At 40.9% G+C, this 144,179-nt stretch overlaps 1 protein-coding gene and 1 long non-coding RNA gene across 3 annotated transcripts; one reads left to right on the plus strand and one right to left on the minus strand.

The window, feature by feature from the left end:
• Positions 1-6,106: 6,106 nt before the first annotated feature.
• On the minus strand, positions 6,107-26,422 carry LOC119890099. Of its 2 annotated transcripts, XR_005442192.1 has the most exons (4): positions 26,283-26,422; positions 26,038-26,124; positions 9,236-9,312; positions 6,107-8,591 (listed from the first exon to the last, which is right to left on the minus strand). It is a non-coding gene; the product is annotated as an uncharacterized LOC119890099 (long non-coding RNA). The 2 variants fall into 2 exon arrangements; XR_005442191.1 differs by having other exon boundaries at positions 6,107-9,312.
• Positions 26,423-27,502: 1,080 nt separating this feature from the next.
• Positions 27,503-63,610, plus strand: tshz3b (teashirt zinc finger homeobox 3b). Its single transcript, XM_038701142.1, has 2 exons — positions 27,503-28,012; positions 58,288-63,610. The coding sequence occupies exons 1-2, from the start codon at positions 27,973-27,975 to the stop codon at positions 61,944-61,946; spliced, it is 3,699 nt and encodes a 1,232-aa protein (XP_038557070.1). The 5' UTR covers positions 27,503-27,972; the 3' UTR covers positions 61,947-63,610.
• Positions 63,611-144,179: the final 80,569 nt, after the last annotated feature.

Genomic DNA, 144,179 nt, shown 5'->3' on the forward strand with positions numbered 1-144,179 from the left:
TGTGCAGAGTGGGTTTATCAGAGCTTTTTCGCTGCCTCCTGCGACTGGAAACTATACTGAAGTTGTAGGGCGTGAAGCTAAATCAACGAGCTGAAAGACACTAAAATGGTTTGCAGGGCTGAGAGGAACTGTAGAGTTGGGTGAATAACTTTTCTTTAACATTATATATTGTTATGTGTTCACTGTTAATATAAACATATGCATAAGGGCAGCTATAAGTTTCTTGCTGCCTGAATACATTTGATGACGTAAAACATGATAGCCTTGCTAGCATCAGAGCTGTTGTGTGCGTGTTTGTTGTTGCCACATGAGCAATGGTATGACAAAGCCCCTACATTTGACACAAAACTTAACATCTTCAAAATGTTTTGTCTCCCATATTTTGCAATGTTTGAAAATGGTTTAAAATGTTGCTTCATCACCACTCTACATCATAAATCTAAAATATTACTTTACACCCCCCTTTAACAATTCTATAATAAATACCACTTTTGTGTGGAGCTTCATTCTAAATCATAGACAGATATTCCAACAATCTGTAAGCATATTGTCACTTTGACTTAACGACACAAGCCTTAATTTTCTTTCGCTGTCACACACACACAGACAGAAACTACACAGCAAAACACACATGTACCACAGCTGGCAGCACCACCACACACGACTCACACAAACACACACACACACACAGACACACAGACTTTCCTGCAGAGCAACAGGGGATAAGATTGACCAAGAAATACATTATCTGTGCAAGCGACCGCAGCAGCAACGGCGGCAGCACTGAAGCCCTCTCCTTGCTTCCCCTGAGTGTTCTACATTTATTTTCCCTTTATATATTATTCAAGTTCAAATAATTAATTCAGGATATCAAATCAAGATGTAGGAAATCAATCAAGAGCCTTTTTCAATCTGCCTTTCATTACACCTAACCCCCGGTCCTGGCTGAGCCTGTAGCGGAGCTGGCCTGGACTTCTATAAAGACAGACTGAAACACTTACGTGGCATCCCGTCCGCTGGAGAAGATAACTGCTTCACTTCGCCGGGCCATGTTGAAGTACTTAGGCTGCATCCGATTGGGTGGTTGGAATTATTTTTGTTTAGTGCTGATATAAAAATGAACCACATGGCAGGCAGGCTGGGATCTAATGGTCCAGTTTGATAATGACTTTGATAATGATCATTTGTACATACTTCGCTTTTAAGGTTTTTTAAAGTGAAACTAAGGATATCAGTTGCAGTATTCTGGATGGTGGATCACTCAAACTTTATTGTCTCAACAGAAATTTTTATTTCACAGCCAGAAAAGTCATAAAGGCAGTGCGTGAAACACATCCTCTTTGGATACACTCCAACTAAAAAAAAAAGGATCTGATACGTTTGTGCAAGATGAAGCAGTTTGTAGCCTGAACAGAGATTAAGTAAGAACAGATGTCATTAAAAGAAACAATCCCCAGTCACCAGACATGTATACGTATTGTCGTACTCTTTATGCCCTGTCCTCTTCTCCTGTCTGCTGTCACCGTCGCCGCCGACTTTATGGGAAACCTGCTCTGATCCCGCTCAGCTCTGTGGGAATCAATAACCCTGGTCAAATGACACAGAGGGGCTACATTCATCTCACCCCCTTTAAGGTGAACACGTTGGCTACATTTGGTGCAGCGACGGCTCTCCCGTCCTGAGGCAGACGCAATAATGTTGTGGTAAAAACATCAGTCAGAGAGCAGTGAATGTGAGGGAGGAGGGGAGGAGGGGGTTGTGGACAGGTAGTGAGTTGTGTGAGTGCGTGGTCGTGCAGTGCTAGTGGTTGGCAATTTATTGAAGGAAATGTATCTATATTCTCATAGAGCCACTGTGAAGCCAAGATCTCGGTGATAATTTGCGGTTGTTAAAGTGACACAGTGTTGGTAGGCTGGCCGAGGCGAGGAATGTGGGGGCCAGACCTGACAATTAGAGCTCTGTATATCACACACACTCTCAAAGGAGGGATGGAAGAGAGAGGGCAGGAGAGGTCAGAACACACACGCACACACACGCACAAATACACACTTAGCACACACTTGCAAAGGCAGTTGTGCACAGTGGTTGGACATACAGTAAATAAAAGCATACAGGCACTTTGGACTAAGAGGTTAGAACAAACCGTGCTGTACATGCACACAGACGCACAGTGTACACAAAGCAGATAACACATGGCTCTCATTTACAAAAACAGGAAACAACAGAACAACAAAACACTTCTCAGGTAAGTGCATGACAGAAGTTAATTTAATTTCCTCTTGCTGCTCATTTCTAAGTCATGAGACAAATATGAAATACCTCCACATGCACATATGTGCGTTGTGCGTCTGTATCAAGCTAATCTGAATCATGTTTTACATCATTAACCATCACTTTCTCCGACACTGCCTCAGAGTAATATGATCTAATTGGACAACAGAGGGGCCAGCGCACTAAAAGGACATAATAAACAATTCAAGAATTCCAATCAGGTAAAAATCTATTTCCATCCTCAATACATTCACAAAAACATGCATATGCGTAGCACACTCGCGTTATTTTTCCCATTTAGCCTTTTGGGTGCATCATCGGACAACCCAGGCCAAGAAGTAAAAACAAGAGTCGATATGTGTCTGCGATATGAAGGTGAATAATTGTTGTAATTAATGACCTGTGGGTATTAACTGGAGCCATCTGATGGACCTCTGAGGCTAATTCTGCGACTGAATCTATCTGGTATCTGGTAGCATCATTCATGCTCTCAAAACAGCATATTAAAAGATGCTGTAGTTACACAATATGTATCTGTGTGTGCCCTAGTGAATTATGGGGCTTTATTATGTGTGTGAGTCTGCCCGTGTGTTGTTTTCTGCTCACGTCTGGCCCCTACTCCTCTGTGACACACACACAAACCTGTCCAGAGTGTCTGAACTTATTCCGTGTAAGATAGCTGGAGCCATTAGCTTCCTGTGACCTTTTACCACTCTTTCTCTGCCGTCACATTCACATGCTGCCTCATCTTTGCGTGCGTGTGTGTGTGTGTGTTTGTGGAAGTGTGTTTGGCTGCAATAGAAAATTCTAAGAAGTCCGTACACTAAACTGTACCAATGCTTCAAAAATAACCACTCTGTTCTGTAAGTGTGCAGTTGCTTAAATGTTGGTGTAGGTACATAACCACACACATGCAGGCATGTATTTGCAATGGATTTTCCTTTTCTTTTATTTGCTATAATTGGAAAATAATTCAGGCAACGTCAGGAAGAATCGATAAAGAATTAATGAAAGGAGAGGGGGGAGTCATTAAAGGCAATAAAAAGGGAGAGGTTATGATGAGGATGGCATCATGGAGAGACACAGAGGAGACAAGCGCTGCTGCTGCCGCGGCGTGTGTGTGTGTGTGTGTGTGTGTGTTTGAGTAAGAAAGAGGGAGTGTGTGGAGAGATGTTCTCCATGTCACAGAATAGGTAGCAGGTTTTTCAGTGTTGCTGTAAAAAGCCATAAAAGCAGATTCAGATTTTATTCATTTTCTTAAAACTGCAGCAAAGAAGCAAAATGGAGCTCCTTTCTGGTTTAAAGTTAGTTTTGACAGTATTATATAAGACTTTTTGGAATGTGGTATTTTTATACAATTTCAAAAGCACATATATCAATTATCACAATAATTTTAATTTAATAAAAAGGCTGTCTTTTCTACCATTTCAACAGCCGGTGTCATAGTCAATCATTGAAAAGGGTAATAATGTGACACTGCTATGCTAAAATACCTACGTCCCTTAATAGGATCTGAGCCATCGAGATCCAACCTTAAGCTTCCATCTCGGCCCCTACCACTCATCTGAGTGCCGTAAAGCTGCCAGAGGAAACAATACTGCCTCTCTCCTCACCGCTGAGGTTAATGGCAAAAGGGGCTATGGCTGCCGGTGATATTGTTGGATAAATGATTATTGATTAGGTAAAGGTTGAGCTAATCATTAGGCTTCATCCATTTTACGGACTCTCTCCGTGACCTTTCTGCCTGGCCCTCTTGGATCACCAGGATTTCTTCATACGATGATTTGATCGCTTTGCAGATGGGCACAGGGGAGGAGGGGGGAGGAGAGGAGAGGAAAAGCAAAGGTACATTAGTGAAAGGGAGCTGTGAAGGAGCAATGGAGGAGATGAGGATGTGAGTGTGCTGAATGTGTATGTGTGCTGATACGGGTGATGTAGTCGCCGTTAAATACTCCACTAAACGTGCAGCATTTCATTTCCTTTGCTGACTTTCTTTGCAATTGTTTTTTTTCCATTTACAAAATACAGAATTGCCATTGAGTTGATGTAGTGAGTCATCTTAGATTTTAGAGAGAAGTTAAACCTGCGAGCAAAATACAAACAAGACAAAAAAACAGTTTAAAGTTAAAAACATTTGCAAGTGGTTGAATTGCATCAATAAATTTTGGAATAAGATAACATTCCTTTGTTGCACCTAATTCCAATAATCCTGATTTGAATATATTGTATGTGTGCAGATGTAGGGTTTGTAGAGTTTGGAAAGCTGCTGGTATTACAAATATATATAAATCCAAAAAGTTTCATGTTTCACATGAACAGTTTTATATTCCACAAACATACCTTTTTTTTACCTTCAAATTAGGAATTATTTAAGCTCAACTCCATTTAGTTATATGTGGCAGAAAGATGAATGCTCTTGATAATCCTTATATGAATGCATGAACTATATAAACAACCACTTAGGAATGACACAACCATAATGAATATTAAACATATATATAAAACATCTAGGCACTCACCTAGATGACCAGACATGGTATAGTTTTGTATGATGCCAAAAAACCTGATAAATGACATGAAACATAACATCCTGTAATATAATTAATAAATTGTATTCATGCCCTGAAATAAATCGGATGATTTGTATTCTGCAGTATGCCAGAGGTGCCAAAAACGGCCTTCTGTTTGATCAGAGGTTGAGAAATGTTTTTGCATTAAAATAATAATGGACCCAACAAAATGTATTCTTCGTGCAAACTCCTTGTCTGTTAAAAATGCTATGCATGCATTTCTCAGTATCATGTTGCTGCATGCTTTTAAATCCTTGGCTTGATGTGCTGTATGTATTCATTGCTTTCTTGACATGTCACATCTGTTTTGTTGTTTCAACATCAAAATAAGAAGTTTTTATTATTAACATAGGTTAAACCTGTCAGTCACTTTTGTCTTCTGTTTCACCCTTCACAAACCCATAATAGTTGAACTCTAATCCACATATTTATCTGTAAATCCAAGTTCAAATTCATCTTTTAATCTGCCCCAGCCGCTTTTCAATTGCAGCATTTCTGAGTTACGGTGTTTTAAAGTGAGCTGAGTGTATAGGCTGAGCATTAGATACACTATAGGCAAAGTGAAAACACCCAATATGAAACATCCGTTCTGAAACCTTGACGTGGTGACAAGGAAATGCCTTGCTCCTAACAGCTCTATTTATTGAATTGTAGCAAATATTCCTGGCAGCGGGACTTTAACCAAACCCAGACTAGGGCTCACATCTGCACCCAATCAGTCGGGGAGAAAACCCCTCTGTTCATTCTCCGTTCCATTTACTCACCAAGCCCGGCACTGGGAAACAGAATGTTTATTTGAAGTAATACTTTACTCTGAACTACTGGATGACAATACGTTAGCATTTACATTGCTGCGTGCAGAATCTGTTCTGGTGAAAAATGAAGAACATGATTTTTTTTCTCTTTCTCTCTTTTTCCTAAAATAAACCGGAAACTGCTGGTATGAATGTAAAACACATACATGTTGCCACTTTTTTCCCCTCCAGTTTGCTTGTGCGTGTGTATTTTACCTTACTCAGCATGAACTGAAGCTGACAAGCTTTGATTTTTGTGATGTAAGGATGTGCTACACATTTTTTTAATGTTTTACATGCATTTTACAATTTATTTAAGGCATCATCATTATAAATATATGATTCATGGTGTTTTGATGGTAACAAAACTGTGAGCAGTTTCTGAAAAAAACGACAACAACATCTCTGCACACAAGGGAAAAGAACTATAATGCATATTGCTGCGTGTAAAATACAGATAACACACTTGCATATAAAATCGTCATTTTTTATTGACTTTTTTCCAATTCATAAAACTGCAGGACACAGTGAAATTGTATTCACTTCTTTGCTGCACATTTATGTTTGTTACCTATACAAGCTAACAAACTCCCTCATTTCTTTGACAGACAGGCCTGATGTTCAGTTCTGTAAGAACAAGACTTAACAGTGATAAGAACCATACAAGTCAGCAATGCAGCACAAAGGGGTATAACTTATACTGCAAACACAAACCCATACGTGCATGTTTATAGTTGTACAGTAAAATTATATACATACAGAATATGCACAAAGGCCTACACACACACACACACACACACACACACAGTGAAAAAACACACATGTATGGATTTTAAATATGAAATTGCACATCCATCATGCAGTTCTGCACGCACAACTGGGTAAGAAAATTATTAAAGAATTCAACAACTGGACAAATTGAATAAACACAGATATGTATGTACACACTTAAAAGTATTTGTCTTGAGTGGGAGAGGAAATCAAACATAATTATGATGTTCTATTTGTGATCCAGATATTGAGATTTTCCCTTCTTAAATGGTAAAAATGACATGCAGAAAGGTTTTACTAGACAGGCACCCTAAAGGAAATATATAAATAATAATAATAAATCCCAACCCCATTTTAAATGGAACCTCCTAATACAATAACTAATTTTCTGTTTGGAATTGTAAAGCAATAATTATAAATATAATCTTACTTGGTTTTAATATTTGATGCACCATTGATTTGAGGCATGTTAGCACATACACAGCTACACATTTTAAATAAATAAATAATAATGGATTAAAAAACTATGCAAAAAAGTGAATGCGGGATCGGTTTGATATAATGACTGTAGAGAGGAGCGCAACCTTATTGGCTGTTGAGGTATTTTCGTAAATAACCAAGATGGCTGCCGCTGATGTAGAACTATTTCTGTTGAATCCACTATCACATCAGTATTATATTTTCTATACATCTATACATTTCTCTTTCTATTTGGCAAGTTTAATTTATCTACTATGTTACATCACGACTTTCATTGCTCTAATTCTTTGTATGTCTATCCAGTTGTGTCCGGAGGCATTTTGGTCTGCACCCGTTGAAATCGGAAATGAACTGAGAGGTTCCAGAGAATTAGTCTTTCACTATTGTTTTACATGTGTGTGTCTTTTTCTGCTCACAAATTAGCATCTACATTTTTGCCTGGATAACCTTGATAACCCAAGGCTGTCTGAATGTAGTTATCATTTTGAGTCTGCAGTAGTAGATAAGTTATAAGCAGCCACACATACTGTTTGCAGCACTTTAGAGTTGGCATCAGATCACTAAAATGTTTTAGCAATTATTTTGCTAGAAACCTTCATGTATTGGTTCATCTAAAAAAAATTTAATATCATGGAAAAGTTTAATTGTTTCTGTAATTTAATTCTAAAAGTGAACCTTTCATATATTCTAGATTCATTACTCATAAAGTGAAATGTTTCATGCCTTTTTTGTTTTAAGCTTGATGACTACAGCTTACAGCACGTGGGAATCAAAACTTGTAATAATCAAAATATTATAGAATTTTAGAATAAAGAATTTGTAACACAGAAATGTCGACCTGAGAATAAATCTAATCAGCTAATTAAAGCAAAACACCTGCCAAAGTTTCCTTAGCCTTTAATCTTTCAGTCTGGTTCAGTGCTGTTTAAATGAACTTTTCCACGATTTTCGCATTTTTAGGATACACCTGTATCTGCATTTTAAAGATCTGTACTTAGCTATACATTTAGTTACTAACATAAAGAGGGACTCTTGCAAACAAACATTATAATGAGTTGTGTAACTGTCAAGAGTGCTGGATGTAAATTCAAATAAGCAAAGCGGTGTTAGCATGCCAACACATTAAACTAAGATTATAAATAAAGTAAACATTAAACCCACTAAACATCAGCTTATCATTGTCATTGAGCATGTTGCCATGCTAGCATTAGCATACAGCATTTAGTCTGATAGAAGTCCAATAGAACCTTATAATTCTAAGGTCACAATGTAACAAAGTTACATTTAATTTGTTTATGTTTTAGATTCATAGCCCCACTCCAAGCAGCTGAGCTGGCACAGTGCTCAAAGTACTATAAAACATACTGAGACTTGCTGATGATTCCAAGACAAAAAGATGTGATCTCATACTACAGAGGTTGATTTTTAGTCAGGATACTTTGTAGGTGAAAGCCAATTCATTTGCACTTCTTGTCACATGGCTGTCTCTTTGCCAAGAAAAGAAATCCTTCACATTCTGCTCACCATCTGAATATCGTCACTCTCTCCTTCCCTCGCCCTCTGTCCTGTATTCCTTTCTCTCCCTCTTTTCCCCCTTCTGTTCTTCACCTCTTCTACCCCTGCCGTCTTTCATTTAAATATTTCATCCAGTTGTCTCGCGGCTTCTGCAGCTTGCCAAATGTCATCTAGATCCCAGGGCCCGACACTAAAGTGGAGCACGGAAGTCATTTTTAGAGGTGTGTGTGTAAGAAAGAGAGACAGAAAGAGAAAAGGAAAGGGGTGGGATGAGAAGGAGAGGCAGCTCAGCTGGGGTCTGAGACATCGAGTGGTGATAAGAAGTGAAAAGGTGGAGAAGACATGGGAGTGATAACTAATGTACTTCCTGTGTACTTCCTCTTCCCTCCTGTCAACCCCTCCCGCTGCAACACCCCCTCTCTACTTTAGCATAAAAGATAAAACTGATGTGCGATCGGTTGTGTGTGTGTGTGTGCGTGTGTGTGTGTGTGTGTGTGTGTGTGTGTGTGCGTGTGTGTGTGTGTGTGTGACTGAATCTGGGGTGATCTGATGTGTGATGTAAAGGAGTTGCTCTGTGTGTGAATGTGAATATGTTCCTTTATGTGTCTGTCGGACAAACTGATGGCTGATGTGGAGAAAGGTGTGTGTGTCTGTGTGTGTGTGTTAGACTAACTGATGGGTGAGTGCTGAGGGATGACATGGACAGATGGGAGAGCGAGGGACGAGAGATGAGTGAAACTTCTACTTAGTAAAGAGTGACGTGTTCACTCCGTTTAACAGATGAGTGTGATGCTTAGCACCTAAGTGTGTGTGTGTGCATATGGTCTCTCATACCCAGGTAGATTGTTGGTTCTAGTTGAGTTCAAATGCACTGGATCGTAACGAATGATCTTGCAGATGCCAGCACCGGCCTGCAAAACAAAGAAGAAGCAGAGAGAGCGAGAGATGAGATTGTGGCCACGAAGTACCAACGCGGGTTGTCCTTTTGTCCCCGCAGTAACACCGACTCTTGTAGTTTAGATCGTAGCAGTGAAAACACGACAAACACGGTTTGCCTTTTAACACATTTCTCCCTGCGTTGTCAGGTAGCTTTGCCCCCCTGACGTGCACCGCCTCCCGCTACAACCACATAAACCACGGTATAATACGTTCGGAGTGGTAAAATCACATCGACTGTACATCCTTATTTCCTGCAGAAAGGATTGCCTTTGTGTAAATGAAAGTCATGCTTCTGTCGCTACTGCGTGGGATGACAGGATGAGCTTGATGTGTTTTATAAACAGAGAAAAGATAGAGAGATGTTTAATCCAGTAATTATAAAAGGTTTAGCCATGGTGTCCACATGGCCACAGTTACTAATGAAGTACCTATTTATATGACCAATATTAGCAGTGTAAACACAAATGTTTTCACATGCTTTTAAAGTCTGTAATACAGAGCTGCGACTGATGATTTTGTTCTGTAAAATGATTTTTCAGGGTAATAAAAATACAACTAAATGCTTAGATAGAACCACGTCCTGAGCAATTATCAAATATGATGATTAACCCTTGGATAGCGTGGTGCAGTGTAGTGTTCACACTCGGTAACCACCGTGTCAAAGTGACCCAGGACATAATTGGTGACATTTTAATTCAAAACAGCAATTAAAATGTACATGTAAATATTCCTATTTTCTTTAAATTAGTAACAATAAACCTAACTGGAATGCAGATGACAATTAAAGTTCATTGGTGTTTTGTTTGCTCTGTAGGCGTTACCAGTGCCTTGGCATACTTATGAGCACCATCATATTGTTCCTACTATTATCAGCTGGAGGGAAAAAAATATCAGAGGCAGTTCTTCCCAGGGAGACCCCGCATCAAGTCCAACACCACCCAACAATTGTGTGGGAGGGTGTGTTTCTTTAGAAGAGGTTGTGAAAGCAATCCACCACCCTGCTGTGGCAATTACAAAATTGAACTTGAACAAACTCTCAAACTGCCCTGTTCAACACCAGAATAAAGAACATTAATTTGTTGGAATTTGTGTCATTTGAGAAAATATGTTGTGTTACGTGTTTGTTTTTTCACAGAAAGAGAAATGCAGTTTCATAATGAAGAGCCAAATTTAGTATAATCCTTCTAAGAATTAAAAAGAATTTTAGGAAAAACTTTAATTTTGGCCTGATCATCATATACCAAAAACCAAACCATCCAAACCAGCTATTGATTTGGTTTAATTTGAGCATTACAACACCCGGAGAAAGCTTTACGCATTGGTGTATTTTTACAATGTATTAGCCCAATCAGGTCAAGACCCATCCAAGGGGTAATGAGATGACTGCTGAAAAACAAATATAAAGATAGATTAACTTTCGTGTGAAATACCACATTGATTAAGTTTTAACATTCTTAATGCCTCAACAAAATTGAATGTCACTCTTCGGTTCAACTGCTCACAACTAAAAAGACATGTGGCGAAGGTTTGCAAGTAGGGGTCACAAGCAAAATAGGTGGAGAGCCACTGTTCTATTAGCCTATATTTTGGCTTTTTGCAATTCCAGGCACTCAAGTCTATGTTTAAACATACAGTATACTCGAGTGCCTGGAATTCCCTATTTTCTCTCGTTTTATAAAATTACTTTTAAAAATGTTCATTAATTTGGAACATCATTTTTGTAAAATGAATATGATTAAGTTATTGTCCAGCCCGATCTGAAAATGTTTAATATGAAAAAGTAAAAGTTGTGAAAATGTGAATGGGTTGGAATAGCACAGTAAATAAAATGTGTGCAATACTTTGAGTGCATCTTTGGTTTCACTTTCAGTATTTTTCTTGAGTGAAAAAGAATGACCACAACCAACCAGAAACAAGTTTTATGATTGTGATCTGTGTTAGAAATTATTATAACTCCAGCACAGTCCTGATGACACTTTACATGAGGTGTTAGTTAAGAAACACACTGAAAAACAAATTAGTATGAGCTGACATGTGGGCCAATGTGAGTACTAATAGAGAGAAAAAGGATCTACTATAAAAGTAGCTCTAAGTTGGATACAACACAGACAGAATTGGTCCACGCACACAGTATGATTTCATAATTTAATATTTCTTATGTTTTAATTCTTTTTCATTTGCCTCTCACACACACACACACACACACACACACACGTATGACGCTTCTGTTCCGCTTGCCAGGCTGCTCACTGACCCTCCACATGTGTGTTTGACCTTTCAACTTTGTGCTTCCCCAAGGCCCTGCTCTCTGATGCACCTTTGTTCATCCAACCACACACACACACACACACACACACATACACACACGCACACACATACACACACACACTAATCCATCGTTTCAGTGTGTGGATTTAGCCTTGCGTTGCTGACTCCGGTCAGGCTTGTGGTCATCCACAGTAACAGATAAAAGGACATATCACTTCCTCAACCTAATACCACACGCGTGTGATGCTGGACACACACACACACACACACACATACACACCAGGCACTGAGCTCCTGAGTCTCCAGCTTAGCACTTGATCCTCTCTCTTGACACTTCAGAGGGAAAGCCTTCACAAACTCCTTTGGACTACACACACACACACACACACACACACACACACACACACGCACGCTTAGACCCTTCCTGGAACATACATTACAGTGAGAGTGCAAAACCTCGGAGGTCTGTCCATGGTGATATGCTGGTCGGCATCAGCTTATCTCATCACTTGCACCGATGAAAATCCACATCTCAGCGTTTGAGGTGCCGGGACACATTGAGAAAATCATGCAAATAAACAAACAATCCTCCATGTCATTAAATATCCTAAAGCTAGGTATACTTGCTCTCTCCGCAGAAGGGGAAAATCATTTGAGCATACTGACCTCTACTCTGCCCTCCCCCAAGGTTGGGCAGATAGTTGGCTGTTTCAGCCCGTAGTGAAGCGCTAATTCAGGCAGACGGGGAGCGAGCGTGGAACAGACGTGGCTCCAACGTGGATGTCAAGTCAGCTAGCATCTTTGCAGGGCCCGAGGGCACCTGACCGCCAGTTTGTAAGGGAGAAACTGTGGCCCCTGCACCCTAGGGTGCCCACATTTAACACAGTATAATATCTACTGTTCGTGCAGAGGTATGGACAAGCATATGGATGATGGTTCAACGTGAGGTCAGTGTGACTTTATGTTGGGGGGTGGAGCGGTGGGTGGGTGGAGGTGGGGGTGTATGGACTGTGTATGCACTTAAATTGACATGCACACAGTTCACATGCAATACATGCTGAAGCCTCTTTTAACACACAGATGTTTCTCTTGTGGATTTACTGAATGTGGGATAGGGAGAGTTTTATACTGTAACTTTTACTATTTTTACTACTTTTACTATTATAAAAGATATTAACTCATTTGGTGTTTTAATGATGGTGTTGGAAAACACTGTCTAACACTTTCTAAATCTCCCATAGGTGACTGCAAAGGTTATAGCATTTGATTTTAATAATTTTCATGCTCACAGACCATTCATTGAAGCAGTGGAACCATCTGTATTAGCTGTTTCGCCACTCTTTTAGTCGGTTTTGGGTTGTCACCACATGTATGTTTTGCAGCAAAGGTTTTCAAAGTCTGACACTTTGAGCCCCCCTTTAGCAATTTTCATTAGCTTCAATGCATCTTTCCGCCTTGATTTTTTCGATATTTGATCAAAACCACAATCTTTCCCAAACCTTAATCAAGTTCTTTGAGTGGCCTAAACAAAAGCATAGCAACATGAATCATGCTTAAGTTGACATTGTAGGAAAAAAAAAATATATATATATTGGCACCAAACATTTTGCAGATAATGCCTGTGTGAACATTTTACATTGGTTGTGAACAGGGTGCAGATATTTTTTTTTAAAACAAATATTTACTCATTATGCTGTAAACAGTAACAAACAATAAAAATGTTTTTGATAGTGCACATTACCTGTATATGAACATCATTTTTGGGATACACACACCTTAAACCACATCCTAAACCCTAACCCTAAATACTTGTAAAGTTTTTGAAACCCTCCAGATTTATTTCTACATCCCTAAATCCAAACTTTAAACCCTATTATAACCTATGACCAACACTAATTCAACACTCTACCCTGAACCTTATGAATATAAAATGATACAGACCCCCACAATACACACACTACACAAGTGTGAGCGCCTTCTTACACTGGTTAACATATGTATGTAGAATCACATGTCCCTTGTGTCACGTCAGGGCCTCTCACAAGTGAGACAGCATCAGCATTGTCACGAGGACAAATGTGTGCTCATTTTCTCTCTCTCTTCCTCGATTTCACTTTGTCCATATCTCTCTACCACCATTAAATTAATCTGTCTCTCTTTCCATTTAGGAAGTATCCGATACAGGGTAGTGGTGGGGTGGACATGGGTGGCTTCAGCTAATAACAGGGAGAATGTCACAGTAGGATATACTCCGGGTGCAGCTGAAGGAGCTTTGGGCTCAGCTCAGGCTGACGTGAGTCTTAGTGTGGAGAGGCTCCCACGCATTCGCTATACATTCTGAAATATACAGCGTGGTGTTTCTATATAGCCAGCAATATACAGTAGGCCTAATGTATAATAGTGAAGCTGCTAATGAAGAGCTAATTTTGGGCTGTTAATATTTTACCTCAAAAATAAAAAAACATCTTTTTTATTTTAACATTACATTAACATTACAGATATTTGCATGAAATGCTATCTGACCCCTGAGTGTGTTACCACAAAATCTTAACCCAACTGCAGCACACATGGGTGCCGGAAGTCCAAGGGGCTTATTGTGGAACTTCATGCAATGCAAACTCAGCTGGCTTTGTAAATTGGTAGGCTACGTATTCATGTGAAAATGTAGTGTCAGGTGTGACGACCGCTACACACACTTTTTACCCCCTCTAGTTTTGGAATCAATCGGACACCCATTCACATACTTGCACAGACCATGTTTGTGTCCTTAGTTTGCACTAACAAAGGATCTCTCTTTGGTAATTACCAAACTAAGAGCCATTAATCAAAATAGAAGCATTCCAACTCTAAACGGGGTTACAAATTCATTTGAGTATAGTGTGACAAAGTTTTGGTTGCTTTAGGTAATGCAGGTAGTGACTGATGCATTTTCTCATCTATGCTTAGCCTGTCTCTTTGTGCTCACTGCTGTGATTATTCACTACTACAAACCCACTTACTCAACTCAACCTGACTTGACTTGGCTGCTGCTAATATCAGCTCTTGTGCATTGAGAACTACTGACAGCATGCCAAAGAATACCAAAGAGAACAGTGACGGCAGCTGGGCTGACCATGTTGATCCCTCACTGGAGGCATCTTCTTCATCTTCTAAGTTGAAGTCGCTAAGGCTCTTTTCAGGTTGTGCCAAACATTATCAGTAAAGTAGCAGATCTTAGAGACATTGCTTCACTGACCACACACACCAGTGTGCCAATCAGGTGGTTGCTGCACAAAATAACATCTTTCTGCTGTCCTCCACTGTCCTCCGCTGTCTCTGCCATGGCCATCAAACCCAGGGCTTTCTCCCCAGAGCTGGCTACTTCCTGACTCTCACCATGGCTCCTTGATGGGTTTGGACCGCTTCTTCAGACTGCCACGGAGCATCTGCATGAAGCAGGCTTCTGGAGCAAAGCCACACCTCAACCGCAAAAACGGCGAGCGCCCCAGCATGCACTTGCTCCGGTGCCACCTCCTCCTATGGCGCAACGTCCTCCTCTGGCGTGTGTGGCCACAAAGCTCTGCGCTGTCACAATAAAAGCCAGAGGCCAGCATCCTCTTGGGCCCGCCACTCAAACAACACCGCCAGTGGCAATGATGGGATGCACAGAATGTGTGTCTCAATCCAGCTGAGCAAACGAAACACAGCAGCTGTCTTTAGGGCTACCCACTTTCCTCTGAAGACCAGTTTCCTCTCAGTCAATCCACTTTTGCCCATGCTGAGCATTTTGTGGCTGTTTCCACACACACACACACACTCAGACATATGCCCCACACACAAAGTTTTAGGAGCAGGGATGAATCCCCTCCTCAAATGTACACTGCTGACCATAAACAATGATCACCCACCTTCCATCAGGTTGTTCTACATAAGGAGCCAATGATGCAAAGGATGCTGGTGTGGCAGAATAACTTGCATTTGTACAGGCACAGCTTTATTTCCAAAATCAGCAACATTGATCATTAGTACTTTATTTTGATTTGCTGATAGCTGTTCCTTCACGCAAATTGTCAATAATGCGTCAAGTTACATCTTGTTCGGGTGTCCATCTCCTCATATCTCCTGTATTTTGTATTTTGAAATTAAATGCTGTTATTAATGTAATATGGCAGGAGTAGCACCAGGTTTTCTTTCACTAATTTTGCCTGAGGTAAAAATGTGTATAGCCAGAGATGTCAATAAGACTACCCTTCACACACACTCTTATCACTTCTGATTTATTATTTATATACTAGTCTTCATTCCTTTGGCTTTCACATAATTTTCTCTTTTGATTTGCTTGTAATTAAGCTCTCTCTGTCTCTCTCTACTGTCTTTCTTTCTTCCTAGAAGTGATATGTGTATCAAAACGAGAAAGTAAGGATAGTTGGGAGAGGCCCTACCAACCTTACAAACATGATTAATGGAAGTAGCCATTCCAATTTAAGAGGCTGATTAATGCAATAGATACATCACAGCATGGAGTAGACCATTTCTCTATGTCTCTCTGTCTCTGTTCATGACAGGAAAGAGACAGAGCATGGTATTATTGGGTTATGGCAGAATATGCTTATAATAAATCTTTGTGGACAGAATTGTTTTTTATTTTAAAGGCCTAATGCTGTGTTCACACCTACTGCAAAGAGAATTTTTACCTGACTCGCAAATATTTGCCCTTTTATGATATTTCATTCAAATTAAAGGATTATGACTACATTGTGATGCCAAGTCGTAAAAACTCTGAATTTATGCTTTGTCAAGTCTGTCCGCAAGATTGCAAAGCAAATAACTTTTAAAACAGTTGTTTTCTATGTGGCGTTTACATAGATCGATCAGTGCTATGCTATGCTAAGTTGGTTCTGACTAAAATCAGCACTCACCAGAGACTCCATTCCCTTCACTCTCTCTTCTTTCCCCCTCTCCTCTCTGTACATTCACAAAGTAAAGTACACCTCCAGTCAGCCGTCAACATGGATGAAGACAGACTAATTACAGAACATTATAACACCAGACAGAGGAAGTCGGCATCTCTGCGGCTCGCTGCTGCAGACAGGTAGGAGACGCGTGAGTGAAGAGGAATACCCTTTTTAATCCCAAAATTCCAAAAGTTAAAAAAACGAATATCTGAGCTTTCCTCCCACTGATAAATGCTCCGGATCAGAGCAGAATCTGGCGTGACTCCGAGTGTGACTCCAGAAACTCTGGTTCTGCCCTGGCTGTCTCCTTCACAGCTCCCCGTCACTTAGGAGCTGTCTGTCGGGGAGCAGTTGCTCTAAACCTCGCCCTTCCACACAACACTCTGTGCTACATGCAGATATTCCATTCAAGTTGAATATTTTCAACTTCATGAATGACATGTCACAATATGCAAAATTCGTGTCATTCGCGTGAAATTAGCTTAGTTTTCTCTGTGCACAAACCATAACTCTAATTTTTGCACTTTAAGTTAATTAGTTCAGTCTTTGTCTTTATGCTGATGATACACCCGTTTACTGCCATGCTGTCTGTATACATTGTAAAGTGCTCCAGTGAGGAATCTCAATTTGGAAATTAAGAAATTATTTATGAATGACTTTAAATTAATTGAGCTAACAATTTTCATTCCAGCCAACTATTCTGAAAAAAACAAGCAAGCTAACAAAACAAAAATATTTCCAGGATTTACTTTTGGAAAAAATTACAATGTGTCATCTTTTGACTTGTGTGTGTGTGTTATTTGTCAACACAAGTTCATGTTAATAATATATTTTCAATATAACATGTATGTCACCCCAAACACGATTTGCAGACATGACACATACTTTTAAACACAACATTTTACAACATCTCTACCCAGGACCCATTTTTGACAAAAATGTTATGAAACTGTATGTCTAAATTGGCAATCAGCCATCCAAACAAAAGTGTGACTGAAATTACACATGAGCTTGGCTTGTCAACTAAGACAACATTTACCTGTAATTTGCTTACTCTATTTGGAATCCATTTTATGAAATAGCTGGTCTGTCCCTAAAGGAGGAAACTTGTTTGATTATGCTGTTTTTTATTGTCAACAAATCCCAAGACAAGACCAAAACCAACAATCAACTGATCTTCCTAAAAGGTATTGCCTGTCTAGCCAAACCTTGATTTAGTGTTCTTTTATTTGGTTGTGTTGTCTGTATTTGCAATGCGTCTATGTATTTGAAGGTGTTTTCAGATTTTGCAGTGCGTTTCTGTATTTGGATGTTTTTTATGTTTTTGCAACACATTCTCACTCCCGACTCGTCACACATTGACACTTGGTCAAGGTCCTTTGGCGTCGATTTTTAACGCCCTGGGTACCCTTTTAGCGGTATTTTTAGACGCTTATGGCTCTGCGGTCAAGTTAGCAACGCTTAGCAACAACAAATATGCAACATCCGGTAAAGTTAGCAACAATAAATATGCAACGTCTGATTAGACTTTCAAAATAAAATGCTAGAGATTCGAAACATCGCCATTTTCAAACGGCACGTTATTAAAGTCATGGAATGTTGCAATTTGGTTAGGTTTAGGCAACAAAACTACTTGGTTAAGGTTAGGAAAAGATCATGGTTTTGGTTAAAATATCTACGTACGTCATTTAACACGGAAGTTAACTAACGCCACTTGCGAAACTTACACAATTTACTCAACTTAAATAAAAATATATAATGTTCACTTTTTGTTTCACACGGGACACGAAGTCTGGGTTCTGGCCCTCCTTCCATACATCCATCCCAACCACCTCCTTACTCAGTCTTTTGTGTTAAATGTCTAATGCCCTACCTTTACCGTCAAAACCTGACTCTACAGGGCTTCCCACACTGCGTTGAACTATGACACTATAGTGATCCCCAGTGCATTATCAACTGACACTGATGGGCCTTGACCCTGAGTTCATATGTGACGAGTCGGGGAGTAAGAACGGGTTGGTTTCCGCACCGCATGTCCGTGTTTGGTTGTATTTTTAGTTTCTGTATTTGCAGCTTGCTGACTAAATCCTGCACACATATTGTTAAAATGATGAAGATGTTGTCTTATTTTGCTTGTGTTTTGTCTATATACAGTACATGCGTTTTCATAAGTTGCAGTGCGTTGTGCTCCCAGGTCCACCTTAGATTCCTGTACTCTTGCAACATAGTGCTTTCAACATAGTGCTTTCAATAAATTAGATAAAGAAAAACAGGTAACTGCTCTTTTTTTATTTAAAGAGGAACTCCCTGGGGCTCTTAAAGGAGCCCCGGTGGTCACTGAACCTGACTTTGAGAAACCACTATTTTCGAGCTGTGTAACCAATGAAGTACAGTAATGGAGTGTAGTGGCCTGAAGTGTAGCTATGAAGTCTTCCCTAATGACTCTAGCACATGTGTGTCTGGCTTTCAGCCCTCTCATTAACGTCACTGGACACTGTATACTCTGTGGCTGTGGGTGTGCGTGTTTGTGTATGTGTGTGTGTGTGTGTTTGTGTATGTGTGTGTGTGTCTGTAAAAGAGAGAGGGAAGGAGAGAGCTGTTTGCCAATATAGCAAGGCTTAGAGTGCTCCGGTGATCTCATCTCCGCTTAAGTTAGTGTGTGTTTGTGTGTATTCATGCGTACACCTACACAACTTACTGTATGCTACATGTAGAAAAGTATACTTCATGCACAGGTGAGGGATATCTTTCATTCTCAAGCTACTGGAAGAACGCAATTTGTGTCCGCTCCTTTAATCGAAGATACCTTCCCTTTTCTTCTTTTTTCACTAAGGAGTAAATGTTAAGGAAATGTTTCTATTTCATTTTTGTTTCAGTTACAGATGTTACAGATGTACAATTCTGGTTTATGAATAAGCAAGACCTGTGTGTGTGTGTTTGTGTGTGTGTGTGTTTGTGTGTGGTAAACAGGGTGGTTTGCTCTGTGGAAGAAGGAATTTCCCCCAGCAGTCCCCATCAGTAATAGTGCCTGTAATGAGCTGCAGCTGTCAGCCTGGTTTCCGCACACACATGCACACAAAACACACACATGCACACAGTAAGGAGGAAGCAGTGACTCACTCAGCAGTGTGCCGTCACACTGTACGCTGATAAACAGTGTAACTCATCAGACTTGCATCAGACACTAGACACTAACATTTCCTCAGAAATACCTACTCCTTCTAAAAATATCTGAGCCTGTGAATTTACTTTACAGTTTATGACTTGTTGTATTACTGAGAACACAATGTGTGCTGTCCCCATAAACATACAGTGAAAAATATAAGTTTGTATCCTGGCTGTTCTGCTATCTCTTTGTATATGTAAAATAGATAAAAAATCGTGGGTGTATTGATATTAGCAAAAATGTACATAGTTGCAGTGCAATTTATTAATTTCTTACCCTTCCTCATCTAACAGTGCAGATTAGGAAATCTGAAGGTGCTCTCATTGCCATTGCACTGCATTTTTACCCTCACTTTGGGATCCTGGGCAAAAAGCTCAAATAGCTCAAAAGACATACTTAACATTGTTTTATCAGTTAGATACTTAATGACTTAAAGAACTGCTTATGAACTGATGTTCTTCTCGCAAAAATGACACGTTACTTCTGATTGGGTCTCAGATACCCCAGCTGTAAAGCAATTAATAATAAATTAATACATTTTCAAATGCTCTATATCTGTGATCGGTATTGACAGTGCTTTTTATGCAGGACTACCCCTTCAAAATCTCAATTAACGCATGCATAACCCATGTAACACATGAAACATTTCCTTTTTTGGTGTAATAAGAATGTGTCATGGTCAATTTCAGTACTTTGTCGCCTTCATAAAATGTGAAAGCTCAGTTTGTGTCAAAAGGAAGCCAAAAAAAAAGGTTCATGTTGAAATTATTGTTAATTTTTTTTACAATTACAGCAATTGGGACTGTGGGATCTCAAACAATGAATATGTAAAAATCAGTTTCAATGAAACACAACAGTTAACAGTAAAAACTGACTTTGTTTCCACACCGGACTGAGTCTGTTTTTATCACATTCATCACACATTTATAATATTGTATTATTTTATTGCAATTTTGTCTTAGGTAGTAGTTGCAAAGATGTTCTTTGTAACTACTACTTAATATCTATAAAGATATAAATTTTTAGCTACTAATTCAGGTATGCTTATAAAGCATCAGTCAGGACTCTGACACAATAGGCTTCCCAGCAAGTCATTCTACTAATTTGAGTTTTTCCCCTTAAAACGAAAATCACAACCAGTAACCCACAAAATAAAGTGGAAAATAATTAAAGTAGCACGTCATACCAGCCTAGATGAGCTGTAGCTTTGTGTTTTGACTGGCCCGGCCCTCTGTGACCTCTGCCAATTTTTTATCTCATTTCACTCTAACTTTGTAGATCAGACTTTAATTTTGAAGCGTGGACCACGGGACAGTGATGAATAGGCTACATGAAGGAGGGCTTAAATTACCCCTCTCCCTAGTGGCAACACAGGGAGAGGTGTGTGTGTGTGTGTGTGTGTGTGGTGACCTAGTAACAGCAGACAGAGAAAGAAAGAGGGCTGGTCAGCACTTGCCCTCTCAACCCTGCTAGCTCCGCAGCACACCCAACAAGGCAGGAGGGAGGGAGGACACTGGGGAGGGTGAGAGAGGAAAAGACAGAGAGAGAGGGAGAGAGCATCCACTCAATCTTTTTCAGCTTCTCTTGTCAATGCCTTGTTTTTGGTGGGAGTTTGTAACTTTTAAGGTTATTTTAGGAGAGTCTAACTCTGGCCTGCTTTTTTTCTGTCTCTTTCCATGCAAATAGGTGCCTGTTCTTGTTTTGTGAGTACCACCACCAGCCTTCTGTGTCAGGGACAAGGAGTTTTGGAGGTAATTCTGATATCGACTAAACCTTAACACTACATAATAAAACAGTCTGTCTCAAATTGAGGAGGGAAAGGCAGGAGGGTTTGGCCAACAGCCATAGGCTTGGCCTAAGGCTGAGGGGAAGAAAATCAAAAACATCGTGACAAAAAGCAGATTTGTGGGAGGAAAAAAAAAACTTATAAAACTAATAGAGGCTTGTAGACTTCTCCTTTCAGCCAGCCCACCTTAATAGAGAGATTATTTCTTTTTTTCCAATAACAATCTACAAGAATTTCTTTTGAATCATGTGGCATTTTCTGGATACTGAAGGAGTGGCACTTTACTACTTAAATGTATTTTTCCTTTTTTAGCTAAATGTTTTTAAGAAGTTTTCAAATGTGTGTGTGTGTGTGTGTGGTGGGGGAGTGGGTGGGTCTTTTTAGACTCAATATCAGCATCAACTACATACTGCTTCATCACTTTTCATGTATTTATTAGTCACGCTTATCGTCCTCAAATGTTCGGTCATGCGGTGGACGGACTACAGAATATGGAATAGTTTAGGGTTTAAGGAACACGCATTAGATCATATTATTTCTCTCTCTTTTAATTTCCGTTTTTTTCCCAAGCTGCTCTGCGGACTGTCCTTCCCCCTGGCTCTTGATCCAGTCTACTATACACCAGTGTGCCGTGAAGCCCGTGCGCCATGCCGCCTCTCCGAGCCAACGTGATCATCGTAGATGAAGAAACAGGAAAAGAACAATGAGTAAATCACGGGTGGTGCAGATTGGTGGAGCTCAGGGATATATCGCAGTAGTTGTGCTCTAAACCTACCCGTGTTTGTACTTATCAGAACGCATCTATTTGTGTTTTGAGAAGGGAGCAGAATTTCCATAAACCTAATCTGGACTGTGACAAAGCCCCTGTAGCTAAAAGAATATGAGACTGGGACTTTAAAACTCGCATTTACTGCCTATTTTAATGGGAGTAAAGTGTAGGAATGAAACCTAAAAAGATGTCTTTCTGATGACACATCCATCTGATAAATTACATTTAGTAGGTCACCAAAATACCATCTTAAAAAAGCACTGTGTCCGTGCGTAGATGCGTCTCTACGTAACTTCAGTCAATTTTGACTTCATCTCGGCTGCACATTAACAACAATAATAAAACTACCTGATCGAATGAGTGCCAAACCAGTGCCATATCGTGCGTCCGTGGAGAGGCTTCTGGAGCTTCGACCTGTGCGTAAAGAGAGCAGCGGTAGAGGCGAGGTCCCGATCCCCCCACTACAGTCCCCCTTCACCACACACACACCACCCGGAATACTGAGGAAGCAGCGGCATGAATTAGTGACCTGTGTGCGTAAAACAGCGGTTTCACATAAACACACACACACACACACTAGATGGTAAGGACTTTGGTTTAAAGCCTATGGAGTATGTGCACGTGCTCACACTGAAGCTCTGCTTCTCTCTTTAATTGTTGGTGGAGTCACTATTATACTTGTCTGTAATTAATTTCCTCACTTAGCTGAGTCTTTGGCTCAAACACTCAAATATGAGTCATCCACGCCGCTGTCTAATATTTCTATGCGAGTCTGCCTTTATAGAATCCGCGTCCTATAATTTCAGCGAACTCTTAATAGCTATGTCACCGCAGATTCATTTCGCTCTATGATGCATATTGTTGTTAGAGTGAAAAAGTAAACCTGTTCATATCGTCAGTGAAACCTGAGAATCGCAACTGCGAACAAACAAAGGCGAGAGAGTTCAATTAACTTAGTTTTAATATCAATGAGACCATAAAAACGCACCAGGCATATACTACAACATGTATCCTATCAGTCAATTGGCAACAATGAAAAATATCTGCATTTACTTTATGATACAGTCGTTTTCTTGTGTGGTACAAGCAGGGCACTAATTACATAGTGTACATCATGTAGTTTATTTAAAACATTACCATTGTCCTTAAACATTGAAAAGGGGGAAAGAAACGTTTTGGTCGAAAACATAAAGTTTTGTTCTCTTTCAAGATAATCTAAAAGTAAAAAATAGAATTTACCTATGAGGGAATACTTCAGCGGGGTTACCAGATACACAAGAAACTGCATAATCTGACCCAGAATTATACGGCAAGTCTCCTAAACTACAAACCCCGAACAGTATGATATATTGATGAGTTCCGGTAACATTAACAGTTTTTATTCAATAACGCACTGCTCTAACTGCTATGGAACATATTGGATTTATTTTTGTAACACAGGTCAGTGTTTTTGTCAGTAATTTAGACACAGTGCAGCTTTAAATAAATCGTTTTCACAACAATTAAATGTTTTGGAAAGTTTTATGTAAACGTTTTAATATCATGAATCAGAGATGAATGATCAGTGTGCCTCTGATTATGTTAGCCCCCCTCCCCCCCGTCCTCCGCCCCACCCACTCACCCCACACACACACACACACACACACACACACACACACACACGATGCATATCGCTAAAGATTCATAAGTAAAGTTTTTAAGAGCTGACTTTATTTCAAACCTAAGAAGTATATATTATAATTATTACGGTTAAAACAAACAGTATTACTTCGTTTCTGTTTCGTAGAAACAATGATTACTGAAAATGTCCTAGTGAAAAAAATGACTTGGTGAAATAGTAATCAAATGGGAAATAATAGCCATGTCAATAAAACACACCGATATGGCATTGACAAAAATGCATTTACTGGCTTTGTATTAGTTATATATAATACCCGTACTGCTGTTTACACGAGTCATATTTGTACAATAGTCTTAACAGTACTTTGGCGTCCTAATTTTATTTAACATATCGATGGCTGAAAATAATACAGCTTTTAAAACTACGCAGCTACCACAGTTTTATATTTACCCATAAGCGCAAGTTAAAAGACAAACTTTGCCCAAAAGGCGCATCTTGAATACACTCTCTCCAAACACATCTGGCACACAACGATCTGATAGGTTCCCCTAACTAAACCAGTTCACCGCCACAGTGGTCATCTTTAGGACCTACATCCGTGGTGCATACCAGACACGGTCTAACGCTCTATGCTGTAAGATTACACGACTTTAAAGGGGTGAAAGAATCAGTTTGTGATAATAAATGAGATTTTTGTATTTAAGTGTTTGGCAACGGTACAAATCAAAGCACCTCTCTCTCTCTCTCTCTCTCTCTCTCTCTCTCTCTCTCTCTCTCTCTCTCTCTCTCTCTCTCTCTCCCCCCCCCCCCCCCCCCCTCTTTTCTCTCCCTCCCTCCCTCCCCGTCCCAGACATAGTCCTATAAGGCAGACATAGTGGGCCATGTCTATGTGCCCGGTTCAGAACACTTTAAACCAAGCTGACACTGGATTTGTTTTATTTTTTTAAAGAGCAGAGATAGTCTAAAAATGTCCAGGTGTGATGAATAAAAAGTGAAATACAAAACATGGTAGGCCAACTAAAATAATATTTCATTAAAGTGGTTAAGAAAATGTAAGAAAAATAGTATGGGGTAGGTTAAGTCTGACACATTTTAGATTTTAGGCATATTAACTAATACATGTTTTAGACCCACTTTTAGATGTATAGAAGTTGGGAAGCGACCTGTTAATTTCATTTAATTAATTACAAAAAAATACGAGATTTGCTGCTGACAACAACACAAAGTTCACATTTGTTTTTGCACCTTAGTAGATAAATATCCGGTTTATTAAGAACACATGTTGCATGCACTCCCTCATAAACATAGTTATATTGCAAGCAAATTAAATGTTTCACCCAAGCGCAATAAAAGCACATAAATCCCCGCTGAACCTGGAATGCAATATTTTGAAATGGTTTATGTTGAGGAAGTAAAAGTATTTCCATGTCTCAAAATCCAGCAACTTTGTATTTTCTGTTTTTTGTAGATATCTGGGAGGGAAAACAAAAATGCTGGCGCCCCGAGAAGCAAAAAACACACGGACTCCCATTTGGGAGGGGAAATGCCAAACAACGCAGTGCGCTCGCTCCCTCGGCTTTTAAGAAAGTGGACTGTGTCAATCAGACAGAGGAGAGAGCTCTCCATCGCCCGCGAGCGAGCGCGCGCGCGCTTTGTGTGTGTTTGCTTGTGTGAATGAGTGTTATGTTTGAGTGTACACTGTGGGGTGGGAGGGGGTATTGTAGTATCACAAGGAAGGTGCGCACGGCAGCTGTGTGTGCGTGTGTGTGAGAGAGAGTGTGTGTGTGTGTGTGTGACACTGATGGATGCGCCAATGGAAAGACGGACAGATGCTTGGGCGGATCTAACGGCATGCAGTGGTGGAGCGGCACACATAGTCGCGGCGAGATTAGGGCGAAAACATCCTCGATCAGCGGAGAGTCACCAATCACCAATCCTTCCACCGAGCCGGGAGAACGGAGGAGGAACGGACACACTCCCCGGTTTACCAGAGGAGCGACACGGGGAGAAAGGCTGAGGAGATCTGATTCCCTCGGCGGATCCCACGAAGAAAGCTGTTTCTCCGGCTATTGACGAGCGACTAGGCGCAGCAGCACCACATCTGGCGCAGAGGAAGAGAGGAGGAGAGAGAAAAAGAGCCTTTGGCAACTCACCCATATTGCTCTTCCATTCCCCTCTTCAAGAATCCTTTATCCTTTGTTTCACCGCCGTGAAGCCACGCGTCCCACCCCGAGGATTGCCTGAAAAATACAGGATAATATTTTTAGCCACTTCACCAACTCAGTTGAATCCAAAAACTTTTATGCCTCACTGAAACACTGGGAGAAAAAGGAGCAACTGCCTCTCCAGAAAACATTTGAATAACCTACATCTCAACTAAGGAGGATTTTGAGCTTACCTGTGAAGAAAAACATTACTTTATTCCAGTCAGTGCCAACAACAGGGACAGCGCTTAGTGAGGGTTTTGCGCCTCTCCGGTCACTTGAGGCGCAGGAAGGAGAGCGGAGCGCAGTGTTGGGAGACGCGTCTGATTCGCTGCGTGGCTGATTTAAATAGCTCCTATCAAGCCACGTAACGAAAAAAAGGGAGAAAAGTACCATCAGCGGCCAACAAAGTGTTTGGCAGTAGGCGCTACAGCTCGGTTGATCCGTGCGCTCCAGCCAGCCTGCATGCATGGGAGCAGCCTAAGCCCGTCCCCTCCTCCTCATGTACATTACAACAAGGGAGACCCAATCAAGCACGTATCTCATCGATTCACGCACACACAGACACACACGCGCAGTTACAGTAACACGCGCTCACACGCGCGCGCGCGCACACACACATACACACTGACTGTGTGACTTGTCCTCAGCGGATTTTTCAAAGCGCTCTCGGACAAAATATCGTAGCCGCGCCAGGCAGGGCAGCGTGTGGGCGACCAGTCCCGGTCGTCACCTCCTCTTCTTCCTCCTCCTCCTTCTTTTTTTTTTCTCCTACGCTGTCGGTCCCGAGAATAACAAACTGAAAAAGCTGCATGTGGCTTTTTTTTTGCTCACCACCAACAGGACTTGCCAGAGGCGAATGGATTTCTATGAAATGGTTTCAGGCACGTTTCAGCTGCTCCACCTCTTGGCTTTGAATAGTGCGTGATTACCGGGAGGGAAAAGCGAAAACCTCATGGACAGCGCGACTGAGGATCAGCCCGTAAAGTAAGTATAAATTTCCGTTCAGATCACGCTTGCCAGCCTGTGTTTGCGCGTGAATGATATTGTAGGTGTGTTTTTGTTAGGCTATCATGTGTCTGCATGTCTGCGCCTCTCTTTAGATCCATCAGCAACATGACTGACATTACGCACATTTCAAACAATAACCAAAAAGCTTCTGATTAACCTGCTCGTTTGGAATAAACGAGGCTGGAATAAGGCAGAATGACAGAAAGAGAGTGAGAGGGGTAAGAGAGGCAGGGAGAGAGGGGGAGATAGAGAGAGAGAGCGAGAGAGAGAGAGAGACAAGGAGCTACGTGACGCCTATCAGCGGCGGAGAGGTTGAACCGTAGAGGAGGCGCAGGGCTTCAGTTGTGTCAGCTCCTGATGTGTTGTCCCCTTGTTTGCGGACTTTTGACTGACGCGATCATTTGGTTTTGTTCCTTCAAGCTTGCCTGTTGCAGCATCAGACGCCAAGTAAAGAGGATCACACGGAGGCACGAGGCGCTTTTTTAAACATCCCTTCTCTGTTTTTCTACCGCGGAGCCCCCTCTGTTCCTGCTCCCACCGCGTCCATCCAAGTCGGACCGGGCGAGAGAGCGACCGAGCGACGGACAGAGAGAGTAGCCAACCGCGGGAGTTACACTGAACCCCCACCCCCCACCCCTTTCTCTTTTTTACTATCTACGAATCTACTGGCTCTTCATCCTCTGATTTTTTTTTTGTGTGTGTTCGAAAACTGCACACCCTCCCCTCCACACACACACCCACCCCGATCTATGTGGGTGCCCTGAGAGCGCACCCAGGGGGGGGAAACTGTGTATCAAAGCTCCGCGGATCCCCCAGGCAGCCTCGGATCACCGGGGCCAGAGAAGAACTCCCTGCCGGGCCCCCGAAGCTGACATGCCGCGGAGGAAGCAGCAAGCGCCTCGGCGCGCCGCAGGTACGCACTGGCTTTGATTTGCATGCAATTTACCCCTCTCTCTCCTTCTTTCTCTCCCCTCTCCATCTGTGCCCCCCTCCTCCCACCGCCCCCATTCAGTTTCTTTTCATTGATATTTCCCTCACCCACATAGTAACATTAATGCAACTGCAACAACATCTTTTGTTGTGGACTGTAAACTAACAAGCAAAGGGAAAACCTCCAGCACTCTGCACAATACTTTATATACACAGCTACAGAGCCCTCAATACAACTTTTGCCATCTCATACTAGACATGTAATATGTATTATAATCAGCAATATCAACCATTAGGCCTATACCTTTGGTATACCACCTTATCAGGTATTTTTTTATAATTCCAAAAATCCTTAACTCCACATTTAATTTTAAGTACAATTAGTAAACACCACAAAGGTCCTTGTTTTGTGGTCTGTAGTCTGGCTGAAACAATTTAATTTATTAAAGATTTATCTCTAATCTCTAATCGTTTGAGGCACTTCTCAAGCCAAAATGTCCAACATTTGTAGTTGCCAGCCGCTTTTATGTCCTTTTCACAATATAGCACAACAACAACATACTACTAAACAAGTGTTTTCTGCTGTCCTCTTTTGTATATCACTGCAAATTGAATGTCTCTAGAATTTTAACAGCTGGTTGGACAAAGCAAGACATTTAAAGAGCCTCTGAAAAACTGTGCTGGGAATGTTTTTACAATTTTCTGATGTTTTGTAGACACAATGATCAATAAAGGAAATAATACTCATATCAGTTGATACTGCAAAATAATTATTAGTCTGTTGATTATTAGTATTTTTCATACGTATGTCATGAAAAACCGGGGTGGGTATGTACAGGTGTGACCCCGAAGTTGGAGCAATCATCCTTTAGCCGCTCAAAAAGGGTCACAGGTCAGCCTCGGTGTAAAGACTGTCAGTGTGAAAAGCGTGTTTTGTTCTCCTCTCTTATTCATTTGTCTCTCCTAGCCTCAGAGAACTTTGTCTTTCATATGTCTCTCTCTACATCTTTTTACTCCTTTGCGGTGCTCCTTCTCTTCCTACTGCTCCACTTGTAGAAATTGACTATGGAGTAACGGAAGAACGGTTCGGTTGAGCCCCAGGGTCAGCTGACTGTCACGGAGACCTTTGATACGTGCTGATTTCTTTTTGGGAAGTCGGAATAACTTTAAAAAACATCCCCATAAATTACAAATCTTATTTTGTATATTTGATCAGCATCTTTCTCTCCATTCTGTCCTCACTGAAATATTACTTTAGTGTCCCTGTGTGTTTGATTGCCTACCACTGATTCTGTTACACCATCATGTTGCTGTAATATTCTCTGCAGGAATTTGCGATGTGTTTTGATGCACAATTTTGGGTTTTAGTGACCTTATTGTGTTTTCTAGTATATTTTATCCCCCATCATATTAGTATATTTTCACAATATTCACATAAAAACGATTCTTTTAGTCATCACTTTCTATTCCTTTGAAACTTTAATATAGTAACCTCAACATTTCTTAGAGATTTTCCATCCTTGTTTTTCATCAGGGTTGGGTCTGTTTTCTTTCTCCCATTCCCTTCAGTTTCTGGGAAAGACTTTTCTTCTAGTCTAAAGATTATTTCACAGCCCGGGGAGGGAGTGTATACTGGAAGAGAGCTTTAATGGACAATTGCCATCTTTGATTTGATGCTTGATTGATCACCTGTCATGTGGCCGAGCTTTTGATCTGTTCATTCCCGATAAGTGTCAATAAATCACCCTCCTCCCTCCTGTCTACCCTCCCTTGCTCATTCTGGTAGCAAACAAGGGCCTGCTGAAGTCACATCTGGCCTCACAAACTTCTTGCCATTAACACCATCAGTTTAATTGCGTCTTTGTATCTGTTTTGTCCGCACTTTTTTTAGCTAGATGTCTTACATTTTCCCCCCTTCGCCCCAGACTTGCCGTGGATAAAGAACTGAACTCTTTTATTTTGCACTCCCACTTGATGCGGAGGAGATTTTAAGTGTTACTAATAATTTCTGTTCATTTTTGAATTTTGAGACTTTGAGTCAGTTAAACAAATAACATCCATCCTTTTTTTGTAGCTTTTGTTTGTAGTACATATGGCTTTGAAACACTAAGTGACATTCAGAATTTTTCTAGTGAGTTAGTAATGATTTATGCATGACCTTTAGCGTTTCTTTGCATTGTGTTACCTTAGCGTGCTGAGGTAAAATGGCTTACAATAAAATGTTCTTGCTTGCAACTTTGTTTAACTCTCAAAGAAGTAGTCTCCACAATCTGCCTACAGCCTACCAGTACACACACACACACACACACACACACAGACATAATTAATAAGTGCAGCGGTGTATGAACAGAGGACATGCTGCAATGACTTTATAGTACATATAAACAAGCATGCAATACTTTTTGCACACACCCACGTACCACATAGAGTGGTATGAAAAATGTAACTATTAGCCTAATCGTGAGGCGGAAGACTGGTTTGCTCCATCAGAAGGGCCCGTCACAGAGACTTTGTTTCATATTTGATTTAATTGTCTGCCCTCTGACAGCCACATTCATCAATGGCCCTAATGGTCAATCAGAGGCTGGCACAGAGAGAGAGAGTCTTATGTATTCTCAGCCCAGGGCCTTACTTGATCAAAATGTTTTAGCACTAATGGACACAATGGCGGGGTGGGGGGGTGGGGTGGACAGACGGATAGATGGATGGATGGATGGATGGATAGATGCATAGTGGGGTGACTGAAAGCCTTTTTATTCAGCCGGAATGAGCGAGTAAGTGTGCCGGCAGTGAGAGTGGGAGAGAAAATTAGGCATTTATTTCTTTGATGAGCGGACGAGAACAAACATGAGGCAGGCGAAGGAGGAGTTTCATTTTAGACTATTGGCAGCTTCCTATTTTTTTTTTTTTTTTTTTTACCCTTCATTCCTCCTCCTCCTCCCTCCCTCCCTTGCTCACAGCTGCAAGTTATAAGGTTGAGGAGAACTGCATGGCACACAAAGAGTGATGACAAATTGATTGCGCCGTAGTGATGGCAAGAGTTATGGGAGGATGGCAAATGATAGGCCTTGATTGGGGGGGGGTGGAGTACCTCAAACCCTGAGTTTTATTTTCACAGCAAAATATCTTCCTCTCTTTCTCCTTTTCTTCTCTTTTATGTCACCGATTCGGTCTCTCTATTCTGCACCCAGAAAGCGAAGCATTCTTGAAGTGTTTGTGGTTAAAGACAACAGGTATATAACACTGACCTTCAGTGATTCAGTCAACCATCAAATTTGTTCAAATTACAAAAGCTCATATATCTGGTTAAAGGTCAGTGTGTTTATTGAAAAGTTCATTTAAATCTGCTGATTTGGAGCTTTTCATGTGTTCCTAATTGGGTTTTATAAAAACAGACCTTATGTAGATCCACCTCAGTCAGCTCCTCTACAGGGTTTGGCTAGGGTACAAGCATAAGGAAATAACCAATATTTTCTTACTTTAAAGTCTACATCTATCTCTATGCTTGCATTGAGCCCACACGCTCTTCCTCTTTCTTTTCCAACAAACCTCTCCACCACCAACACCACATACATTTCCCACCCGAGCGACGGAACGCACTCAGCTGTCTAAGAAGAGGAGTTGTTTTGCCAGCTTCATTAGCGTTCTCCTAATTAGCCAAGCATCTGATGGATCTCTGACAGGCCTAATGATTGGAGATGACAAGCTCTGCACACTGTCACGCTTGCCAATTAGGTCTGCGGCATAGTTGGATGTAATCAACCCCCTCCCATTTTTCAAATTTTCAACCCCACCATAGGTGAGGTTTTGGACGGTGGTGGCGTAGTATGAGTATGTGTGGTGCAAGTTGGGTAGGAAGCTAATTCAGGCCGTTCCTGAAATTAGCAGTGAGGACTTTTTCATGGACCGGATAAACTACGAGTTGGTTGTGTTTTCTGAGCAGGCGTATTTATTTTTTCAGTGCTCCTGACATCAGAAATGGACAAAGCTGAGGCGAGCGGTGGCCTTTGGTCTGAGACCTTCAAAGCCAGGCTAAACCAAACAGATCATTGTTATGGGAGAGGAAGCTTGAACATCAAACATCTAGTATATTTGTTTTACCTGTATTTTGTCACAGCTTCAAAATTTTACAGGATTACTCACATGTGCAACTACAAAATCTATACTTTCAAAGGTGTGTAGTTTATTTAAAATGAGGGATGTTTAGCAGTAGCAGCTGCGTGGGGTTAGCATAGCATCATGTGTGTGTGAAGGTGTATTTTCTTCCTATGAGCTCACTGCAGATTGATGATGTTGACACTGGTCATTATTAGCTACTCAATGACACTTTCCCAGAGTGAGAGGATTTTTCACCCGCGTTGATTTTTCAGAAACACCTATCATCAGCATGGTGTCCAAAGAGGCTAACCATGATTTATGTAAATATTAACATCAAGACAGATCTGGTTCTGTCCAACAGGAGATAGATGGCAGCCGAGGAGGAAAAGCAGCTGATTTCTGTGATTTCTCTGCCTGTGTGTGTGTGTGTGTGTCTGTGAGTGTGTGCATGTGATTGATTGTAGATGAGAGCGAGAGATTAATCATGCTTGATGTGTGTTAACGTTGCACTCACGGTGGATCTAAGTCGAGATGCAGTGGCCCATTTAGATATACTAACTCTCTCACACACGCACACACACACACACACACACACACACTCACAGATTCCCAGGAGGGAGCGGGTACACTCTCACAATGCAGATACACACACGTTCACATTGTTCGGCTGTGAATAGCCCACATTTTTAACTGGAATTCTGCCCGCTATGAGCTATACAAAATGCCAGTTTTAATCTGGTAAAATAGTTTTGTTTATTATTATATCATACAATCAATCAAGTGTCTTAACCATTACCTTTTGTCTAGTAGTTTTACATACATTTCATATCTATATATTAATGTATGAATATATGAAAGACCTAAAAGACTCGTTAGTCCTTTACTGAAAAATGATAAGTGAAAGTCCTCTACTACAACTTCTAATAAAGTGTATCTATATGAATAACAGCGCTTGAAATTTTTCCATCTGCAGTCCATTGATACAAAAGGTCTTCTTTTATGTTTTTGCTCTGACTTATTCCCACCGGACTCCAACTTCTCAGATGTAACTAGTTCCAGCCGACAGATCGGCTTGAGGAATCCGATCATTTACTTCACTTTTAAATGTTTTAAGTGTAGTAAATGTATATGGTTCCCCAAACCTTAACATTATTTATTGAGATAACTGAATAAACAGTGCTTCTGTTTCCTTTAGTTTGACATATTGTCATATATGGGATAAAATCAAAAACAGTCTTAGTCTTTTTGTTTCAGATTATCAATGGGTTAACAGCTGGTTACAGATTTCTTTATTACAGTTTACTGCATTAACTTGCTCAAACTACAGCATCACATTCAGATTGGTCTGGAGTCTAGTTGTGAAAATATTAAATATGCTTTATATTATAATCCACGTCATAAATTGTCTGATACTAAGATGGAGGATAAAGATTTTTAACTTGATGCAGACTTTCCATGATCTTTTAAAAATAAGTCGACATGGCAAAAAAATTGTGATAATCAGCCTTATATTGTTGTCCATTCATTGTACTCACCAAATTCTCATCTGAAGTGTTTTTAAGCACATTTTTGATTTGTGTTTTAAATTGTTAGTTTGATTTTAAACATATTTTTAAAAAACATGATCGCTAGAGTTCTTTATATGCCAGTGGTTCCCAACCTGGGGGGTCACAAGTTTAAGCGATGAGGTCGGCAGACAATTCTACGGGTAAGAAATAATAAAAAGCAAAATTCCGCGACACAAATTGATATTTGTTTTGGGATTTACTTCATAGTTTGATCTGTTCAGGACTCAAAAACATATTCAAATGAAACAATATGAGGAAGGAAAGTCACTGTTCAATTGAACTGTTTACTACCTACAGATATGTAACCTGTGATGAGACGTCAGAAGTAGACATTGCTTTGTATTATGCTCTCACAAGCAAAAAGAAGCACTGGGAACATAATTTTATGACATTCAGTTTTACCAGCAAGCTGACTTGCTGTTACAGTTGTGCTTAGCTGGCTCCACGAACTTAGTTTTAATCTAAAAGACCACTTCTGCCTCCCCAGCAGCTCCAATAATTGTACATTTAAACCCCAAATCTTCCCTGTCTTTGTTTAACTTTTGCATGTATGCAGAGCTGAAAACACTTCTTTTCTGGGTCTGGGTCTCAGTCCTGCTCCCTGCATTACTTTGTACTGAATGAGTCTTTCCCAGGCAGCTAACTGACATCGTGATTAGTTATGGCCTTCTTCTGCTTTTCTCACTGCTCCTGCCCCACTACGCTCTGCCACAATGAACCAAGAGAAGGAGGGAGAGAGAGAGAAGATATAAAGTGGGAGAACTGTTGCATAGTTAAATATTCTATCATAGGGAAAGACAGAAAGGTAATGAGATTGTAAAAAAGATTATGTGCACGGGCAAGAGAAAGTAGAAGCGAATAAAAAAGCAGGCAAGTAGACAAACGACAATCATAGAGAGAGAGGCAGAGGAAGAGGGAGGAAGAGAGAGGGAGGGAGGGGAACTAGGGCTCCCTCTGCTCTTCCTTCCTTTCCTTGAGGATAAGTGGCTGATGGTTTATAAACAGTGTTTCTTTTTCTCCCTCTCCCAGAATCTTCCGTCATGGCTCCCATTACTTTGACAGCTGTCAATTAGAGCTCCCTTGGTCTGGCGCACTGCACTTTATTGCAGGCAGTTGATGCTGTCATTTTGCTCCCAGTTTCGCCTTGAGCGTTATCACGAGCGCTCAAACAGTCAATAGCTGATGCATCAGCAGTTATTTCTTAAATTGGCTCACAAGGCTGCATCCTTTCCTCATTTTTTTCTCTCCCCCAAATCTTTGCCCTCTCTCTCCTCTCTCTGTCTCTTCCCTCTTCTCCTCTTCCTCCCCAAAGATTATTTTGTGAGGAGTGAGCCATGGATTGTGTCTGTAGAGGGGTGGGTACAAAGAGTGCAGCAGAAGTTGTTGAGCCTAGGACACATGCAAGCATAAAAATATGCTAAAGAATTTGCATGTTTTTACACATTTTTGGCATGAAGTTCTGTTTATCAAGTAAACATCCGACGCAACCAAACCTATGTTTGAGGATGGTTGCTCAATGAAGAATTAAGAATTAAGAATTAAAGTTTTTTTTTTAAATCTACGCATTCTAATACATTTTTGATGATTTTTTTTTCCACTAGCAAGAAGGAGAGGAGGAATAAGAATAAGTAGATTTATTAAGATAATTACTTTGTGTCTCTTTGGGACATGTCTGTTACATTATTCTTAGTAATGTCCTTATAAATGTAGCAAACAAATCAGAGGAAATATCTTAAAATAGCTGTGACCTGAGTCACGCGCTCATACAATGCGTGCACTGAAATGTAGGGTGGCATACTCTTGACACTGGCCGGTCTGCAATAAAGAATACTAATGAGAACAAGATTAAAAAAACAAGTATTTAAAAAAGAAGCTAAACATAAAAAAATAAAAAAACAATAAATATGTGTAAACATTTAGAAAATGCTGTGTATATTGGCATGGTGTGAAGGAGTAAAAATGTCACATTTATGTGTGTCAAGGCCAACTATACAATAGCATTTTGGACCCACTCAAGTTTGAATATGCAAATGTACAGGCCAGTGGAAATCTATGAACTAGTTTGAATATAGAATGAGATTTCGAAGCTATTGATTTAATTATGTTCATACTTTGCGTCAGAATAAAACTCATGGGCTGTGTTTGTTCCCATTAGAAAAACTGTTAAACTATGTAATAGACTTTAAACATACATGGAATAATAGAGACCAAAGGTTATTGGTCCTTATCCAACCAGCAGCCCCTTGCTGTGAGGTCTAATTGGCTGACAGGCCCACACGGAGGCATCCTGGGAAAACGGCTAAAACAGGAAATGGTGTGAGTGGAGTGAGATCCCTGCACACACACACATACTTCCTGTGCTGACACTAAGCAGATATATGTGTATTTACTGCTACAGTCCTACAGTAGGCCACACTGTGGACCAGACCCGCTGGATTAAAGACATTTTTTGTGGGGGTGGTCTGTGTTCTGACTAAGGACTCATGAGAACACCTCCTGAAATCAATCAGGTCATACTCATCATCAAGTTCTGGGTCATAAAGTGGCTCTTTGCTTTCAATCATTTTAAGAAATGTGGAGAAACATTTGAGAGAAATCTTTTAGTAATGAGCCAAGTATTCAGTAGTTTCCAACAAGACAAGTGGCCTCTGTTTATGGTTAGCTATATTTTATAGTATGTACAGCCTGTTATACTTCCTGCTGTGTTCAGGAGACAGGGGAAAATGTGTGTGTGTGTGTGTGTGTGCGCGCATGTGTGTAGAAGAGGCTCATGGAGTTTAAGGAGCTGCAGGCCCAGTAGGGGGATGAGACGGTTTCAAGACAAGGTGTGTGTGTGTGTGAGATTGCGTGCATGTGTGTGCGTGTGCATCTTTTGACTGTCATCTGGGCTTGGCTCCAGGTCTGGGTTTCTTCTTACCCTCAGTGGGGGTTGCCTTTATGTCTGCAAAGTGTGTTTATGTGTGTGTTTGTGTGCATGCTCGCACAATCAGAGCCCTTCGCTTCCCTTTCCCACGGAGGCTTTGGCTGAACCTAGACGAGACTGGCAGCCATCAGTCTTGTGTGTGTGCGCCTGTGTGCATGAGTATGTGTGTGTATGTGTGTGTGTGTGTTACAGTGGCTGTGATGAAAGGCAAGGGAGCCAGCGAGGACCCGTTTGAGGCCCTGGTAATCAGGGCTAGCCCAAGCTGACATCCTTTTCAAGCTGACAGCGCCTTCCTCTTCTCTCCTCACACACACACACACACACTCACACACACGTATATATGCACACTGCTGAATGGTCACTACTCAGTCACTGCCACAACACTGACATGCCCTCCCATTCTTCCTTCATCCTGGTTTCATGTTCTGATCAGTTTCAGATGCTGGGGATTATCCTCACCAGCTACAACACTGCAAGTCTGCGAGTGTGTAATCTGAAGGTTTGAGACGCAACCAGGGAATGCATGGTTTGATATGGTCTGGTGCAAGGGTGTGGTAGGAAACGTATGTGCAAACCAGCATACTCACCTCTATTTTGTGTGTTCTCAGAGGGTTAACAGAGCAAGGAGGCAGGTGAGAGAGAGGAGGAGAGAGAGTTAACCATGCTGAAAGAGAGAAAAAAGTGAGAGAGAGATGAGAGAAGTGAGGAGGAAGGCTGTTTTATTTTATACTGCGAGGGCCTGTTGCTAATTAATGTTTCTTGGTCGGTTTCTGTCGGAGCTGAGTAATGTTTTTGATCTTTATGCCTGATAACTGCATACCTAATGAGATTTCAAAGCTGGTGGAGATGGGAGTTGCTGCTCCCTGCAATTATTGACAGATGCCTTTTCTCCGCCACTGGCTGCCACGCCATAAATCCTTCCTCAGTAATGAGCTTGAGAAGTGCCACCCTGCCAGTGAGCTAATGAAACAGAGCAAGGGGGGCCGCCTGTGTGTGTGTGTGTGTGTGTGTGTGTGTGGTGTGTGTGTGTGCATGCGTGCAAAAGAGTGCATCACACTCCTCTGACACATTTTTTTGTCTTTAAATGCACTCTGCAGATGTCAGCCACCTCGCTTGCTAGCGACTGAGACAGAAAAGAGGCAGGAGAGAGATTGTTGACGAGGAAAAAGGGGGGAAAATACAAAGCAGAAGCCTTAGCTCCCTGTTTCTCCACTTTATGAGAAGTTTCAAGGTGGTGGTGGGGGGTGCTCAGGTTTCACCCCCATGTTAAGGCTATTTGCCTAGGTTTGGTTGTTATATTTGAAATACTAGTATCTCTGGCCAAACAGCCAAAGGACTGTGATTGATACCGTAGCCCCCCCCTCCACACCTCTCGCTGCTAGCCTGCCCAGATCCAGCAGTCACTTCTGTCTCCTTTTCTTCTGTTTTTCCTTGATGAACTTCTCTCTCTGTAACTCAGCCAGTGAAAGCAAACAGCTTGAAAAAAAAGAAAGAAAGTGGCACACAAAGAAAGAGAGAACCCCCCCCCCCAGAAAGAGGATGAACTTAAAGAAAAAAGAGGGACCTTTTCTTTGCCCCAAACACATTTACCCAGACAGGATATCTGGTGCGGGTTTGAGCTCATGAATGCACGCGCGTTTATGTTAGACTGTGCATTGATGTGTTGTGTGTTCACGGGTAAAGTGAATGTGGATACATTTACGTTTGGTGCGTGCTTTTGGAGGTTTCCAGAAACCAGAGGAGGAGAGCAGCGAGTAGACGAGCGCCGTCTCACTGCCAAACAGTCGATTTCCCCCTCTCATCGTCCGCACCATACATCACAGACCCACCCTTCTCTCCTGACACAATGACGTGTGTCATTTATCAAACAGGGCCTTGCCAGGGCCTCACGTGTGTGTATGTGGGAGCGCGTGGCGGTGTGTGCCTACACATTTGTGTGTGTGTATATAAGGACATATGTGTGTTTCAGTGTGTAGGGCAGGTCCTCCTTCTGCCTCTGAGGTCCACTCCTCCAGGGAAGGAGGAAGGGAGTGAGGGATGGAGAGGGAGAGAGAGAAACAGACAGAGATTACTGCTGTGAGTGAGTGAGAAGTTGGGGGAGTGGAGGAAAAAAATTGGCTGGACTAGTTTCACTAATGTTTTGGCCCGGCTCTTTTCCATATCCCCTATGGGTGATCGGTGTCTGCGTGTAATATTGATATAGCAACTTTAAATAGTATTTTACACACAATTACTCACATTTCATATCATAAGTAAGTATAGATTGTAAATCATACCTCCATTAATCTCCTTGACGCATGTGCAGGCACGCATTTGTGTTTGCGTGTCAATAACAATCTGTGTATGTCTCTCTCCCATGCTCATGTGTCTTGGGGGTTGCTTGCAGGCATGTCGCAGTCAAGATGTCTTATCTAACACACGCACACACACACACAAACACACACAACCGTACACAAGTCTCTCCCATGGGTTTTGGGCAGTGCAGTCTCGCTCTCTCTTCACTTTTCCCTGATTCAAAGGGAGGCCTTTTTGAAGATGGATGCTCCTTAAAAAACGAGCCCATTGATGGATATGAATCTGGCCCTGCCATTCATCATTGCTATATTATTTAGACTGGATCGCTACAGAGCTGTAACCAGAGCTGTAACCAGAGCTACAGCTTTGAGTGTGTTTGTGGTGTGTGTGTGTGTGTGTGTGTGTGTGTGTGTGAGGATAAGGCAGGTGAAGGGAGGGAGTTGGGAGGAAGAGGGGGCAGTCGGGGTCTCAACAAAAACCTTTCTTCCATCTGACAATGTAGGTTAAATGGACAGTAATAATCCCATTACTTAAAGGAATCAGTTCAAGCAATATTTTGAAACCCTTTACGTGGTCCAAAGTAGTCTAATAACAAATTTTCATTAGATTTTTGGGACTCTAGAGCAGGCCTGCGTGAACTTGAATCGGCGTCGGTTGTGACTGAAAACTACTAGTTTGAAATTCAAAATCAATGTGGGGTTGTGGAGCTTACCAGACCTCAGTAGCCTGCTTCTCATGTCTACTTGAGGCTAACAAGGCTACGTTAGCCACTACTCGGGTAACACACCCGCTGCATTGATTTTCATACCTTTTCTTAGCTGTCCATTGTCTGACAATGTAATAGGAGTGCCATGATTAATTGTTGGATTGCTCTTTAAAGAGAACTAGAGACCGTGTCCCAAGATAGCACACCATTCATTCCAATGGAAGTTGCTCTTTAGGCACATATGCCAAAAAAGTTTTCAGCCTTCACCATGCTTCCGCATTTTTGGGCCCATAGAGCATGCACATTAGAATCATTCCCTGACTGAGCTGGCTGACATCCTGCTGGCCTCCCACACACATGAATGGCGAAAATGTGTTAAATGACAAGGATTTTTCAGACTTGTTTTAAAATGTTTGCTGGACCTGATCAAATTCTGATAATACAAACAGTTATTTTGGAGTGTTTGGAGTTCAGTTTATACAAATACTCCTTGTCGAGCCTGCATGTACACATAGTAAATAACACATGTTGAGTTTGTGTTACAGTATTCAATATGTTGGAACAGTCAGTGAAGAGGTGGACTAGATGATTGCTGGTCCAAAGTGCTAAAAGATCACTTTAATTACTGTAATATTTTACCCCAGATGTTTTATGGAATGAAAGGAATACTTGTAAGAAAAATACCTATTTATAAAGAACATTTACACTACAGTTGTTGTTATGTAGGTTGAATATTTAATTACATAAATAAAAAAATATTGTGATATTGTAAAATATATTTTTAAAATGTATTTGCATGTTTCTATGCACTGCTGCAAAACTTATAACTAACATATATGTTGTTTTATGTTCATATCTTACAGTGCATACTATCACATTTTGGGCACCATCATAGATACTGTATCACCAGCATTAACAGATCAGGCTGCAGTGGAATATATTGTTTCAATTTTTATTTTAACGGTTCTGTTTTAAACTGGTGATCAAAAGTGATTTTATGCCACAATCTGGATTATCTACTGCTATCATATGGTATGGATATGTCTTATCGCCACTGCATCCACTTCACGACAAGATGTAGTAAACTCTTGACAATGATTTCTGTAATTAAAATTTTCATTTAGCTTTGTCATCTCTTCACTGATTTTCTGACTGACTTATTATGAATCCATACTAAAACAAGAGGAGGTGTAAAAGTAAAGAAAGAAAATGAAGGAAGAGAGAAAAACAAACTCAACGGCTCCTTCCCAAAACTCCTTCCACATGCATGTTACCATTTAAAATACGATTCATTTAGTGTTTTTTGGCATGCTCCCTCCTTCCCTCCCCTCCATCTCTCTCCCTCTTCCCAGGTTTCTATAGCGCCACAGCAGACGTGGTGATTTATTGTGGCCATCCATCTCTTGTACTCATCCATCACCGGCCGGTTGCTAGGCGATCATGGCAGCAGCTGTTTGCTTTTGAGTTCAACAGAGGGGCCGTCAGTCAGCGGCGGCAGGTGAAAAGCATTACGAACGCACCGTTGTCACGCAGAATAATTAATCAAAGGCGGGAAAGATAATTAAAAAGATATGACCCTTGCTGGTCCTGAGTTTTCCTAGGAAGGGAGGGAGGGCGGGAGGGGGGACAGAAAGGTGAGAACATGAGGACTCTTTCTTTGTCGCCACGCTTACTTTGCATCATGCTAAATGTGTCTTTACCTGTCTTTTAAGATTCCACCTTGCTTCTAACAAATCTTGCATTTGATGACAACAGACTTTGCGGAAGCCTCAAACACTCAGGGAGACGTAGAGAAGTGGAATGAGTGAGTGCTGATAAAACAGGCTCTCCTGTTAGTCAGTGGCACTGCTCCATTTAATTAGGAGGAGATGGGCAGGAAAAGGGAGAGAGGGTTTTTTAAGAAAGGCCTGGCAGAGAGAAAGAAAGTGCTCTTCATACTGGTGTGGATTCATCCATCACCTCCAGTTGCACTTGCGCAGCTATATGCAGAGACCAGACTGAGTAATACTAACATGCTCTGTCACTGTTTCACAGGTTGCTTATTTTTGGCATGTGATGTTTTTTTGAACAGTTTTACCATGAGGGGGACAAATGGGAGAAGAAAAGAGAGGAGAGATTAGGTGCGTTTGACTGCGCAGTGCTGACTAAACATGATGCGTACTGTATTTAACATAAGTCATGCTGGTTAGAAATTGTGTCCGTCTTTTGCTGGCACCGTGTCACATGACATTATAATCTCACAGGAGCAAGTCAGCGAAAGTTAGCCGCAGTCATATAGTACGCACCTAATGACGTGACAGACGTCTGATTTAGCTAGATAAACCAATGCGTCAGTATGCTTGTCGATGCCCCCAGCCCTACCCCTTGTTTTCTGACAATGTGACAAAATGGGCGAGAGGAGAGAAAGTGGGCACATTTACCCAGCTACTTCTATCACATGCAACACCACGAACGAGACAAGACTGTCCAAAATGTGCGCACTTTTATCCCCATTTTTAAAAAGTCATCACATCTTGGGCCTCTTTGTGATGGCAAGCATCCAATGTGGTTGGACGACATGTCAAACAAACTATTTGATTGTGTGTATATTTGAACTTTCACAATGGTCTTTTTGTCACCTTCACCCATTGCATCTAGAAACGTTCTACATTAATCCATTGAAGACCCTACTGTGCATGTATCACTTTTACTGTGGGACTAATTTTAAGACACCCTATAAAGAGACAGAGAAAGCTTCTTCTGACATAAAGGAGTACATACTACAGCACGTGTAATTCCAAATTGAACCTTTCCCGATTAAAGTTAAACAACAATTATTTTGTTAACATCCAAGAAACTACAACTCTTACAAAGTTTTACCAGCATGGCAGTGTACTGTTGGTGTCCCCTTAATATCCATCCATGTTCTTTTGACAAAGTGATTCAAGTTGGTTATGGTAAAATCATCACATTACATTTATTTTGCATTTGTAGAAGGATATATATATATATATATATACTTCTTAAGGTAATCTGTTTTTGTGTTTATCATCAATCTGTTCTTGCATGTTTTTGCTTGCAGACTCATCTTAGCCTTCAGATGTGCATTTACAATCAGTGTTGAAGTATCAGACAAGATCTCTAGCCTTCTCCTCTGTGCCATCTCTTTGATCTCCCAAGCTGGGTCCCCATATGTTTTGACGTCCCTCACCATCATTTATTATCTGGAGTTTATACAGAGCTAGCACACCGGTGGAACCAAACAGTCTGTACACACAACCAGCCAGGCTTTGAGACATAACAACAGCATGGGAGAGAAATACACAGTAAATCTTGTATTTAACATATCAGGCTAATTTTAGGATATTTGAAATGGTCCTGCTGCACTAGCAGGTAATTTATATTTCCCTGGTTGTTACTAAATATAAGATGCAGTCTTAAATCATGTAACCTACCTTCAGTGCACTTCCAAGAGATCTGTTCTTAATCATTCTAACATTACTGCATGACATTTCTCTAGAATGGGTAATGAATGATGCATCTATGAAAAAAACATAGATCTATAATATATATATATATATATATATATATATATATATATATATTACAGAAGGTAATTGGCATGATTCATTCACATCTGTACCCATTACTAACCATGTTTTATTTTGAATGTGAAGAATGTTCTCAGATGACTTCTTACTTTCTGGAATTCATGATTGAAATAATTATCTTCTTATATTTGAAGATTAAATATTTTCGTTGTCACAGTGGCAGGTGTTCTCTTTGAATGGAGTGAGTGCTGAGTATCGACTAGAGTCTGTTCCTTGAAGAGAATGATGTATTAGTCATTGTTTGTAGCCTTAATGTTGCTTGGCTAGCTAGTTTCTAATTGTGTGTCTGCAATGTGTTTTCTAGAGTGTTCTGCTGGCTAATGTTACCAGTTGTGTTAGCATGAAAGAAATATATCCCTTAATAAGGAACTTTTTCCCCCTGTTTTATTTTGTTATTATTGATTCTGTGTTTTATTTGCTAGCACAACCATATATCACTATAGAGTCTCTAGATGGGTCTTGGAAGAGAGACTCCAAGAAGGCCACATACTCCAAATTGCATAGGTGGCCAGACTTCCTGTTAGCAACATGTAGTTGCATAGATTCTTGCTCTCTGGGGACGTTCAGTCGGGGGCTCATGAGAATCTCGACACCTTTGGAATTTGGTTCCATCGCTAATGTGGCATAGAGGGGGGAGACTGGGAGGAATGGCCTACTCCATCTTAACCATAGTAATGCTTTGTTATTGGACGTCTGTGCTATTTTGACACATTTTAACATGGATGCAATGTTGATAAAGACATGGAGGTAGGTTTGAAGACATGGGGACAGATAGGACGACTCAAAAGATTGACAGATAACTTACCCACGTAGTTAGGAAGCAAGAGAGAGAGAGGGAGAGAGTGGAAGGAAGACATGTAACGATGAAATACACAGACCAGGAGAAGGGAGACAGAAAGAGCAACAGTCAGCATTAAATATTTCGCTTCCTACCTTTTCTGACACTCTCCCAGGAGTGATTTTGCCTCAAACCTTGCCCCAGGTTATATCCAGTCTCAATTCATATAACCTCTCCTCACCATCAGTTGTTAAATGCCTCCTCATACATAGCTACAACTCTGAAATATGTTACCCTCATATCTAAAAGCATGACAATAGAATCAATTTTCAGTGATGTTTCTCTTCTAGTCTCTGAAAAATCTACTTCTAGAGAGGTCTAACCCTGAATTAAGTATAATCTGGGTGTACTAAGACCACATATTTAAAACCACACTAAGTGAGTGTTTCTGAGAAATCTATTAATTGTTGAGCATTCCTGAACTCTCATTAAATGTCAATAATGTTAAAATAACTCCCTTATGTCATATGGGCTTCATTTTACTTGGCTGTGCTGTATGACTCGCCACCACATGGCTTAAGCCAAGCCAACCATTACATATCTCAAGAATTTTGGTGATTAAAATTGATGAATTCACCCACTTTGACTTCCAAGATGGGAAGCAGAAGCTCTGTCACTCTGGAATTAAAGAGAAATGAGATATCCATCATATGAGAAATTCAACAAAAATGATTGCTGGGCTCAAAGTAAAAATGAAATGTTGTTAAAATTATGGAGCATCTCGAGGCCTTAACTTACAAGCTGGTAACTTCGTAGGGGATGTAAATATTTGTATATTAAAATTAATGAGCATTGACTAACAGATTTGTTTGGTAGTGCACAAAGCATAAAATTAAAAATAGTACTCTTTGAAATATAGAAGCCATGCCAAACCATGTCTCTTTTTTTCAGCTTTTGAATGAAACATCTCATTCATCAACATCTGTTACGTCCAAAACTAAAATACAGTGGAAAAGTAATCATTTAATGTCATTTCTTCATATCCCTTCAATTTGAGCTTATTCAAAGACCCCAAATTGCCTCCTTTTGGTGTCTGTGCATGTGTAAAAATCTGTCTGGTCAAATTTGTCAGCATCTCGCTAGATAAATGCAATCCATTGTTTTGTTCCTAGTGCCCTGGGTGATGGGGTACAAATGTACTTTTGTGTGGTGTATGATTTGTTTTTCTCTCACAGAGATAATGTGATCAAGCCTGGAAAAACCTTCTATACGCTTACACTTGAGGTATTTTTAGTTAAACACCATGTCATTGAGTACCTTTGTTAAAAGAGCAATGTTGCTACAGGATTTGAGTGTCTATAATTAAAAACACACATGGGTTCAATGTACTTTTCTAAAGAAGCCTGGATATTAACTGATTTTATAAACAAGACTTTTTAACAGCATATATAGGATGTGTCAGGGTAACAGTGACAGAGTGTGACAGAGATAAATGTTTGTCGCATCCTGTCCCAGAGGAAACAAAGTTAGACATAGTACTGAAAAGACTCAGTGTTTATGGATTCAATAGACCTGATACAAATGCAGACCAGTACACACAAACACATACACATGCAAACACACACCTAACTGACAGAGAGTGTCTGCATGTGTGTGTGTGTGTGGGAGTTATGTTGTAAATCACAGTAATCAATTGTGGCCCGTGTCAAGGCATGCCAGACATAGCGGATGGCCTGTTTTACATTGGGGAAATGTGCATGTATGTGTGTCTGCCCAATGTGTATGTCTGCAGCTGTCACATGATGTCCTGCACACACAGCTGTCAAAAATCACAGTTATTTGTTTCCAACACCATGGTTACTGTATGTATCCTGTGGGGGTGTGTGTGTATCCTGTTGCAGTAACATGGACACTCTTCATGACATTACATAGTGCAGTTTGATATAAGGCGCTGACTCTGTCACACCCATCTTGCATTCAATCTTGAAAACATTGTTCAGCTTTTTTTCACATTTTAAGATGGACATCCATTCACCATCTGTATATCATGATTAAGGATTGAATGACTTGCTAAAGGGGTCTATTGGCAGGGAACGTGTGAATAGTGACCACTGTGTCCCAGCAGCTTCCATTTAAGCTACTGTACACATATTTACAGGGTTGTGGACTAAAAGCTAATTTTACAAATTTGTATAGAAAAAAGGAAATCCAGATAAATGCTTTTTGAGAGCATTTTAGTGCATTTATTTGGGATAAATAGCAAATATTATTTATTCTAAATTCCATTAATTGTGTCTAATCGATAGTGTATTACCAACTTATTGACGCGAATGGCACAAATCAACACAGTTTGACAGGTACCTGTATTCTCAACACAACATACTTGCTTTCTAGATAATCTGGCACTGTAGGTAGGTAGGTGTATTTATCATTTTAAATCACAGGGTTGTATAACGAGATGAAGTTCTAGTTCCCTTTATGCTACTCACAAAAAGCTAACATTATATACAAACATTATTAACAATAGATTGGTGGATAAATAACAAGTCATAGAAATAAAGTATTTTGCATGGTGCAGTGCTGAGGATGAATTAAGGAGTCTCACAGCTTGAGGAAAGAAGCTGCTCTGAAGTCTGGTAGTATGACAGCAGATACTGCTGTATCTGGGACGAAACATGACACAATAAGAAAATTAAGTATTTAAAAGAAGATTACTGCAAAATTCATATAAGTCAAATGAAAAGAATGTCCAGAAATGAAATAAAAGAAAGAGATTATTTTTTTATTAAATAGCAAATTCTCTCTTCTCAATTTGTCTCTGTACATCTTGATCTCTTTTATCTCTTCCTCTATGAATGTGTGTGTTTGCTTGCACATTTCTATGAACTCCCTTAAGGCTTGGTTGCCATAACAGCACTCTGTAGTTGTGTAGGGGACTTGTTTGCTTTCTTGCTTTACCTGTAGCCTGGGTGACACGTCTCGTGGGCTCTTCCATATACGGATATGTTTTTTCAGATAAACACCCACACATGGACACACAAACACACACAACTGGTACCATTTTGATATGATTTTGCATGACATAAAATACATTTCTTCTTTTTTTCTTTACTGGCCTTAAGGCGTAATTACATGATTTAAAGTATTCTTTTTTTATCTCATAGGTTGCATTTTAATTGCATGTTCCTACAAAGATGATGAAGTGTATTACAAGTCTAATGAACAGAGAAAATTCAGCAAGAGTGACATGCAGAAGGTTCACAATGCGGCAGTATCATCATCTACTAAAAACTTTCTGGCTTTATTATGAAATCCCCAATGATACATTATTATTACTATTATTATTATTATTATTATTATTATTATCAAAGAAAGGCCACAGGTTTTAGACTTCAGCATGTAAAGGGGGTAAAAGTTAAATGTAAATACATTTGGAGGGTTTCAATGAGAGTAAAATTACTCAGACATGATGTTGATGTTTTCTCTGTGTCCATGGCATCAGTAGAGACCTCTCTGTCTCTATTGGTCATCATAAAGTTTTACATATTGGCTTTTGAAATCATTTTTGGTGACGTGCACACAGAAAGAACTAATATTCTATTTTTTGCGCACAACGTATACATTACACCTCTGAGTATATCCACCAACTATATTAATACCTTAACATCTTAACTCCTACTTATAAGTCCAGCCCGTGCATATAGCTGTGCCTAGCCCTAATCCTAACGTTGTCTTAACCCTAGTTACAATTAAGGATATGCAAACTTTCCTCACTTTATTCTCATCCTCCTCTGCTTCTATGAACATATGTTTCCAGTGAGTATAGAATTACAACCCTAAAACCCAACTTCACAAAGTCTACATTTTCAAACATGTCACCGTGAATGACAACGATACCTGAATTTTTGGCTGGGAAAAAAAGTGAAAATTGCTCACGCGGCCACATTAAAACATGTGTGACTGTGCCTCTAAGCCTCATTAAATGAACAACATACATGGCTTGGTGCAGTAAACATGCTAATATTTCTTAATTGTACTGTCCTACATTGATATGCATGTGAACTTTACACCATTAACCCGTTCCACTCCACCCTATCCCACTGCTCATCAGCAAAGACCCGCACACACACACACACACATGCACACATACTCGCCACAGTTATAGGGCCCCCTGGATCTCTGTTTTCCATTAATATCAAGTGATTGAGCGGAACATTAGCAGATAAAGTGGAGACTAAGATGACATATATGCTGTGGATGGAGGAATTAAAGCCTAATATAATCACTCGGCCTTGCATAGGGAAAAACCACTGTTCGTCACTACGCCTGACATTTTGATTTCCGACGTTTATAGCACAGCAAGGGAGCGGCAGGGACAGACGGAGACTGATTTCTCTTTTAAGTAAAGAGATACTCTGAGCAATCACTTAGATTCTTCAAAGGGTTCCCACACACGCGTTAACCTCGCACACAAAAACACACTTCAAAATAAACATGCATACACACACTAAGTATTGATCTCTTACCTCTTAGGGAAGAGGTGTGTGTTTGGAGGTGTGCTTGTGGGCGAGTGTGTCTTTAAGCTCTTGGTCCGGCTGGTTATTTTCAGAGCAAGTGGAGAGCACATCAGTTTTTATTAGCTTAATAAATCACCTTTGTTGTCAATCAAGCAGCAGAGAATAATTGGATATGGTTGAAGCCTTGCGTGATGGATTATAAATCATTCAAGATTAAATTAAAAGATAATGCACAAACTTAATGGTTTGTGTTTTGCAGTCTAAATTGCCTTGGAGCAGTGCTGTTTTCCAGTTTTATTGCCAGCCGTTTTTCTTTCCTCTAAAACCCCTCACATTTTACACCTTTTATTACTTAGACCGAGCTTCGCCACTGCTCTTTTGCATGTGTTTTTTGTTTTGTTTTTACAAATTCATTTTTGGCAATTCTCTTTATTCTTTCATGGAGGAGATGCATTTCATTTTTAGATTTCAATTTTGCAGGATGTTTTTAGTGAGGGTGTGTGTCTCTCCAAGTATGAATCAATGTGTGTGGATGATGAGTTGGCACACATGCACCCTTTTTGTTTTGTACAGATTTAAAGGTTCTGTCTTTGAGTGATGTTTGCTTTCAATCAGTTCTCAGCAGATACACCTCAGGCCTGTACCAGCGATAAACAAAAAAACAGCAAAAGAGCTATATCGTGTATATTATGCTCCAGCCAGTGTGTCCGTTTGCGTTGGAACAGAGCGGGCGTTATCATAATCTCCCCCTGCCTACTTGACAGGACCTTAAAGTGATCCTGTCATTTTATTTACACCCAGACCACTGTGTGATTTACTCCGAAACACACACACATGCACACACACATACACAAACGTTCCCCCTTGCTAACTTCTCTAGCGAGCCCAGTCGAGTAGGTCGGATGACATCTTTTGATCAGAGCTGTCCAAAGAGATCAGAGCAGACTGGCAGGTAATAGATACCCAGCAACTACCCAGACTGCACTGCAAAGTGTGTGACAGTATATGTGTGTTTTTCGAATGTGTGTGTGTGTGGGGGGGAGGGGGACATTTCTACTCTCTGTTTTAGCAAATCCCGCGCAAAAAGTGTAAAAGCATGGATATTATTGCATAATTAGTCTTGGCACACAGCTGCATTTTACTTTGCAATGTCTGTGTGTGTCTCAAATGTATTATTTTAGCGTGACAAACTTAAAGGAAAAGTAAAGAAAAACAAAATAACTGTGAGCAAGGCTGTGTGTTTGAGGCAGACTGGAGATGATGGATGCAGAGGAAGGCAGTGGGATAGACACAAAGAAGTATGAAAGGGGCAGAAAATGGCAGTAAGAAAGAGTACAGGGCGGGTGGGAGGTAAGGACGGAGGGAGTTCTGAAAGGAGAAACAAATGGGAGATGGTGGAAATGATGGATCCTGCTCGGCCCTGCTTGGCTAACTCTGCACATCCCACTGGTTTTTCTTTCTGCACACGCACACATCCCCTGGGACAAGTGCTCATGACCCTAGGTTGCCCTGTGGGCTTTGAGAGTGTGACTACTCCTAGTGCAAGCTATCTGAATAACAAAGGACATGCAGAGGATCAATTACTGATAATCTTTCCATACTGTTAGCAAGATATTGTTGTGCTCCCGCTCACACACACACACACACACACACGCACACTAACAAAAACACACACACTCTTCATTTAATTTGCCCTTGTAGGTAATGAGAACACAGACACCACACATCACATCACATAGATTTGATTTCTTTCCAACTGAAGACTGTTACTACACACTTTGTAATGAATGGGGATACACACAACAGTAGTCATTGTAAAAGTCAAGCCAGTTTTGTGCTTAAACACGCCGCAACAGGAAGAAAACGTTAAAATTGACACACGCCGAAAACCCTTCACCATTCACTGCCCCATCTCCATCAACGACCAGCCAGTAGAAATTGTTGACAGCTTCAGTTACCTTGGCATCATCTTGGACAATAAACTGAGTTTTGATCACCATATCACAGACATCCACAGACGCTGCCAACAAAGACTCTTTGCTTTTCGTCTTCTCCTGTAACGTAGTATCAGTGAACCCATCCTCCTGTACTCATTATCCATATCATTTCCTCTAAAATAATTGGTCTCACTCCCAGCTTGCCAGCCCTCATTGACACTGCCACCGCTCGCAGAGCAAATACCATAATACAAAATCCCAGTCGCGCTCTCAACTCATGCTTTACCCCTCAGCACGCCTTGGGAAACGTTTTGTATCCTGCACTATAAGAGTGTTAAATTTACAAACAAATTCATGATATTTTGTTGGAGCTGCTACTCCTGTGTCATATGTGTAGATATGTGTACAAAGTCCGTGCAGATGGATGCTCTTGGTACCGTCGGTGAAAACAAATTTTCTCCATCGAGGACAATAAAGAATAAATCTGAATTGAAAACATTTAGACAATCTAAAGTCTAAATTATTTGCAATCTTAAATCAATTGGGAGTTGGTTTTGCGAAATATGATACAAAAGGGCAAATTAATGCTAGTTGTCTGCTATTACTCAAGTCAATCCGTGTCCTTTTTACTTAAGCTGAACAGTAGGCCCATAACATGTGGGGCCCTTTAAAATTACATTTATCATTGATTCCCTGGTGGTTGGGAGACTATCAGAGTGCTATTTGAAATGTGTTTTGGTCTACATTATTGTACTGTTCATTTTGTTCAGTTAATAAATAACTAAGAAATATCTTTATTTTTGATTTATTTATATATTTTTAAAATCTATTTGACCAACACTGTCATGATTAAATATGTATATATAAATTAATTACACAGCAATCATTTCACTTATTCCTTTGTGACTCCTCCACAACTAGCAGCTTTACAGTGAGTCAGGTCACTTAGAGATTCAGCGCTACTGATGACACACAGAGTGTGTGTGTGTGTGTGTGTGTGTGTGTGTGTGTGTGTGTGTGTAAGGGTATAAAATATTCCCCTCTCTTTCATGTGTTTAGGGTGCCAAGTGTTAAACATAGCTGGAAATATGTATTGGATAATTACTTGGCACACAGTTTTTACACTTCTTACAATTTTTATTTATTTATATATAACCGAATATGGCTGCTATTAGACTATACCTCCACCCTACACACACAGACACACACACACACACACACTGTAAATACTTCATCACAGTTAAAAGTCAGGGTTTTGGTGTTAGGTTGACTTTGTCCATTAGACAAACAAATTTTAAATAGTGCTGCCTTTGATTTGTACAAAAACTGTATCTGTTTTACTAAATAAATACTCCACATCGATAGATACGACACACACACACACACACACACACATAGACACACACATCAGTGAGCGTGTCAGTAGCTCTCTAGCCCAGGCATACATTCTTGTTTTTGCCGCTGTAACAGCAGCATGTAAATACACTGTCAGCAGCTCCCCAGCTGAGTGGCATGGGGAGATGATTAGCCAGGCTAACACTGCTCACACACACACACAAACATGTACAGACACACACAAGCATGCGACAACAGTATCTCTGTGTTTCTGAATAATCGCAGTATTACAGTGTGTTGCGACACTGCTGCAGCCACAGACAGACACACTAACTGTTGCCACTCCAAATCTAATCTCCCCTCTCTCATCCTCCCTCTCTCTCTCTTGCTAACACCACAGCCACTATGTGCTGTATACGCTAATATTATCTCAGCTTTTTTTGAAAGGCGTTTAGCATATTTGGACTATTGTATTGTTCATTACCGATTATCAGAATGTAGCTAGTTGCACAAAAAAATAATTCAAATGCAGTGCATACAGATAAGGGGGGGGGGGGGGGTTATAGAGGGATACAGCAAACACAATCTAGATACAAAATAATAGATAGCAAAAATACTATTTAGACTCTTTGAGAAGATGCATCACTTTGCTTAAATTTTTATGTGCGCATATTATTTTATTGCTCAAACATAAAAACTACAGCTACAACATCTAAAACAAAAACTACTGAGTGTTCTGTGAATCCATAGACAGTGCACGGCCAAAAGACAAACTTCAATAAGCATCACATGTGAATCAACGTGACTTTAGTAAACATATTTTATTATTACAAATTGTTGTTTACATTTTTTTTTTCTTTATCTCAGAGGCTTTCCCCAAGTAACGCAACCTAAATGTTTTGTACATTACAGGGTACAAACTCACTATTGCATAGAACACTATTGTCACAATAACCTATGATAACTTATGATAAAGTGTGCATCGGTACATGTCTAGCATATGATGATATATACAAGAGATAATATAAAATGATTCCATGCTGTTTATATTGTGGACAATACTTAAAGTTAATGAGGGAGAATGTTTGATGGCAGTTTTGGATTTCTATATGATTTTTGCATTATGTGGTGAAGTACCTTGTCTGCTGAACTAAAACGGACTTCTCTGGTCTGGTATTTTATCTATGAACGGTGTCTTCATAGATTTTCCAAAAAATGTAACATGTCAAGATATACATTATTTATTGTAACATAAAATTACATACTCTGTGACATAGAATACTGGAGAAATAATTTTATTTGAATTACAATGATGTGTGATTTCACACTGCAAAACTACAATTTATACTTTATACTATCAAAATGTACTTAATGCCCAATTATGGCCTATACATCTTGCATGATTAATACAATACTGTCATATATACACCGAAGTGACCTCATACAAAAACAAAGTAGAATTCTCCATATGATTCTAAGAACTCTGGAAAGTGCATTTCAAGTTCCTCAAGTAATATTTTAAGACTATTAAAATATTTAGGAGACAAAAACAAAACACAAAAGTTATAGAGTAACTGTAATGTTTCTTGATTACCACAGCCACATACTAGTTTCCTACAGGACTATTGTGGTGATTTGTGCATGACTCATGCCAGTGACACGCGCCAGTGGAGAAGCAATTAGTGTGTCATATTCCAATGATACTGTAAATATGTTACAAGTCTGGAAAGTCATGTAGCTGGTTGAAGGAACAGCTCCATTTGTCAGGCGTCGATCGAATACCTCTTGGGATCGATCGCACGCCTCGCCAATCCTAAGGCAGTCACTGCAGACAGCCATGCCCCTTTAACCACCCTCACTGCACACATACACACACACACACACACACACACACACACACACACAGAAGCCATCCCACCAATTTGTCTGTACATGTCAAATTACAATAATTAAGCATTATCGATCTCAGATTCAATTAACTTCATTAACGTGGGTTGCACTGGTGATTGGGGAGGGATGGAAAAGAGGGAGGGATGGAGGTGATGGTGGAGATTATAAGATCTCATCAAGTGGGAAATGGAAGGGGGGCGGATGCATGTAACCCACAAATACGAAACACACACATACACGCATTGGGTGCATGGGAGAATATTGTGATGGGAATTGCTTTCATCTCAGGCTTACAGACATGTCTTTGGCTGTCTTCAGCAGTCTCAACAAAAATGTTGCCCAACATGAGACTGATGTGGACGGTCTGTTTCTCTCTGTATCACACACACATAAACACACACACACACACTTTGAAACTGCACGGTCCAAGCAGAAGTGTAAACAGACAACGCTGATGTGCCTGTGTGTCTGATAGGGCTATTAAGTGGTTATATAAGCATGATAAACTGTTTCCGAACATCATAACATCTGCAGAGAGCATATGTATTTCCTCACTTTACACAGAGACAGGAATACAGATCTGTAGTCCAGAATTACAGCTTTATGACCTTTCAAAATATTGGGACATAACCGCAAATCAAAGATTTCCATTTACTTTCATTTGACCATTTATCATTAGAATTATTTACCAAAGCAGGGATTTGTAATTTTGTCCAGATTTGAAGAATGATTTTCGATCACTTCTAGCTCTTCTGGAAACAACTGTGATGTTTGCTTTCTTGCCTTGGTTTCAAATTTGGCAACCTCTCCTTGCCTGATCTTCTAAAAGTGAGATCAAACCACCTCTTCCACCCTGCTGACAATTCATCTGGATCTCTCTCTCTCTCTCTCTCTACTAATTAAAAGAGCACCTGCATACCTGGTGTGTTTGGCTCAGACTTCTTCTACACCAGCAGTTTTGTGTGTATCTCAGTATCCCGGGTCATAGTGTTGTGAACCTCGCAGCCTGGACTTAAGCCAGTGGCCGTGGGGATCATCTCAGCATGTTCATGTTTGTGTGTGTGTGTGTGTGTGTGTGTGTGTGGCCCAGGTCTTGACTTCCTTCCAAGGCCTCCTTCTTCCTCCTCATCCTCTTCTCCTCTCTTCTCCCAGATGTATTCATGTCTCCTTTGTCCTCCTTCTCTTCGCACTATAAGTGTGTTGCTGTGTTTATTTGACTGCATTAGCTACAACAACAAATACAATAATAGATAAGGTATAGAGAGGCCCCTTCCCCTTCTTGCACTCCTCACTCGAAAAATGTGTGAAACCATGTTGAATGGATGAGAATGGAGAGTGGGATAATGAACAGCCACACAGCCACTCTCTTGAACCATTTAAGAATATTACATTGAGTTTTTATAAGGGCAAAACTAATAAGGCAACTGATAACTAGGGACTACCGATGTGGAGTTACTACTTTGAGAAATAATTTTATTGTGATTTGTTACCAAAAAATCTACAAAAAAGAGATTGATTTTTAGTATTATGACAATGACCAATAAATTGCTAGTTATGACTGCCCCATGTTGATGAGGAATTTGTGAAAACTAGTTCACAAGAGAGGTCAAATAATTAGCTGATGTTTCGATCGTCTATCTTAGTGGTAGAACTGAACCGACTAAAACAAGAGACAAAGCCAACATCATTGTGTCTTGTCTGTGAAAAATGTATGTAATAATATCCATTTTATTTCATTAATAATGTTAAAATCAATTCATTTGGAACACATTTAGTTTTGGCTAGTCATGACTATGGGGTGCTTGAGCTCACCCAGCAGGGATTTTAGGCAAAAAAGGAACCACTAGTGTACATTACAAAACACAGAACTTACCTTATGAAATTGTCAGCAAGCTTTCAGTAGATGGTGACATGCTGAAGGATACTAAGTTCAAAATTAATTGAAACAGGCCCCATTTTCACACAACAATATATTATACCAAGGTTGATATTTTTATTTAAATGGATACTGAGACTATTGAAATTGCAATCAATGGGGTATTTATTTTATGATGCCACAAAACAATGGAAGGCAGCTGTAGCTGAACCGCAACTGTCATTGCAGCCTATTCAATACATGCAATTGTATCACTGTAATATAAGACTATTTAATGTGAAAATGTTTCTCTATTTCAACATCCTCTGCGTCGTACAAGTCCAGAAATCGTTCGTGCAATTTATGCTCCATGTTGGTGGATGTAGCCTACACACGAAAACACTATTTTCTCCCTGATCCTCTGCATGGGTCTCTATAGATATCACACACTTTCAGGTACACAGATGGGCACACACACACACACACACATACACACATACACAACGTGTTCTTATCACAGAAAGGCAGCTAATTTGAAGTGTGTAAGTTGTGTTTTAAAGGAGATTTCACATTGATGTTTGGCCTTGATGAGAGCGCAGGGCGGCTGTTTCCTCAGCCAGAGCATTGTTCTCTTAAACAGCTGTCGTTTTGGCTGATTCAGAACAGATGGCATGTACATGTGGGTCTGCTCGGCTGCATGTATGTGCGGGCGGGTGGATGTGTCTCCGAGACAGAGTGGGGGAGAGAGCAAGACAGAGAGACAAGGCGAGATGGGGAAGCTGTGTAGGCTGAGTGTATGTATGTTTGTGGGTGTTTTGTGTGTGTGTTTTTATCCATAAATGTTAAAGCATGCAGCTGAAATGGATCATCAAGGTTCTAAAATGATTGTAGTTCAATAAAATAAAAGACAGACAGTAACTCACGCAATGTGGATAGGGGTCATGTGACTCTGCTGTTTTTTAAATTGCACATAACAGCATCTAACATAAGATTCGTGTTTGAAATGTTTCAAATGGATCCTTTTTGTTAGACTCAACGCTAGAGCAGACTGCATGTTCAACAGAGAAGCTCCTGAGATTGCCTGAAGGCAAAGAGTTGTTAGACTACAGCAGTTACAGTACAACTGCGGTGTGTGTGTGTGTGTGTGTGTGTGTGTGTGTGTGTGTGAGCATGACGTGTGATGGGCTCTGGGATATCTGTGTCTCAGTGCATATGTTTGTCCCACGGCGGTGTCATATCATCGCCGATGGCAACCAGTGGCCTGGCAATGACAGACTCCACTCTCCGCACACATACACACACACACACACACACAAACAACTTGTGCTCAGAGATGGAAGTCAGCAACTGAAGTGTGTTGCATGATATGGCTAGCAGGTTTTGTAGGTATTACTTGTGGAAACCCGTATTTGAAAGACATGGAGTTTTGTTTTCAACCTAGTTACCTGCTCAGATTTTTCCCTCTTTGTCTAAAGAATTATTATGTGCATTGTCGTCATGGACGTAACACAATTTAATGTTTTTTCTCATACCTTTGTGTCTTTGGAAGTGGTAGATTGCGATTGAGTATGTGCTTCCGTGCCACACCCATCCCACTGACCGGTTTACTCTGTTTACATACCAGCTTAGATGAGTGATGGCCTGCACAGAACGGAATGCTAGGCACAAAGCCATGTTCACACACATGCTCATCTTCTTTGCCAGTGCAGTTGCTAAAACAAGAGGTTTGTGTATGCATGCGCCTGTGAGTGCTTGAATTGCTATTCAGAAATTCAGCCTTAATCACAAAGTGTGGGCATGCAGCGTTTCTCATCTGATGTTGTTTTATCCTTTTCATAGACTTATTAACAAAAGAAAACATTCATAGATGTACAAAGAGGCGAGACTGTGATTTGTCTTGATACATATTTCTCCGTATGATTTCCATTGTATTATACTTAAACTACAGGGATTTGAATATAAATTGAAAGCCTCAAGCCCACTCCCCGAAGCTAAACTGTAAATAATAACTCTAAACTTTTTCTAATCTTTGGTAATTGAAGCAAATGGGTTTTGCAGGGAGAGATTTGTTGCAGGCAAACGTACATACATTCATTTTTATTTACGAGGAGGCGAGGGCTGAGCAGTGTAATGAGTGAAAATGCATGCTTAATTTAAATGGCGAGTGTGTCTGTTAGGGAATGCATTAGAGTCTGCAGAAGAAGCGTGAGACATATTAATTGACAGACAGGAACCGCTGTCTCCGAGGTTGATACAAGTAATTTATTACTTCAGAAACAAATGCCACCGCCAGAATGTGCTTCATTAATTTCAAATTTAGTTTTAATTTCAAGCTGTTGCCCCTTGAGAAGAATAAGGTGGCAAGTTCTGTTTGAAGAGACATTTTTCCCCTCTCCCTCCCTCCATCTTTCTCTTTCCATCCTCCATCTCTCTCTCTGGCTCTGATTTTCTGCAGTACAGAACAAAGACCTGGGGGTGGAGAGGGAATGGGAGGAGGTGGCGACTTGATTCCAATTTGAAAACAATGTCAATGTAAAAGGGGGAAGTTACAACATAATTACTGCAATAGTTATGATAGGAAATACTTTGTCTGTGAATGTCATTGGATGATTGCTCTGTTTCCAGTGGAGAAAGTGTAAATGCCGGTGTCTTGCATTTTTATCAGTCTCAAAAACAGGAACATAGAGTTGAGAATCTCCATCATTAAACAGTTTGATTCTAACAAATCTCTCTTTCTCTTTGTTTTTCTTCTCTCTGCCTGAGCAGCATACGTCCCTGAAGATGAGAAGGAAGCAGCACTGTTGGATGAAGACCTGGATGGAGACGACTCAGCTCAGGAAGGCGAGGAGCCTGTCGCCAAGTTCCTATTACAGGACAAGGACTTCCTTCTCAAGGACAGGCCAGGATCCACTGGCTTCCATGACTCCCCAAATGCTGCTGACTTTTCTGGTCAGGAGCTGGACAGTGAGTCTCACCTGAGTGAATCCAGTGACAGGATGTCTGATTTTGAGAGCTCCTCACTTAAAAATGAGGATGATGTCCTCCTCTCTAAAGACCCCTCAAATGCCCTGTCCCTGTCTTCCTCTTCTGCCATGATGGCCGCTGCCAATGCTGCTGCTCCAGTAAGTGCAGATGAGGCCATTTTAGCCACAACAGGGTCTGTGGCTGACAGCCTGGAGAAGATGAAGGCCATTTACACATCTTTCCTGACCAACTCCTATTGGTCCACGCTAAATCTGAACTTGAGCCAGCCCCCTGCAGAAAAACCCCCTCGCAGCCACAGCAGCAGTAGTAGTAGCAGCAGTAGCAGTAGCTGTGGAAGTGGAGGCTATGACTGGCACCAGACAGCTATGGCTAAAACCCTCCAACAGGCTTCACAGAATCACCAACACAGACTTGGCCTGGTTCAAAACCCCACAGTGGCTGTATCCACTGCATCTACAGAACCCAACCTCTTTAGTACAGTCCAGCTGTACCGGCAAAGCTCCAAGTTATATGGCTCCATATTCACTGGTGCCAGCAAGTTCCGCTGTAAGGACTGCAGTGCAGCCTATGACACACTAGTGGAGCTCACGGTGCACATGAACGAGACAGGCCACTACCGCGATGATAACCATGAGACAGATAGTGAGGGTGCTAAACGGTGGTCAAAACCCCGAAAGCGTTCCTTGCTAGAGATGGAAGGGAAAGAGGATGCACAGAAAGTTCTGAAGTGCATGTACTGTGGGCACTCCTTTGAATCCCTTCAGGATTTAAGTGTCCATATGATCAAGACAAAACACTACCAGAAAGTGCCTCTGAAGGAGCCTGTTACACCAGTGGCAGCTAAGATTATCTCTTCGGCTCGAAAGAGAGCCCCTATAGACCTAGAGATCCCTAGCTCACCTGACTCTAATGGAGGAACCACACCTAAGCCCATCTCCCTCAATGACTCAAATGACATTCTCCAGAAGGTCACCAACCCTTACATCACACCTAACAACCGCTATGGACACCAGAATGGTGCAAGCTATGCCTGGCAGTTTGAATCCAGGAAGTCACAGATCCTCAAATGCATGGAATGTGGCAGCTCTCATGACACATTGCAAGAGCTAACTGCTCACATGATGGTGACAGGACACTTTATTAAAGTCACCAACTCTGCTATTAAGAAAGGCAAACCCATTATAGAGCCACCCACCCCAGTCCCCACATCCAATTCTACAGCTGAAGAAAAGGTCCAGTCCGTTCCCTTGGCTGCCACAACCTTCTCCCCTCCACCTGCTCCAGTACCTCCTCCAACCAGCATCTCCCCCATTGCCATGGCTGTGGATATTAAAAAGGAGGAGAAGGAGGAGGAATGCACTAAAGAGTTCATCATCAGCAATGGTAACAATCTCAACAAGGAGAAGAAGGCAGGAGGTGAGGAGGATGCAGAAGAGAAGTTTGATATCTCTTCAAAATACACTTATCTGACTGAGGAGGATCTGGATGAAAGTCCAAAGGGGGGTCTTGACATCCTCAAGTCGTTGGAGAACACAGTGACCTCTGCCATCAACAAAGCCCAGAATGGAGCTCCAAGCTGGGGTGGATATCCTAGTATCCATGCTGCCTACCAGCTCCCAAACATAATGAAACTCTCTCTAGGCAACTCTGGGAAGAACTCTCCCCTTAAATACATGTTCTCTGGAGGAGAGATTCTCTCCCCCACTGGTAAGAGCCAGCCTCTGATCTCCCCTTCCAGTCGCCAGACCTCCCCACTGCCCAAAAACAACTTCCATGCGATGGAGGAACTTGTCAAGAAGGTGACAGAGAAAGTGGCCAAGGTAGAAGAGAAAATGAGAGATCCCAGTGGTGTTGTTAGGGGATCTCCTCTAAGACGTACAACTCCCTCACCCTGCAACAGTGAGACAGGGGACTCAGCCCAAGGAGAGTCCCCCAAAGAAAATAGAGCAGGAGGCTGCAAATCTCCCGAGAATACAAGTGGAGTGGAAAAAGTAGTAGTTGATGGAAGTGGATCCAATCACAGAGATTCAAATGGTGATATTTCCTTAAACGAGTCTGTGGAGAATGGAGCGGAGTCAACTGCTGTGACATCCCCCCTGCCTGCCTCCCTGTGTGGCAGTACAGCTATTATCACAGACCATCCACCTCCAGAACAGCCATTCGTCAACCCTCTCAGTGCACTGCAGTCAGTAATGAACGTCCACCTGGGCAAGGCCGCTAAGCCGGCCCTGCCCTCTCTTGACCCAATGAGCATGCTGTTCAAGATGAGCAACAGCCTGGCAGAGAAAGCAGCGGTGGCTGCTTCCACCCCACCAGCACAGTCCAAAAAGCCCAGTAATGACCACTTAGACCGTTACTTTTACCAGCAACATCTAAACAACGACCAACCAATGGATCTCACCAAAGGCAAAAATGCTGACAAAAACAGCAGTGGTGGTTCTCTGGGTTCAACTGCTCTCTCTTCTACCACCTCCACTCCGTCCTCAATTTCCCCCTCCTCTACTGTCACTATGACCAAAGCCTCAGCTGCGGTAGCTTCCTTTATGTCCACTTCCCCTTTGAGAGAAAATGCACTGTCAGACATCTCTGACATGTTGAGGAATCTGACAGAGAGTCAGGCTCTCTCTAAGTCCTCCACACCTACCAGCCTGTCCGAGCGCTCTGACATCGAAGGTGTCACACAAGAGGAGACAGAAGATGTTTCACCAGCCCAGAAACGTAAAGGCCGCCAGTCCAACTGGAACCCTCAACACCTCCTCATCCTACAAGCCCAGTTTGCTTCCAGTCTGAGACAAACAAGTGATGGCAAGTACATGATGTCAGACTTGAGCCCGCAGGAGAGAATGCATGTCTCCCGTTTCACTGGCCTCTCAATGACTACAATATCCCACTGGTTGGCTAATGTCAAGTACCAGCTGAGGAGAACCGGTGGCACCAAGTTCTTGAAAAACTTGGATTCAGGTCACCCAGTGTTCTTCTGTAGTGACTGCGCCTCTCAGATACGTTCACCATCCACCTACGTCAGCCATCTGGAATCCCATTTGGGCTTCCGTCTGCGAGATCTGGCTAAGCTTTCTGGGGAGCAGCTGCTCAGCCAGATTTCACAGCAACATCATCAACAACGCCACACCAAAGGACTATCTGAAAAACTGCTCTCTAATCTTCACCCATCCAGCCACCCTCTACCCTCCTCCCTTCCCACATCCCTAACCTCTTCCTTACCCATCTCCCTGCCCTCATCCTTAACCACCTCTCTGCCCTCAACTGAATCCCCGTCACCCTCCCCTGACAATGACGATGACAATGGGGTCATGTACAAGTGCAAGCTCTGCAACCGGACTTTTGCGAGCAAACATGCGGTCAAGCTTCACCTGAGCAAGACTCATGGGAAGTCCCCTGAGGACCATCTCCTGTATGTGTGTGAGCTGGAGAAACAGTAGCACTGGCTGGGGACAATGCTGCATTCTTTTGTAATAGCTCACTCTTTCTTGTTCTGTCTCTCTTAAGCATTTCACAGACATTTCTTTCAAAGAAAAGAAAGGATTATTAATGTGACCGAACTGCACAAAGATGCCATACAACTACTGCTTTGAGTTTTGGCACATGATTTTATATTTTGTGTTGTAGCAGTTGTTTCTTTAAAATTTTGTTTCTGTGTGAGGTAAACTCACTCCAGCCCAAGACACTCGATTTTAGCGATCTCCCTTGACAGGAAAAGAGTGACTTTTTTCAAAATGTGCAGATGGGAGCTGTTGTCATTGAGAAAATACAGTATGAAGGTTTAAAAAAGAGATTCTAAAATGAAGTGGTGTGTATTTTGAAATTTGTGTAAATGGAATTAAGGTCCGTTATATTTTGGCATCACTGGGGTGTGATAAGCTGCATGCATAAATGAAACAGTTTAGTTAATCATTTTATAACTAAATCTGGTGCACTTTCTGTGATTTTTTTTTCTTCTTTTTTTCAATCTCCTGATCTCTTTTGTGCTGGAGTCAGCATTTACAATTTAACCCTCTGAGTACGCCGAAGCACTTCTACACCTAAGATCTAAACGTCATTGATTTGAGAATTGCTGAAGCTATTGTGAGAATTAGATGGACAATGTATGCATTGTGTCTCCAAGACATACAGTATGTTGAGTCTAATCCTTGACATGAAAACATTTTCTCAGTTCACTGCAAGGTTTCATCTCGGGCTTAATATTTGTCGGAGAGATGCTTGCAGGACTTGACACAAGCACTGTAGCTATGTGGTAAAAAATAAAAAAATAAATCTGAAGTCTTTTACTTTCATCGATCAGGGACCTATATTAATTCAGGTCTGTGTAAAATATGTATATAAAAACGTATGAACTAATTTCTGTCTAAATTATGCATCATTTCTATATTTTTAATTTAAAAGGATTATGACTATCTGCTGGTGCACAGTATATGAAGACATAAATAAAATTGTTTTGCACAATAGTTTTATAAATGTGTTATTTAATCAAAGGATATGAAAAAAGACAGGTTGCAAAAGGATGACAACAGGTGAATCTTTTTATTCCCAACTCGTGCTCAAAGGGTTAAAGAGTCTTTTTACCAGACACTACTCTACATGTGCCGCTGTATGAACACTAAAAAGATATTAAAGGTTGTACAAAAAAGATGTTACTTTATGAAGATATTTCACATGTAAACTGTTATTTATAAGCACTCTTGGTTGTTTCATATTGTTGAATGCCTTTTCAATTGGTCCTATTTTTTTTGTTCTGTCTAATTACTCTGCCATGATTCCAGACTGCAGCTTTATCTTTTTGGGATATGAAAGGTAACCATGGTTACACTAACCTCTTGAGTGACAAGTTCTGCTACATTTTTGGCAGTTAATTTGCTGAAGTAACTGACAGCTGCCAGTGTAGAGATATAAAAAAAATCCTTATGTGTAAAATATCGGCATGTAAACAGCACAGATACTGTAATGCATTCTGTGCCGTTAGTCTTTTTGATTTCGTTCTTTCGTTTTCTGTTGTTGTTGTTCTTGACAATGAACCCCCATTATATGACTTCATATAACCTTGTTTTCTACTGCAGCATTAAAAAAAAGAAACTGTTTTTTGCAATAATGTGTGTGTGCATCGTGTGTTATGGCTATCAATTATGTGTGTGCTATGCAGTCCCTAATGAGCACATTAGACTGGGAGTGTGTCAACGTCTGTCTGTGACGAGCTGCAGACTAGTTTACAGTGAGTGGCAGCAGCAGGGCCGAGTGGGAGACATACACACACACACACACACACACACACACACACACACACACACACACAGACACACATATATTCAGACATGCAAACAGACACCATCATTGTTGGGCTTTCCCAGTAGCCTCTTCTGTTGTCCTAGTGGCTTAGACTAAGGCAGACACAGCATTCAAATGACAAAAAGTAGTTTTATCATTGTAAGGGGGCAGTGGAGCAATCAAACAACCAGAGAGCAACTGAGCTCCATACTCAGCTCCTTTCTCTTGCAGAGACACTGCAAGACACTTGCACACAGACAAAGTTTCCCTTCCATATCTCTTGCTCTGTAATTACCCCGACATCCATTTTGTGACTAGGTAAGAAACCTGGCAGACATATTTGTTTAGGCTTCATGGCAGATGACAACAATGCTGACAAGATGAGCCAGTCTTTTCAAGTATTTATTTATTCATAAATTTCCCTCTCCGGACCTCTGTAAAAGGAAATGTGTAATAGGAAGTGTGTTTAGTATGTGCTGCACAGCAGTATAAAATAGAAAAACAGATGGAATGAAGTGTTAAAGCTATCAGGAGTAACAGATATAGGAGAGATACTTTGTGTCTGAAGATCTACATATGAAGAAATATATGTTCAGTATTGATGCAACGGATTGTAGTTGATCCATGATCCGTACAGACCCCCCACATCACAGTTTGGGAAACAGTTCTACTGCAGTTGTTACAATTTAAAGTAATAAATACGGACATTGCGATGTAGAGTTGCAGTAAAAAGATAAAAAAGACAGATGCATGCTATGTTTAACTCTGAAGCGCAGTGATTGGTTTAGGGGAGAGGGACTGATTTAAAAGTCGTCGCTTTCGTCAGCCTTGACATCAGCATTTTCAGTGGTGTAACAGGGACACTGTGCTGCTTGTCGTCATTGAAACGGATCACGCAATTGTGATGTTTATTCTCGCTTCAGTAATATCTGCTGCCTTCCCTTTTGTCACACCACTCCGCTGTTCACTGAAGCAGCTACCGTCTCACAAGTGTAGATAGGCTTTTACTTGTGATGTGTAACCAATCAGACTGAGCGAGTCTACAGATAGAGAGAGGCGGCTACATCATTTTAAAATTAATTGAACCCTAACTTTGTTTTGCTAAACTGAAAATGATCCGATCCTTGACTCAAAACCACGGAACCAACGTCAGTTGTAATCTGTTGCACCGCTAATGTTCGGTACAATTGACTCTTTGCTAAGCCACGCCCCGAATACGCAGCTGGCCAATCACAGCACAGTATAGGACTCGCTCTAACTGAGGTCCGAATCCAGAAAAATGTCAGCTGTGGGATGTTCCTAATGTAATTTTAGTTAGCTAACGCTAGCTAACTTCCTACTGAATGTAACATTATAAAGTCCTACCGTTCAGCTTTTTAATGATTGTAATAATGAATAAGGGCCTACCCAGCTTTACAGGAACGGTGTTGATCGTTCATATCGTTGTCTTTTGTCTCAATCGTCGGGGGATGCGGTGGTTCACTTGTACTGTGTGATCGGTAGGCTTTAGCTTCTATCTTTAATATTTTTCACGTCCGTTTGAGTCAGTTTGACAGCCTGAATACAACCTTCAAATGTATAATGCAACTGAAAAACTGTCTGCTTCTTTCTGAGATCACTTTTTCCAACAAATTTGACAATATTTCTCCGGGGAGTGCAGTAATAGACAGTGGCATCGCTGACAATTTGTCGGACTTAGCAACAGTAACTAAGGCGGGAGGGACTTAGCGAAGGGTCAATTAAGGGAATGAGAATACAGAGGTAGGTTCTGGAGAAAGAAATACAATATAAACTTACATAAACAAATAGAGAACACATCATTTAGCAAAGTGAGACAGTGCTGCGTGTTCCTGAACTCTGTAACCTTTTCTGCTCCGTTCTGCCACTTAATATGCCATGCTGAAAAAATGCATACATGGCCAACTACACACATGCAACAACATATTCTACAGATCAGTATAGCAAATTCTCTTCTTCACACATACACGCACAAAAGACCAATACACACACACAAACCTCTCAACAGCCAGGTATACGGACTTCATCTGCAGTGACAAGGTGCCACTGTGTGTGAAAATGTCAGCCTTTAACAGTGCAGCCTGAAGTCTGGCACTGCATTTACGGCTCTCATTAGCCTCAAAGAAAATATGCAAAAAAAATGAAGTGTAAGAAAGCCATTTTCTCTCTCCCTGTCTTCACATCCAGAGTACAGAGGCAAGGGCTTATTAAGGTTCAAAACTAGTATGTAGGAGACAATAGGTACCACCACAGGGATGTGTACACACACACATTTTCACATTATTGCACAGTTACATTAGTATATATCTCAGTGCCTCACCATAGTGCAGTCAACCCCATTAGATACAGTCAGTGAAGTAAAATGATGAGTAAATGCTGACCTCCAGACACCAACATTTATATATTTTTTAAAATTTTTAAATAATAATAATAATAACTCAAATGTATATAGCGCCTTTCATGAAACCCAAGGACACTTTACAGAATTGGCTGTGCATGACACAACAACAACATTTTCAGATACAAAACCGGGTAAGCAACACTACGAGAATTTCCAGGCTGTGGTGAATAGATGAAATGTGTTGGATATCTGAACGGAAGGCCATTCCAAAGAGTCGAAACTGCAATAGTGAAGGTTCTGTCTCCGAAGGTGCGCAGTCTAGTGTGGGGAATGGAGAGCTGGCCAGCTTCTGAGGACCTGAGGTTCAGGCGTGGGGAATGTGGGTGGTGGAGGTAAGAGAGGTACTGTGGGGCAAGGGCATGGAGGAATTTGTAGGTGAGAAGGAGGGTTTTGTAGTTGATGCGGGACTTGATTGGGAGCCAGTGAAGGTGGCTGAGGGTCTGTGGAGGTATGTTATTAATATGATTTATGAAATTTCAAGCAACTTCAGCGTAAGATAACAACTCCTAACAACCCAGTCAGTAATAGAGTTAGATGATGATAATAATGCAGAGGAAAAAAATTCAGTGGTGGTTTGAGATTGCCAATTCAATTACAGAAGATGCATCAATCCTTAGACAATGAGTGATAATTAGATCAAATGTATGACTGTGGTTGTGAGTTGGCCCCTTAACATGTTGAATACAATCCATAGGGCTCAACACATTTAGGATTTCAGCGGCCTTAGAGTTGGCCACATTATCCATGTGGCCATCCATATACATGTAAATTAAAATCATCTATGCCCATTACATTGTCATATTTGGCACTGACAATAAACAACATTTCGGTGAATTCCTTTAAATAGACAGGACAGGCTCTATACAGCCTGTTCACCCTGCTGCCTTCTGGGAAGAGATATTGTAGTTTCTGCTGCTACACAACCAGACTAACCTTAACCCCCCCCCCAAGCTATCAGACTCTTAAACTCTAATTCATCCTCAGAACTGTACCATAGACTATAGTTTATTTCTGATTGACATTTTTTTATAATTGATTCTGTATTAATGTATATTGTCTGCTATGTAGCAGAAGGGAGTTACAAAACACAATTTCACTCTATAACTTGTTATATTGTGACAATAAACCTGCCTACCTACCTGTAACAAGCACAGGGGACTGGGATTTTAACAGTACAGCATGATGTTCAAAAGGAGCAAAATTCCCCAGTATGGATATTCCTACACTTTAGGGCATCAGCTCATATAGATGCAATCCCACCCCCTTTTTTATTATGCCTAGTAGAATTCTCAAAACTATAGCATCTTCTCGTAGTAATAAGAACAGCATCTGCCATGATTTAACCAGGTTTCTGTTAAAGATATGCAGTCAAGTCTATGTTATAGATATATTTATACATGAGTTTGTAGTATTTATTTAGTAGTCCACCATTGTTGTTGGGGTGGAGTCCATTGATCTTATAGTATTCACTAAGGATCCAGAAGATGGAGGGATGGTTCAGGGCTCACCTGAGCTATCCCTAACTCTGAGCTTTAGCAATTTGGAGGTGCAGATAATGTCTGCCTCCCAAAACCTAAATTGGGACCTGATTCCACTGGAAATGACCTTGATAGCGGAAGGCTCTGGCTCCCATTCTACTTTTAGAGACACTAGGAACTACAAGTAATCCTGCATTGTTTTGTTATTAATTGTTTTGGCTTATGGTGTGTATATGTGTGTACTGTATACTGTAGTCTGTGTCTGATTCTTGCCCAGTGTTCTTTGTTTACACTTGTTATGAGTAAGGACATCGTAAGCAATGTATAATCAGTCAAATTCATTGTCTGTATACACATACCTGGCAAATAAAGCTTATTCTGATTCTGATCATTGGGTATCATCTGCATAAAAATTAGTTTATATAAGAAGAAGCATATACTGGCAGCAGCCAGTATGACAGGGACAGTAGCAGTAGGGATGGGCACTGGAGGAGCAGCTGAGGCATTAGGAAAACCAGCAGGTGGAGGTGCAGGTGGGTTCAGTACATGTACAGTACATCACTGCTCCAGAGCATGGAACCTATTGCCTTTCCACTGTCCTCATGGGATGGTGGTCCAGGCCCCAGAAGTACACCTTCTGCGATGTTTAGTTTATTTCCCAGAGCAATAGTCCAGGGCTCTGGGCGAGAGGGAGTAGAGCAGTGCAGATTTTTTGGTTGAGTCCCCAGGCTGGGCCAGCTCTCAGATGGTGGTAGTGCCAAGCCAAGGGAGAGTGATGTCATTTTCAGCCAGCCTGGATGTTGCCAAGGCAACCATCAAGTTAATGAGCTGCTTAAGGTTGAAATTTGCCCCTCCAGCTCAGTGATCATCTGACTCAGGTGAAGGCAGCTGTTGCATCTGATTGAAGAGGTGAGCCGAGGCATGGTGTGGGAAGATACAGAGTAGGGTTGTCAGCAGGCCAGCAGGTTGGTAGGCTAACATCAGTTGTTTGGCAAGTAAACCGGTGAACTAGTATAGCTAGTAGGCTAGCTGGCTAGCAGTAGGGTAAATTAGCTTGCCCATGAGAGAAAGGTTTTGGGGCAGAATGCCGGAAACTGCCTTTCACATTAGCTTAATCAATAGCTTAATGGTTAATAAAGATAATTATTAGATTTTATTAGCCTAATCAATAATAAATATCACTACATGCAGCCCTACTTATGTCCTATAGTAGGTATAATGTGTCTAAAAATACTCATATAAATTAAACATGATTGCCCTAGTGTCTGGACTAAGTAAAAATTTCAATGGAAAGTAAGCTTTCTGAGATGTAGAAAGTCTGCACTGCCTGAAGCCAGCTATGCCAGTGAACATTAACATCTTAATAGTGGTTTTGGAGATGGTGCTATGTGCCAACATACCACAACCTCATTGTAGCCTGCACAATGCAACCGTCAGAATCCTCCAGGAACACAGAGAGAGCCTCCACAACAGTAAGCTGCTCGCATACATTTGAGGAAGGTGTGCTGCAGATCCAGATAGCTTTATCTAAAGCAGGGGGCTGGTGGGAGGGTGGGAATACAAGCTCAGTGGATCTACTCCACACAATGGAATCACACAGCATAACACAAATAAAGCCAGGGTACAAGCAACACACTCCTTACACAAAGACACACAGGGAAAGCGCCCTGTCCATCTCACTTTCTCTTGATTTCTTTTTCTGTTCCCATTTCTTCTCTCTCCTGTTCTTTCTTTCACCTGCACACGTGGACAGTAACACAGACACATTGCTACCAATAGGCACACTAGGTAGCTGCCTCACATCTTAATATTTATATCCTTAACGTAATATACAACAAACAATAGTTCTTATTGACAATAATTTATGCCAGTTAGCTTAAAAGTCAACAAATGGCATATTTTTAGAGCAGGCCTCACAATACATCTTATTGGCTGATGCAAAGGATGCTAGGAATTTTTTGTCAGAGCAGGTTTATGCCACATGCCCATCTTTGTTGATGATGGTAAACCATTAATGAAAAGGAAAACAACAGGATAACTACATTTACTCAATAGAAATGTTGATGAAACGTCAAAGACAGAAACACAATTTTCTGATAAGAAATGTCAGAAGTTGGTTTTTGCCATGCTAGCAGCTTGGCGATGTCGATATATTGGTTGGACGGTTGAGCCACTTCTATATCTCAACAACTACTGGATGAACTGCCTTGAAATACTGTACAGATATCCTTAGTGCCCACATGATGATCATAATAACATTTTGTTAACCCCTGACTTTTAAATAATCTCTCTTGTGAAATATTTTTGTTAATAGGATTCCATCAGAATATGAAGCTGAGACAAGATCAGTTACACACACAAACACACACAGGCACTCAGTGAAGGGCAGGACTTAAGATACAGCTACAAGGAGGGAGTTACTCATTGAATGTGATCAGGGAGATACAGTGACAGTAAGAAGAAAACACAACGACCTTGTGAGTCATCACTACTGGTTTGCTATGATGACAGCTTTCACTTATTTTATTATCCTTTACTGTATAACAGTAAAGGAAATGCAAGTTTCAAACACCCTGTTTACCCTGCTTATTTAACTCATATCGATTGACTGGGGTTTCAACTCAAAGAGGGCCTCCTAACAAATATCTGCTAAGAGCCTCTGGTTTACTTCAGCATAGTTAGATTCAACCAGTCTACTCGCTGACCTGAAACGATTCTGATTGATTTTCAGACTGTTTTTTACAGCATGTAAATGCCTCATTAATTAAAGGCATTATTCCCCTAAAATTCTCATGTAGTACAATGGATGTAGTGATGGACTTTTAACAACCTATTGCTAAACTGTTTATAGTCAAACAGAACCAGACAAAAAAATTGAAACATTTTCTTAGGCTGCACTGAGACTTTTCTGGGGATGCAACAGCTTATGTCAGCCCCCTAGTGATAATTACTAAGTACGACATATGGAAATGCTTTGTGGTCACCGATTTTTCTCACTTGGCTTGCTGAATTGCAGAAGTTTGTCAAAACAGGCACTGCAGCCATTTCACTATGGTAAGAAAAATAAAAGCCTAAATTATATTTTCAACTAATCTGATTGTATTTGCTTAACTTAGTTGATTTAAAAGTAGAATAACAACCTGGTGTTCACCAACTTGGTTGTGGGCAAACTTGCATTACCTGGAGCAAGAAAACCTTTCCACTCCTTTGTGTATGACGTGAACACAGCATAACACAGCAACTCTTCATGGTGACATTATCAGGGCCTTGATTCACTAATGTCTTGCTTTGCACATTTGTTCAACCACTGATCTCTGAGATCATAGAAATGGCATATGTAAATTATGTCTGAACAGACTCTTGGGATAGATTCCTTAACCTCTTAACATTCCTGTAAAATTCATGCAAAACACCTATTCAAGGCATATCCCAAATAAATTGAATGAGTATATGCATGGTTACACACTAAAACTAATATATTTTTCATTTCCGCTTGAAAATGCTTGCTAAAAAAGGCATGCAGACAACTGTAGGGCCACAGGATAAAGCATTACCTAGTCCTAGTTTAAATTTCATACCAATACCATGAAAAATGACTATTTTACACAGGTTTTTCTAAGCGCATGTATCAGCATATTTTTTCTAAAACAGCACCACCCCTTGGCGGCAGGCGGCTGCTGCTGCATCGCTCCGTATTAGCCGGTAGCTTGACGCAAATGTGTTTTTTTGCTAGTAGATCATGAACTTCCTACTTAAAGCTGGATATCGTTATTTTCAGAATTTTATTGGCTAAACGAAGTGCCAGTCATCGGCACTATTGATTGCAATTGGCTCGGCCTACCCACAAAATAACAGGGGCTGGCCCTTCCTTACAGCGTGGGCTCTCATTGGCTATTGTAGGCTGTGAAAGGGACATGTGAGCTCTTATTGGGTCGAATTTGGTGTCAGTCGAAAGGTCAGAGTTCAGCGGCTAATTTGAATACAAGCTATCGTAATTCAAATCGGAGTTATTACGGTTATAATGACATACGAGCCACGTCTGCCGGCAAATATGAAACGATGCAGCAGCAGTCCCTGGGGATTTATTGATGGAATAATGTTTGGATTAAATGTTTTTACTGGATTGGGTCATCTGTACGACAACGTAACAAGACAACGTAACAAGACCATTTTTATTGGAATATAATCGATCGGTGGATTACTATGAGACTTCATAGGTGAGTAGTGTCAATTTTGCTTATACTGGTTGGTCTGACAGAGGCGCTGATTGTACCCGCTGTAGTGATTGTATCTTGAAATGGTTTACATTGGTCGAATCACGAGGATTTTAGCTTTCAAACGGTGGATCATATGAGTATGAAGTTAACATAGCAGCTGTGTGCACATACTAAAAGCTGCCGGCAGGACCTGACGGCCCGTGGGCGGGATGTATTATGTAGTAAAGCTGACCCCAAATAGTCAATGATTCGATGCTTCGATGGGCAGGGCCTGATTCACCTGTCAATCTCACAGTTGAAGCTTCGCAGTGAAACGAGGATCATGCCATTTTGGCAACATGGGGGTGCTCAATATCTGATTTTACATAGAACTACCAGTTTTCTCCCAATAAGTTAATATACAGCCTATTACAATATACATTTCAACGTTTAATGCTGTAAATAAGCATGTAAAAAGAAAAAAACTTTCAATAAATGTTTTTAAAGTGCGTGAATAAATCGAAAATTGTAATCCTAACCCTGGGTCGTCAGTGCGCATGTGTAGGCGTAGTGTGTGTGTGTGTAGTGGCAAATATAGAAGAACACCTGCTGAAGAGACGGAGCGGAGCCCCAGGTTCACCAGTGTTGTGCTGAGTTGTCCGCACCTCGAGGGATTTTCGGATAATTTATCACCGTTGATGAACCACACAAAAAATATTATATCGTTTTTAAATAGCCTGCTACTTGAAATAGACCTGCGAGGAACCGCGCGCAAAACTCTGCACAAGACCGGTGAATGGCAGGTGAGAGAGACAGAGAGAGAGAGGGAGAGAGAGAGAGAGGGGGTCAAGATAAGGGATTATCTTGGCAAAGGAGAAGTGCTCACTAACACAGATTTTGACAGATTTGTGAACAATATTTGAGAGAAATTGGCCTTTTGTGTACATAGAGAAAGTCTCAGATCTTTGAGTTCAGCTCATGATGAATGGGGGCAAAAACAAAAGTGTTGCGTTTATAATTTTGTTCAGTGTAATTTATTGTCTGGTTAGTGCAGGAAGCTAGGAAAGAAAATAGTGACAATGCCACTGAGCTCCTAGCATCACAGAAATTGTGAATATATACAAATGAATCACACTGTGCTGCTTACTGGACTTAAGGCAGGACTGCTGTATTCAACTCAATTATGTGTTAATGTGGTAACTCAATGTATATTATAACCATATATTACTTTAAAAATGTAAACCAGCTTTCATGTTCGATTTGAACTTGTTTGAACAACTTGGGCAATTATTTTTCTTTGTGGTGTGTGAGATGCTAAATGAACTTGTAATCCATTCCACATTCAGTAAAATTCCACAAATGTCTCCATTGAATTCCAGATCTTCATATAAGTCAGGCTTGAAATTAATTTATGTGCAAATTGTGAATTTAAATCAATTGCAGTAGCCCACAAGACTTGTCAACTTTTTGGAATATTTGCATCCATCTTTGGTGCTAAGAATTCATTCTTGTGATGTTCTTGCACTGCACTTCCCTGAGATGACTGTATTTCTCTTTTGCCATTTATTCTGGCTATCACTTCCCATGCTAACTACCATGTGTCAACTTGTGTTGTGATATGAATTTAAATCCATACTTTTCTGCTCTAATAAAGAGTCAGTCGGTCAGTCAATCACTATCCTGTTTGTATGTATGTTACCTTCAACACCATAGATCTAATCTGGCCCCACACGTTTCCAAAGTATCTTAAAATAATGCATGTGATGAATGTGCAATTTCCCTAATTTACGGCTGGCTGCCGTACTCAGGGCTGTGGGCTGGATGAAAATCTTAAATGGGTCTTGAACAGCACTCCTCACAACAAGAAATCAATATGCCATGCAGCCTAGAGAGGCGACCCGCTATCTACTGTGGTTGAGGCAACGCTCACGGGGTAATTTCCTCTAAACGCTACAAACACAGCTCAGCCACTTCACCAACGCAAATAGAATACCAGTACACGCTCTGACACACATAAACTCAAGAAGATGCATGCTGAATGTGTATGCTGGTGTGTGTGTGTGTGTGTGTGTGTGTGTGTTTTAAGGTGTTGTGAGTTGTGTATAGATTTTTAATCGGTTGAAGTTATTTTATTTTTGTGTATGTTTGTATATGTTTTGATCTTTTATTTCTTTCAATTTTATAGAACATGTACAATATATATGCTGTGCAAGTTTGTGTGTGTGTATTCTAAACTCTACTCAGACATTTTCATCAAATTACATATTTATCAAACAGTATCGAAGTATTGGAACTCAGAATTACATGAGTAAAACATAAATTAATTAAACTGTGTTGGAATGTATACATTTGGTCAGCAACTTTCATCTTACTTGATAGAGACACAAATGATCTTACACAAACAACATGGGTTTCATTAACATTTTTATAATTGATTGTGAATTTCAGTTATTCTACATTGTACCGCCAACTGTCTCACTAAGAGTCCATGCACAGAACTCCTTTGTGTTTTGCCCACATTTGTACCCTGAACTTTATCACTCAGGGAATCAAGCTTTTATTAGTCATTATGCAACAGAATTGCACAGTAAAATACAGTTGTAGCCCCCTCCATACTACACACACAGAAAAGGTATAAACAGATATTCTATATTTTAAATAGAATAAAAAATAAATAATAAACTCTGCAATAAAATAGAACAAACTATATAAAAGTAGCACTTAAGGCAACCTTTTTTGCCAACACAATACCAAGCAGAAGGTTACCGCATATCTGCCTATACAAAATGATCCAACTAAATCTTTCAAATCAGGATAACAACATGTATATTAATCACTGGAAATGAAACTGTTCACTATGATGTAATAGGAATATACTCTAGATATGAAAAACCTTATTTAACAGTGCATTTGTAATTTCTAACAATGACAACAATCTAACAATCTAGCCACACAAAGGAGGCTCACCCTAGCTGCAAGCACATCGGCCATCAGTCTCATACAGACGCGCCCGGGGGGTCTTATATGGATGCTGAAGGATACCTTTTGCATCAAATAACGCTTTGTCAGCCTTTCTGAAAGCATCAGTATTTGACTCCCTGAGATTAGAACAGACAACAACACACGAGTACTTATGAACAGGAACATTTGTGGTAACCTTCTTTGACTGACAGGACCACTTTTGCACATGTGCAGGGATCGACCGATATGTTTTTTTTCCTGGCCGATCCCGATCCTGATTATTAGTAACCAATTAGACCGATGACCGATATTTGGAACTGATATACATTTGCTGTAAAATTTTTAATGTTGGTGTCAAAATTTAGAATAATACAAACTCAAACACAAAAACACTAATCTTGTTAAAAAATAACAAGATTACAGTTAATTGTCATGTTTCATAAATTATCATAAACTTTGTCTTTACTGCTGCCATTTATATTGTATTTATTTTATATTGTTAGGATTTTATTGATACATTTATTGATACTATTTATTGGTCCTGTTCTTTATCCAACGAAGGTTGAGGTTAAGGGCAACTGGACTTGGTTGAAGATACTAGAAGACGTTTTGTCCCTCATCCAAGAGACATCTTCAGAACTGAAGGATAACTATGACCTGGATGACTGAGAACCCTCACAGACATCCTGTTCTTTATCTGTTGGTTTTTCATTACTAAATAATTGCCTTTTAAAAATGTTATTTAAAAGAGAATCAATTCAGAACAGTAATCAGATTTAATATTTTATTATAACTGAGCAGCAACAAAAGTAAAGTTTACAGCAGCAAAGTCACTATATAAAATCAGTCTCACTGGAAACAAATGAAACATGTAAAAAATACTATATTCCTGACATCAAAATACTGAGTGAAATGACATCACTCAGTCAGTCGTTCCTCCTCTTCCTCCCTCTGCTGCTGCTAGTAGAGCTGGTTTCTCTGAACAAGCAGCTGAGTTTGCAAGGATTGGCTAAATTTTAAGGTATGTAGCATATCAGCTAAACAGGCTACAGACAGAGAGATTTAGCTTGTTTATAACTAGCTATTAGCCGAGCTAGCACATGTGCTTGTGTAAAACCTAAACACAGCAGCGGTGGATAAGACAGAGCAGATTAAAATATCGCTTGGTGCACGTTCCTGCTTATTGTACTGATGCAGTATCAGCCTTTTAGTAGGACTGCTGTTTTTACTGCCCTTACTTACAGTAACGGGCGTCGTTACTGTCAACTTGTGTAATCAACACTGATCCCCGCTGACTATCTCCCTGTATGTGTGTGTATTGGCATAGCTCTGCTGAGACAGGAGGGGAGGGGCTGCAGCGTGGTGGCTCGCTCGTTCTATTGGCTACTTCCACACAATAGTCAGTGTTGATAGGCTATTACTTGCGACTTGTGACCAATCAGCTAGTACTGTGACATTGCTCGAGCACACAGAGTGGTGAGTACAGACTGAGAGAGGCGGCTGCATCAGAGTCAAAAGAGCACATTTTTTAATAAATTAAATATATCAGCTATCTGTTTTTAAAATGACCGATGCGGATTTTCGGAAAAATGCTGAATATTGGCGCCAGTAATCAGCCAGACCGATTATTGGTCGACCCCTAGTGCAGATAGGGATCTGGCAGGCAGTACGGATTAGCTATCTACACTAGCTAGTTCCAGCCCCGTAGCAGACTTACAGAAATTGGCCACTCAGAAAGAAGGGGGCTTTTGGGGGGGGGACTTAAAGATACAGGAGCTAAAAGTGTGGGTGAACAGAGTTGCTGAATCAATGTAAAGCATGTAAACATTTTAATGAAAATACTGAAAATAAAAGTATGAACTTGATAATGAGCATAATATGGGACATTTAAATCATGGGCGACATATTGTGCATTTGTTTGCTATTGTGCAAACTGATGTAACACTGATGTTTTGTGAGGTGAGTGAAAATCAGCCATTCAGGTAGACAAGTTCTTGGGCCCATCTGACAATTAATTGACTGAACAAGCAGTCATTTACAATCTTCGCCAATCGCCATGTTTTCTTTAACGCAGGAAATAATACCACAATCTTTAGAAATGCAATACATGATGAAGGGGCATTATTTCTATATATTTTTAAATTATTTTTTTTTATTAATGAAATCAATAAATCTTCGCCAGTCAGTGCGGGCGGCCTCATAACGGCCCGCATAATGGTAGGGGAAACACTGGGGTGTCTTCAAGTTGAAATAGCAGCTCTGTTGGAAGTGATTTAACAAAAGATATGAAGGTATGGCCATGGCAGCTCGCTGTTGTCTATTTACAATATAGCTTAGATGATCTGAGCTGTGACTGTTGCCACTAAACGCTGCAGGTTCCCTAACCATGTGCCAGCCTGCTTCAAAGCCTCCACCATCATTCCTGTCCCCCCAAAAAACAAGGACCACAGGACTAAACGACTACAGACCCATCGCCCTGACCTCTGTGGTAATGAAGACTTTTTGAGCACCTTCTGTTGTCTCACCCTCAGTCCATCACAGACTAACTCCTGGACCCCCTGCAGAGCCAAAAGGTCTGTAGATGATGCAGTAAACATGGCCCTTCACTTCATCCTCCAGCACCTAGACTCCCCAGGAACCTACACCAGGATCTTGTTTGTAGATTTCAGCTCTGCTTTCAATGCCATCATCCCGGCCCTGCTGCAGGACAAGCTCTCTCGGCTGAACGTGCCTGAGTCCACCTGCAGGTGGATCACAGACTTGCTGACGGACAGGGAGCAGCATGTGAAGATGGGAAAACATGCCTCTGATTCCAGGACTATCAGCACCGGTTTCCCTCAAGGCTGGATTCTTTCCTCTCTGCTCTTCTCCCTGTACACCAACAGCTGCACCTCCAGTCACCACCCCATTAAGCTGAAGTTTGTGGATGACACCACCCTCATTGTGTCAAGTCTCTGAGCTAGAGTCCAAGTCAAGTCTTAAGTCTCTTGTGGTTATAATGGGTGTTGTATCACCTGCTGCGATCAATCCAGGCTGCTTATAAAACTGCATAGATATAAGGGATTCTGTAACTGTAACCTATTTTGCACTTACAGAGCACAACCATGTAATGTGCAATGCAATTAATGACAGCTTATTAAGTACTGTAAGTCACCTCATCCCCTAGACTCTCAAACCAGTGTAAAGTTATAACTAAATAAAACCATAACGTTTCATGATAAACAATAAACCTGTAAAGTGTTTGCAGACACCATTAATAATTAACGTGACAGCACGTAATTGATCATCACAAGTTGGGAAAGCAACCAAACGCTAATTCATCTTTTTATAACACAGTCGGAGTTAACCACCGGTAGGTTGTAGCTAAAGCAAGAAGCAAGCTTACGTTAGATGGCCAGTGTTGAGCTAAACATGTTCTCTAACCTCAGGTTATTCACCTATTTTGCATTCAGCGCTTCTTTGTTTGGGTCTTCTTGTATGAATTTTTAAAGCCAAAGTTTATGATGAATGGCACAGCAGCTGCCGGTGTTTGTTGTCCTTTCTCACGTGTGGCCGCGTGCAGCTGATAGCTACTATGTGTTACGTAGGTTATAGGTAAGGGAGGGAGGGGAATAACAGCAATCAGATGTTTCCTAAAAATAAACATTGTTCACGAGTTCCGCACCTCAAGTCTCAAGTCTGAAGTCAGTGTGTGTGCGATGTAACATTGAGTCCATCCTCACCTCCTCCATCACCATCTGGTATGCTGCAGCCACTGCCACGGACAAAGGCAGGCTGCCTATCATTCGCTCTGCAGAGGACGCGATTGGCTGCAATCTTCCATCACTTCAGGAACTGTACCCTTCCAGGACTCTGAAGCGAGCAGGGAAGATTGTAGCTGACCCCCTCCCAGAGTCCAGTTCAGACTCCCCTCTGGCAAGAGGCTGCAGTCAATCAGGACCAAAACCTCTCGCCACAAAAACAGCTTCTTCACGTCTGCAGCTAGCCTCATTAACAAGGCTCGGTTCCCCACTGAAACTCTTCTAATCTAAATTTTACTTCATGTCATGTCATGCACAAACCTGGCACATTGCACATATTTGTTGTCAACTGTTAATCGCTGTTCTATATTTTATATTTTATCAATTTATTTATATATATGTACACAATATTCTCTTCCGTTGAAATATGTAACACAAACTGGAGTAATGCACATGTAAATAAATATCTGCCACTCTGTTCTTTCTCTCCAAATAGTTGTATTATTTTTCTCTATTCTTTTATTCTTATATAACCTGCATTGTCTATTCCATATTTATATATTTATACATTTATTTATGTCAGCTGAACGTTTGTCTACATGTAGCACCTCATCACCAAAGCAAATACCTCGTATGTGTAAAACACTACTAATACTGAGTGTGGAAAGCTGGACACTTTACCTTCAATGGTCGCTACATACATCTCACTCTAAATCAGCACTGCTATATACATACATATATACATAATGACAAGAACAAGTTAAAGAAAAACTGAAAAAAAAATACCTTCTTTTATATGAATTATGACATTTTTGAGGAATGGAACATTTTTTAGGAACAGATAAAATTCAAATACATGATTAAAGACTTAATTTTCATCCTAAAACTCTAAACAAACACAATATTGTAAAATGTGTCTCACAGCATTTAGATGCTGAGATCTGTAAAAGATTACTCAACAAAATGTTTAGGTGATTCAGAGTTTGGTGGCTCTTCATATGATGTAATCAGGAATAAAGCTCTCCTGAGCGAGGGAGGGTTGCAGGTGAGTGAGTTCAGGCCATATCCATTATCAAATATACAATCATCTATTCTCCTTTGTGGAGATGCTATCCGTCCCCGGTCCTACAGGAACAATACAGAGGATGTGCTAGCACTGTTTTTCTTGGATTGGTTTGCTATAGTACAGATCAGATAAGCTGTGATGCTCCCTGCAGGTTCGCATATGCTACATGAATTCTGTATGTGTGTGTGTGTGTGTGTGTTTGTGTGTGAGATGGAACTTGCCACTACATGAATTTAGTTCAGCAGTTTACTCAAAATTGAACGTTCAAGGCTGTGGAGAAGCCTGACCAGAGTGACTTTGAGGGTGGTAAGAGGCAGACTTGGGAAACAATGTCAAAGGGCCACCACAATACATATATGTAATATAAGAGAGTAAGAACAAAACTAAACAGTTGCTGATGCTTAGGAGTAGGTGAACATCAGCAATGGCATCACCTTCAACAGCTAAATCCTCCAAAATATGGGAATATCCCTCTAAACTCACCCAAAAAGGTTGTGAACAGCAACATTTGCAAAGCTGATATTGCCTGACAGTTATGCTGGAGTATCTAAAGTGGAAGCACGTTGATGATGAAGACTTATTTCAGTAAGCTAGTTAGCTAACTAGCTAGCTTAATGTTAAAGCCATGTTACTTCATGTGTGTGAAGCATGCAGAGTCCAGGTGATCTCTGAGTCTTGAGTCTCTTGTGGAAGATGGTGAGCAACTCTGCTGTCCTTACATTGCCTGGGAGCTCTGTACACGTTGTAAAGCTTTGATCGCGGAGGCAGGGAGTCCAGCCAGAAGCCAGATGCAGTATTCTAGGTGGGAGATAACAAGCGCTTGGACCAATATCTGTCCTGATTGTCTTGTGAGGAAGGGCCACTGATGTGATATACAAGTTCCTCGTGGTTGGTGAAGGAGAGATGTCCTCTTGCAATGTTCTCTACAGTGACCTGTAAATCCATGTGAGGGCAGATTTCTCTGGCACAAGGAGAAGTTCTGTCTATTCAAGTTAAACGTCAGTTGATGCACAGTTGTCCAAGTGCAAGTCGGCCAGACATTCTGAGATGCAAGTTCCAATCAGGGTGTCAGAGGAGGGGAAAGACATGAATAGTTGAGTGTTGTCTGCGTAGCAGTGATAGGCGAAGATGTGTGATCTAGTATATAGGGAGAACAATAGTGGTTCTAGGACCACTTGTGCTCTCCATACTAAAGTGATCCTAGCACCACTCCAACATATAGGGAGAACAACAATGGTCACTGCAAGAAGGGCCTTGTCTGAGTAGAGTGTGTAGTATTGAAGCCTGACTGATCAGGGTCAAGGAGGTTGTTTTGTGAGAGATAGGAGGACAGTTGGCTAGAAATGGCACTCTTGTAAATATGTCAAATGTAGTAAATTAAGTTATTCCTTACTTTGTATAAAATATTGTGTCAGTTTGTTCAGGTGTGTTGCAGAACCAGCACATAAGCTACTCTGTCACTAAATAAATTATATACGTTGTTACCAATACACACAGTTATGCATATTCATATGTCTTACTGTATACCTGTTGGGTCCATGACAGGACTTTCTGTTGCTACAGGCAGAAAAGTTGATTAAAGATGTCTTTTGAATGCAGTATTCATTTTATCATCTTTATTGATAATTAGCACTTCTAAAACAACCTCAACCTAAATTTAAAAGCTGATAGCTAAAGGCACTGAGTAATTTTGCCATTCATAATCCAAATGGTCGATTATTCATCCATGAAAATAGGCGTTAGTTGCAGCCCTGTGCTGCATCATGCAAAATTGTTTTTTTTCTGTTTATAATTTTTGTATACATCGTTTGATATGTAGTGTAAAAGGAACTACAAACTGCATCACATTTTACAACCCTGTAATATGACAATAAATTGACCCTGTACCTCGTAAACACTGACCTGTAGTCAATGAACAGCTCCTTTTCTTGTCCAGGTGAGATTCGGTGGTGTGGAGGATGTGTGCCACTGGGCGGAAGTCATTCAAGCAGACTGGTCTTGTTTTCTTGGGCACGGGAATGATTGTGGACTTCTTGAAGTATGTAAGTATGACAGATTGAGCCAGGGACAGTTTGAATGTAACTGTGAACACCGATTGGTCAGCACATACTTTGAGGACAAAGGCGAGTCGAGCTGGTACTGTGCAGTGGAAAAGGGGCTTAAGTCAAGCATTTTGGGCGTTTTGCTAGTACTGCTAATCTTTATTCCAGCGTTGACTCTATAAAAAGTGAAAACCAATAAATCACAATCAACACCCCGATAGTATACACAAGTCTCACTGATTGATCACCGCCTGAAATCAGATGTCTTAGACCTTGCAATTCTGGGATTGCCCTCATGGGATTGTAGTTCAACTTTATAATAATAATAATCTTTATTGGTAGAGCACTTTTCAAAAACAAGTTACAAAGTGCTTTAACAAGTGTAAAGACAAGAGATATTTACCACTTACCATAATTATTTTTCCCCTCTTTGGCTGTTCTTCTTGCATTGTAGTGCAGACTGTAGGGCGGCCTCTGATTGGCCTGAGCATTTCCTGATCTCTCGCATCACTGGTGGCATGCATCATAGTTTGTTTACATACTTTGATCTCTGCAAGATGTTTGCATGGTTGCTCTTCCCGAACGCTGGTAGCGATTCCACTCTAACCTACACCCTTGCAAATTATTATTGTCAGTCCCACATACCACTGTTGCCCTCACCTCAACAAATTTATATAGCACCAATTCACAATATAAGTTATCTCATTGCGCCTTTCATATAGAGCAGGTCTAGACCGTACCACTCAACTGAATGTTTAGGTCTAGTGTTGTGCTCACTGACAACTGTTTCCATGGTTGTAAAAACAACCAAGGCAATCAAAGTTTTGTAGGCGGTAGCAATGGGGACATAATCTTCTTGTTAGAAGGAGCATAATTAAACACATAAGTACTGTAAAGCAACAAAAATGTAAAGAGTAAAGGAAATCTGTCCGTTAAGATTGAAACAGAAGGTTCATGTTGTAAATGCTGTTTTTGCAGTTAATTTGAAGGTGAGGAGAGAGGATTTGAGTGTCTATTGATTGGCTTTGTGATCACCCTAACAGTAGGTAGTATGAGGTGAAAAAACGTAGAAACACACTTGTTTGGTGTGATCAGCAAATTATCTGAGGTTTAGTCATTAGAAGGCAATGTTGCAACTTCATAATGCAAAAACTAAGGCTAATGAGAACACAGAATGTTGTTTTTCACTCCATAATCAGGGAAGAAAATACCGCATTAGAAAAGTAGTTGTGATGAAAATGCAAAATCTTATATGGGACATGTTTTTCGGAGGGGGGGGGGTATTGCCAAACTGGAAACCACATATTAACTACTCCTGAAAAAATGGGGCAAAAGTTAAAAAGTAAAACTTAAAACTTCACCTAGATGACATGTATTGGTTGTGTGTTTGGTATAAAGGACAAGGTGAGCTCAAATGTCTGAAAGGTGATAATGGTGGAACTGATGCTTAAAGGAACCAGTTGAGGTGGTTTGGACATCTAAACAGAAGCCCCTCTGGATGCCTTCCTGTGGAGGTAATACAGACATGTCCAACTGGTAGGAGGCTTAGGCAGGCCCAGAAAACACATGGTGGGAATAAATATCTAATCTGGCCTATAATTGTACCCAGACATTGCTTGATCAAGTAGCTGGGGAGAGAAGTGTCTGGGCTTTTTTGTTTTGTGCTACCACAGCAATCTGGATTTTTCACAACCGCCGCTACTAAAATTTCCCACGATCATTAAACTATGCGCTACAAATGTTTTCTCTCGCACACTGTGCGAGCACGGCAGCACTCAATGCTCGGCTCGCTTCCTCTCCTCATTCTATGCAGAACATACAGATGGTGTTATAAGAGCAGCGTAACTCTGAATCAGGAGGTGCGTAGCGAGTGTTTTTATTTATGGGAGCGGCAGAAAGTGACGGTGAATGCAAGAGGAGGAAAATATTTTGGCAGTAAATGTACGGTGTCTGTTACAGTGTGTTAGCTTCTCAAGACCATGAAAAGTCTGTTGTTTCCCACCGGCTGGAAAAGTGAAGCCGGTTAGCGCTAACTTAGCTACCATCTCCCCTCCCCTTCAGACTGCGCAGCTTCTACAGCAGCTACACAGATGCTATGTAAGTTAACATTAGCTCAATTTATAGAAAGTAACTGGAAGCTGGTGACTGGAGGAGCTGAGGTTAGTAAAGCTAATTAGTGATGCAAACTAGTCCTTTTAAGCTAACGAGGAGACATTTCTTTTTGGATTTTAATGTGCAATTACTTTCTCCAGATCTAAAGGTTGTAGTTCCTCCAGTAGACTGATCTTTGGGTGTTATCTGCTCTGGCTTTTCCAACTATTTGTTCAGAGATATGGTGAAAATAATGGCCCAAGATGATGGGAAATTACATATTTTACATTGGGAAACATCCCAAGCACCCCCAAATCCCCTGGCTAACACCAAAACATTAATCTAAAGCTCACATTAAACTGGGAAAACACTGCAGTTTTAAGCTATTCTAAGGTGCATCGCATGCTCATGGACACAAGAGCAATGTCCTAGAGGAAACACTGTTGATGTTTCTTAGGGAACCTTGACTGGAGCTCTTCTTTTTTGCAATCACTTAGTATTGTTGTGATGATGAAAAAAGTATTGTTTATTGATGTTAACCTAAAATAAATCATTAAATTAAATTATCACATTAAATTAATGCATTTTCTGCATTGACCATTTTTTTTAACGGTCATAAAAAAATGCTTCTGGGACTAATGCTTCTGGGACTATTTCATTTTTAGCTAATACTGAAGCAGTATCCAGCTATGGATGACAAAATAAGCAATGCGTCACATTGGGAACTTTTTGACATCTTCATGCTTTTAGATATTAACTCTTAACACATAAACAAAAATACCTCAAAACTTATCCTACCCGTTTTTATTTACAGCCACTTTATAAGCACACATCTCGTGTTCGTCACGATTGGCTGAAGCCAGGAGAATGAAGGTTAAGGGTACTCCCTATTCCGTTTGCCTGATATCCCAGAGATCACACCCCTCTCACTACTCCCCTTCCAGCTCATTATCACAGTTAAATTATTTCCTCCCACAAGAACGTTAATTAACACACGTCCCGACCACGTCTGGCACAAATTGATTACAACATCAGAGCCAGTGAGTGCGTGTGGCTGGCCTCTGCAGGAACAAAAGGCGAATGGCCCACAGCGGGGCCTGCAGGTCTCTAATGGCAGCAGAAACATATTACATATGCCACAGAATGTATAGCATACCACCCGAAGTGTGTTTGCATGCGCATTTAAGAAAGAGTGCATGTCTTCTATGCACATGCTAATGAGAGAAGGGAGGTAACACGTGTGTAGCTTTAACAAAGGGACAGTGGTAATCAAGAGGTATCTGACACAAACACAGAAAGACAAGTGCCTGTGTGGCGGCACAAACACACAGACACACACTTCAAACTGAGGCAGTGAATTTTGTCATTACGACAGAGCAGGATGGGTAATTTCAGGCTTGGCCTCAATCACCAGTATTAAGCATAATTTCAGTCCTGAAGGGGTTAATTAAGGGCTGTGAGGAGAGGCCTGAATTAATTGGCTTGTGCCTGAAAAGACAGAGAAAATAATAGAGGGGGAGGGAGAGTTACGTTTTTGTACGCCAGAATCACCTGACAGTGTTGACTTGCCATGGCTGTAACTATGTATAATAATTATCAGAAGTGTTTGATTGAAAGCAAATTACAAACCTTAAAGGATGAAGTTGGTAATATTCTATATTATTGATTATTGTCAACAAATCCCATGGAAAGAACTTTAAATTTAACCAGCTAACATGTATTGTCTGTGTACGCAAGCCTGACATATTTTATTTGCAAATCCAAATTAGCAAGAGATTAATAACTAGAAGGTGGAATTTTAGGGCCACTGTTTGAAAAATGATTGTAATCTGAGATTTTGAGAATTATGAAATACAAGTTGTAATATTTGAGAATAATGTCATAATAGTGTAGGTTGCTTTGGGTCATATATGCAGGTGTTAGTATTTATTAGTAGTAGTTATTTAGACTTGCAGTGTGGCGTCTTTCCTCTGACCAGCACCTCAGTGTCGCCAGGTAGGTAGGCTTTGTAGTTTTCTAGGTTTCTTTTTGTGTCTGTTTTCATTGTGTGTATTGCTGATAAATTGATTGGGAGTCTGTACAGTGTGTTCTATTGTGAAAATTGACCCGATTCTGTTTGCCGTTTCTGTGTCTGACTTCCTACCCCGTTCGATCTGCTCTGTACACCTTGATGTGGCTTCTGTCAATAATAGACCAGCTGCATATTCTTTGCAAACTTTATTCTTTTTCACTTTATTTTCATTAAATTATGACTTCATTCTCAAAATATTACTTAATATTATTTCTCAACAGATCACGACTTGGAAATGTCAGAGAACATACAGTTCTCATACAGACAGATAAAATGTGATAGAATGCAAACTGGTGTGTGCCTGCTGGAAACTCATATAAACTTCCACGGCAACGTTAAATATTTTTATCAGCTTGAGGCTGAACTAATTCACGATAACGATACACTGTGTAACCCTTATTACGAGGTAGTAGTAGTAGTCTAAAGTAGTCTTAGAAGTTTATCATTAATGTGGACCAGAATCAGAAGATGCTAAATTGTTCAGAGCCTGAGAATTGAATTTCAATAAAAAGAATACCACACCAGAATGACGGTTTGCATTAAGTGTATTAAATACACAGGGCTGGTACATACATAAAAAACAGTTATGAAAAATAACAAACTAAAATAATAAAGTGCGCACGTAAATAAAACCCTTTTTTCAGTTTCTTTGAGCTCAGTTTGTCCTCGGTTCCACTTGTCTTTATTGACAAGAGTTCAGTTTTCACCGTTGGGGCCCTTTTTAGTTTGTGTTAGTGTTTGTCCTACCACCATGAAGATGAAAGAAATGATCCTGCCAATCCGTCTAAAGTCAGAGTCACAAACACGGTTGGCTCGCCACCCAGCCTGGGAATCTATGAGTCTCTTGGAGAATGTCTGGAACATGGGGATCTGTATCACTCCATGGAAAGGATCTCTAAATTCTCTAAATTAAATACAAATGGGCACCAAAAGCCTGAGGCCTGTTAGTATGGATGCTAGCGAACTCAGAGGCCTAGCGCCAGGTAAACAACTCACCATTTTAGCGGAATTCACTGCCTTTAGCTCCGTGACAACAGTGGATTGAGGCACAGCTCTTTTTTACTCACTATACCTTGTTGTAATATAGAAAGTATACGCAATAATGAGTACAGAATTTGATTAATTCACTTCATGTCATTTCTCGTCTTACCAAGTGAATAACGCAGCCTCCTACGCTCAGGTGCAGGCGTCAAAAGAACGTGCAGAGACGCGAAACTAGAGGCGTAACTGTAACGGAGCCTAGCTGGCAGCTGATTGGTCAGCTCACTGCATCATAGAGTTCACCCATTTGCTCACTTACAAGTCCATCAAACATGATGAGACAAATAAAAGTTAACCCTTAGTGACTTGGTCAGACAGCTAAATAGTGTTTCTCATTATTAAGCCTGGGCTACAACTGACTGCATTTAGCTGGAGCAATATATTGGCATTAGCTCCCCTGCCCCTTTTCAATAACTGTTGTTGCTGTCTTTCACCAGAGACTTAGCAATGTGAGCACAGCTAAATTTACTGGATGATAATGAACGGTTAGTTAGCTAAACTTATTACTGTTGCAACACTTTATAGCAGTTTGACTGCAACAGCGGTGGGTACATGCTAACAACAGCTGGCTGCCCTTCCTTGCATCACTATAGGCTAGTATTTACAAATCGCATTTTGCTTTGTACCGTTACATAATTTATTGCTGGCTAAAAAACATTTTGACATAATACATAATATAGTACACAGGATAGTAATTTTTAATTTGTTGTTGGTTTTATCCTTACATGGAGTTTGTGTTGGAGTCTGTGTTGACTCATGAATTGGTATGAACTGGCCACCACTTCTACATTTTCTTGTCTTGTGCTGTGCTCACTGACAGCTGTTTCCGTAGCTGAAAAAACATCCTAGCCAATCGAACATCTTGTTATAAAGAGCATAATTATACACACATGTAGGTGCATGAGTATTGGAAAGCAACATACAGTCCCCTCCAAAAGTATTGGAACGGTATGGCAAATTCCTTTGCTTTTGTTGTTCACTGAAGACATGATGAGTATGATACAAGAGTTCAGAATTTCAGTTCTCACTTTGTGGAATTTACATCTAGAGGTGTTAAACAACTCAGGACATACCACCCTTTGTTTGGACCCACCCATTTTTCCAGTGAGCAAAACTATTGGAACATGTGGCTGACAGATGTTTCTTGTTGCCCAGGTGTTGCCTTTTAGGTTGATTGTCCAAACATTAAGTAGCTCTGCATGACTAGTCTAAGTTTTCATCCTTGGTTCAAACCTATAAAGAGTGCATTTCCTGTTAAAGAGGATAAACCAACATGAAGACCAGAGAGCTGTCTATGGGAGAAAAGCAAGCCACTGTCAAGCTGAGAAAAGAAGGAAAATCGACCAGAGCCATTGGACAAACATTGGGCATAACAAGCAAAACAAAGAAAGAAACTACTGATGTGCTGAGCAACAGACGTCCAACAGGTCGGCCAAGAAAAAGAAGAGTAGTTGATGACAAAAATATCGTGAGAGCTGTGAAGAAAACCCCCAAAACATCAGTAAGTGACATCACCGACGACCTCCACAGTGCAGGGGTGAAGGTATCACAATCCACTGTTGGAAGAAGACTCAGAGAGCAGAAATATAGAGGCCACACCACAAGATGCAAACCACTCAGCAGCAGGAAGAATCAGAAGGCCAGATTGAAATTTGCAAAGAAGTACAGAGATGAGCCGCAAAAGTTCTGGAACACAATCTGATGGACTGAGACCAAGATTAATCTCTAGCAAAGTGATGGAAAGGCCAAAGTGTGGAGAAAGAAAGGAACTGCTTATGATCCGAAGCATACAAGCTCATCTGAGAAGCCTGGTGGAGGTAATGTCATGGCTTGGGCGTGCATGGCTGCTTCTGGAACAGGCTCATTAGTATTTATTGATGATGTAACTGATGATGGTAGCAGCAGAATGAATTCAGAAGTGGACAGAAACATTTCGTCTGCCAATTTACGGAGAAATATATTAAAACTAATGGTGAGGAAGTTTATCATGCAGCAGGACAATGAGCCAAAGCACACTGCCAACAAAACAAAGGGCTTCATCAGGGGGAAAGTGGAAGGTTTTAGACTGGTAAAGTCAATCACCTGACCTGAACGCAATAGAGCTGCATTTCACCTCCTTAAGAGGAGACTGAAGGGAGAAACACCCTGAAACAAACAAGAACTGGAAGAAGATGCGGTAAAAACCTGAAATAGCATCACAAATGAAGAATGCAACAGTTTGGTGATGTCGATGGGTCGCAGGCTTGAGGCAGTTATTGCAAGAAAGGATTATGCCACCAAATGTTAAATGTTATTTATTTTAAGATTATTTGTTCCTTTACTTTTGCTCACCTAAAAATGCTGTGGTTTAATACAAACAGTGATATGTCCTGAGTTGTTTAACACATCTAGATGTGAATACCAGGAAATAAAAGCTGAAATTCTGAACTCTTGTCTCATAATCCTCTTTTGATCTTAAACTCAAATGTCTTCAGTGAACAAAAACAAATGAATTTGCCTTAACGTTCCAATACTTTTGGAGGGGACTGTATATGATACAGCATCCCCTGGTCTGAGAGGCTGCAGTGTTTTCAGTTTGTCTGGTTGTTGACTCCTCAGGTTACTTATTGTTCCAGTAACGTGCATTAGTAATTAATACTTTTTAAATGAGTAATAAGTAAAAAGTAAGTCATTACAATTTCAGAGTAATTTACCCAACACTGCAGCTAGATATGCTGTATAAACTGATGTGCCACGAAGTGCTGCTTTCTGCCCCCTAGTTGTGCGCCCATCTCGGTGATGACGTTGCACAGAAATCCATCTATTATGTGGGTCATGTTAGTTAGAGCGAATGAGAGGTGGCAAGCTGGGTACGTGAGTATGAGAAAAACAACAATGAATTGAGCGTTACGAAGCAAACAGCGGTAGGTCTGACCTAATGTAACATTAGCTGACTGCCATGCGGTGGTTTAGCAATTGTGGCTAAGTTGATCCGTCGAGGCGAAGCTAACGTTTAGCTAACAGGAGCCCAACATGAAGCCAACATGCGGTCTGCCCGTGGATCAGCCGACCCATTAGCTGAGTCTAACAACATCTAGCAACTGGACTGCTTGCCTGACCTTTGTTGCCCAGAGCAAACGACTGCTATGTTATGGGTCAGGATTGTGTTTGATGACCTGGTTGCTCTTTGTTTGCAAGCTGTTTTCTAAAAATAAACGCTGTCTGTGCCTGTCTCAGTGGACTGCCATTAGCCACACTGTGTGTGCCACTGCAATTAGCCTGTTGGCTAACCTACAGCAACAAGCAGTACGTTCCCTCTGTTCACGGTACAATACAGAGACCGCCTTTCAAACACCCCCTTCTCACAGTAAACTGTCATAATGAGCCCACGAGAGTGGACATTGTGCTTTGTGTGGACAGACCACATACACAAACAACCTTTTTGTAGTGTTATGCCGCGCCACACATTACGTACGTTCCCCCTGCCAGTGACCGGCCGCGGGTTGTGCGCAATCACGGTGTCGCTGCCACAGTGCCTCTGTCTGAATGAGCCCATGGAAGTGATGATTGCGCTTCATGTGGACATAGCACTACACACAAATTCACCGTGCCAGATGTTTCTTCCCTACAAAAATCTGCAGGGCAATGTGCTGTCATTATGCCGCTCCACACATTACGCACGCTCTCCCCGGCAGTGCCCAGCTATGGTCTCGCATAATCACGCATAATCACGGCATGAGACACATATTGCTCTGTCTGCATCCAGAGGTTTGTGACAGTGCTACCATGTGTGTGCTGCACACATTACACGCAGCAGGGAACAGAAACCCTTAGGGGGACAAGTGTTTTTTTTAAACTGCACGTCCTTGTTGCTTCACTTTACAAAATGGCCGTTTTGAAATAAAATCCACATCGTGAGCCTGCAGCCTAGACTCACTGCAAGCAGCACACTCTCTTTGCCCCAAGCAGAGCTCACCCCTTGCCCTCCTCCCTGGAACGGTTGGGCAACGTGGCAATGAGCCCACGAGCACTGCAACACCGTCTCGTGCTGACACCTCATACACGCCATGCTGAAAGCCCTATCCTTCTGTCTGGTAGTGTCCTTTAACAGTGCAGCAGGCGCCAGTGACCTCTTGTAGGGGAGGTGTCTGCCTTTGTTGCATGTTTTGAAATAAAATAAGAGCATATTCCTCAGCCCATGACTTTCTCTGCAGAGTTAGTCGCCGCTGGTTCACACATTTCTCCCACACAGTATGGGCCAGCTGCGGCTAGCTGGGTGGCTATCACGCAGCCTGGACTCACTGCTGAAAGCAGCACATACTCTCTGCTTCCCAGACAGAGACCTCCCTCCCACAACCCCTTTCCTGACGCAGTCGGGCAGCGTGGTGATGAGTCTAGGTGGCTTACAGGGCTTAGGCTTTAAGCAGGAGGGTCTCCCCGACTAAGTTGAGCCGATACATTACATGGACTCTCCTAACAGCGGTCCGCCACCTGCTACGCTGCCAGACGGCATTCTGACCAGGGCTCAGATAGAGCAGGGTCCCTGGCAGGGACCAGATAAAGCAAGACACCAGTTCTCATGACTCATTAACATTGTGGCAGAACAGCCACTCTACACGCAGCGTGCCAGCTCTTCATGCGGAGGACAAAAGCATAACACACTCGCGACTAACCAACAGGTACCTATCGGCTAATCAGCTGCCAGTCTGGCCAGACCAACTGCCCCGCAATGTCAGTTTCACCCGGCTTCATATCCACCCAATGGTCCTATAATATAAATTGACAAAGAAGAAAACTAAAGACATTTACTCTTATCATTTTTTATTGTAGTTTCAGTTTTAGTTACTTAGCGTTTTTTTGTAAATCATCATTTTTATTTTTATTTCCGATAACGACAGTGTTTTTTTACATCTAGTTTTTGTTATTATGTTTGCCTTCATTAACATAACCTTGGTGTGTACTGAACCAGACCGAGAGATTAAATGCTCTTCTCAGGTCGACATTACTGGATTGTACATTCTTTATTCTAACACTCTACTCTTAGATCTGTAAGCCATAATCATCAACATTAAAAGCAAAAAAGGTCTGAAATATTTTACTTTATTTGTAATGAATCTAGAATATATTAAAGTTAAATTGTTCTTTACTTAAATTACGGGAAAAAATAACTTTCACCATATTCAATTTAATTTTTTGAGATGCACCTGGACGCTTCCCTAGGGACACGTCCAGCTGGGAGGAGGCCTCGGGGAAGACCCAGGACTAGGTGGAGAGATTATATCTCCACACTGGCCTGGGAACGCCTCGGGATCCCCCAGTCAGAGCTGGTGAATGTGGCTCGGGAAATACAAGTTTGGGGTCCCCTTCTGGAGCTGCTGCCCCCACGACCCGACCCCTGATAAGCGGATGAAGATGGATGGATGGCACCTGTATATTTGTGTAGGGATAGGGAGGTCGGCAAGTATACCAGATGTATACTTTTTTAGGAAACATAGGTCAATGCAAAGACAGAAATGCAATGCAGAATAAACTGAAAGGTTTAGAAGCAGTAAGGTGAACTGGACAGGTGAACGTATTTGAGACGAACAGCTCTTTACATCATGGGTATTTTTTAATCTCTTCTTTTATTTAAGCAGAGGTGTGTTGATGGGTCTCGCCTGAGTGCCCATGAAACAGAGCTGGCAAAAAGCTGATAAAAAAACCCCAAAGAGTCCTCCATCCTCTCACTCTGTCTCTCAGTCTCTCTCTCCCTTCCTCTCTGCAGTACTGAAAGGCTCATCAGGACTTGTCATCGCTCTAATGAATATCATTTAAATTGCTTTGTGTATGGGAGTGAGTTTGGATGTCGATTTAATTTGGGCATGTGTTTGAGCTCTTGTGCTCGGCGGGGCGGACGGACGGAGAGCGGCAGGCCTAATGAAACGCCGGCCTCGGTGACAGGCTGACGAGGCCCGACCCGATCAGGCAGCTTTGAAAGGAAATTCTGACAGGGCGGCGGAGGTAGGGAATGCAACACACACACACACACACACACACAAGCAGACAGAATGGAAGATACAAAGATGCAGAAACGCACAGACACCACATCACACACACACATTTGCACACACTCAAAGATTAAGACGCAAGATACACACATTGCAGGAATATTAATGTGTACCTATTTGCATACAAACTCAACTGTACACATGTACAGAGACAAATATCAGCACACATCAAATCTGCATTTCAGGAAATAAACTGACTTCAAGCCAAGCTTGTGTTATCACAGCATCCCAGTGTGTTGTGCGAGCGACACTAGCTGAGCAACTGTCCTAATTTGCAGATCCTATCCCCTTTTAGTGGAGCCTTGCTAATGATGGCACCTCAGTGTCCCTGAGCTAGGGGAATATGTAAAATAACACCCGCTTCACTCTACTCAAGATGAGCCATACCAGGCTATAAGCATGGCCTTATCAAAATGAAATTACAATATATGCTGATACCGTATTTCAGCAACCCCAACCCTCCCACACCCCCCTCTTCAAATCCTCGCATGTGCACTCCCATCGCTGCACACCCGGTGAAATATTACAACCTTTCCCAAAGCAAAAGATATAAATCCGCATTGAGGAATTGCAAAAACAGCACAAAGCATTCCCAGGCCAGCCTCTATCTAGTGAGGCGCTTATGATTTAGCATTGCAGGTGTATTAAGAGCTCACTCTCCACCTCTCTCTCTCCCTCTCTGCCTGTGGCACAACGTTGAGCGTGGTCGTACCACCGCCCGCTCAGCCGCAGCGCCCTGTTCCATTAGTATCACCCAGAGGTTTTTTAATTGAGTCAGATCTAATTATGAGCTAGCAATTAGCTATTAATGTAATCAATTACTCCTCCACGCTTGTCACATCAGAATGTGATGCAGATGTGGAATATGTGTATGGTGTGTGTACTAGGGTTATTACAGTCAGGGTGGGGAAAGGGAAAAAGGCCCAGATTAAAAAAACAATAACAAAAAAACCCAGGATAAATTAATTAGACAAAATGAGAAGACACCACTACTATTTGGCTGGTGATAGGAGTATAACCTGTCTTAAGAAGAAAGCTGCATACAATCACACCCCCATTGTTTGTCTCATTACGTTAGGCTGCTTTTACTTTGATACAAAAAGTAGAGCTAGAGCAGTACATATTGGCAACGGCATATGACTACATTTAGATGCACATAGGAAACCAGGTTACTGGAGGAAATCAGACTTGTTACTGTGAAATCAACATATCCACATACATGCATTAGGTCAGAAATCAGATTTCTCCTATAATGCATTCTCTCCATAATCTGGAACCATGTCTTAGTTATTTTAAGGTTTCCCTTATAACACTATTGTAGCCGTTGTGGTAAAAGTAAAATTCTCAATTAAAAGATTTTGATAAAATATATTTAAAAAGAAATGCCACCTAGGGAATACTTCCAGCCCTTTGACTCAAACACACAAATTCTTTTAAAATCAGAGTTGGAGCAGATTAGAAACCACACCGAACTAAAGTAAATTTAACAATTTTAATAAAATTTAATATATAATATATAATTTAAAAAGGCCCATCTAAAATCTAAAAATTATACCACAAAGTTAAAAAGGGGACTATACTAAAAGGGGATTAAGAGTAATGACCCAGCTCTCAACGGTGGGGCAACAGTCACACACTCCTTCCCTACAACCCGTTCCGTCAGTCCCCCGGTCACCACAGCCAACCCTGCAACAAGATAAGCACCGGCGAGTAGTGTGTTCTTGTTCAAATTACGTCCTGCACTCCACAATCCTGCCTCCACAGCCACCCCTGCCCGGGTCCTATCTGTGCCCACCAGTTGAAATACAAAAATCATAGTCACGAATCTCTGGGGCGACAGTTAAACTGTCCGCCCAGGCCCAAGTGATGTCGCGTTGGCGGGCACTGGCTGCTACAGCTGGCTGGACTCTCGTCTCAGTCGCCACTAGCTCTGTCCGAACTGGCTCGGCTACTTCCTCGTAGCTCTCTGGTAACTGTCGCTCCCACTGTTACTCTCCCGCTGAATGCTCCCACAGCTGTCTCCCTGGGACCCCCATCCTCTCTGCTAACCTCAAGGCAGTCACTCTCCATGCTGCGCCTCTTGTCCTCTCTTCCCCGTTTTTTTCTCTTTTGTCCTCTGTGTGCTCTGCTTAAAAAGAGTCCTGTCCAATCTATCACTTGGTGTCCACACCTGTTGTTCATCAGGGTCAGTATTGCAAGTCCATAAAATAAACTTTAAAAAACACGGCATGCCATACCATACCACTCAACTAGGGCTGTCCCCGACTAAGGATTTACAAAGTCAAATCAGAATTGTGAAGTCCTGCCTATACTCGACTAATCATGTGTGTTTTGTGCATGGCGATTGTGAGCCAAAGCTAAACTGAGCCTTATTGTGGTTCATCAACGGTGATAAATTATCCGAAAGTCCCGCGAGTCTGTCAGATTGACAGTTGAATCAGGCTCCACCCATCGAAGCATCGAATCTTCGACTATAGGGGGTCAGCACACCAGATGCACAAAAACTGCAGCCATTTTCAGGCCCTGTCACACTATTGTATCTGAATTTTCAAGGTCAAGAGTTAAAACAGATTTTGACATCTTGAGCCTACTTGTCAGTTTAAGTATAAATTTGTTTTTATGTATTAAAGCATCTGATATACTGAAATTAAAACAACATTATGTTGTAAATTTATCTTAAAATAACAGCTTCAAAAGCATTTCTATATTACACTAACTTGTAATAGGTTAGGGTTAGGGTTAGGCTACTGCACTATATTGGAATCCTGAGCAGGAAATTTTCACGACAACAGCATAATGCTTTCCGGCACCAATATGACTCTTCAGGAAGCAAACTTGTTGGCGTGAGCTAAAAGAGCTGAAAGGATGACACAGCAAGAACAAATCAGCAAGTTGATGTTAGCAAACTAACTAGATAACTCACTTCATCTGTAACATTCCTGATAGTGCTCTTGTGTTAATTGCTGTCTAGCTTTGTTTGCTAGCTTGCCACCCAAGTTTCAAGCAATATTATGCTCCTGCTTGTGTAGAGCAGTGCCAGTGGCGTGCCAGAGCCGGGAGGGCGAGCAACATAACCAGGCTCAGCAGCTTGTAAGGACATAACGTTAGCTGGACTGAAAGAGGACTTTGTCCGAGGAAGCGAGGGAGAAAAAAAGGGGCAGACAGAGCAAGAGACTGGGTAGAAAGATGGCCAACAAATCTAAACAGCAACCGATGCGAGAGTATTTACAGCAAAGTTACAGATGTCAAAAGTTTGAATTTCCCATATTTCTGCACAAATAAATAAAACCTAAAACACACTGACTTTAGTAGATTAAGAAAACTCAGTTAAACAAATGAGACAAAAAAACAAATGAGACAAAATTGGAAATGAGGACAATGATCCAATATTTCATATCTGTGAGTGGCTAAACTATGTGAACCTTAGTTTTCAGTATCTCAGAAGAAAACGTGTTGACGCTCATCAGGCTGGAAATCGTTACAAAACCATCTCTAGAGAGTTTGGAGTCCACCAATCACACAGACTGTGTACAAATGGAGGGAATTGAAGATCATTATACCTTCCATAGAGGCCCAGTTTGACCAACAAAGATCACAGCAAGAGCAAGGCATGTTATTGTCTGCAAGGTCACAAATTACCCAGAATTACTTCTAAGCAACTAAAGGCCTCTCTCACTTTAGCTGATGTCAATGTTCATGAGTCCACCAACAGGAGAACACTGAACAGCAATGTAGTGCATGGCAGGGTTTCAAGAAGAAAGCCACTCCTTTCCAAAACGAGCATTGTTGCTCATCTGCAGTTTGCTCAAGATCATGTAGACAAGCCAGAAGGCCAATGGAAAAGTGTTTTTTGGATGGATGAGTCCAAAATAGAACTTTTTGGTTTAAATGAAAAGCGTTATGTTTGGCAAAAGGAAAACACTGCATTCCAGCATAAGAACCTTTTTCCATCTGTGAAACGCGGTGCTAGTAACATGATCTGGGCCTGTTTTGTTGCATCTGGGCCAGGACAGCTTGCCATCATTGATGGAACAATTCATTGAATCATGCCAGTGAATTCTAAAGGAAAGTGTCAGAACACCTGTCCGTGAACTGAATCTCAAGAGCACATGGGTCATGCAGCAATACAACAAAGTACACAAGTAGTTCTTCCAAAGAATGGTTAAACATAACTACAGTGGCAAAATATCTGTTTCTTTGATGAAAGTTGTCCTGAAATGAAGTAAATGTTTTGAAATGGCCAAGTCAAGGTCCTGACCTTAATCTGATCGAAAATTTGGTGGAAGGACCTGAAGAGAGCAGTTCATGTGAGGAAACCACCTCACACTACTAACATCCAAGAGTTGAAGCTGTTCTGTACAGAGGAATGTGCTAAGATTCTTCCAAGTTGATGTGCAGGACCGATCAACAGTTACCAGAAACATTTAGTTGCAGTTACTGCTTCAGGGTCACACCAGATCCTGAAAGCAAAGGTGCACATACTTTTGCCACTCACAGATTTGCAATATTGGATAATTTTCCTCAATAAATAAATGACCAAGTAATATTTTTGTGTCATTTGTTTAACTGAGTATGTTTTAGGTCATGTTTTTGCAGATATACTGTATAGAAAATTCTAAATGGTTCACAAACTTTCAAGCACCACTGTACAGCTAGCAGCGAGTGAACGGGCAACATTATGTAACTTTTCTACCATAAAATAATAGCTGGTGGAGAGTGGCGCCGGTGTTGAGCCAGAACTGTGCGAGCAGCAACATAACTGGGCTCTGCAGCATTTATGGACCATAGCATTAACTAATGGCAGAGGCAAAGAGGCTGCTGGACGTTGGCGAGAGCTTTGTGAAATAAAAGGCTGCAAGACAGACGCTGACCTGGCTTCGTTTGGCTGTGTTAGCAAAGTTGTCGACTTGCAAGTTTTTGATCATAATGGGATGTAATGATAACAAATGTATGTACAACAAATGTATGTATGTACAGCAGTGAATTATACTCTGAAATGGTAGGGGCACCAAATCACACAAAACACAAATCTTACATAATGCTGCTATAATGTGTCTGGTTCCCCTTTCTAATAAGGCATCTTTTAAAAAAAGGTTGTTATACAGAATTTTGCAGCCAAACTGTTTGAATTGAGCAAGAGAGATCACACACTACCATCTTAGCCTCTTTGCATTGGCCTCCAGTTGCTTTTAAGATTTTACTTAATACTTTCAAAGAACTCCCTGATCTGGCTTAAGCATCCATTGATCTTTTGTGCCTATATGTACCTGCGCTCACCCTCAGATCTTGCAGCAAAACTCAGCCAGCAGTCACCCGATCTAGGCTCAAAACTAAAGGGGGGCATTTGATGTCACTGACCCCAAACTGTGGAACCGTCTATTTTCCTACTTCAGTGACTTCCTCTACTGAAAACTTTTTGATAAATTAGAATTACTTCACTGAGTGGTCTTCATGTGCCACGTCTCTTTTTACTTCTATCTAGAATTGTACCAATAATTTTTGCTATGCTAATGTTTGTTTTTTTGCAGCAATTTGTAGCATTTTGCTATAAAAGGTTATTATTATTTTGGTAGCCTTATCCTGAAAGATTTCTGTCATGCATTGTTTTGTAATATTTATAGATTCTGTCAGCTATTGTGTAATATTTTCCATTTTTCATTTGAAATGGCTTGTCTGTGGCCCCACAGTTGGCTGGTTTACATCGTGCTTTCTTGTGTCACATCAACTGCTACAGACTCAACATTCCTAAATGACACAAATCTTATACCAGAGGCACAACGTGTCGAATGAAAAAGTGTATCTGGGCTGTTGCAAAAACGCTCATAAGCACTGGAAAATATTGAAAACTCCCAGAGAGTGAAAGACAAAGAAAGAAAGCGAGAGAGGTCCCTGACAGTCCAGGCAACCAGGCAAGTTAAACAGACACACATAATAGGATATTAAACTTTAACTACCCCATATTCATTCCAATCATCCAGGAGAGAAACGGCCAAAACTTAAGGCTCCAAATTTCATTTGTGTCTCATTGGAAAGGTTGAATTTATGAGGCCTTTTTGTTAACAGAGAGGTATGTGCAGGATTAAAAAGTTCTCCGGGCCTTTTTGCTCCAGTCTCTCTCTCTAAGTGACATATGTCTTCATTTGTGAAGGCTTAGTTCGTGCCAGGGTGGAACTTTCATTGGCAGGAGCTCGTTTCCCCCAGGAGAACTGTTAAGCAGTGCACAGGAAATAAAAAGGAATGCCAAGTTACTTCCTAATGTCGTGAGTGATTTCATTACCTCAGACACTGGACTAATTTAGGGCAAACGAAGAAATGGGATTTCAACATGCAAAACAGCAGACACTTTCCCACCAGCAAACCACATAACTGAGTTCATACAAAACTGCATTCATAAATGAAAACAAATGTGAAACTGCAGATTGGCACAAGAGAAAATGCACTTAACAGCCTCACGTCCTGAGGGCTACTTCTCTGTGAAGTAAAACCTGCTAAAAGGGCGATGAGTTAAAAACCATGTGATTGAGAGGGACTATAGAGCAAGAGACGAAGAAGAGGTGGAGAAATGAGATCTCATTGCAGGGAGGACGTGAAGCTTAGATGATCCTGTGATGAGCTGAGCGTTTGACAGGACGTCGAGGTCGTTGCCAGCCTAGATCTCTCTCCTCTTAACTAACCTGCATCTTGACAAGGCAATCAAGTCCCTCCCCAAGTGTAATTAAATGATAAGTTCATATTTGAGGGACAATTGTGAGGCGGCCGGTCGGAGAGCGCTGTCACGGCGAGCGGCTGGCGTGACGAATACCCTTATTAGCAGCCACACTGCACCCTGTCAAAAAGAGGGCTGACCAGGAGTGGGTGTGTGTGTGTGTGTGTGTGTGTGGGGACACACACCCTCTGTCACACAAGAGCATGTGTGCACTCCAATACACGTTGTTGTACTACAGCAGAATAGACGCACACGTGCACAAACACTACTGCCGGTGATCGTTTAAGATATGCCCACAAAGGGCAGATGGAGGTAAAGGGGACATGCACTCCAGCATGTCAGCGCAACATGCATCTCCCTGTAAATCAGTGAAAGATGATGTGAGCTCTGCGTCCCAGCTGTTTGATATGCAAACGGCTTTTCTATGCAAATTTGTCTCGACAGCTTTCGACACACAGAGCAGAAGAGTGGCTTCAAGGCCCAGGTGTACTGAGGGAAGGAGGATAAAAAAAAATTAATAAACATCCTCACCAAGTGACAAACAGCCAATTTGGACAAGAGGTTAGTTTAAACAGCACAGCACCTATGACGTTTGAGCCCCTGCTTATCCCTCGTTTTCCCCTTACATACACCCTAATGCTGGGATCATCTCTCAAAACAGCAAAAAGGTACTTGACAGACACAATGCACCTACAGCTATTACGAAAGGGTGAGCAAACATCACACTATTCACAAAATGTCTTCATCAAAAGAATCACACCAGATAGCGTTTTGTGTGCTATTTTCTCTGTTGGTGTCTGTGCGTGAGATATATCCCCTCCCTTTCCTTTCATGGGGTGGATCTTGAAGTGTGTGCTCACTTTAATCCTGTGTGCGCGGCTCGGTGTAGTGCAGGCCTGCTCTCGGCATGACTCCCATTGTAGCATTCGCTCATTGTGTCTGTGGAATAAAGCTGCCTCTGTTGTCTAGCCAGCTTCCTGCTTCAAACACCACATGGCTGCTCTGTGGAGATCTCCCTCCTCCCATCCCTCCGCTTTTTCTTCGTCTTTCTCTCTCTTTGTGCCGTTCACCCTCTCATCTCAATTGTTTACCTCCGTCTCACTCCCTCTTACTTGATTCTGTTGCGAGGGTTTTTAAGAAGAGACGAGTGGGTAAAGAGGTGAAGGGATGAAATGACACCAGCAGCCAAAGAAAAGAGCAAAGAGGGGGAAATGAACGGACAAATATGGCACACAAGCATGACTCATTTTTCATGATTGCTTTTCAATGCCTGAGTCATTTTTGAGCTGCCACTCGAGCTAATATACAAGCACTAATGTTCAACTGGGGAATAGCTGAGACAAAACAGAAAGAGAGGATGTAATGCACACCGATACAAACTTGGAAAGAGTGGCAAACTCTTGAAATTCTCCACAGGTGATACTTTTCTCTCTGCCCATGACTTCTTGCAGCAAGTGGCACGGCAGTAAAGAAATGGGCTCCACTTCAGATTTCAGGTTAATAAATCATAGAGGAGAGCCTTGTTAAATTGAACTTTATATAACTTCTGTGTAAAGGTCAGCGCTCTCTTTTTCAGAGGTAATTTAAAGATTAGAGGAGTCAGTGTTTCCATCACACTCACACATTCGGGAGGGCATATATGCACGCACATGTATGGACATGGCACGCACACACACACGCACGCGCGCACACATGCTATTCGCATAAAGCAGCAGGCCTTAGGTGAGAAGGGGCCTGAGGTGAGACTTTTTAATAATTTCTGCACCCGTGCAAACTAATCTGGGCGTCATTACCACATACCTGAGCAAAGTCCAACTCTGTTTCCCATAGCAGCTAATGATAGAATTTCCATTCTTTTTCTCCAGACTCCAGTGTGTACTCTCCACGGCCAGAAAATGACCCGCATGCGCAGAAAAATAACACATCACATGCAGCACGCTGTGGTAGGCTACAGAAGTAAAGGACCAACAGAGGCTAGCTGCAGTTAGCTCCGGTTAGCTCACTGGAAACTCCTGTTTGTCATTGTCCTCTCACTGGTCACATTTATCCCGAATTATGCCAAGTGTTCACAACTTTCTGTCCTTTTCATTATGGTTTCTCACGCTGTAACACAACTGCCCGACAATTCACTCCCTCCCTCTCCTCTCTCTCGCTCTACAGCGTCCACTCGTACAAATGGCATGTATGTAACTCAGAAGAGAGCTCCCAGTCCCGTGGATTTCAGGTGTAAGAAAGGACATTTGTGTGCAGATGATAGCAAGGTAGAGAAAAAAGAAATCCACATGTTTAATTATGGCTTTTGTGGAGCTTTTGTGTTCACTGCGGCTCCATCTTCAGCAGAAAAGCTGCTCTAGAGTGACATTAAAGTCACATCATTTCCGACTTGAGTGTCCAGACTGAGGTTGCATTTAAAAATATCCTATCTGTATCAGATTTAAACCACATATGGAAGTGGCCCAATTCCGAACTGAAAAAGATAAAAGAGCAAAAAAAATTGGGCCACTTTGGCCTGCAGTCAGAATGTTGCAAGTTAAATGAACAAATTTTAGTATACCGGGACTTGGGCTTTGGGTATCGGCCAAATGCACATAACTGAATTGAAGAGATTGGCCCCCGAATAGGGCCCTTGTCACAATACACAATCCAGCAATTTCAGTATCGGGCCGATATATGATATTAGTATCGGTGCCATCCCTAGAAATACCACCTAAGGAGGATGCTGGGGTGGAGGAGAGAGCTGCGGCAGCAAACAGCATTTGACATGTGCTTAATCATCTGTAAACCTGCATGAATATGATTGGATGTTTCATAGCCATACAGCTGTGACTGGGCCAGTCATCATAAAGTATATTACAAATAGCTTATGGCAATCAGCCAATACAAGTGCAACTTCAGTGCTCTGCCTGAACTAACCTCTTTGCTTCATAAAGTAGGACAATGTGTCATTTTACCAACAAGGTTAACAACCTTCAAATTTACAGTATCGTTCTATTGTGGTGTAATAGAGTAATCCACATAACATTCAGTCAGTAATTTTTTTAACACGTTCTCATACAACAACACAGATGTTATAGATACACAACTTACACACGTCCTATGTATTTCATAGCACACATATGCATTGCTACAAAGCATATACTCAGTTACAGGTACAAATCAATGCTAAAAAGATTGAACCCTAAAACATTCACAAATGTAAAGTTTATGTTTACATCAAAAAGTCTAACCTCAAATACATGACTTACACACTTTCTAAAAACAGACATACAGTATTCTAGTAATTTTAAGCTCATTCTTCATTATACAGCACAGCTTAACAAAAACAAGGATGAAGAACTTCTCACAAGCAACTAGCAGTGGACCTACAACGACTATGACTTTTCTGTTCACCGCGGCTCCGTCTTCAGCAGAACAGCTGCTCTAGAGTGAAATCAAAGTCGCATCAATTCCGACCTGAGTGTTAGTCCAGACTGAGGTCGTATTTAAAAAGATCCGATCTGGGCCATGTGTTTAGAAGGACCAGTTAAATGAACTAATTTTAGTAAAGAAGTAGTGTGGAAGCCAAGTCAGACAGGTAGGTTTATAGAAAATGTAGTTAGTTATGGCGGAAAGGGCTCTGCTGTTTTAGGCGGCTCGCAATGAGTCAGAGCAGTGAGGATTCTGCTAAGAGAGCTAACCAAACAAGGATGAAGCACTTCTCACAAGCAACTATAAGTGGACCTACTGCACAGACTCATTCACATCTCACATATATGGTTTATTACAACATGCAACTTTTTAAGTTCGACACTCAATTCTAATTAACGTTAAAATTGTACTCACCAAAGTGATAAGTAAGATTTCAGAACGCAGTAACATCATGCATTCGGTCCAAGGGGACACAAACCCGAACACAAGTTGTCAGACGATCAGTAAACAACATCCCTTTTTGCACAGAATAACCTTGAGTTGAACCAGAAATTCAGGCCGAATGTTATGGCAGATGTTTACAACAGACCGTTCGGGTTATAATTTTACTTTCTCTTCCAAATAAATTTGACTAAGCTGAAGGTTTGTTTCCAACATGTCATCTGACTGATCATTCTTATCGCCACATTCTGAGATTTAAGAAATGGCTTTGTTGAGTGCCATGTTATAATAGCTCCACCCATGGCCAGAGCTGTAAAAATAAAATTACAAAGGTCTTAATAAATTGTTGTTTTCCTTTAAAGAGACCTTCCTAGGCTCTACATTCAAAGCCATCATTTGTGTTATCTTTAAGGTCTCAATTGGCAAAACTGAACTACATTAAGCTGTATATATATTTTTTGAATTTTGTTGTTTAATGGACTCGCAGGTACTAGCTACATTTTACTGTATAGATTGTTAAATTCATAGCTTGCATTGTGTCACCATGGCACTTTCACATGCTCCGTTTGCCACTTAGCGCAGGCACAGTGAGAAAAAAGGCACTAATCATGGGGAATGACCTAATGGCTCTGCTTCAACTTTGCAAGAACCTGAAACTGGCCAACCAAAAATTCTGACAAGTCAGTAGGCCTAATTCATTCAAACGTCCAACAGCAGTAAATGGTCCCCCTTCGCTCCCCCCTGCACGTTGCATGGAACAACTCCCCAACGAATGAAGAAAAATCGGATCAGAAACAGGCCCAAATCATACATTGTATGTCCAGCTTTGGAGAGTCAGAGAGCTTTCAAAAGTGCTGACGTCTGGACCAAGGAGTTACTTAAGTGAGAGAGTACCTCTGGTTTTCTACACTGTGAGCTAGTTAGTTAGTGGTGCACCTGGAATTCTGGCATACCAGGTGTGAATGAGTCCCTGATGGCTGGATGGCTTCTATATGACTATAAAGAAAGCCAGCAAGTAATACTTTAAAAAAGCACATCCCTCCTCCTCTCTCTTCCTCCTCTCAGAGAGGCCTGTCACATGCACTTTGCACTGATGGCTGACGGATCGGGCCAAGACACTCGTCTCAGGGCACTTCTCTATATATCGTTAATTTAATGCATGATGACGTGGCCAATTACAGCAGGCCTGTATGCTCAAATAGCATGTCAAAACCTGTGTATCAATCTATTAGGTCCCGTCTCCTTGCACATTACAAGGCACCTTAAAGCCCATCCCTGGCGCTGGAGGAAAGTGCTGACCTCATGGGAAACAGGCCTCTGATCCTCTCCCCGGCCTTTTAAAGTCTATAAAAAACGCAACATGACTTAAACTGGCATGAAAGTGAGATAAGGGGTAAGAGTAAGAAATATGTGCCTGTATATATTCATGGATATGCATGCGCATATCCAAAGAGGCTTTTTACCTCTTAGTGTTTGAAGAACACTAAGTTGGCATGGTCCATGGTAAAGGGAAGGGGTTGGTTGGTGCACTGCAATGATAGGCTGAGATGCGTTGCCTCCCTGAAAGTTTCTCCTTTGTCTCTATCTCTCTCCTTCCCTCTCTCTTTTCCTTGCCTCCCTTTCTCCCCGTGGGATTTTCATGCTGACAGGAGGGGCTGTGAAGTTTGACTGGCTCAGCTCAGGCTTTGATGCTGTCACTTCCCATCCACTCAGAGAGTTCAAGGCCATCAAGCTCTTGCAAATGAGCAGATACTGGCGCGGGGAGAGTGGTGAGGCCAGGGGCATCCTGTCTGTCCCCATGCCCAACGCTACACTTTCTGAGCTACAGGGTGATGGGGAGCTGCAACCAGTCATGTGTCTTCTATGATGTGGAAAGCATTCAGTAGAAAGGTATTTACCTAATGAATAGGTCTACCAACTGTAGTTATTTTTAGAGTTCAACAAGTTGGATTTGGCAACAGATTATACTTGAGTTGCTTTATGGTACAGAACGGGAAGAATGCACCGTTTTTGTCACAACAACCATCACTTTTGCATTCAACAATTAGGTATCCGGTATCAAAGAGTGTTCAAACTGAATATATCTTTAAATGTTGTGTTTTTTGGTAGAAAATGGTCACTTCCTTGTTGAACTGAGAAACCCTGTGTGGTTGGCAGACCTCGCTTTTTTAGTTGATCTCACTGGCCATCTGACCACATTGAACGTTGACCACATTGAACTTTGCTTGCAAGGCAAAGATGGGCTTGTGTTGTAAATAGATGCACCCATGAAATAATTTTTTTGCGAAGCTTTCACTTTTCAGCTTCGACTTTGTGACTCCCAGTCAGCGGGAAAGTATCTCCAATTTCCAAACACCAACATTTCTGTGAAAATGCGGTAATATGTGACTGCTCACAACACTGATCACAGAATTTAACCAGCACTTTCAAGATTTCAAGGCTATTGAGAGGAACATTAACCTGTTCGACAAAACCTCTTCTCTGTTCATGTGAAAGGGGTACAGGAGGATGTGCAGTGTGAGAGATATTTAATGGTGAATACAATGTAATGGTGATTAAATAAGTGCTTAAAAGTCACTCAATATGATAGTCTTTTAAAATAAAAAACTCATGGCCCAGTGCTAAATATTTTTCTTCATGTGGCCCCTGGCATGAAAAGTTTGCACACCCATGTTGTAAACAGTTTTTTGGTTTACATTTCTGGCCAAGTTATATCAGAAGACTGATAATCCTTCCCAACACATCCACTTTGGAAGCCGCAACCACCATCAACATGCCTGTGTACACAACAGTGTAATGAGAATTCACTCTGAACACACCCACAGGGTTAAATAAAGCAATACGATTTGTTCATGTGGAGTCTTACTGTAATTTTATTATGTTTCTGAGATTGTCTTGTATTTTCATCATGCCATTTATTGTTGTTATTGTGACTTTTACTACTATCTGTGCCTTTCTTGCTACTTATGTCATTGCTAATATTGGCCATTTGGTCAACTCCAGATGTTTTAAAATGTGCTATATAAATAAACTTGAATTGATTTGAATATTTTGATGAGTCGATGTCAGCAGAGCTACACTCTACTCACTTACTTTCCCCAGCATGATCTACATAGGCTACAGGGAAAGACAGTTGTCTGAGAGTGTGTGTTTGTGTGCGTGACTCTTCTGCAGTTTGCAGTGGTGTTATGTAAAAGATATAGTAGGGTTTTGGATGCTGCGCTCTACCTTGTTGTCTGCACAGCTGACAGATACGGTGATAAGAAGAGAAAGTGCGTGTTGAGGGCAGTAGTTGTGATTGTGTGAACTTCCAATCATGATATGTGTGTTTGTTTTTATGAGCATGTACATAAGTGCTTAAACCAAGTGTAACTAATTCTGTGTGTGCTACTGGATGTATGTGTGTTTATGTTGACAAATCAAGAATGGGTAGTGTGTGTGTCCGTCCCTGTGTGTGAGAGCAACAGTGACGTGCAGTGATCTCTGGAGTGACAGGGCTAATCTCCCCAGTTACTGTCCCGCTCTCCTCATCCTGTCGTGCTCCAAGTGGCTCTCTGATCAGCTCGCATTAAAGCTAAACACTTTGACTGATTTGGAGGAAAATCAAAATCAATTTGTACCAGGGCCCTCTATTTGGAGCTGTCCCCTCCGGGCCCTTGAGCTTGTCACATCCCCTTGGTGTGGAATTGACGTTTTGACACGCAAAGTTAGATTAAAAAAGAGCTGAGAGAGAGTGAGAGAGATTAAGAGAGAGAGAGAGAGAGAAAGAGAATGAAGTTGAGTTTTCTTCCCGCCCACTTCCATCATTTCCCAAACCAGCCATGAGATCAAGGTAGCCTGGGACGTGTCACTGCTGAATAAGTTCAATCATGGGATGTCAGTCAGCGCTGACTGGCTCTGAGCTACCTCCTGGCTTGGCAACCCATTATGTAAGTGTTAGGGTATGTTGGTTTTCAAGTAGGTCCCATGATACTGAGAGGAAACCGGCGAAAGGACTCACAAACTGATGAACAAATTAAATTGGCGGTTGACGGACGGGGAGACCAAAAGACGGCTTGGGGACAAGCTGACTGACTGGCTTGATTGAAAGCGGGGCCACAGAGGAGTGACAGGCTGACAGACAGATGGAGTGTGACAAGCTAAAGCTGGTGTGTGACACCGAACACTATCAGACATAAGGCGACGGCAATGCAACAATTGTGGCGTTTGACGGGCAGAAGGTTGTCACAGCGTGTAAAAGTACTGAGGGGTGATTGGCATAGGGAGTCTTATCTAAGAGGTTTTCTCTGTTTTAACATTTGCATGTATGTGTGTGTGTGTGTGTGTGTGTGTGCGACAGGAGTAGTGTGGAGTAAGAAGAAAGCGGGGCATATTGAATTAAAGTGACAAAAAGTAGGGATGTGGGATGAGGGAGAAAGAGAGAGGAAGCCAGGAGAAAAAGAGATCAGGTCATATGAAGGTGAGTGGCCTTATCACACACACACACAGGACGTGGTCCATTTGCAGTGACATATGTAGTGATATCTCAGCTGGCGTCGGCGAAGAGACAAGCTGTTTGTCGGCCTTGACAGTTTTGGGTGGGCTCAGTGCATCACACCAGCTCCTCCACTGTGAACTCTGCTGAACAAACGTCAATCTTCCGCTGTCTTATGGGGATTTCAAACTCGCACAAAACAGGGAGGGCAGAGATAGAAATAAAGGGAAATGAAAAAATGTCTGGAATTGATATGAATCTAGTACCCAGTACTCTTCAGTTTTTGTCTATTTCACTGCATCTAGGATGCATGATATAGGTTTGCTTCGTTTTTTCACTGTGTAATCTTGTAATGAATTGAGATACAGTTGTGACTTGTTTGTAAAACAAGCTGTTTTATGTGTTTGTGCAAAAAGACATGGATCAACTTCACTTGATTTTCAGGCATCATCGGTTCTTGATAACTGCAGGGTTTCAGACCACCCCCATTTAATTAGCCTGATTATATTGTTAGTTTTTTTTTTTTTATAACTTGCCGACATAACCGTAGCCGCTCTTTTAATTAGAATTAATTGCACTCTAAGTGGAGGTCTTTCAATGAACATTAATATAAATTGTTAACTAATTAATCATCCTGTTGCTGATTTTTCCCCCATTTGTTAAAGCTTATCCTGACCTCGCTGTGTCTCTGGTTCCTGCAGAGAGTGTACAATTTCACCGGTGATTCCAAAACTGGGCAAGTGACACAAAACCATGTGCCGTATCATATCCTATTGGTATTCATTGGGGTCACTGTTCCTTGATCTCTCTGCTATAATGATATCATGGGCAGTGTGTAAGCGAGTGAATCAGGCGTGTCACGGTGCTGACATTACAGGCAAGTCACACTCGCTAATGGGCAACAGTTCTGACGTCCAGTGCCGTCACGTGGTTTGACCCCGCGATGTCACAGCTCTGACAGGCGTATTAGCTGTGGTAGACGGGGGCGCGTTGACATAGATAGCCCCTGACAGAGAGAGATTTAGGAGGGAGTAGGGTCTTTCGACACAGATCGCCCCTGATAGGAACAGAATGGTAGGGGGGAATATATGTAAGAGAAGCAACATACTGTACTGTCTGTTTGGAACTTAGTGTTTGCTAAACATGTTGATTTCTAAACTGCTGAGTGGTTACTATTAAGTGAGCGTGGTACGGCTTTAAAGGGTAGTGCTGTTGAGACCAACAACAGGTGGTAACAGGGTAATACTATGGACTAGGGACCTGCTCGGGACCGTTTTCTTGATTACCGCCCACTCCGGCAACATGTGTGTTCCTCTACCGCCTGCACCCGCAAACATTGTGACATGCAGAGTAAAAAAGGGGCACAAATGTTTGGGCTATGCTCAACGTTCAGAATAACCGACATAAATCATTGCATTCATTTTTGTCAGTAACAACTGAGGAGTTTTCCAAATATCAAACTTGCCTTGCTTCGGTCTTGCATTGTCTAAGCCCATGTGATGGAAGTCAGCGAGGCTGTGCAGTGAGTAAACTTCACTCCCCGACACCTGAAGAGACGCACTGGCGACTGACCCCATTGCCCATGGGGTATAGCCTCCTCGACAGCGTGTCCGCCTCTCATACCCAAAGTCGCCGGGTCGAGTCAGGCCCGTGCAGTACATTCTCAGAAGCAGCCACATACACTCATTTTTATCTTCTTTTCAACTTTGTTTGTTGACTCCATCTTATCAGCGCTTTGTGTTGGGTCCCGCAGGATCCCAATCCCAATGCAGCTCTCTACTATAGACTGTACATATAGATAGAAGACACACTCCGCTTCCTCCCACTGTACAAAAAAGCAGCCAAAATATCCCGGATATGGGCACTGGCATCTGACATCATTTAGAACCAGAGTCTGCGAAGTACTGATCAGGGGTATCAAGGTCCCGCCCCTACACCTATTTCCGACTCAATCACAAGCAGGGCTCAGCCGTCAGTCATCATGAAATCCATTTTGTATAGCATCAAATGACTAATTAAAACCAGTTATTATAATAACTATTAATTATAAACTATTATATAAACTAACACATGAACACACATACAGAGAAAACATAAACTTCACAGACCTAGACCAATTTACTGAGGGCCCAGGCTGGAAGGTTTAATTTAATTTTAGGTGGTTGAATTCTCTTTTGATAAAGAGATCTGAATCTCAATGTGACAGCCTGATAAAGTAAACGTAACTGAAAGGTAAAGCAAGTGTAGAAGTCACTGTTTACTCGTTATAACTAGCAGAATAAATACTGTAACAAACATGTTACTAATCAACAGCAATGAGTGATGGGGGTAGGCATTAGTATGTGGGAATAGAGGATCTAAGGGTTCAGAACTGAGGCTATATACAAGTGATTTGAGGAAGAGAAGGTATGTTGAAAGAGGGAGCACTCAAGCACATGAACATATGAACTATTCAGCATAGGAGAGGGAGGGAGAGAGAAATGGAAAGAAGGCAGTGTTCCTTTTCAGATATGCCAAATGTCTAGAATAATGGTGCAACATACCCATAATGCACTTGGGGCTCCAGGCTAGGCGGGATGACACTATCTCAATCATGCTCCACCGACACAAACACTGATGTTCCCCAGCTGGCCAAGAAGACAGCAACGTTAGAGTACACTCACACACACACACACACATATATCCACACACAAGCACAGAGTTGATGGTTATTGCACACACTCAGTCCCCTCCTCGTCTCATTCATTGGGCTGCATTGCACCGCAGGTAATGGTGATGATCGAAAACAACCAGGAAGAATAAGAGCAGCAGTTAAATGACACACTTCATCTCTGTTGCTCTTTGCAACATGTGGAGCTGTTCAAATGCATCATTGTCTCAGAGCTGGACTGTGTGTGTTGAATAGTTCTCAGAAAGTGGTTTTCTATGTCTTTTAAAGGTGAGGTATTCGATTCTGGAGAAATCCAATTCCATGACAAATACCATGATACGAAGCGAACAAGGACACAGCAAGTAATGTAACTATCATTAGCTAAGTTTATGTTAAGCAAACTGTTGCTACAGTTTGTGCTGCAAAGCTAACAAGCGGAGAGGACGAGACGGGCCCAGAGCAGCACAGCAGCGGCACTCTCCTGCTACTATAGCTAACATCACAACGACAGCACATCTCGGTGACCTGGAAAGTAGGCTGAATGTCCGTGATCAAGTCATTTAACGTTACATGACACAAGAATTCTGGCTGGAATCTGACATTTACAGCTACGTAAGTGATGCGCCATTCATGGAGCAACAGCGGCAGCAATCCATTCTATGTGAATACGCCCCAGAGTAATCAGAATTAACGCTCCATAATTATTGATCATGCATTCAACTTTTCATTTGAAAGAGGAAGGATTTATTTATTCTTGCAAAAGTTTGATAGTCTTGCTTTAAAGCAATGTGCCGGAAGACCAGCACAGCATCTCAGTGAGTGTTTGTCTACCTACCATCTCTCGCTCTCTCTCTCACTGTCTCCTCTCTCTGCTGCAACCACCCATCGTCAGTTTCTACCCTCAATGCTGGGAGCACACAGGCAGACTCCTTCCACTCACCAGGGTGTAATCTCTCTTTGTTTACACTGCCAAGGGGTTATTTGGCTGTCTGTTAGAGTGTGACACAGACAGCGCTACACTGTCAAAGACAGCCTCAACACACTGCAGACAAGCCGATTTTGTATTCACTGTATCTAACACGTCAGCCTGCACTGACAGTATGTGATGGCCTACAAGCCTACAATCACACAATATGCTCTGAATCCATATGTCAGGAAAAAAAGATTGGAGAATAGCCATTGGCTGTGGTTACACTTGTCAGTTTTAAGACCTGATGGTAAAGATGTTATTTTGTCAGATTGCTGTATACACCCACTTGCCTTGAAAATGGCTGCCATGTGATTCCTGTTGCTGGATTTATTGAAATCTGAGCCTGCATTATTTTTCACTGCCCCCCTGTCTACCATGTGTTCACATAATAATTTGTCCATTGTAGCTGGACTGCATTCTCATGTAGAATTCAGATAAAATAGCAAGCCTGAACTCATATCTTGTTTTAAAGCGCGGGTAGGCATTAGAAGCATTTTTGTCATATTTGTTGAAATTCTCTTTATCAAGCGAATAATATATTAAATGCTCTGACGCAAAAAAAAAAAAAAAATTCTGGTATCTGCGGCAGTCACAGGACTGTAATAAACATGGACAATCATTTTATTCTGTCCAACTGAAATTGACAAATGACAACTTGTGACCGTGACTTAGTGAAACATTTAGAAAAAGACAAAAGGAAATTATGGGCTAAAATTTTTATTTTGATCAGAAATCATAATTGTACAATTTCATAATACATTAACAGAGCATGACAACAAACTATATTTATGTGCTTCAGTAATTGGATAATTTACCCAGCACTTATGTGGAACTGTTGTAATACTTGTCCACTTATCTTCTTGTTGTGTCGACCAAAACTTTATAAATAAATATACAAGTATTAAGCAAGACATTGGGAATTTATTTGATTGTATTTTTCACATCACAATTCCCAGATAAAAGAGTGGAGGTAAGACATGACCTTGGTATTCTTAATGGTAACAACAGTCCTTACTGTAGGTACATACTGCGTGCATACATACTTTACACTTCTGCCAGTGCATTATGTCCAGCTTGGCTTGCCTTTACACCTTTTTACTAACCTCTTCTCACAGCTTTATATCTGTGACTATATAATCCTTTATACTGCCTGAATTGTACTTGCCCTCAAGAAAAATAAACCCCATTTTTGTCACTAAATGGTTCTAGATGTATGATTTGAGGAATCACACAGTTGCGCTGTAGTTCAGGAACAGAATGACCCCCCGACAGCTCAATGAACAGGCTCAAATGGATGTGAATGCTATGTTCACCAAAAACAGTGAGGGTTGTTTCACTGAAGGAGGAAGGTGAACAACTTTGGTGGGGGTCTTCCCCAGGAGACTCATTTATGTGAAATGAACTCCCAGTAAGGATGGTGCAGAGACAAAATAAAGAGCCCTTTAAAGTCCCTTCTTAGCAGGACACTACTAGTCAATTAACGCAACATGATCAGATTTTACTGAATAAAGCCTCAATGTCAAGGCAACTTTATTCCTCTAATCTAATAGCATAATAGGCAAATGACATACTGTGTGTGTGTGTCTGTCTGTTCTGCATGTCTGTGTGCTTGTGGTGCGTGTGCATGTGTGTGTTTGTGTAACAAGAGATTTGCTATTCATTAAGGATTCTGGTACATGGTGTGTATTTTCATTATTCACACAAAGGTGTGCAACAGCTAATCTGACTGAAATCACCAAGCCTGTGTGTGTGTGTGTGTGTGTGTGTGTCTTAAAAAGCTCAGAGACAGATTTCATCCATTACGTCAATTATGAATTAGCACCTCTCTGCCATCTCTCAGCTCTCTCTCTCTCTCTGTGTCGACTGCTGTCTTAATTAGCCAAACACAGGGCATCAACTCATTCTTCCTGCTGCAGGAGCTTTCCTTACACACACACACAAAGAAAGGTGTACAGATTCATGCAGCACAAGCTGTACACATAAGCAAGATGTAAATTTGCAGAAGAAAATATGCTAACACACAGACTTATGCGCACACAAACACATGCACACACCGAGTGGAAGCTAGTGGTTTTAAATGGAGTGTTGGGACACATAATGAGACAGTCCTTCACATTGTGTCATGGTGTGACGATCTGTTACCAGTCTCCTATCTGGACTGTTTCAAGTGTAATATGAATCAGGGCCCTAACAGGCCCTTAGCACATAGATCTGTCACTTCCCAAAAAGCAGTCTACTAAAAGAGAAGTTGTAAACATTTCCTACTCAGCCAAATAAGGATTTAACGTAACCGACAAACAAAATGGCCTATTAAAAGCCAAAATTGTTGTGTAAATGAGGATTTTAAGATTGAAATATGTAAGTTGACCACAAAGGATTGTGACAGGTTTTTAGAAGATTAGACTATTGGCCAATTTACTCTTTCGGCAAATCAAAACTTAACAATGGATTAAAAGACTACGCAAAGTGAAAGGGGTCTCTCATTGTGACAAACCAAGCGGCAACCTCCAGGGCTGAAAAATGAAGCCAACACGGAAGGGTCAAAAACTGCTGTTCATCGAATGGGGCTTGCGTCTTGTTTTAGTTATACTTCATTCTCCATCCAGTATGACTCACTTACTGAATTTACCTCCTTCAGTTCTCTTCATATTCACAGACCTAACATGCAAACGTAAGCGTCGTTTTTCCAATACCAGCTCAACTCGCCTCGACCATCCTCTGTTTTCCATTGTAGATAGTGCCCTTCGGTGTAGCTGGTCGTCATAGCGACGCTGCACACTGCCACGACATAATGTTCAATATGACACAAACAACCCACAAACAGCTGTCTCTTGATTTAAGTTAAAACGTTTCAACATTACTCCGAATGTAAAGACAGATAAGTCAGGTGATATGAAAAAATACTTAGTTGCAAGTAGTAGTACAACTTTAATACAATGGAAAACCAAACACCAGGCGAGTCGAGCTGGTGCCGTGCAGTGGAAAAGGGGCTTTACTGTCTCTCTCTCCCTGTATGTCCGCTTTGGTGACTTTCTCCATCAGTAGGCTAGGCTGTATAAAGTCACCAACTTTACTGGCTTCTGACTTTTCCTTTCCGTGACTCCATTCACAGCAGCAGCTGAGCTGCATGTTGAGGCGTGTTGACGATGTAGCCCATCAAAACCAAACCAACGTGGTAGCTAACGAATATCATCTGACTGGTGTGTTCACTGTTGCTTTAATGTGACCTGGTCCGCACATGTAAAATATTCAGTGTCGCTACTTGTAACATAATCACCATGTTTCTCTGAAAAAAGCTACAATGTGTCCCCTAACCTGAGCGTCCCGCCGAAGTAAAGTGTATTTGTGGGAAACACTGAATGAAGTGTTTCTTTTTACAAGCCAGGTCTTTCAGTGTCGACCAGCACTGTGTCTCCCTCCATGTTGTCGAGTTTGTAAGTAGACACAGAGGGAGGGGCAGGGCTGCGCGGTGAGGGAGAAAGGAGCAAACGCTGGCAGGACTTTATGGAAACATTAACACAACATCAAACTATATCTGTGTCCAATTTCATATCCCTTTTGAAATGATATCGTATACCTCATACCGATATACTGCCCAGCCCTAGCTTAAACTTACACAGAATTAAAGGGCAGAGTGACAGTTTGCTAGTCAGTTTAAGCTACCAGGCTTCATTTGCCCCCCTCAGCTCCAACTCTTTGCTCATTTTTGGATTAAGTCAGGGACCGACAAGATGGCGGTCTGGTTTAGTCCCACCACGCTCATGAACCTCGATTCCAGCCACAGCAAAGAGTCAAAATCCACAGTACATTACTGCCCAGCACCAAACGACAGACAAAGTTTGTGACTAGCTAGTCAACATGGGGCTTTTCCCCTAGCTAAAGGTGTTAGTTTGTGGAGACCAAAAAAAGAGTGAATATTGAACTTTATATTCTACCCGTAGCCAGAAAAATGGCTCCAAATGAATGCTAATGTTGTTCCATATCTGCTGGATGTGCCAATAGGCCATATTTGCATATAAACTTTGTATGGTGACAATGGTAAACTACCGTCTAGTTTTGTTGCCCATGTGTGCCTAGCACCAATCTTCCATGTAACACTTTTAAAACTTAATGCTTAAGAACTGTGTCAACTCTAAACAGCACTGAGATTCTTTTAATATTGTGTTCAACAGTAGAGTTTGAGGTAAAGTTTTTTAATCCTAAAGAAAGTGAAACATGTCAAATTTTTATTTTTTCATTACTCTACATGCGTTTGTGGTTCTTCCCCCTTCCTCGCAATGTGATGGTTAATTAACTACCGAGTGACACCCAGCATACATACCATTGCAAGTTAACGCTCACTCGACCGACCAATTTAGTGATCTTGCATCACAGACTCATTTGTGAAAGCAGAGAGATTAGAGACGTGAGAAAAAGAAATGGATTGTTGAGCTGAGGTATGCATTAAGGCATGGGCAGTGGTGAGGGTAAAGAAAAGGATGACGAGAAAAATACAAAACAAAGATGGCGAGAGTACAGAATGAGTGAGAGAAAACAAAAATGTTCTGTTTATTATTCTAGTTACCTTAGATTTGCTCCAGTATGTTGTGTTTGTTTTAATCTGCATTTTGTATAATGCTTTTCCTCATCTATTGCCAATGCAGTGTGGCAGACCAGAAAGGGGGGATTGAATGAAAGCCAACAATGCCACCTAGGGAATTGCACCCCAGGAAATACTACTTAAACCTTGATTGATTAATTGAAGGAGAATAAAGAGAGAGTCACAGGAATGTTACTGATGAGGCAGAGATGTGATTCAAAGTATACCAATAGATTTTTAATCAGCAAAGAACAATCAGGGACTGGAATTGCTGAGGGGAAAAGAAATGGGAGCCAGCAATAAAAGTTATAAAATTGTAGATAAGACATCTTTATTACAATTAGTTAAGTACTTTATAACTTCAAGTAAATATAAACACAGGTGCCTAGCCTCCCAAGAAGATGGACCTGCTCAAAATATAAACTAAATACAAAACCATAAAGTAACAAACCAGCCAAGTAACCCAGTTGGCTGAACAAGGGAAAATACTAACTATTAAACTAGCGCACTAACTAAAAAGGCTAAAATCAGAAACTAAAATGAGGCAAAACAGCAGTGGTCTAAAATAAGGAGGAACCTGGAAAAGGGAGGGAAATAATTAGCCAGGCTCAACCTTACTGCATTAAAATACATTTAAAACCATGTATCAACTCACCCCCTCTGAGATGGGTCATCAAGATACAAATTGCGAGTAAGCAACATAAACTGTTAAGGGAAAATAGACAGGCATGGAACTATGCCTTTCACATACCTGGGCCACAAACACCAACCACAACCACAGCAGGGACAGATCAGGAAGCAGCAAGAGCGCAGGGGAACACAGGTGTCTTATATAGCCTAAGCCTAATAAGGAGGTTGGCCAGGGGAGTTAAATCAACACTGCATTCAACACCACCACACCTTAACCTGCACTTGGGGAATCTTTCCCCACCACACTAACAAAACAGATGGATTTTGACAAACACAACAACCCTCTGATAGCCTGTAAGTCAAGCAGTAGGGAGGTAGGCATGACTGTGTCCATCCACATATCTGGATGTTGAGCCTCAGTTGTTGTTGTCATTGTTTTCAGAGTCAGGCAAAAGGGAACACACATTGCCATGCATGGCTTTTTACATCTCCTGGTGTAAAACTCAAGAATGTTGTTCTCAAATAAATCAAACCACAAAAACAAACATGAAGCAACATGGACATCATTAACAAAATAATAATGTTAATTTGATGGTTTCCAGTACAGTAATATGTTTGCAGTAGTCAGTATTTACAATAATAAACACAAAATGCAACCGCCATCAACAAGTGCTCAGGTGTCCATTCAGCTTTCAGTAAGAAAATAAACAAAATAGGACAAGACATTTACTTTTGCTGCACATTGAGTGCAGATTGTATTTTGATTGACAAATGGACAAGCTATCAGATGTGCCAAGTTAACCAGAGGGGGGGGGGGGGGGGGGCGCCTTGAGCATGGTCTGTGTTGAGCAGGCTGTCGGGCTACTGAGCAGAGCCTCCTCCTCACTGGGCTAAGTGAGTTAGCATGGGGCTGCTGGCTCTGTAATAAAACGTTTAATGGACACACAGCTTCTCCCTGCCTTCCCGGGGCTAACACTAAATTCCTCTTTACTGTCGCTTGCCCAGATGTTAGTGAGTTATTCATTTCTCCCATCACACTGGAGGCTAGTGCATTCATCTCCAGGCTGAAATATGCATAAAAAGATGTTTCAAGTCAGCCGTATTTCCTCAACTACACACGAGCAGTCACAAACTCGGGTGCATTATGCTCATCCATGCATGTGCTGCAGCTTATGCTTAATCACATGTGCACAACAAGGGATGAAAATCTCCCAGCAATTGTCCTTTTGCTGTTTCAGTGATAAAGGAATTATGTGCTTAACTTCTCTTCAAAACTTCAAAAACTTTTGAACATTGAAAACTAAAATTACACTGCCATGTCTATGTTTTAGTCTAAATGTCAATCAGTCATATCATTTACATATACATTTGTGAGTGTATATTATTCATAAAAGTTTTGCCCTTTTTCATAAAGAACTAAATAAAGAAAAGGAAAAGTCTTTGTTCCCATAGACATTGCGTTGGCTCTTGTCCCTTGTCCTTCCCCTAAACAGAGGGGAGATGTATATCACTTATGAAGTTCATGGATGGTGGTTTTGATCTCACCCAGAGGGAATATTCCAGGCCCTGGCCAAAAAAACAGCTAGGCGACCCCACCAGCTCCCTCTACTCAGCTATAGCTCCTGTCATTCTAATCTCACTCCATCTGTTTAGCTTCTTTCTAGTTCTATCATTTCCCTCTCTCTCTCTTACTCACTTTTTCTGTTGCTCTCTCTTTTCCTGACACTGTGGTGCCGTTGCAATACATTTTACTGAATTAATTAAAGGTCATGGACATTTTGATGAATAACTACAAAATAGTGTGTGTGTGTTACAATAATAATATCCAGTAAACCTTTAATAATAGTCTGGGTGTGTATTTTTTTGAACAGGGTAGCTCACCCGGCCTTTATTAGAGATCAGGCCATTATTTGTATATTCATTTTAAAATTTGGAGACACAGGTAAATATATTGTGCTACATGGAGATGACCAATTTGGTTGAATGAAAGACGAATGAAAATTGACTGTTTGTGAAGTGAGAAGATCATCTACACTAATTTTTGTTTGTTTTCTTTGGAAAGTTTGTGGACATGTATTTAGCCTTTTGATTGTGCAAGACTGCATTTTCAAAATTTTATATGCATAATACGTAAGGAGAGTTTTCCTTTATGGGGATAATTTGGTCATAATAATATTTGGTCATAAATAATAATGTGCAATTGAATTTTTCATTTTAATTCCTAAATCCATCACTTTTCAGGTAAATACTGTCATTATTTTTTAATAACATTTTCCTAAAACTTTCCCCATTAAAAGGGCAAATTATTATGGGAGGGGATTTTAACCAGACACTAAACCCCAATATTGACTGAACTTGTAGCGAAGACTTTACCCACAATCAATCTAGGAAAGTAATTATTTTTGGATGAGTTGGGGCTCTGTGATGTCTGGAGGAAATATAATCCAAAGAGGAGAGCATTTTCCTTTAATATTCAGCTATACATCAGACATCAGACTAGATTTTTTCTTGATTTCTATGACTTCACTATCTAAGGTTGGGAATTAATGATGTCTGACAATGCTACGGTATCTTTTGAGTACATCTAAAGAATATTGCAAACCTCAGATTTGACCCCAAGAGGCAACAGGATCCAGGTTGTTTTTTTAGATCACTACTTCTGAAACTTTATCCTTGATGAGATGCGTAGACATTAACGCTTATCTCATAGGCCAGATAATGAGCTACACCAGTTTTAAAGCCAAACAATCCAAAAACAAAATAATTGAAAAGGAAATAAAAGCATTAGAAAATGAGATCATAATAAATAACACTCCAGTACTTGAACATAAACTAACCATACTTAGAGCTCATTATAATGAAGAGTCTTTAAACAAAGCCCTAACTAATTTAAACAGACTAAAACAACAAATCTACGACAAGGGGGAAAAGGCGGGCAAACGGCTCCGGCCAGTTGAATAAAAACTTTACAGAATGAGAAAAATACTCATAAGATAGAAGATTCAAAATTAGTTATTTCAATGGACCTAAAGGGAATAAATGAAACAAAGTTTTTAATAAAAAAACTTTCTAAATCAGATTTGTCTGCTATCAAAGGTACACAAAACTGGTTTCTAGATAGCCTAGAATTCCCCACTCTCTCCTGAAGATCAAGTATCTCTAGACAGGCCAGTGGAGCTTTCAAAGATTTTTTCAAAGTTATAATGCCCTCGCATGTATGCATGGGGGAAAGAAAGAAATTTATCCCAACTAATGTCAGCATCATGACAGACAATACCCAATCAAATGCCACTTCAGGTTACAATCAGGATAACGTCAACATTGGCCATTTCAGGCATTTGAACAAACAAATGTTCTGCTTGCAAGGACAGTCTTCTTGAGGCAAAATTGCCATAATGAACCTGTTAGGATGTTTGTCACATGGCAAAAGTCAATGTGATACCTTTTTAGGGGCAATTTAGGCCCCTAGGTTGGGGGCAAGCTAATTGTCAACAAACTGCCATATTGGTCTATCAAAAATCTAAAATAACCTGAAAGTACATCACTGTAAGATGTTTCTGATGAACCTACGACACTAGAAAATGCAATTAAGAGACACAGCAAAAACTGCCACACCGCCAAGTAAGTATGAATTACTCTGATGCATCCAGACTGGGGCTAATGCACAGAGATTGAACAGACAAGGAGTAATCTGTTCTGAGAATAGAGGAAACCTGGGTAAGATAAACTCAGGAAAAGGAGCTGGCGACTTTTTGCTGTATTCAGAGATGATGTAGCAGGAACAGGATTGTGTTCTTCCCATACCCGTACAACGTGTTGTCTGGACAGCACTGAAGAGCTGGGGCGTCTCCGGAATTAAACATGTAAAAAGGACAAAGAGATAGAGGGAATGAGGGTGGGTGGGAGGGAAGAGAAATAGCGAGAACGAGTCTGCATTCAGCAAAATGCAGACGCATCGAATCTGGAAGCGTGACAAAAATGTGTCCGGTTTAATGATGTCAACTCACCGACCCTTTGCAGTGTGTGTATATGTGTGTGTGTGTGTGTGTGTGTGTGTGTGTGTAGATCGTTGGTTTCAGCTTTTTGTATTTCGTCTTTGCTGTCTGACAATCTGGTTGTCAGGGAGAGGCTGCACTGCTGTAGGGATGAGTTGTAACCCCCCCCCCCCACCCCCCCCCCACCACAACACACACTGTGTTTGTTATATAAACAAAGAACTGGTGATACAACTAAATTATAATCCTCTTCTGCGTTAACCACCTCACAAAACTCTTCAGTCAAACACATTTTACACCAAAAAAATGCAGACGCTGGCCAGACAGTCCACGGCGCGGGCTTGTATCTGCGTCTTTAAGGCTAACTAGGTGCTAAGGAGTGGAAGTTGGTGAGGGAGGCTCTGAAAAAGGTCACACAGAGTTCAGAGCCTGCTGGGGGATGAGTGATGGCCAGGGAGAGGGGGCTCTGTTGCCGGGCCTTGTTCTTTTCTGTACTGCCTGTCGGCCCCCACAGCGGTAGACTGAGCCTTGATAGATTGGCAGCCAGTGAAAGGAAATGTAACCCCCTCCACCACAACCACCAATCGCCCATTCCCCCTTTCCCTCCTAACCTGACTCCTTCCAACCCCCCCATACACACACATACACATCTCTTGCTTCGGTGCTGGTGATGTTATGCAAATTAATTTTGATAGCACAAACAGAAACACACATGCCAACAAGGATGCATACCTCAATGTCCACAATGGATGTATTTAATGGTGTGTGATGTCTTACTGACACGCACACACAAAATCAAAGACAAAAGTCCCAATCCCACTGGAACAGTTAACAGTGTTTACAGTACTCTCTACTTTTCCATCTGTGTATAAACAGGGTGAAGGTCACTGTGTATGTGTGAAGTCCACGAGGAGGTGATGGGTGGCTGGGAGATGGAGAGGATTAGAGAGGAGGCATACAGCTGAAGAGGGAGGAAAGACGGGAGGCGGGGTCAGGGATGTCAGTGGGTTAAGGGTTTAAGTACAGGACATCCCCTGACCTGGGGTCAAGCGCAGAGGACACCCCAGGAGGCTTGTTTTTTTTTTTTTTTGGTGGGGGGTGGGGGCTTGTTGTACCTGGACGGACACAAAAGAAGGCCAAGCAGCAGGGGGGATGGCCTGCTAAAATAAACATCAAAGTCTGCTTGCCATGTCCCGCTTTTGTTGCCTGGAAATGGTTGGCTCCCCCACGGGGGTGGAGAGCGAGGTGAGAGGGAAAAGTGTGTGTGTGGGGGGGCTTCCTCTCAAGCCTGCCAAACTTCCTCTGGAATTTGTTTTTTCTTCAGTCTGTAACCTGAAGAAAAAACTCTCTTTCCTCATGCGCTATAAAGAATTAATTCCCGACACCAGCATACTTGCAAATGATTAGCTAAAGTATATAATTAGCCACAGAGTAAAAGGTAATGGTCTAAGTATAATAACAAGGCTTTAATATTGCATGGCCGGTAATTTCACTACATACACGTGAATATTTACTCCCAAATAGTACTATTATAGTACTAATGTTATGGCTTTCCTATACTTTATGTGAAATTAAAGCTCTTTAGATCCGGAGTTGGGCAAGATTTTTGAAAAATGTTACCCAACTATAAACTATATATAACTACAACTATATAAACTATAAACTAAAATAATTAGTTGCATTAGTTACGCTACATTCTCAAAAAAAAAAAAAGGGAATCTTAAAACGATTATCGTGGCAAAAACTTTTCTTAGATCTTAGCACAGGAGAGAAAACAATTTAGATCAGACTTTCTTTTTTTTCTCACTTTCTTCTCAGGGCTTACATAACATGAAAATCTTGTTAGACATAATTCTATTTTCAGGACAAAATTAAATGGAAAATGGCTTTACTTCTGTTTTTACAACATTGTTACAAACACTGATAATTTAAAAAAAACAAAATTTTACAATTTTTGTTTCAGAGTAGGAAATTGATTGAGTCGAAGGTGCAGAGATTCTGAACACACTTTTTGACTGATTTTGATTAAATTTGGCAAAATGCATCATGTCAGTACATATTTGTTGAGAGCGGTTTGTTACACGTTTGGATAGAGTAAAGTGGAAAACCAAAGAAATACAACAATTCTTTTCATAAATCAGTTTAGTTAATATTTAGCAGAGACACTGTTTTTTCATTTCAGCCAGAAATTTTGTTTGGATGACAAATGAGAGTTTCTGACTCTAATGGATGATAATTGCTTTAGTCAGCTGGACCAATTCTGACAATCTAACTCTGGCATGACTGCTGCTCGTATGAGTTGACTCATTTAACAATGCATGTGTGTGTATGTGTGAATACCTCGGCATGGATGAGGGGACAGGCGAGGGGTGTGTGTGTGGAGTGATGGGGTTGGTTGGGTGGGGGTATCAAGGGAGATGATTATGCCCATCTGTGGTGGATGCCAGGTGTGCAACCCTCCTCCCCCCCATTCCCACTCTGCTGCATCTTGATGACCCTGCCCCCCTCTCACTCTCTCTCACACACACACACACACACACACACGCATCAGCACTCATCAGCTACAAAGAAATGCAGCAACAGCCACGGTTATTGTCACTTAAGTGATATAAAGGGCTGTGTTTGCGATGCACATATAGAATGTGTGTGTGTGTGTGTGTGTGTGTTTCTGTACATAACCCTACTCATGTCACTGTATATGTTTGCATGCCCGTGCCCCTACAGCTGTGTACCGTTGTGTTTGATGTGGTCCACCATGAACTGGCACTAACAATTCTAATAATTGTTTGCCACTGCAAGATGTCAGGGTTTTTATGGCTGCAGTCAAACAGAAATATTCTATATAACAACAATTTAAGCATGACATTCGTGCCTTTGGAAACATTTGGATCTTGAATAAAGTCTGGTGGTAATGAGGGGTTTGCAGGGTGTATCAAAGGTTTATAAAATAGTAAGCTTTACTAAGAGACCCATGCACACAGAGTCAGTTCCACTGCTTTCCAGACATTTGATAATAGTACAGCAAATATTATTAGTTTGAAGATGAATTGAGCTTTCTTTACACCTTTTACTAAAACCGGTTTTGAACTGTCTGAAATGTATTGCCTATGTCAGCGCTGACAAGGAAACCACAAGCAGACTCTTGGCTACAAGCCCTCATGCTGTCAAGAGATATATCTTATTTAGAAACAGCATTTTGTCCTTTCCTTGTTCCTCTGCTGTGGAGGAGCAAGACACTTTGTTCCTAATAACATAGCAGATTTTGGGACAAAGTGAGCAGCCAAGCTGTGGCAAGTTTCTCAGACTTCTTTGAAAAATCAAAGAGACTGAAATATTATGCTTCTTTACCCATAAGGGCCTATGAAGAACGCATACTATACAGCTGGTAGAGTAAAAAGAGTTCTGTTTGTCATGATTGGCTGAGCATTTGCAAGTTTAAGTTTGCTGCTTCACAACAGCAGTTAAGCCCATAGAGACACTTTTATTCTACAACTTGCCACATAATAACTTTACTTAGATTTGTTACTAGTTCACTTGTCTTAGTTTAGGGGCTCAAATACAATTACATTAAAACACAAACAATTCCACAAATAAATAAGAGCAGTTGTGCAAACCTGCATAAGAAAAGTCAAAGTCAGTCGATTTGGCCTCGTTTAAAATGGATAATGCGGTGGGAATGAAAGTTATCCTTTTGGCCAGAGATGCTCTGAAGTGGCGGCCTGATGAAAGGAATCACAGTCTAGTCATAGTCATTCAAAATGTCTACAACTAAAGAGAAGCATTTATTCTAACATCTGTTTTTGCTTTACTGATCATTACTGATCAACCTAGCAAAGGCTAATTTGTACTTTGATTTCATTGATTTTGATATTTAGTGCTACAATTAGTGAGGAGTTTGAGGTAAAATGTTTGCCTGTAGTCAATGCAGTGTTAGTTAGGCTAAATAAAAAGGAAGCTACGTACACAAGAGCCAACTAGAAAGAGCTTCTGTGTACACACAAGGATGGAGTGTGCCTATCATTCCACACAATTTTATTTTAACTTGGAATGCAAACCTCTGTCCACAGTAACTCTACTGTGGATTGTATTTAGCAATGTTGCTATGAGTTGAATGTGTTCCAACCTAGCCACACTGAAAATGTAAACGTCTATTCAGTAATAATACCTCAATCTGTTCCTTTGGTGAATGAATCACTTTATCCTAACTTAATTGCTACTACTTTTGGCTTCCCCCCCCCCCAGAATTGTCTGCATATGAACAAAGATAAAACCATTGTTTTGGGAACTGAAGGATAAAGTTAAAGAACAAAACCTAGCCATAAATGTAGTCATGGACAGTCATGGAGTCATTTGCGATAGTCATGTTAAGACAATTACGAAATCAGCCTGATAACACTTATAGAAGAATATATCAAGAATGAAATGACTCAAATCTAGGGCAGGCAATGTTGGAGAAACTAGCAAGAGATGGCTACATTTTGAAAGTATCCCTCTGAAAAAATTCCTCCCACTCCCTTCATGCCTCCCTCCAAAGCCACTCTCCCAAAACACATGATCATGCGCGATGAGTGCAGGGGCAGAGTGGTAGACAGGCACGTAGGCCAGCCAATCATTTTATTTGGTCTGAATGAAACGATTGGCTGTGCTTATAACAGTCTTACAACTGCCACAGATAGCAGATTTCTTTTCATTTATGTGTCAGAGCATTTGATTTATTGATTGCTGATGGGATATAAAGAGGATTTAAACAAATATAATAAAAGATGAAATACATAATCCACTGCTATGTTATGAACCTTCCATGCCACTCGGCTTGTCTGGGACAGGTGTGCTTACTGTCCCCAGGGTCAAACTTTAACATGGAGAAGCAGTATTCAGTTTTTATGCACTACATAGCTGGATCAAACTTACAGAAAACTTGATGCCTGGTGCAACATTTTTTTTTAAATTAATTCTATTCCATATGAGACTGCCTTGAATAAATATAATTTGAGACTTTTTTATTCATGTATCGCACTGCACTGTAACTGTCCTGTAATTTTTATTCTCTTTCACTGCTTTATTCTATTTTAGCATGTCCTATTTTTTATGTGTAAATCTGATATATATGTTATATGTTGTGTTTCTTTAATATCTTGTCTTAATGCCTTTTTCTATCTTATGGAAAGCACTTTTTGTGAATTAACTTGTTGAAAGGTGCTCTACAAATAAAGTTACCTTGCCTTGCCTTTTGTTACTTTAGATCAACTAGCTAAGACTAATTAGATGTAGACTTCTGCATAGAAACCATAATGTTTTATTTTGTATTTTGACATTTTGCTATCTGTTTCCACTCACAGCTATGCCTTGTGTTTAAGCAGGGGGAAAACATGGTTTGTGTAATAAGGGCCTAAAACCACACTGATCCATGATAATAACACAAAATGGTCATGCAAACAGTATTTGCTGTTAAAACAGTGATTTGGATTTTTGCATTGGACATTTTCCCTTAAAATAGCTAACTAACAAAATTTAATGAACAGTAAGTTCCATTCTGTACCCTGTCTATTCATAGAGGCAGGGTGTAGAAAATAGCCTTTACTCCAACATATGAGTGGTCTCTGTAGTTTTTGTTTTCATCAGATCAACGCTGTTCTCCTTGTAATTCCTCCAAGCTAATGTAATAACTTAGCAACATCAGGCAGCCACATGTACTTCCTGTATTTTTTAAAACACATGAATCATTTTCAAGTTGAATTATTTTACAACTGCTTTCGGTTATTCCCTCTGTACCACAAACAGTTGTTTTTCTTACACTGATTCAATTTTGTGTATATTGTACATACTGTTTTAGCAGGAGGTGCATTTTATCACCATTCATCATAGAAAGAAAACATTGTAAATAATGTGGAATGGGTGACTAATCTCCTTAAATGCTCATTATGGAGAGAGAATGCGAAAAGAAGAGTCAGAGAGAAGAACAGACAGGCTGCAGAGATGTTTCATTCCAACATGACTTTTTTTTTGGTACAAAACCACAGCAGATATGTCCACATTACATTATATTATTTTACTCATGTAAAAGGACTGTTACTTTAAAGATATTTTACTTAAATAAAAGTAAAATTACTGGTGTAAAAACGAACCTAGAGGTAACAGATCTGCCTGTTATCACCAGTTGGTGTTTCTTAAGTCATTATACATGGTATTCCAACAAATCTTTCACTTTTTGCATGTCATTTCACTCCATTTCTCTACTGACTTATATTGTGCAGAAATGGCATGCCATTTTACACCAACGTAACAGGGAAAATATCTGGTGTAGGACATCAGAAAAGTCAGAGTAAGGAGGTGGATGGGGGGCCAATAAACCGGACCTGACACAGGAGGCCTGCATTTGGTTCCAGTGTGAAATCCAAATAAAACAAAAAGACAAAACTGATTTAGGTTTTTAGTGAAGTTACGTTGGTTGTGTAAGTTAAAGGGGCTTTTTAAATGAAATTACTTATTAATAAATCAAATTTTTATTGGCTTGTTGTCAATGGGCTCAAATCTCACTTTGAAATGAAGCACACGCCTGTTTCTCTGTTGCTTGCATCAGCCACTATTCTGCTATAAATGTGAGGACACAGAGTCAGAGGCAGCTCTGTGTGCGCTCCCAAGCCTCTCTCAGACTACAGCGACAATACCGCAGCTAACGACATGCAGTCGTCCACTAACACAATAAAACAACCGGCTCTGTTGATTTAGCCTGCAAGAAATGTAACAGTAAAAAGCAAATGTGGATTGATTTGTTTACTAACAAGGCAGGACAGCCAGCTAACTCTACATTAGCTCAGACCTGCTGCTGTCTGCTTCGTAATGTTCAATATGGATTTATTGTGGTTTAACCGATACTCAGGTACATAGCTTCTTCACCTCCCAGTCGCTGTAACTTACGTGACCCACATAATATACAATAAGTTTACTGCAGAAATACGCGACAACACAGAGGAAGACCATCCACTAACACTACAGTAAAGTTACTTACTGCGGTCTAACTGTTATAAAGTATGACACAATGCCGTTATAATATTCAGTCCAGCTCACAAACCGTTTTGTTATTATCCAATACATGTACGTTAGCTGTGCTGACATGGCTGAAAGAAGCACAGATAGTAAACAATGTACTGAAAAGCAGACAGGCAAGCTAACGATGTAGCAAATGCAGTAAATGTAACATTATCATGTAACCAGCATGGATTAGTTCAACCTGAAGCAGATAAAAATATTACTGTAATGTTGTAGTGGGAGTTTACCTGAGTTTCTAGTATATTGCGTGAAGCTGTCTCCCTGTCTCTGTAGTCGCTGTCATACTGCCTTTTTTCCGGGAGTATTTCCGGGAGCTGCCTCTGAGCAGGGAACATTGAAATAACAGAGCTTGAACATGTCTGGAGAAAAGCCAGTCTGCATGCCAGTGTTTTCTGTATGAAAGCAGTTGTGTTTTGGATAATGCTCGCTCATGTGTTGAAGCAAGCATGTGTACAAGCACACACCTGGTTGCAATCTTAACGGTTCAATGTGTAAGATTTAGTGGCATCTAGTGGTGAGGGTTATGAATTGCAACCGACTTTCCAGTCTACCACTGCCCCCTACCCTTTCAAAGAGCATAGGACAGCTACGGTGGCTGACACAGCACAAAAGATTTCTTTTCTAAGACAGCAGAGAGTAGCCAGTCAAGAAAATAGGTTTCTTTAGGTATATTTATTAAGAACTATTTACTTAAATTTCAGTAAAACCATATGTTATTGTGACTTGCCCACTGACAGATAACTTGGAAAATGTAAGCCAAGAGTGTGAAACACTGTCGCTGTTTCTGCACCGCAGTCCATTATAAACCACACATTAGATAAAGTTTATACAAACATTGACAAGGGAAACACGTTCATTCTCACTGTGATTATGTATCCTTGCCAGAACTGCCTGCCAACAATAATATCTGGCCCGCTGCCAGATTATGGTGCTTTGATAGCGGCAAAAACTATAAATAAATACTTTGATAGCGGTGCTAAACTAGATCTTAGTAATGACAGCAACAGTTACTCACATGATCACTTCCTCTTTAATGGTTTTGCCTACAAAATAAAAGGCTTAATAAAACGCTTGTTTACTGCAATGCTGTATTTGGAGTTGAACTGAGCTTTTACTTTGAAATATTCTGGACGATATTAAAGGAGTCTAGCCTGCTTGACAAACCTCTGAAAGAGCCATCAGGAAACGCGATTCCCCTAAATGTCCTCTGCCTGAGATGCTGGGGAAATGCAAAATCGTCCGTAGGTTGATGGATGCGTGCTCCACTACCGAAACAAAAACAGTGCAGCACATGCTACAATGTGAGAAAAACATCGCTGCAGAATCCACTATTTAAAGAGAAAAAAAAATAGTCATGTCAGTGCAAGTCAATATGGAATATGATGACATCCATGAAAGGGGGGACCCGCGGTTATATAGATATAATAGCTCATTCTAAGGTAAGAAAAACAAAAACATAATGGTTAATTATATAAGGTCTTTACACACCACTGAAAACAGTTATGGATCTTATATTGCATTTCTGTCAATAAATCTTCAGAAATATTACACACTGAACCTTTAAAACCGTACCGCTAGAGGCCACTGAAAACCCCCTAATGCTCCTTTAAATGACGTTGTTATTGTAACCAAACCATGATGTTTTGGATATGTTAGAGGCACGCTACTAACATTAACTACGTTATCTAATCAGCATTAGCTACGCTAATTACCCAAAGTGTGAGTAGCTAGCTAGCTAACTATGTTAGTGTTTACATTCCCCTGAAGCCCCTTACCATTACCCTAACCATCACAGGGGTGTGTGCCTCAACCTAAGTACAGTATGCATTTGGACTGGTTAACCCTACAGCTTCACACATGTAGTAAGCCTCACGTGAAATGTCCTTAAAAGTGGTATGCTATTCGTAGGCCGTCCTATGAGACGACGTTGAAAAGGTAAGATAAGTTAAAATATACTCTGATTAAACATCACTGTGTTACATTTCGAATGGGGCTAAAGAACAAATGTTATTTTATGGCGTTAAGGTTACATATTAACCAACACACCACACATCTTAGGCTAGAAAATAAAAGTGCATTAATATGTCATTGTCACTGTATACAGCAGAGGAACATAACACCATTTCCCAGGTGTGAACCACATCACCAAGCCTTTATGTCCCAACCAACAATAAACTCCTTTTCTGCATGTGGGCACTTTACAGTATACGCAAAAAACTGATCATCAGTTATATAAATACACAACTGTCTTTGTTCGTAGATCAAAATCAAAGAGCTATGGACATCACAACAGGTGAATGAGCAATATTAAGTTACATAAATTAAACAGCCTGCCACTTTAGCAGCAGAATATCATCTCCAAGGCAGATAACACAGAGATGAGTTAAAATATAAACTCCACAGCGATTGCTGTCCACAGATATACACATTAAAGTAATTGATTAAAATAGATGCAACCTTTCTTCTTAAGCTGTGGACAATAATGCTATGCTGTAACTATAGTGATGTTGATTTTGGAACTGTTCACAAACTACTAGGCCCAGCCCAGGTACAAGTGCATTCCGCCAGTAAATATATACATTTAGAACATCTTTTACAGAATATCAGTGCAGAGTAGCACCTCGTTGGACATGGAGCTCTGCCCTCCTGTGGCTGCTGACACACCAACAGCATCTTCTATTTTTCCATTTTCTTTTGTTCTCACATTATGACTTTTTCATGTGATTTTTGTTCAAATGCAAAAATACCCAAGCTGCTGAAATAAAAATATGCAGAAAAGTACATAATAAAACTACGTTGGTGACTTCAACTACTGATGTCCATTATATTCTGCATGGCAGATCACAGTGATCACTTGTCTCAACTTATTTATAGGAATCCAATGCTTTCATCTTCAGTGCTTAACCTGAATTACCTCAATGTAATATATCCAATTCTGTAATTGAATTATAAACCTTCCACTAAGCCCCTCAGATAAGGGAGGCAGCTAACCAAATGGAAAAAGGATTTGCTCAGGTTTGCTCTGAATTATGATATGCAGATCATCTTTGGTGGACAGTACACTTAAGACTCCAGACAGGGACTGTGAAAGAGACATTATTATCCCTTATGCTTGGGGAGAATACAGAGGGAGATTCACAGTGTATTAGAAAATTACCATTACTACTAGGACTATTTAACCTGATATTAACCCTCTTTATTATTGCATCAGATCTATCTATCCATGTATCTGTCTAACTACGAATCTATATATCTGTATCTCTCTTTTTCTGTCTCTATCTCATGGACACAAACACAGAAACACACAGATTGACAGGCAGGCTCACAAACACACACACATTTGTGGGCCCACAAGCAGAGAGGCTGCAGCTCGTAAAGCAAGCGGTGACGGGCTGATTGATCCACTGGTGAAAATGGGCGATATTCCCCAACATCGATATCAATAAAGCCTCTTAGGCTCGAGGCTTCTCAGGCCCTGCTTTTGTTTCTCTTCCAAGGAGAGCTAAGAAAAATCTATAGACAATTGATGGTGTCTGGGAGAAAGGCTCTATTGGAGTATATCAAATCAACGTATCGGAGAAGGGAAAGTTTGCCCTGACTGTTTTTGCTCCAAGTTCAGTGGCAGAGTGAGAAGGATGGACGTGGCCATGTTTTAAAGCCATGGAAAAAGGTGGACAATAGGCAAAAGAGTAAAAGAGGGAATGTCTTATTGGGGTTTGATGGATGGATATGCTTCCAGAGAAATCTATCATCATTGGCTCATAGCCAATTGTAGCGTAGTAGTATTATTGGTTAAAAAAGAAATGTTGATATAGTACAGCTGGTACAAGGAAGTGTATTTTAGATCTCAATGACACTACAAATGCTGCTCATTAGGCAGGGGAAATTAATCTTTTGTCTCACCTCTTTTTCTGTTATTAGTCTAGCTAATAGCAGGTACTTTAATCTGAAACAATAAACCTTAAACATTTTGGACAGCTAACCCCACACTAGCCATTGCAGACTGACCAGGTCAGTCCCAGTTTAAATTAGACTGTCCTCCATCACAAAAAATACCTACATGTCCCAGATTTCAACAATTGTTCCAAGATGCTTCCCTTGTTTGAATGGCAGTTTCAAATAAATTCTCAAATCATGACCCATGCCTTTATTTACTTCAAATGTATAGAGATCAGTTGAGGTAAAAGTCTTCAATGCACGGTTGCATTTGTATAGCCTTTTCCATCCAAAGACTTTTTCTTCCTAAGCCACAGATGCCCATAGGCTTTATTTAGTCGTATATTTGAGTTTGCTTGTATTATTAGTATTATAAGTATATTTTATCACCTTCGTACCACGAGATCTTGCGAGATTAGTTGTCTCACGAGTCTCGAAACTGACATTTTTCACATGCTGTCAAGCCACACATTAATTTTCTCATGCAGTGAAATACAAATGTAATTTCAACTGATAAAATGAACTCGGCGTACGCCCCGAGAGTTATCAACTTGCATTGTAAGTCCAGACAGCTGTGACGAGTGGTAACGTAGCTGGTAGAGTTTTGCAACATAAACATCTAAAAACTGAGGGGCAACCTTCTATGTTTGGGACTGTGAGCTGCACTTTATGATCTACTGAAGTTAATGTGTCTGGATTTGTGGTGAGATTTCTGCCCGATCTAGAGATGCTCATAAGTCCAAGTCAAGTCTTAAGTTTCTCGTGGTTATAATGAATTTTGTATCACCTGCTGCGTTCAATCCACGCTGCTTATAACACTGCATGGCTTTAAGGAATTCTCAGAGGCGGAAAGTAACGAATTGCAATTACTCACATTACTGTAATTGAGTAGCTTTTTTGTGTACTTGTACTTTTTAGTAGTAGTAGTTTTTTAAAATCTGTAATTTTACTTTTACTTAAGTATGTTTTATTTGAAGTATTGTACTTCGCTACATTTTCAATCACATCAGTTACTGAGTAAAAAAAAAGTGAAAGGAAAAACTAGCGACCACTTTGAAAAAATGCTGTTTTAAGTTACTGCTAACTGAACATTTCCTGCTACTGCAGCTTCAAAATAAAAGCATTTAACTGGCGAAACACAAGTTGACTTTCATTTTGAATTAGTCACGGGAAATGCAATCTGTTTGTAAGTTAGATCAGTGCTGACCGCTGTTGTGTAGACCCATCAACACAAGACATCCGTCATTTTCAACAGTTTTCTGACAGCGGACCAATTTGAAATAGGCCTTTAGCAGTGAGTAATGCAGTCAGGAGCAGACACAGTGAGTTGTTAGATAAAGAGCTGCATGCGAGGTAACCCTCTTTTCACTTTTTCTGTCCGCAGACTCATGTTGTGTGCAGCATAAAGTCAGATCATGACTACTCACATAATTAAAATACCAATAACTGCCTGACAATAATTTGTTTAGCTGCCAAATACTTCTGTGTCCTGTAGTATCAAAAAGCATCTGCTGTTAACACCAGTAACTACAGGTGTTTCATGCACAATAACTGGCAGCTGCATTGATTAATATATCATGCCAATCAGAGTTATATTTACAATTACAGATTTTAACCATCACTCCTAAGTGAATTTCTTAGCTGTGGTCTGAGAGCATTTTCTAGTTCTAGTTAAGTAGGTCTATGTAGTAGCCTATGTAGATTTATTATTATGGATTTAAGCCTACCATGTTTTTTTTAGGAGTCTGTTCACACTGATATAAGCTAATAAAAAGCTTCATTTTGCAAAAGTTGAAAAAAATTGAACAGTAATATGGCAATTAATTTTGAAAGTCCGGTCCCCACAGTGTCTGGTTAGAACCAATGTAGTTGAGGAACACTGATGCTTGCTCCAAATAGCCAAAAAGACATTGGTGCATGACAATGTTGGTTGACTTGCTGGTAACTAGTTATTTATTGTACTATTGAACACTTATGACATCCCATTAAAATTACCACCTGTTTGAATGTAAATAGGGATATGACTTATACAGTCCAGTGTTTCCATTTTCCCAGTCCAATGCGGCCTGCCATAGTATAATCTGTTCCACCACAATTTTCCTAATGAAGCAAAAACATTCTCAAACTTCTCATTAAATGTCATTGTATTTCGCCTTTGATTTGGCAAAGGATCTGTCAAACAAACTAAAATTGAAAGCGCCATATGGCTTTGTTCCATTATCAAATCACAGAAGACTGCAATGTAATTAAATAAGTACAATACTTATAAATAAGATATTAAATCAATAAAAATAAGTTGTTTTAGGAGGTTAAAAAAGTAAAAGTATAAATTTTAAATTATCTACTTTTACTTTTACTTAAATAGATTTTTATACCTGTAATTTTACATGTACTTTAAAAGTTCATCAAAGTAATCATACTTTTAATATAAAATAAGGAGAGTATTTTTGTAGTCTTTCCACCTCTGGGAATTCTTTAACTGTAACCTGTTTTTCACTTACAGGGCATAGGTTTTTCATACATACCCATAACCTAATGTACAATGTGTCTACAAATAATGACAGCTTATAAACTACTGTAAGTCAACACACACCCCAGACTCTCAAACCCAATGTTATAACTAAATAACACTGTAATGTTATATGATCAACAATAAACCTGTAACCTGTTTGCAGCCAGCGGGACGTAAATTACGTTAATCGACCACCACAAGTTTGGCAAATAAACAAATGCTCATTCATCTTCTCATAACGAACAACAGTCGGAGTAAACCTTGAGGAGGTCATAGCTAAAGTAAGAAGCAAGCTAACATTAGATGGCCAATGCTGAGCTAAACATGTTTACTAACCTCACTCAGGTTACTAACCTATTTTGCGTTCAGCGCTTCTTTGTTTGGGCCTTGTTTGAGGACAAGCCTCGAGTCGAGTCTGAAGTCACTGTGTGTTCGACTTAAGTCGGACTCGAGTCCGAGGCTGTTTCTCAATCTGCGTTCGTGTCTGTACTTGTGTTCTTGTGGACTTGTGAAATGTCATAAGTCGCAGCCAAAGTACTGTTCCAATTCAAAAGTCCTTGGCGAACTCTGTATTGAGAAACAGCCTGAGTATCTAACTCAAGTCCCCATCTCTGGCCTGATCACAAGTGTTTCAGTTACTTTCGGTTTCACATGCAGTCCCAAACTGCATCGGTCAAACGGTCTGAAGGGGATAACGTTACTACCAGCAGATGAATAACGTAATACACAGCAGAGTAAAGGGCAGGTAGACTTCTCAGTAAATGATGATGTTAGTCTGGTAATATTATGAATTCTTTTGGACATGTCAGAGAACACAGATGTGCAGAAAGTTTTGACCATGCACAGAAAATCTGCTGAAACACAGGAGTTAATTAAGTCCAGGAGTTTCTTACTGAATTCAAATTAAATAATTTATTATTGACTTTAAAGGGTGCCACTATCACATTCAAAGAGGTTAATCCCCAAACAAAGACACAAAAGAGGAAGGAAGACTAATTTATGACTCAGCAGGGATGATATTATAAATAAGTTGATCTACTAGAGAAACAGATCTGATAGCAGCACAGAATGAGAGCTGCACTTACTTACATTCTGGTAGAGTTAGGCTATAGAGTTTGAATTGTCACCTGCCACTTGAATGTTGTGTATCTTTTTACATAAATATATTTTCACTATAAACTGGTGCAGAAAAAATCATCAGAATTCAGGAATTAAAGTGTTTAATGCTCAAAATTTTTATATAATTCAGCATTAAAGATTTCTTAAAAATCTAGCCAACAAACTTGGTTAGGTTTAGAAAAGATCATGGTATGGGTTAAAACAAGTCACCTACAAAACATTACTGAACTTAATCATTGACTTTTTTTCCCATGGGTCTAAAACCTGGGTCTCCCACATGAAAGTCCAGAGTTTACTTCACTCATCCATACACTCTTTACACAGACTTTGTCGCTCTATGTACTACATCACTTGACTTATTCTGCCATTAGATGTTGTGGCCCATCTAAAAATGTAAATATGAGTTGTAATAAGCTATAATCGACCTACATTCACCAGCCACTTTATTAGGCACACCTTGCTTGTACCGGGTTGGACCCCTTTTGCCCTTCGAACTGCCTTAATTATTTGTGGCATGCATTCAACAAAGTGTTGGAAAAATTCCTCAGAGACTTTGGTCCATATTGTCATGATCTGTGGAGGCCTTTGGAGTACAGTAGACTCATTGTCATGTTCAAGAAACCAGTTTAAGATGAGTTGAGCTTTGTGGCATGGTGCATTGTCCTGCTGGAGTCCTCAGAAGATGGGTACACTGTGGACAGAAAGAGATGGAAATAGTCAGCAACAATACTCAATCAGGCTGTTGCTCAGATGGATGGATACATGCTTTCATGTTGTTTACACCAAATTCTGACCCTACCATCTGAATGTTGCAGCTGAAATCGAGACTCACCAGGCAACATTTTTACAATCTTCTATTGTCCAATTTTGGTGAGCCTGTGTGAATTGTAGCCTCAGTTTCCTGTTATTAGCTGACAACGTGAACGTGTGTCCAGCATACCTTGGTTGTTATTTGAGTTACTGTTACCTTTCTGTCATCTTGAAAAGATGCAAAGCATTTTCGTCCACAAACTGTTGCTCACTGGATATTTTCTCTTTTCCGTACCATTCTCTGTAAACCCTAGAGATGTTGTGCGTGAAAATCCCAGTAGATCAGCAGTTTCTGAAATTCTCAGACCAGCCCGTCTGGCACCAACCATGTACCAAGTCACTTAAATCCCCTTTCTTCCCCATTCTGATGCTCGATTTAAGCTTCAGCACGTTGTCTTGACCACGTCTACGTGCCTAAATGAATTGAGTTGCTGCTGTGTGATTGGCTGATTAGCTATTTGTGTTAACAAGCAACTGAACAGGTGTAGCTAATAAAATGGCTGGTGAATGTATATGGCTGTTTTTCTGGTGAGGATGGGCTGCACCTTTAAAGGGGCTATATGTAGTTTTTCAATGAAATCCCTTATTGATGAATCACTTTTTTTTACTGCCTATTTTTCAATAGGCTGTAACCTCACATAGAATGAACCACACACCTGTTTCATCTGTTGTTTGAGACAGCCATTATTCTGCTTCTCGTGTGAAGGAATCAGATCAGATTTTCTGCATGCGCGCTCCGAAGCCTCTTGCCTACTAAAACGACCGGTTCTCAGCACAACCAACGCGTCCTCATCTCAGTGCGTCATTACTGACGCTTTCAGACAGTGTGACAAAGCGTTAATATTTGACACTTAACGAGAATCAAATTGACTTTAGTCTTTAGTCACAGAAAGACCTCTGCTTTGGTTTGGAACTGACAGAACCGACACAGGGTTGGCTTTCATCCTGCTGGACAGGATGATATAACAGGATAAACTAACATTACCACATCCCATGTGAAAAATTTGTGATTTTGTGCATTAGTTGGCTCATGTTAGAGAACTTTTACTCGCTGGCTAACTGTCGTCCACACTGCTGTTGGGACTAAAACCGTCTCTCTGCAACTGGGTCCTGGACTTCTTGACAAACAGGCTACAGTGTGTTAAGATCCATGGCGCCTCACCTCCCACTACCACACTCAACACCGACTCCCCACAAGAATGTGTCATGAGCCCTCTGCTATACACTCTCCTCACATATGATTGTTCTACAGAGTACCCCAGCAATTGTGTAGTTAAGCTTGCAGATAACACGGCTGTGGTTGGATTGATCTCCAACAATGACGAGTCAGCGTACAGGCAGGATGTAGAATAACCCATGGACTGGTGCAGAGCAAAAACAATCTCTGCATCAGCGTGGGGAACACTAAGGAGATGGTTGTAGACTAGGTGGAGAGGCCCACCAGATTAAGTCGTAACGTATGTGACCCACATAAAATACTATAATGCAACATAACTGTGCAGGACAACGCTACAGTGGAAGACCCATTCACCACAGTAATGTTACTTACTGCAGTCTACCTGTTAAAAAGTGTAGCAACAATCTAATTTATTATATTCATTTTAGCTCTCAAACCATTTATATTATCATCCAATAACAGTGAAAGATACACAAATACTTAATTAGTAATGTAGATTTGCAGCCATGCAACCTCACTTTAGTTCAGTAGTAGAACACATTGAAATGTTAGCATGTGGCAAACATGCCACTGTAGTTTTGTTAGAAAAGCAGCAGGTCATCAGAAAACTATTTTACACAGCACCTGCATGGAAATGAGAATATGAGCTACAAGAACTTATAGGTTCTAACTTGAAATACATGTTTTTTTGAGTGTTTTTCTTTTTTGGTTTGCTGAGACATTATAAATGATGATGATACATTATAAATGTAATGTAATGTAATAATAATTAGCCATGGATACAGGGCCTATGTACAGGGTCCAAAATTATGTGCTACTCCCCTGCCCACCCCACCACTATCTCTATCCCTAACATGAAATAGTGTCTGCACAATAGTGTATGCTTAAATAAGGACCCTGAATAGAACCTTGCTACAGTCAGACATCTATATTCTTGTCCAGCCTTAGCTATAAAAGCTTAACAAAGATCCTGAATATACTGTAGACAACCAGCAAGTGATTTGCTGTGTCTTCAGCCATAACCTGCCACAACAAGCTGTGAAACAATGTGGTGTTTTTAACTGACAATTATATTATATATAAGTTATATCCCTGCTGGTTAAAATCATATGCTTTTTTATTTTCATTTTTTTGCTAACTGCATCGCCCCTCTTTCTCTTCATTTTCACTGGAGGCTGAGTGGTTGAAGAGGCCTTAAGCAGGCTAGCCTCTGGATAATTATTCTTTTCTAATCACTGTGACTGTCTAATTGCAGTCCTAGCTGCTCGTTTATGCATGCCTTTGTTTTCTTCAAGGAACACATTTCAAAAAACACATCAAACGATTTCTGATATGTAAAGAATATTGCGAAGAAAGCAGGCTGTGCCTGCTTAAAAATAAATTCCTTATTATTTTCATATGATAATAAGTCAAAGAAAATGAGGAAATCAAAAGGGAAGTCACATAATGATGTATAGGCATGAATATGGCACTTATTGTAGTTTTTTCCTCGACTTGAATACATTACCATATTTGCAGTGTTTTTATTTGCTTTAAACTGGAGTTATGTAGGAGAGCTTGCTGACCATCATTCACAAGCTGTTGGCATTTCTGCACATAGTTTGTTAAGCGCAAATCTCATGCACATAACTGCCATTGTTTTTAATGTAAATGATGTTGCTGTGATAAGGAGCCATTAAATACATGCACATAAACACATGCACATGGACATAAATACACATGGATGCACAGTTATCCAACCTAACCACCCCCTCAAACACACACACGCCAACATACACACACTCTGACAAAAGTGCACATGGGAACGGCTGTATTTACTTTATGCATGAGGACAGGTAAAAACACACAAATCCACAGTGGACACCAACTGTAATTGAATGTGACTCCCTCTGTATACTATCCATAGCTCCGGGATCCTGGCAGCTAATTGGAATATACAGCTCCCTAAACCACTGGTGAACTCCACAGAGAGGCTGGGATGTCAGACGCTGATGGTATGGGACTCTCATACTGCTAACATTGAAGATGAGGCTAGAATGAGAGGCAAATTGGAAGCTCCAATGCAGAATGACAAGATGTGTATGGGGGGGGGGTATGTGTTTGTGTTTATACATGCAAGAGTGTGTGAGTGTGAATGCGGGCTTGTGCATGGGCAGGTATGTTTGTGTCTCCTTTGGCTTTATTTCAATGGATTATGAGTAGGAAATGTCACTGTAGCTCGCATTACAGCCTATTATGAATGCTGTCAGAGACTGTCAGTGTGCAGACTTTAGTTCAACTGCTTCAGTGGAGAGACTGTACATTTCTGTGTTTAGTGGTTGTTACAGTGAATAGTGTATTGGGAAACAACAGGAAGGCTGTTATTATTTTTCTCTGCCCTACATTGCTTGACCTACAATCCTCAACCAATGTAGTCATGCGCACGTATTTTTTAGAAGGGGGGGGGGGGGGGGTGCACATGCTTAATAATGTTTAGAATAAATAACTGACAGATGCAGCATAGTGCAAGTGTTTTCATAAATCTGAAACTGAAGTGAATATTTTCCATATAATCAAGGACTATGGGGCTATTATTGTAGCATAACAAATGTGTGTGCAATCTGTGTGTGCGTATTCAGATTTGTAAATGCGTCTTTTTAAACATGAATTTGCTTCACCTTTGCCGCGCAGAGCAGTTCAAATGTGTGTGGCATTTTGGAAATGTGTGTGAAGATTTGTCTGTGTGCCTCAGCAGCTAAATATGCAGAGCCTACATACCACCTGTTGGTGATAGCACCCAGTGATTTTAAGCAACTTTCAATTCTGAAGTTTAAAATCCGGTAACTGTGGGCAAAAGTAGCAAAGCAGATATCCTCCCATTGGGGCTGGCAGCTAGTGGCACAACAGTAGCAGTCTGTGACAACAAACAATGCTCACTTTTGGGTTGGTTTTCCCTGAAAATTTGGCCCTGGACTGTTGACAGCGAGTTGAGGGAGGCGTCTCTCAACTGCCAAACATGCTCCGCTTGCCTGCCGCTGCCACTGCGAGGATATCTTGGCTTTGCTGCTTTTGCCTGCAGTTACTGGCTTATTTGACAGAATTTTAAACTCCCCGAATGAATTTTTCATGTCAAAGTGCACTGTGGGAGTTGTAGTTAACCTAAACATTTCCCTCCAAGATTCTGCTGTAGTCTGCCCTGTATCAGCACAAGCGCAGCCACAACCACTACCCAGCCTTGCAAAGTCACGCTTAAAATCACTGGGTGCCGACTGGTGGTATGTAGGCTGTATAGCTACGGTAGCACACAGACAAATCACCACACACATTTGCAGATCTCACAGCAGAAGCATGGCAAAATAGCCCATCTGAGATGTATCTGATAGCTGGTCTGTACTTCCAGTTCTTAGAGCAAAAATACTTTTCAGCCATTTATATCTATGTATGCATTTATAAATCTGTTTACACACACACATATTCTGAATACACATTGGCAGATTTCTGTACACGTTCACAAAGGTCAGTACATATTTAGATATTATTCTACAGACAGATTTACAAATCTGATAATGCACACACAGATTGAGATGCATTTACACAATTCTGCAATTTCTTTGCTACAATAATGGCCCCATCAACCTTTATTATCTGAATAATATTCTCTTGTAATATTATTTCCACTAAAGGTTTAGATTTGTATGTACTGCATCTTGTATATTATAAAAAGATGTACACACGGATTGAGATACAGTTACAAAACTCTCCACTTGCATTTGTGATTAGTTCAGCTACAATAGTGGCCAAAAAAAGCTTATTTAAACATGCAAGAAGCTCAGCTGCTGCTGACCCAGTCAAAACTGAAAAACTGAAAAATGTTTTAGTTCATTTGGACTATTTAAAGTGAAGAAATAAGCTCTTTAATTTATTTTTGCACCTCTAATTTGCTATGGCTAGTTATGTTTAGCAGCTTGTCTAAATGTTTAGCTGAGGCGAAGGCACACTGAAATGTCAGAATATTTTCCTGTGCCAATGAATGTATGGTTAATGAATGTAAGGCTGGAGATAGTAAAATATGTGGCACACTGTACTTTCCAGGTGCCTATTTACAGGAATGTTTCTGGTAGTCTAGGCCAGACATCCACACTCACCACTGGGGGGTAATGATATTTTCATAACCAAATAATTTTTAGTTAGTTATATTCAACTTCAATAAATGTCTTTAAGCTAAACTGTATTGCCAAAAGTTTTGGGACGCCTGCCTTTACATGCACGTGAACGTTAATGACATCCCATTCTTAATCCGTAGGGTTTAACATGGACTGGATCCACCCTTTGCAGCTATAACTGCTAGCAGCTTCAACTCTTCTGGGAAGGCTGTCCACAAGGTTTAGGAGAGTGTTCATGGGAATTTTTGACCATTCTTCTAGAAGCACATTTGTGAGGTCAGGCACAGATGTTGAGCGAGGAGGCCTGGCTCGCAGTCTCCGCTCTAATTCATCCCAAAGGTGTTCGGGTTGAGGACAGGACTCTGTGCAAGCCAGTCAAGTTCTCCACATCAAACTCGCCAATCAATGTCTTTATGGACCTTGCTTTGTGCACTGGTGCGCAGTCATGTTGGAACAGGAAAGGGCCATCCCCAAACTGTTTCCACAAAGTTGGGAGCATGATATTGTCCAAAATGTCTTGGTATGCTGAAGCATTAACAGGAACTAAGGGACCCAGCCCAACCCCTGAAAAACGTTCACCTGGCAACCGCCAAACCCAGAATTGTCCATCGGATTGTGCACTGTGCGCCTCAGCGTGCTCTGTGATTTTATGTGTCCTACCACTTTGTGGCTGAGTTTCTGTTGTTCCCAATCACTTCCACTTTGTTATAATACAACTATCAGTTGACTGTGGAATATTTAGTAGCGAGGAAATTTTACGAATGGACTTGTTGCACAGGTGGCAACCCTTCATTGTACCACGCTTGAATTCACTGAGCACCTGAGAGCGACCCATTCTTTTTTTTTTTTTTTTACCTGTCCTGCCCAGCAGCCTGGCATAGAGTATGATGAGCTGGATACCATATTGTGCCAGACAGATTTTACTTTAACAAGAGAGTATTAATATACTCCTTTGCTGTTTAATTATTTATTTAATTATGTATTTATTTGTCACCGGGGTGGCAGATACGGGGATGGGGGGGGGGCATAAACAGACAGCACAGAGAAAGGACAACACCTGCAAGAGAAGGGGGATGGAAGGTGGGGACAACAGGGAAAAGCTGTGGGAAACACCAATTGCAGAAAGCAATGAAACCTGCAATAGAACAGAGAGGGGGGCTTGGGGAGGAGAAAAACAACAAACAAACAAACACAAACAAAAATAAATAATAAAAATAATAATAATAGTAAAAGACAACCAGCTGAACAGCAGCAATAAGCAGCTGACATATTAAGACAACTAAGAGAAAAATGAAAACAAGAAACAGTCCAGCACACTAAATAAGCAACACAACACAGCCACGAGAGCTGGGATAATAATTAATTTAAATAAGTAACTGAAAGAAAAGCATCTAAATTTGTTTGTGTCTATGTGTGAGACTGTGTGTGTCTGTGTGCGTGTGGGTGAATGTGTGTGTGTGTGTGTGTGTGTGTGTGTGTGTACGTGTGTGCACATAAGCCTGTTAAAGAAAGTAGTTGTTGACGACTGTGCCACACCTACCCCAGCAACAGGCAGGCAAGAACCCCAGTAGCCAATAGGGGTTGGAGAAAGAAAAAAATAAAATAAAATAAAATAAAATAAAAATAAATATATGACTCCCAGATGCACTGTGAAGCAAACGCAGAAGACCCCAACCCAATCAACAGATTAAAAAAAAAAAGACAGTAAAAAAAATACAACCATCCAAATGCCACTTGACAACGCAATGCCGAAAACTAACTTTATACTTCAGTTTCCAGAGGGGTCTGAGGCCAGCGAAGCACATCAGGTACGCAAACTGGTCCCTCCAAGCCAACGAGGAAATGCCTCCCCCGGACTCCAATGCACAAACTAAATGCCCAGCAGCCATCCAGAGACCCTGCCCAGGGAAGAAAAAAAAAACAAACAAAAACCCCCCCAATGCATCAAGATGCATCGACAATTGCCCTACAATCCCTCCAAACCGCAACCGGATCAACCCGCGCAGCGCCCAGAGACTCCCACCCCTAGTAGCCAGGGCACCCCCCTGCGACCCCCCAAAGTGCAAAGGACCCCAGACCGCATGTCCCCGGGGGAAGCCGCGCCCCGCCCCAAGGCAGAACAGCAGAAAGCCGTGCCGGGAAGCTCCCCGCCGCCAGGGAGCGACAATGCGGGAGAACCAGGCCAACAGTCCCCCAGCCCAGCCAGAGGCATCAGCCCCCGAGCCCTGTAAACCCGATGCCGGTCCTGTCCCCGGACGGGGGCACAGCCCCCCCAGTCAACTACCCCCAAGGAAGAGGACCAAAACTCACCCCGACAACACCGGCCATGTGCCCCAGAGACTCCCAGTTGCCCCCACTGTGAGAGAGCCGGCAGGGGGAAGCAGCAGGAGCCCCACCCCTGCCGAAGAGGGCCCAGGCGACCCATTCTTTAACAAATGTTTGTGGAAGCAGTCTGCAAGCCTAGGTGCTTGATTCTATACACCTGAATTCAACGATTCGGAGAGGTGTTCCAAAACATTTGGCAATAAGCAGTTGTTAAACATGTTTGGACGCTCCCCCCCCCCCAGTAACATCAGACTTGCAGGTTTATGAATGCTGTTACATTTTTACATTTCACAAAACAGCACCAAGGACTTAAATAGAAATAGTATCCGCAGGCTAACATG

Source organism: Micropterus salmoides, unplaced genomic scaffold, assembly GCF_014851395.1.
Source record: "Micropterus salmoides isolate LMB-PRFRI ecotype aquatic unplaced genomic scaffold, ASM1485139v1 Ms_hic_scaffold_6, whole genome shotgun sequence".
NCBI lineage: Eukaryota > Metazoa > Chordata > Actinopteri > Centrarchiformes > Centrarchidae > Micropterus > Micropterus salmoides.

Bases quoted from the DNA above. Each gene is read 5' to 3' on its own strand.
- tshz3b (XM_038701142.1), top strand. From the start codon at position 27,973: ATGCCGCGGAGGAAGCAGCAAGCGCCTCGGCGCGCCGCAG. The intron at 28,013-58,287 runs GTACGCACTGGC...CTGCCTGAGCAG, and splicing joins AGCGCCTCGGCGCGCCGCAG to CATACGTCCCTGAAGATGAG.